At 46.8% G+C, this 144,179-nt stretch overlaps 1 protein-coding gene across 1 annotated transcript; it reads right to left on the bottom strand.

Moving 5' to 3' along the window:
- Positions 1–11,821: 11,821 nt before the first annotated feature.
- MYOCD (myocardin) lies at positions 11,822–95,182 on the bottom strand. The gene is made up of 14 exons (XM_087826509.1): positions 94,994–95,182; positions 62,972–63,037; positions 53,717–53,772; positions 52,235–52,310; positions 50,496–50,657; positions 36,702–36,877; positions 34,120–34,245; positions 29,189–29,430; positions 27,159–27,312; positions 21,550–22,515; positions 19,152–19,295; positions 18,347–18,475; positions 16,422–16,479; positions 11,822–14,255 (listed from the first exon to the last, which is right to left on the bottom strand). The coding sequence occupies exons 1-14, from the start codon at positions 95,046–95,048 to the stop codon at positions 13,687–13,689; spliced, it is 2,979 nt and encodes a 992-aa protein (XP_087682635.1). The 5' UTR covers positions 95,049–95,182; the 3' UTR covers positions 11,822–13,686.
- Positions 95,183–144,179: the final 48,997 nt, after the last annotated feature.

Below are 144,179 nucleotides of genomic sequence, written 5' to 3' on the forward strand. Positions count from 1 at the left end.
TGACCCATTCCTTCCTCCAATATCGTTTTGGAAAAAAAAACCCCAAAAACTAATCAAATGTAATAGAGAAATTCTATGTCAAATATGGAAACTAGAAAAGGTGCCACTCACAATCCTGGCAGAAAATGGTGCGGATGATTTCTGAGCGAGGGGAGCACTAGCCAGGCTGAATATGTCTGGTACCTTCTGGCAGAAATAAATGGAGACCTACACCATCTCTGATAGACCACCTTCCCCACCGTCTCAGCCACCAAATCTGGACTAATCTGAGGATCTCTCTATGTGAGAATGAACAGACATAGTTTAAGAGACGAGTAGAGATGATGATGGTGGTGATGATGATGATAAACTGCGTAGCTAAGGACTACCACAACTACTCCAACACACACTCTTACTTACTCCTTAAAAGAACTCTGCGGTGAGGACCTTATTACCCCCTTCAATAGATCACAGCTCAGAGGGGTTAGGTGACTAGCCACCCAAGTGTCACAGCTGCGATTCAAACCCAGGTTTTTCTAGTTCAGATGCCTGCACCTTTATTACAGGCTGTTGCCTCCATGGAACAGGGGGACTAATCTGAGAATTCAGACAAATGGCCATCAGTGAAAATGTTAAGCAGGAAATAAGGGAAATATGTTTTTAAAGTCCAATTTGTTTTCTTTTTTTTTTCACTTTTTTTTTTTATAAATATATCTTTATTGATTTCAAAGAGAGGAAAGGAGGGGGAGAGAGAGAAATAGAAGCATCAATGATGAGAGAGTCATTGGTCAGCTGCCTAGCCCGCAACTTGGGCATGTGCCCTGACTGGGAATCGAACCCTGATCTCTTAGATCCTAGGTCGATGCTCAACCGCTGAGCCACGCCTGGCTGGGCCAATTTGTTTTCTTGGTCAGAACTGAGAGAGCATTGCTTTAATACGACAGGAGCCGACTGCGGTGAAAAAGAGCTGTATTACACAAGAAAGGGTTCTTGGATGAGACACACAGGACTCCGAAACTAATGAAACTCAGCAGAGGCAGGAAATGTCAGGTTTGGCGCTGTCCAAAGTGGAACTGGCACGTAGGGAGATGGGCTGGAAGGATGCTCCCAAGACTCAGGGGGAAAATGTGGGTATTTCAATGAAATGAAGGGAAGAAGAAAGGAGACTTGGGATCTTTTTCAGAACATTCAAAAATATGTACTAGAATTTCTAGAGCAAATGATGGAGGACAGATAAGCATAAAAATTCTGGGGAAACATTTTGCAGAGCTGAAGAAAGGCCCAAGTCAAAATTAAAATAATTTGCCAGAAAATATTACCTCATAGTGGGGGTGGGGGGCTGGACATACCTTGGCAAAACTTTTGACTTTCAAGATAGATAAATACTGTGTTGTGTATTTGAAAGTTGCTAAGAGAGTAAATCTTAAAAGTTCTCAATCACAAGAAAAAAATTTTTGTAACTGTGTGCTTATGGGTGTTAACTACACTTATTGTGGTGATCATTTCACAGTATATACAAATACTTAATAATCTTATTAGTACACCTAACATAATGTTATATGTGTTAATTACTTCTCAATTTAAAAAAGAATTTTAAAATCCTCAAAAAACAAAGATATATACATTTGTCTCACACTTCAGATTTGTTGCCAATCAAATTTGGAGCCACAGTTCCAGAGATCTGACGGAAATAGGTTGTCCCTCAAGTGCAGTTCAAAAAGTCTACATCTGGCCTGACAATCACAAAAAAAGAGAAAAGAAAGCCTTTCTTGAACATATTGGTCACCCATTCTCTAGAAAATATCACTAAAACATATTCTTTCCAAAATAAATAAAGCAAAGAACAGAGAGAAAAATTCCTACAGGAATTTGGAGTAGACAATGATTTCTTAAAGATGACACCAAGAACTCTAACCGTAAAGGAAATACTGGACTACATAACAGTCAAGGACCTTCATCTAGCAGATGACACCGCTTCATTTAGGAGAATGAGGGAGCAATTCTCACAGTGGAAGAAGTTATTTGCAGTACATATAGCCATCCAAGGCCTCAGTTCCAGAATACATAAAGAATCCTACGTCTTGGGAAAACTGTTTTTGCATTACCTGTTAAGGCTTAGCAAACCCAACAATTTTACACGTTCAACAGAAATGTATACATACTTGCAACAAAGGGCACATGCTAGAATATCTGTGTCAATAATACATTTAATAGTCAAAAGTAAAAAACAATTGAAATGTCCATCGACAGGAAAGTGGATAAGTGAGTGGTAATGTACTCGTACAAGGGAGTACTATACGGCAAGAAAAAGGGTTGTATTACTTCTGCGCCGAACAACGGGTGAAAACGTAGATGAATCTCACAAACAAGGCTGAGCAGGAAAGGCCAGGTGCAGAAGAGTAACACTCTATGATTTCATTTACATAGAACAAGTCAATGGTAAAGGAAATCAGAATAGTGGGTACAGTGCAGGGGAGGAAATGATACTAGAAAACAATAAAACCAGTGTCCTGGCCACTGACCTTTGTCCGTTGAACAGTCGAGGGTAAATGAAAGTGAATGGGTGTTGTGATATTTAGGGTGGCCACAGTTTTCCTGGGACAGTCTTAGATATGCCTGTTGTCTTGGCCTCCTGTTGGACTTAGTATTTATCCTGACCCAAAGTGTTCTAATCTAGACGGTAATTATATGCTCCCCCCACCCCCGCCACTGGACCCTGTCCTTGCCAGACCTGTTGTCCCGCGGGAGTGGCAGTGTTGACCCTTACCCCTGCCACTTTGCTGTGCAGCAGAAACAGAGGGCTCAGATCCTGCCCTGGGCTTGAGAGAGTAGCGAGAGGACAGGACCCAGCATGCCGTTGTAGGGGGCCAGGTTACTCAAAGCACAACGGTGCCCCCCACAGAGGAGTCCACTGTTGCCTGGAGGTCCTTTGTCTGAGCATGATCCCAAGGGAGTGAGACCACACCTTATGAGGAGCCTGTAGTGGAAAGTCCGTGGACTTCCCTCTCAGCAGCTGTGGCACCCATGCCCTGCCTGGAGGCTAGGAGGCACCCAGCCCGTCTCAAGACAGCCCATCTTCATTGATTTAGAATTCTGTAGTCTCAGAGAAAATGCATTTGTGTTCCAGGTTCACAACAAAAGTCAGGAATGGCGGACCTTCTTTCCATTACTAGACACAGGGCATTCCTTGACATTTGGGGGTGAAGTGGGCTCTGGAGTGATAAAGTGACTTCCTAGTAATCTAGGAATGTGGGAAATCAAAGTTTCCACTTTGAGCCATCCCTGGGGGACCATTATTTGTCTCCATTAAATGGTAATATGGAAAATGGATACTCATATATGTTATTATTTTTATTATTACAATATAATTTTCATTAATATTTGTGATGCTCGATTTTATGTGGCAGCTTGACTAGAATAAGGGATGCCCACATAGCTACTAAAACATTATTTCTGGATGTGTCCATGAGGGTGTTCCCAGAGGAGATTACATTTTAATCAGTAGATTCAGTAAAGAAGACCCTCCCTCACCAATGTGGGGGAGCATCTTCCAATCTGTTGAGGGTTTAACAACAAAACAGTGGAGGGAGGGTGAATTCTCTCCTTGAGCTGGGACAGGCATGACAGCCCTTGGGTCTTGAGCCTTTAGACTTTGGAATTTATACCATTTCCTCCCTGGATTCTCAAGCCTCAGACTTGGACTGAGTTAGCACTGGCTTTCCTGGTTCTCCAGCTTGCAGACAGCAGATTGTGGCATATCTCAGCCTCCGTAACCGCATGAGCCAGCCCCATAATAAATCTCTGCATCTCAGTGAAGACCGGGTGTATCTACAGGCTGGGCCAAAGCAGGTTTACAGTTGTTTGTATGGAAAATAATGCAATAATTAATAAATACAAGATAAACTTTGTTTTGCATACTCACAACTGTAAACCTATTTTGCCCCACTCTGTATATCTATAGAGATATTTATATAGAGAAACATGTAGATAAAGAGACCTCTTATCTATGTATCTCTACCTCTCTCTCTATTCCATATCTATATATACATATAGCTTATTGGTTCTGTTCTCTGGAGAATCCTAATCAAGTGTTTTCAATATTCGGTCTACTTCTAGTTGTTTTTGTTTTTTTAATATCTCTTTATTGCTTTCAGAGAGGGGAAGGGAGAGGGAGAGAGAGTTGAAACATTAATGACGAGAGAGTCATTGATCGGCTGCCTCCTGCACGCCCCCAACTGGGGATGGAGCCCGCAACCCGGGCATGTGCCCTGCCTGGGAACTGAACCGTGATCTCCTGGATCCTAGGTCGATGTTCAGCTCCTGAGCCACGCCTGGCGGGGTCTTTTTTTTTTTTTAATCCTTACCCAAGGATTTGCTTAGAGAGAGGTGGGCGGGGGAGGGAGAGAGAGAGAGAGAGAGAGAGATGTGAGAAACATCCATCGGTTGCCTTCTGTAGGTGCCCGACTGGGGATTGAACCCGCAACCCAGGTATGTGCTCTGACCAGAATAGAATCGGCCACCTTTTGGTGCACAGGACGTCGCTCAACCGAGTCACTCTGGCCGGGCTGCTTCTAGTTTCTTGGCCCCAATCTTTCTGTCTCCAGTCTTCATTTATTTCTCTACAATAATGCATAGTTTAGCATTTTACCTCCTCTTTAGTGGTAGCCTCAAAATGCCCCGCGCCTGTGTTCTTACTTTTACACCGACTCCTGCAGCATGCCAGATTTGGGCCCACCCACCTCTTTGCCTTCTCTGCTTCCAAGTGCCAAGCTCCCGATTTTGTTAACGGAAAGTCCCACCATCGTGGCGAAGGCAGGATCTCCAAGCAAGTTTTCCAACTCTGCCTAAGCATCCTTCTGTTTCCTAATAAGTTCTCTCTTCTATTTTCTTCTTAATTCAACCTTTCTCCATTTTTCTTAAAACTTCTGCCCCTTCTTCCCAATAGAACAGCATCGCTCCCTCTTGCTTCAAGTATAAATTGTAAGCCACCACACGAGAACTCCCTCAATGTCTCACCACCACCCTTGCCAATGTACCCACATCTTTACCCACCTTCTCTTTCTCATGACAACCAGACAGTTCTTTCTTCTTCCCCAAGGCAAATCACCCTGAATACCACTCTTCACCACTTTTTCTTGTGTATGCCACCTAATTCTCATTAGTTTTAATATTAGGTCACATCTCTCTCCTCTTGAAAATCAGTCCTGTACATTTTTTACTCTCCTAAGGCCTTGTGTGTCTTCTCCCCCACGTTGCTATACTTCTTGAAAGGCTCGCCTGGATTCCCTGTCTGCACTTCCTTTTAATTCCTCAGTCTACACCCACCTGGCCTCACCACTGCACCCTTAAAAATTACATCTGTAATTTTCTCCTATCAAGCAATGATTCCTCATTCTGGCCTTTTGCCTCTTGGAATGAAATTAACATACACCTGACATCCAACTCTCCCTCCCCCAAATCCAAATCCTTTGTCTCTTCCACCATGCCTGTCCAGTGATCAAGTCCATACCTTTCCTTCCACTAACAGTTTTCAAATTTACCTTCATCTCTCTATTCCTACCACCCCTTCAATCTCAGTATGACTACCATTTCCCTCTTGGCTGGTTTGTTGCAACAGGTTTTTAAGTCACTACCTTCACTCTTACTCCCGCCCCATCCCATCAGTCTTCCTGTCCTAAATCATCATTTCCCTCTAAGTTTGTATGTCTACAGAGTAAAGAGGGCATTGATGATCTACCAAACTAACTCACAAAAATGTACCGGGCTGCCCTTCCCTTACCTTGGCCACTCCAATCCATTTCCACAGAGTAGCCAGAGTCACCTTTCTCAAGTGTAAAGGTTGTCATAGCATTCTCTCGCTTAAAGCTCGTTAGTGACACCCTGCTGCTTCAGAGTTAGTTCATACTCCTTAAGATGTCCCATGAAGCCCTTCATGAGCTAGCTAGTCCCTGCTTGTTTCTTATGATGGGTTGAACTGTGACCCCACCCACCCCCTAAATTCATATGTTGAAGTACTTATCCCTGGGGGAATGTCACCTTTTTGGAGATAAGGTCTTTATAGAGGTAATCAAGTTAAACCAAGGTCATTAGGGTGGGCCTTAATCCAATATGACTGACGTTCTTAAAAAAGAAGAAATTTGGACAGAGACACGGGCAAGAAGATACACGGAGGATGCCATGTGAATGTGAGGAAAGCCACCTGCGAAAGACAGGCTGAAACAGATTCTTCCCGCGCAGCTCTCGGAAGGAACCAACCTGTCAACACCTTGACTGAGGGCTTCTAGCAGAAGACAGAAAATTCCCATTGTTTAAGCAGCCTGGTTTGCAGGACTTTGTTAGGGCAGCCCTGGAAAACAAATACAGCTCCCAGCTTCCTCTCTTACACTTCCCACATCTCGGCCCTCACCGCCCCCCCCCCCCCGCCTCCCTGCTGTAATCTCCTGCCATCCTGAACTTCTTACAACCCCCTCAACATGTGAATTCTCATCTCCAGGCCTTTGCACAGGCTGTTCCCTCTGCTTGGAATGCTCTTTTCCTCAGCCTTTGCTTGGCTCCTGTGTCATTAATATCTTGGCTTAGTGGTCTCCTCTGGAGAGTCCTTCTGTACCACCTTCCCTCTGCATGGTTTTATTAAATGCCCTTCCTATGTTAGCATAGGTAGCTAGATATTAATGAAGGGAACAAAGGAAATCACACATTATTGAGCATAATAAACCAGGGAGTGAAAGCCTACTTGCTCCAGCAGGAAGCTCCAGCTTCACACACCCCAGGGGCTAACAGCATTGCCCCCCACAAGGGGATTAACGCCCTTTCCTTCCCCCATGAAGGGAGCAGCCGGCCCCCTGGTACCGGATTGTCAAAGGAGCAGGGGGAGGTAAGCACCCGGGTAATGGGAGCCAAGATGGGAACCGCAGAGGCCTGTCGGCCGAGCCTGGGGAAAGGATCAGATTGGATAAGGGACGCAGGGCCCTGGAAGATCTAGGAAGAGGTTTGGTTACGGGGAGGATCCGGCCAAGCCCATGAAAGCCTGGGAAGTTGGCTAGTTTAAAGAAGCATCTGGTCCTTCCCAAGCCTATGATAATATAACCGAAGCTTAACCAAGATAAAGGCCACCCCCACCCCTCTCTCTCTCACCTGGTAACAGCTGCCTGGGGCCCACAGCAGAGTGCGGGGGCCTGAGCACAGTGCTAGTCAGGAGCAGACTAAGTAGCCAGGTCCAGACAGAGACGTGGAGGAACCAACGGCAAAACATGCCTGGACACTGGCCCTACTGCTGGGCCTGATGAAGACAAGATTGGACTGTTCCACAGTGGGACAGACGGAGACGAGACCTTGGGGACAGCCTTCTCTTGCCACCCAAATAAATGTTATCACGCCAGAAACTCCCATGCGTGGGTCTCTCTGAACGCCTTCCTTGCGATCTCGTGAAAGAACAAGATTTCCAGCGGGAAGACCTACAGCACACAGTACGCACTTACTTCCATGATCACACAGTGTCTGTCATTCCTGTTTACTTGTTTGCCTCCTGCACGAGCTGACACTCTTGAAAGCAGGGTTTGTGCTCTCACCTTCTCTCCTGTCAGTCCATGAGATTCGAATGACCCCACTCCCTGGCTCAGGGCTGACCAGGGAAGCCAGGCCATGTGAATGAGTTAAGTAAATGTGTACCCCATTCTCTTGGCCACAGGGATGTCCAGAACCCTGAGAGCCAGCTGTGAGGGTCCTGCTGGGACTCAGGAATGAGAGGCTCTCCTTCCTCGGAATTGCCCATCTGGCAGGACACACTTTTGCTGCTGCTGGTAACCTGTTACCTCCATGCTTCCACATGGGGAAAGCTCACCAGAAAATAAAGCCAAAGCAGGGAGGCAGAGCCATGGCATGGAAGTTCAATTCTAGTCTAAACTAGGGCTCTTTTCACAATATCTCAGTTCTTCTATGTGTTCTATAAAATCATGGATGAGAAAATGGCAGTGAGGAATATATTTAGGAGAGAAAAGCAGATAAAAACTGGGTCTTACTTGGGGAGTCTCTACATATCTTATAGGTCATCTTGAAGCCCAGTTCTATGTGATTCCGTGTGCTTAGTTGCTAACCTGATGAAAACATTGGGTGAGCTAAGCTGCATACGTGCGTGTATTTTAATAGGCAGATATGTACCTTGAGAGTCAGTTCCTTGCATGAAAGTCCTCATTTTACTGGTATGACCAGTGGTAAGTGCAGGCGAGACGGGCAGTGTTGAGGATCAGGGGCTTCATGATGGGCAAAGTTCATCTGCTGGCTCCGCCACGTTTTAGGTGTGTAACCTTAACCAACTCACTTAGCTTCTTTGACCCTCAGTTTCCTCACATGTAAGCTAGGGACAAAAACCTTCAGGGCGCCGTGGGGAGGGTGAAATGAAACAACACTCTTAAAGGGCATAGTTCAGTGCCTGGTACATCACATCGTCCAGAAAAAAAGCTTACATCTCTTTTTTAAAATAAACATTTTATTTAAAAATATATATATATTTAAAAAGAACACATGCCAACTTTGGTATTTTAGCCATTGCTTCTTTTCTCTTCCTGGCAACCCACATTTCTTTCTGGTTATGTAGAGTTGAGCAAAGGAGACCAACATGAAAACAACACCGCAGGGGGTCCCCATAGAGAATGTACGCTTGGTCTTTTGATTTCTTTACAAAGCACCTCGTTGTGTTTCAGCAAAGAGGGTATTAAGCACCCAGCAGCATTGCCCTCTTTCCACATTGGAGAGGAGCTGCGGGGCAGTGTGGCTTCCCTTCCTTTGGAAAACATTAGAATAGCATCCAGGATCCCCATTGTTACACTCCTTTTTCATGCACACTCAGAAGCTGTTAAACCATTTATAGGAAACTCATGTTACCAGTAGGTGGTTAAAGTAAGCACAAGAGACTTTTAGGAGTTTGTCTAAATTCACAGGGGACATTGCCAAATCCTAGAATCAGAAGGAACTCACTGACGTGTTATTGAACTCCATGAACCCTATTACCATTTCCCTGGCGGAGGACAGCAGAATTCTTCCAAGATCTTGTCTTAAAATCACCTTTCCATGCACAGTCTCAGCCTAGTCTGGGGTCCCCTGAAAATGTGGATTCTCAAATCAAACCCAGCTCCTTAACACACCTGAGCAGCTCTCGGCACCGTAGGACCACCTTTTCCCAGGACCTGGCCTCTTACGTGTCTATTAATATCATCTTTCTAAGAAAGCACTAGCAATCTCAGCATCTGAACCACCCCGAGGGGTTACACTGGCTTTCTAGAAAAACAAAGAGCCCAGGCTCTTTTCACTCCAAGTTCTCGCCTATCTGATAGCAAGCAGTGTGCCAGTCTCTGCGAGCTTCCCACTGTGAGGAATGCAGCCAACCCCAAGGGGAGGCCTGAGCCTTCACTTTGCTGCTGACGGATGGAGGCTCACCTGGGACACCATGTGCCTCCAGTAAGCGTCCCTGTTGTCTAGAGAGCTTGTTATGGGGATTGAGAATAACTGGTGGGGCAAAAAAAATGTTTCCTTCTCCCAGCTCCGATTTTCATGGGCTTCTGTATCTGCAGATAAAAACAAACCCTAAAACTCTCACAAGTGTTTGAAGTGGTGGGAGATATTGAAGGATCTCCAAGTGACATACTGCTGCTGTTGATGGAGAGAGAGACAAGAAAAGAATGTTAGTGTGGGCGACAGCTCTTAGCTAAAAAAGGGCCCTTCTGGAAAATTGAAGACCCCTTTTTAAAAATCATGGCTAAAGGGCTTCTGGCTTGAATCTTGGACACAAGATTCCCAGTGTTTTTGCTTATAGCAACTGCAGCTCCGCAGTCACTCAAGATCGGAACCACCTGCGCTGAGCCAGCTTGCTATTGGATATCTGAGGATTCGTGCGATTTGCACAGGCTAGACATCCAGTGATTATCCATCCGATGGGCAAATTAGATGCAGGAGTTTTCAGCCAGACCACAATCTGTTTCTAGGAGAGCTGATAGAATTTAAATAATTTTTGAAAAGGATTGTCTCAAATGTTGGGGATAGCCTTTATTGATTTTTTTTTTTTTTTTAATTGGAAATAAATGCTTTGGTCTCCAGTTCTCAGACCCTTGGCTATTCAAGTGGAGGCTCTCCTGGTTTCCTCACTTATGGTGAAATCATTGCACTTTTAAAGAATGACTGCTCATCTAAAAATTTGTGGTTCACTTTTCAACAGGCAATGTTTTGGTTGAACTGAGAGGTTCATAGATCAGAGAGTTGGGACTTTTCTTCTCCCTTCCTTTCCTTCCTTCCTTCCTTCCTTCCTTCCTTCCTTCCTTCCTTCCTTCCTTCCTTCCTTCCTTCCTTCCTTCCTTCCTTCCTCCCTCCCTCCCTCCCTCCCTCCCTCCCTCCTTCCCTCCTTCCCTCCTTTCTCTCTCACTTATAATAGAATATGTGTGTTATGTCAATAACATTGTTAGAAGCAGGACTACTACTAATGAGCCTGGCTTAATGAAAGCATTTGCACAAATGAATTTTCTATGAACCTAAGGAACCACATCAGCATTCAAATGGCTGCAAATGTCCCCAGGTCTGTTTCCCCATGGGGTACCAAGAGTATTAAGAAAACCACAAGCTTTTCAGGCTCTAAGAGCATTAAGAAACATGAATGGGGCCATCTTTATAAGTCCCTGTACATGTTTTCATCAGGCCAAATTTGTCACCAAAACAGAAGACTCAACTAAGAGTTTAAAAGAACTTAATAAACACCCCAATAGGCGACAGGTGAATTAACATGAATTATCTGATCCTTGGGGAGAAGCCAACTTTCATCAATTTTCTCCCAATTATCCCTTGTTTTATCCCACAAATACCCCACCTGAGCTCTGAAGAGACAGAGTAAATAAATATGCTGTGTGGGGACTGCAGAAAGGTGTTGAAACCAATAACCAGGGGTCCAATCTGTGTTAAGTGCGTTGGTTTTCAGTAGCAAATAGGGCCCAACTTTCATCAACTGTGGGAAGTGGTTATTAGTACAAGGTAATGTCCTAAAAGGATCCCTAAAGATGCAGAAACTTACGAAGTACAGAGGCCTCCCAACCAAGTCTATTCCTTCGGACAGAAATATGCAAAGGAAAAAAGAATTAACACTCAGACCACAGTCTCCAAGTAGGGATGCTATGAGTTTGTTTTCCAAAGGAAGTAAAAGGTGGGGAGGGGATAGCACACCCATCACACAACGTAACGTGAAAAATGCACTGACCAGCAAGCTTTGCTAAGATCCAAACAGAATTTCACCATCTGAGGGATAAACAAATGTGAGGAAAGTGTCAGTAAAGGGTCTCTTCCCCATGCTTCATCTTCAGAGAAAAGACGTCATTTTTCCTCTAAGGTTTTGGTTTTGACGATCGACATAAAAGCAAAATGAAAAATTTACCATGTGGATCTTTTAAAGCACAGTGCAGATCAAGGAATGTAAGACGGTTTTTATGTTCTTTTAATGCTCTCCTAGCAGGCCCGGTGTTGCCGTTCCCAGCTACTGATGGTGAAGCTATTCTGTCTTCTCACATCCGCAGTCATTGTCAAGATGAGCTCGTTCACGGTAAGCAAGTGGCTGTGAGTCATCGGGCTGGAGCCGTTAGTCATACACAGAGAGGCAACGTGTAGTCTGGTTGGTTAATTAGAAACTCGTAGTGAGAAAGGCCAAGTACCATTTCACAGCAGATTGAGGCTTAAAGGTTTTTGGCATAGAGCTCTGTAACACTGCTTTTCAAGATACATACACATACACATATGTGCATGGATATATACTTATGTGTGTGTATATGTGTACATATACACACATGCACATACCTACACATATATATCCATACACATATGCACGTGTGTGTATGTATATGTATATACATAGTCTCCATCCCTAATAAGATCCGGCAGCTGTCAGAGTAGCCGTCACCAAAAACACTCTGTTCACACAAGTTTACAAGTTAACAATTGGAATGACTTCTAAATCTTTGATTTATCAAAAAGAGAACTTCTAAAATCACAACATTTTTGGTTATTTTCTCCATAAGTGCACAGTGAACATTTTTTACAAAATAAGAAAACAGTGCCTTAGTGATTTAAATTAAAACAACAACAACAACAACAACAGCATTAGCTACTTTCTACAGCATGCAACACTATGAAAACGGTGAGCTGAAGGCACAGTGAGCCTCGGGAGGCTGTCCTGACAGCTGAGTTTTTCAACTCCCAGCACGAGCACAAGAGGTAATGAGGAATGCACACGAAACCATCGTCTTTTCTTCCCTCCATCCTTTTCAATGCACAATTGTGTTTTCTTTCAGAAATCCATACCTAAAATACTCTCTCCTTGAAGGTGTATCTCCTATTTATCTTTACAATATAATGCTTTCCAATTTCCCCGAGCAACCCAAATCAATGATTGCTGTAAATCAAATGAGGGTAGAATGAACTTGGTGACCGATGGGCTAAGCCATCAGCTTCTTCCTAAGGACATTCTTTCAGCTTCCTTTTGCAGAAAATTATGCATGTGGGGAATGAGTTTTCCAGGAAAACCTGGAGTTCTAGCTTTTGAAATATGGCTTTATTAGGTGTCTGGCAGATTGTTAGATCTAAGAAGTCCTCTTCTTCCAATGTTGGGGCAGAAAAATAAAGATATTCAAGAGAGAAGCAAGAAAGGATTGGTACCATGAAGGAAAAGTGGAATGGGAAAAAAACAAACTGAGGACCACGCCCATTCCAGAAAAAGAAGCTAGACCCCACACATGGTCCTGCTGCAGGAACCCATGGCACCTCTCCCGTGACACGTGGAACAGTGTTCTCTACTGCTGTCTGAATTATCCCTGATACGGCTTCCTGAGGCTCAAGATCCTTTCATCTGCTTAGGTGGCCATCACTAGTCTTTGGAACTAAAGAGGGTTGCCTTGGAGAACCTTCCCTGACAGGAGTGTCTTGCCTGTTTCACAAAGCTTCTCGCCACAGAGAGAGCGGGAGGGACTGGCTAACTGGCTGGGGACAGGGGAGTTCTGAGGGGGGCTCTCTGCAGCAAATGCTGGTCGACTTTTACCAGCGACCACAGAGTCCTGGGTGGAAGACCAGAAGCCACTCCAGTGGGGCAGCTTTGTGGCCAATGGACACTGGGTGGATTTTTCTTCCCTGGGAATGAATTGGCTCTGTCCCTCTCCTCTGCCTCAAGGACTCCGTAACTGAAACTGGGCCTGATTTGTATTTTGAAAGACAGGCAATGGAGAGATGAACATCAGCCTCCATCACAGGTATGCCTCCCAGAACCTTTGATGGACTGGCTTCCTTGTACTCCCAAAAGAGTACATTTTCTTTCCACAGTATGTCTAATAAATTCACAAGAAAAGCTTATAAGGTGAGATTATGCCCCAAGAAAGCCTTAATTAAATTATGGGCTAGAGGAAATATTGGTGTTTGAAAAGGTAGTGAAAGGATTTCTTTTTGTTTTGGCATTCTTGATCTGCGAAAGCACATTTTTAAGTGCACTGCTTAAATCAATAACAGTCATTGGATGTTGGTAAATGCTACTATATATATATATACGTAAGGGCTCCTGTTGTTCTGTTGATTGTCACAGAAGTCTCCATTGCCTCTTTTTAATCTCCTCCTTCCCTCCTCCTTTTGGATAATACAAGGATTTATGGTTGTAGAATTCCTGCTGGTCTTCCCTAGCACTTCTGCATCAGGCATCTACCAGTGCTGTAAGTGAAGGTCCATGGGGGAATTCAAATTAAGATCCGTGACATCTAGAAAATCAATGTTGAAGATGCTGGGGCCGCTGGTGGTGAGCGAGCTGAAGCTTGGTGTGGAGCTTGGTGGAGTGAGGTCCAGCCACTCCATGGTTTCCCAGGGAGATTCCGTGAAGCTTAACTGCAGCCCACCGCTGTCCGCGGAAGGTGAAAACTGAGGGTGCATCGGGGAGAGGGGACCCGGCAAGATCTCATGCACATTGAAGAGGTCTTCCGCAGCCTTCCCAGAGAATCCATCCATCATGCCATCGAAAGAAGGTTCCTCGCTCCCAATTTTTAGAAGGGAAACGTCGCTCACCTTCCCTAAGGGGCTCTGGGAATTTAATAAGACTTCCAGGTGCTCATCACTGTCTGTGCCGTAGTGGTCGAAGGAGAGCTGGCCTCCTGAAGACGTTTGTTCGAAGGAAGATGAAGGCTTGGGGAGGACGGCAGTAGGGCTTCGGGAAGACCTGGGCATCTTTGGGACTTTTTGAAGACATGAATGATCCTCTCTGGCATCCGCTGGCATTTCTGTTGTTAAAACACATGGGAATTGTCAAATTACTTCAAACAGAGCATACCATGCAACATGAGTCCTGAATGCATGAGTCACACTCATCCCGTCTCATCCCTGGGCTGCTCTTTTCATCCCCAATCCTTTTTTTTTTTTTTAAATATATTTTATTGATTTCAGAGAGAGAAAAGGAGAGGAAGAGAGAGATAGAAACATCAATGATGAGAGAGAGTCACTGATCGGCTGCCTCCTGCACCCCCCCCCCCCGCTGGGGATCGAGCCCGCAACCCGGGCCTGTGCCCTGACTGGGAATCGAACCGCCATCTCCTGGATCCTAGGTCCGTGCTCAACCACTGAGCCATGCTGGCGGGCTTGTTCCCAATTCTTCTCCCCACCCCCAGGTCTCTCCCCAAATCCTTTCTTTCTGGAGATTTCATTCTGTGTTTATCAAACTCTCAAAGCAGTTTCCTTTACCCACTCCTTCACTGACACCTGGCTGTCCCCTGTGGACACTGCATCATCTGTTACACTCTCGGCGTGGGCTCATTTACTTCAGAGCCAGAAGGTGGTCTTCTTGGGGGCGACCCTGCTGCACTCTCTGACTGTCACTCCCCCACCGCCTTATAGCTCCTGGTTGCTGTTCCCACCACCCCACCCCACCCCAGGCTCTTGGCCAGTCCTCCGCACCCACTGAAAACTCTATTCCCCAGTTCATCGCCTTTCCCCCACATCAACTCCTGTCATTCTACGTAATTTCATCATGCTCAGAAGTGACCCAGCATCCAGCTGGTCTCTTCAGTGATTCCTTCATTCCCACTCTGTGGGACACACCCTGGACCTTGTCATTTCCAAATACTGCATCCCTCTGAAAGCTCAATTTCAAGCAAAATCTCCCACTCTCAACCCAGCCCCTCCTTTCCCTCTAGCTTACCCAAGGACAACAACTTCTCAGCCACGTGGAGTCACGCCGACCTACTGACTCCACCATTTCATCACCATCCATCGGCCCCTTCTGGGTTTCCTTTCTTTCCTTGTCTAGTCTATATTCTCAGGTCCATCACTGTAATTATTTTCTTATAAATACCCTCAAGGTCTTTGCTCTTTTCTCCTCCCACTGTTCTCCCTTGGAAAAACTCTGCACTTGGGTAACTCTTAGCATCTGTATTTTCTGAGCCTACCCTGGAACATCTGGACATTGCAAGAGAAAAATTACACAACGAAGCCAACCGGTTCCCTTTAAACTCACGATGTCGAGCCTACAATGGGCACTTAACATCGCCTAGCAAGCCTACTGTGTTTCTCCAGAAAACTCCATTTCTTCATGATTGTTTCATAACTTCTCTTCTGTCCTTGACTCTCCAGTGCTCCCCTCCTGGACGCTTGCTGTTTGCCGACCTTACCACATACTTTGTTTAAAATCTCAAGGTGTCTGATAGGAATCTTCCCATCTGTCCATGATAAAACTATAGAGATACACACGCCCATGCCCATCCTTTCCTTCCCTCCTGTGACCGTGGAGGAGCTGCCTGTTCCCTTGCTTGCTGGCATCTCCGTCACCAGGCTGCAGGCCATAGGCTGTGCAAAGGCGGGGACTTGGTCCCGCGCAGCCTTGGGCCTACTGCCTGGACGCTTGCTCTAAAACGTTAAGCGTTGTTACTTAACAGCTCAGAGCTGAGGCTTTTTTCCCCCCCCTTTCTATCTACGCCTTTGGTTTCAAATTCTAAGCACATAATATGTCATTGAAAACCAGACAAATACATAAATAAATGACTTAAAAGGGGGCAAAAAGAATATGTGGATCACTTTTATTGCTAGCTTGAATGACATTTAAGCATGAATGGGCCATCCAGTGGGAGATGACTAATTAAATTTCATTTCGAGTAGGTAGCACAAAACTTGTTTTATCTGCTCCATTCTTCGTACAGTTAAGAAGATGGGGACATTGGGATTAGAACAGCAGACAGAAATAGTGAAAATGTTCTTAGGACAAAGGGACAAGGGCAGACAGGAATCACCCACCGATGCCTTCCTTTACCTGCTCCAAAGTGGGCAGGAAGCTCAGGCGGAGAGACCGCTGCACCCATGGTGACCACTGGCCCCACCGACAGTGAGCATCTGGGTTTACTCCCCGGAGCACAGGCAGGCTCAGAGGACACTGACGGGCAGGACACGAGCAGTCTTACCTCCGCTCTCAATGAGGACATCCAGGAGTTCGTCCATCTGCTGGCTGCGCGTCATTTGCTGTTACGAATTGGCCAAAGCAGGACAGAGGTCAGGAGGTGGCTCTCTTAGGAAATCGTTAGAAGCAGCACCACAGGCTTTTGAACTAGGCCTGGTTAGTTGTATTGTTAATCGTGGTAGAATGCACAAAACATAAAATTTACCGTCTTAGCCCTTTCTAAGTGTACAGTTCGGTGGCATTAAGCACACTCACAGGGTTGTGCGACCATCACCACCATCCGTCCACAGAACTTCTCACCTTGCAAAAGTGAAACTGCCCCCCATTGATCAACAACTCCCCATTCCCTTCTCCTTCCAGCCCCTGGCAACCACCATTCTACTTTCTGTCCCTGTGAATTTGGCTACCGTAGATAGCTTATACATGTGAATTCACATATAGCATTTTTCTTTTGGTGACTGGCTTATTTCACTTGGCATAATGCCTTCAAGGGCCATCCATGTCAGAACTTCCTTCCTCTTTAGGGCTGAATAACATTCATTGTACGTATACACCACATTTCGGTCATCCACTCATCCACCGATGGACATTGGCTTGCTTCCACCTTTTTGCTTTTGTGAATCACGCTGCTATAAACATGAGTGTACCTGGTTTCTGACCCTTTGTCTCGCTTTGAAGTGAACCTGGCCCAGGAGTGTGGCTCATATCTCCCTAGTCCCTCATTGCAATAGTCTGCGCAACCTCTCAACACTTGCAGGGAATGGACCCCTCGCCTCCGGCTCATCAGCGTGAAGTCGGGTCTTATTTACAGGCGTCCACTTTGCTTGGCCCTTTCCTTTTCTTTTGAAACTGTGACGGATCAGTTGATGTTTGCGGACGCCAGGGGAAGGAAATGGGGAGAACTAAGATATGTATCGGCCTCACTCCTCTTGGGGCCCAGCCCCCAAAACACAGGCGTCAATAATCAATATAGGTGGGAGCACTGCTCCCAGGATGAGTCCTTTGCCAGTGCAGAAGGCATTAGGGGCCTACAGGGTCCGGCAGGGAGTGCAAATGGTCCAAATGTAGAACAAGAGAGAAGGGTGGAGTGTAGAGCCTATCCTGTGGTTCAGGAGGCCGTGGATACCGTGTTTCAGGAGACTGTTTTCTGGCAGAAATGTGGCCTCAGTGTAGCTGGATCCCTTAATTTTTCAGAAACGAGTATGCCTACTTTTTGCATAACATATCCTAATATTTAAAGTGCTCTCTAAGCCAAGTGAAGCCTCGCTGCAGGCTGGTGTGAGCTGTGGGATTCCAGTATGCGGGAAGGGATGCAGGCCTTTTCTGGACTAGCTGATACTTTATCCAAACTGAAGCCATTTGGAACACAAGAGCATTAATTCATGTTTTTGTTTTTTTTTACCTTTTACTTTGAAAATTTTCAAACATAAATGAACCTCCTTTATCATCCAGCTCAGTAACCATCAATATATTGCCAGGAACAGTGAATTCTGAAACTAGGAAGAACCTTGGAAAGTGTTTCCCTAACAATTTCTCTCATATATTTGAGTACCTATCCTGTGCCCGGACAAGGGGGTAAGTGCTACATTACCTAGAATCATTACAAAGGAGATAACGGCCCTATTTCATAGAAGAGAAGTTGAGTATTTGCCCAGCCTCAGTGGCAGCGGGAGCTGTCTGGTAGCCGAGCTGGTACTAGGGCCAGTCAGTCATCTGGGTGCCCAGACAAACCTCTTCTCTCCCTTGGCCTCACAGAGCCCATCTGCCCATCAGTACCTTTCTACAGTTAGCATCTAGACACTGCGCCCATGCTGGTGGAGGCACCAGGTGCACTCAGAACCACAATCCACACGCATGAAGCTGAATCCTGTCCAACACAGTCCAACTCAGCCAGTCTATTCGTCTATAAAGAGCATATCGCGCCGTTACCTGCTTTACTGCATCTTCATAGGACGGAGGCTGTGTTATCTCTGCCACTGTTGAAGTTGACTTAGAAAAGGTTGGGGATGGAACCGAAAACTTTGGCCCTGCCTTATCGGAAGAGTGCAAACCAGCCATCTGTGTGAGGAAAACGCAGAAGCAGGCGATCAATTCATGTGTCAGATACGGTACTACTTCTGGATTAGAAACTACAGGCCAAGTTTTGGAAAAATTGATTTAAGGGGGAAAAAGGAGCTAGGGCTTAGAGAACAAATCCAGTGGATTAACAATAGTATATATCACTATGGACTTATTGCTGGAGGCATCTTAGGATGGGAACCTGACAGATTCATCTCTCTCCAAGGTGCACCCTCTCCTGTTAGGAGAAAGCAAGGCGAGAAAGGAAATCAAGTAAGAGAGTTCAGTCCAACATCTCTTCCTTCTGCAGAGACACTGCACTGTGACCCCAGCTTTCCGGATCCCTCCTGTCCATTCCACGGATCCAGTACTTCCCTCTTTCTCCAGCATTATTTTTCCATTTCCATCTTCGACTTCGCCGAAACGGATTTGTTTCACAAACATATCGCGGTCATTTGAGTCACCATGACTTCTGGAATGACTCTAGGAAATGACTCCTTGGAGTCCCTCCTAACTAATATCTGCTCATCCGTGTCAGGCCTTTCCAAGGGTACTTGTTTCTATCTAAAAGGTCATTTATGTCTGCCTTCAAACCTCATCAAATAGGGGACAAGGGCCACAGAAGAGAGAAGAAACAAAGTCAACCCCAAGTTTAAATCTTTTTCCGGGCGCCTACCTTTTGCTGTGCGCCTGGGCTTTTGGGACAAGGGTTGCCCCCAGCACCGTGACTGCTGTCTGCCTGGGCCCCAGAGAAAGGCGGGCGGAGGCTGGCAGGCGGGGGGGAGAAGCTTGCAGGACGGCCCTCGTGTGCCCCTGAGCTCTGTAGAAAGCAGGAGGCACCAAGTTAATGGCCACCAGCGGCGCACTGGAGAGTAGCCTTTGCTGAGCCGCTGGCCCGCGTGTCTTCCCACGAACGTCATTCCCGAAGTCTTCATTCTGGCTTTTATGTGTCACCTACTGCTCGGAAACGTTCCGTGGCTCCCACATATCCACAGCACAGGGTCTCCATTTCTCCCCAAGATCAGTGTTCAAGACTTTACACCCTCAAGTACTAGTTCCTTCTGCAAGTTCAAACTCTACCGGCCCCTCTGGAGCGTCCCTCAGCAGGCCCTGTGCATTCTACCTCCCTATCTTTTTGTCTCATTGAAGGGCTTTCCCAACTCTCCTGTTTTTAACTCTACACTTCTTTTTAATTCCAACTCCTTCCCTATGCTTTCCCGGACTTTCCCAGCCTTTCATGGTCAATCTGCCATCCTTATCCCCACCACGATGTTGAAGGCACAGGTCAGTGACGTTATCCTGCATTGCTCGATGTATTCTTATCAGTGCTTTTCGAGAGTGTCGATATCATTAGAATTGAATGTCCAGAGCTATGCAGAAGGAGCTATGTTTACCTTTGTGGCCTAGGACACTATGCATTCAATAAATGTTGTCAATGATGCTGATAATGCATTAAAGCCCGAGCTCCTCCCAGGGTGCCAACTCAGGGGTGGGCACCATTCATCTGAATGCGTTGTTCCACTAGGTTTGTAAAAATGTGCTCTCACTATCTCTGGCCACATCGCACACTCCCAGGGTAGAGAACGGTCAGTGTGAAAAGAGCATGTACTTTAGAAGCAGATAATCCCAGGTTCATATGATTCTGGCAACTGGCTTAACCTCCCTGAGTCACATTTTCCTCAGCGGCAAAAAAAAAGAATAATGAATTGGACCTCCAAAGGTTGTTGTGGCAATTAACAAGATTACCACATACATGCCTCACCTACACACACACGGTACGTGGCAGGAATGCATTAATTCGAGTTTTCTTCCCATTCCTTTTCTAATGATATAGAGCTCAGAATCTTTTCATGATGTAATTTTTTCTCAGATAGACTTAAATAGATGTTCCTAATAACTCATTGGCTTCATAGACAAAGTAAAGTCTTTGATGGTCACCTTGATCTGTCTTTGAAACAGTTACTCTTCTGAGCCATCTCCCACAATTCTGCTCTCATTCCACTCCAGCCACACTGGCTTTCTGCCTGATGCTTGAGCCTTCCATGCATGCTCCCACCTCGGGGCCTTTGCACTTGCTGTTCCACCTTTGCCTGAAATGCTTTCACCCCAAGTATTCACAAGCCTTTCTCCTTTACTTCTTTCAAAGCTTTGGTCAAATGCCCTTGGCCCTTTAGCTTAAGGTTGCAAACTTCCAAATTCCTCACTTCCCTTCTCTGCTTTCTCTCCTTAAGATGGGTCATCTTCTAATACATTCTATAATTTACTTATTTTTAAAATATGTTTTTATTGATTTGAGAGAGAGAGAGAGAGAGAGAGAAACATTGATCAGCTGCCTCCTGCATGCCTCGTACTGGGGATCTGGCCCGCCACCCAGGCGTGAACCTTGACCAGGAATTGAACCAGCGACCTCTTGGTGCACGGGGTGATCCTCAACCTACTGAGCCACACCAGCCAGAGCTATTTTACTTATTTTTTTAAATTTACTGTCTGTCTTCCCATGAGAACAGGGATTTTTTTTCTTTTGGCTAGTTCAGCGCTAGTCCCCGAGACTAGAAGAGGGCCTGGGCTGGCACGCGGTAGGTGCTCAGTGTTTGCCCTCTGCAGACCACCACACAGAGAGACCAGTACAGTCTGGTACCTTCCCCTTTGGCTCTTGTGATGAGTTGGTTTGGCCTATGGCGAGGCCTGATGCCAAGGAATCCTGAAAACAGGGGTTGGCAAACCTGTCTTTGTAAATAAAGCTGTACTGGAACACAGCCACGTGCATTTGTTTATAAATTGTCTGCGGCTGTTTTCATGATACAGGGTAGAGCTGAGTCGCTGTAACAGAGACCATAACGCTCACAAAGCCAAAAATATTTACTGCCTAGCTTTTGACAGAACAAGGGTGCCAATCCCTGCCTCAGAGGAGCGAGCTGGTCTACTCGGAAGGCCCGAGGACCTCGGGGCCTGGGGTTGCAGCGGGGCTCTGGGCAAACCCGCCCCCTGGAAGCTCCAGCAGCAGCTCTTTAGACTGCAAGCCCGTCCCGCTCCCAGGGCGAGGGTGCGCTGGGCTCGGCCGGGCCGGCTCTTACCTGTGCGGTGCACACCGGGGTGCTGGCGGGCGAGGGGAGCCCCTGCCCTTCTCTCTGGGCGCCGGAAGAGGAAGGTAGGAAGTAATGGTTGTTGGGCGATGGGGGCAAACTGATGTGCTGCGGGCTTTTCACCGCCCCAAGGGGCGAGTGCTGAGGGGAGCACTGCGGGCTGAGGAACGTGGAGGAGAGCGCGTGGCTCTGACCCGAGGGCTCCGCGCAGGGGCCCCCCCGCGCCGGGAGGAGGTGCGGGGCCCCGCAAGCCTGCGCCCGGCCGTCGGAGCCGCTCGGCCCGCCCGCGGCGACCTGCTGGGCCGCGAACGGGCAGCTGGACAGGGCGTCCTCCTGCTTGACCGGGGCGCCCAGGAAGGGCGGCGGCTTCTGCTCGGCGCCCTTGCCCCTCTTCTGCCTCTGCAGCTGCAGGCGCAGCTCCTCCACGTGCCTCTGCTCCTGCTGCAGCTTCCAGGTGAGCTCGTTGATCACCTTCTGCTTCTCCACCAGCATCTTGTCCTTCTCGGAGTCCGGCCTGTCCGGCTCGCAGGGGACGGGGACGGGGACGGGGACGGGGACGGGGACGGGGCCGCCGTGCAGGCCGCTCGCCAGGCCCTCCTCGGCGCAGACGGGGACGGGGGACGGGCGCAGGCCGAAGGGCGGGGACGCGTCGGCGAAGGTGTCCGGCAGCGACCCGGCCACGGACAGGTCGGACGAGGCGGGCGAGATCGGGGGGCTGGAGCTGGTGCTGCCGAAGTGGTAGAAGCCGTTGGACAGGGCGCTGGCCGACGGCGAGGACTGGTAGCTGGGCAGCGCGCCCGCGGGCGTCACGGGGAAGGTGACGGTCGTTATGTCACCAAAGTTGGGCACGGGGGTCCCAGGACAGTCCTGGAAGGGCCGCAGCCTGTCCACGAGGGCCGTCTTGGTGCCGGACACGGGCAGGCCTCGGAGGCGCAGCTGCTGCCTCAACTCAGAGACCTAGAGAAACCGGGCACCGGGAGTGTGCTGTTGAATGACGCCGCTTAAAAGTGCATTTATTATTACATTAACTTTAAAATCTCAGGAGCGAGCCCGGCCGGGGTGGCTCAGCGGCTGAGCATCGACCTGGGATCCAGGCGGTCGGGTTCGATTCCCGGTCAGGGCACATGCCCGGGCTGCGGGCTCGATCAGTGACTCTCTCCTCATTGATGTTTCTCTCTCTCTCTCCCCCTCCTTTCCTCTCTCTGAAATCAATAAAGATATATTAAAAATAAGTAAATAAAATCTCAGAAGCGGGATTTCACGGTGCCCGCTTCTCTTTCTGACTTCCTCCCCTGTGCCTAGTATAAATCAGTTTTGCACAATTTTAATAATATTCTTAAAATTTGCCCTATAGCATGTTGTCATGGTTCCCGAGTGAGTCGCAGGCTTATATATCCTAGAGACGCGGAGCTGAATGAACCGAGAGGCACCTTGCGTGTTGTCCGCCAGCCCCATCCGGGGTCCTCGTCCCCATTTCACTCACGAGAAAACTGGCACCTGCTTGAGTTCAGACGTCAGCTGGCAACCTGTCCCCCGGAGCATGCTGGCACTCGGGGTGCTGCCTCCTACCCTCCCACAGGTCCTTTCTGTGGGTGGTTCTCAACCCGAGCAGGCACCAGGGCCCCTGGCCTGGGGGTTGTTGCACAAGCAGCTGGGCCCTCCCCGAGTTTCTGATTCGGTGGGTCAGCCATGGGGGCCGAGAACGTGCGTTTCTGACCAGCGCCCGGGGGCTTGATGCTGCTGGCCCCGGACCAGTGTTTGAGAACCACAGTTGTACACTAACGTCCTGTCCTAAGGTTAACAACTGGCCGGATAGCAGTGCTACATCAGAGAGAGGACGTGTGGCGACAAGGCCATCAGTCCCAGTGCTGGCCTGACATACTGGCCCCGCGATCACCCCGCGCCTCAGCTCCACTTCTGTGAAACGGGGATAATCAGACCCACCCTATCTATTTCTGTGAGGGTTAAAGTAGCTTAAAATGTGTAAAGCACTTGGAATAGCGCCTTGCAGACGGTCAGTGCAGTGTAAGGGTTTGTTATGATTATTATGTTGACATACGTAGAATTACTTCATCCCTGCACTTTTTTATAATGTTCATAAATTTTAACCGTCAGCTATCTAAAAATATGGAAACTAAGTGATATAGTGTATAGAAAGGTTGGATACTTTAGATCTATTAAAATCAATGCTATAGATATTTGTTCATATAAAAGAATAAATAATTGTTTATGGCATATTATTGCATTAAAAAGTTTGAATTGCTTGATTCTATTTTTCTAAGAATTATATAAGTATGTGTGTGTGTGTGTGTGTATTTTTAAACCTGTGCTTGAAGATGAAAATCTCTGGATAAAAATGTGCAAAAATGTTAATGATGGTTCTCTTTATCTGTATTTCCTAAGTATTTCCCATAAGCATATTACTTTTATAATTAAAACAGGAACTATATTAAATACCTGAACGTCAATAACTCCATAAAACAGTTGGAATAATCTATAGGGAAATATTCTCCTAATATTCTGTAGGGAAAGATCTTTTGAGCAGAAAAACAAAGAAACTAATCATAAAAAGTTGACATCAAAATTTGAAAACCCCTATCAGTCACCAAAAAGAAGATGTAAATGCAAATAGAATTTTAAGAAAAAATAATGGCAGGGAAATAAAATATTTTTCTCAAGGTGTAAAGTGTGTTTAACGACCCAAAAGAAAAAGATGAACACCCAGTACGAACACGGGTAACAGACAGCATCCAACTCTTCGCAAGACATAAGACGTTTAAATGGTAAAAATGCATGTGTGCCGTCATCAGTAGTCCAAGATATGCAAATTAACAATGTACATCTTTTTGCGTTCATCTAATTGACAGTGAAATTTGTAATAGCACTTTGTGTTACTTAAATAGCAGTAAAAACAAGTGAATAAAAAAATATTTTTAATTTGTTTGAGAGAGCGAGAGAAACATCGATCGCTTGCCTCCTGCACTCGCCCTGACTGGGATCAATCTGGCAGCCGGGGTGTGTGCCCTGATCAGAATCGAACCTGCCACCTTCTGGTGCACGGAAAGGCACGCCAACCAACTGACCCACACTGGCCAGGGCTAAATTTTTTTTTTTTTTAAAGCTCTTTAATACTTCATACCTGGCTATTCCAAGAATGGTCCTTGGGCCAGCAGCACTAACAGCATCAGGATCAGGGAGCACGTTAGAAATGCAGAATCTCAGGCCCCTCCCCCAACACTGAATCCGAAGCTGCATTTTATTAAGCGCCCCCAGGTGACTGGTGTGCACAACCAGGTCTGAGAAATGCCGCTTTAACACACTGCTTCTGGGGACAGCTGGGCACAGATGTTTAGGACAGAAATTTGGCAATATGTACCCAGAACTTCTAAAATTACTAATATGTTTTCATTCAGGGATTCCATTCCTATGTATTTAGCCTGGGGAGATAATTAGAGAAATTAATAAATGTACGTACAAATTATATTTTTAACAGCAAGTATTTGGAAGCCAGTTAAATGTCCAACTGAGGAATGTTAACTGGCAGTGAATTGATGATCTGCTGCTATTAAAAATTAAAATGTTACTGACTACTAAGAGTTACAAAAAATGTTTATATGTTAAATAAAAAAGTATGCCAGAAATTTATGCTCACATAATTATTTTAAAACGATTATTTTAAAACAAAATATGTCCATATGCATTTCAAGTCTAGAAGGAAATGTAATCTGTAATGCTATTTGTAAGCCAACTGTCTTTTAAAATACTCTTTACTTCTCTATACACTATTATATTACAATAGTGAATATATATTACTTTACACTCAGCTAAAAGTTATTTTAAAAGGATTACAACACCTTACACTGCCACAAGCAATAAATATGCTAATTATTGTCACTAACCAGCCAGGGATCCTGAGAATACGACCTCTGGGGCTCTGACAGCTGGTGGTCATATCTGGACTATGCTTTCTCTGAGGCCAAGGCATCCCCAGCCCTACCTGACCTAGGCTCCCATCCAGAGTTAGACTACTTTAAAAAGAAATTTTTTTATCGAGGTAAAAGACATATAACATAAAACTTACCATTTAATCATTTTTCAGTGTACAGTTCAGTGGCATTAGTACCTCAACAATGTTGTGCAAATACCACCATCATCTCCAGAACCTTTTCATGATCTCAAACTGCACCTCTGCCCCCATTAAACACTAACTGCCCCCTCTCCTCCCCCCAGCCCCTGGGAACCACCAGTCTACTTTCTGTCCCTAAAAATTTTACTCTAGGTACCTCATGTAAGTGGGCTCATGCAATATTTGTCTCTTTGTGCCTGGCTTATTTCACTTAGCGTAATGTTTTCCAGGAGAGCGAGCTGCTTTTATCTCTATGGCTTTACGATCTGGGCGTGGAAGGCGGTGACCTACGGCTCTGGGAGCATTATCACACGCTTGGCTCCTCTCCTGGGTTTATGGGTGCCAAATTAAAACCTAAGCACTGTACTCCAAGGGGAAGGAATAGAGGAACCTTTGCTGTTACGACCCAAGATACATTTTATTTACTGGTGTTGGCACTTGACAGCCATAGAACTTCGTTTAATTGGAAATAACCCCAAATCCTATCCCCCCCCCCAAGAAAATAATGACCACGGACTGAGAATGGGAACGAGGGTGACACGTGAGGACTGAGAAAGAGCCATGACCTTGGCCCAGTGAAGACTATGGGGACTTTTGTGAATTTAGGTTTTTGGGGAAAATGCCAAGGCCCTTGGCTGGGGGAGAATAGTAGGTGAGGTGGAAACACACCGGGCTCGAGTCAAAGCTCAGGAGCACTTCAGTGAACCGAGGCCATGTGGCCTGTGCCCGGGAGGGAACCGCTGGCACTTACCTGCCGTGTAACAAGTTGCTGCTACATTTCAGAAGGCCTCGGGTTGGGGGAGTTCATAGAATAGTCTATTGCTTTACATTATATAATGGACACAGAGTTACCAACATTTTATCTTGTTAAATAGGACTAATATCCCTATTTAATAAGATTCCTTTTAATAAAAAGAAACAAAACTTTCCCAGAAACATTCAGCCTTCATTACTATCATCATTTCCTACTGGAAAGTATCCTTCATCATTCAAAACATCCACAGAAAAGAAGTACTTTGAATAAAGACTAGTCAGATCTGTTGAACATACTCAGATTTATGAAAAGCCCTTTAGATGGTTTTTATTTGTGTCATTTCACCAGAGGCTGGCAAACGGTCATCATGGAATTGAGCACTGGCTTAAAGCTCATGTCAGTCCCACACTACTCTCTGTGCTAAGCTTTACCATGCATCTCTGATTCCATTTGATTTTCATGATAAATCATTTATGCAAATGAGGGGCCTGAGATACAGGAAAATTAAGGAACTAGCCCAGGGTTGCACAGCTAGCAAAAGCGCTGAGCTGGGTAGTCAGCCACAGCAGTTAACGTCTGTCACCTCCTCGAGTCTCTCTCAGTCTTCTCCATCCCACCGTTCTATACAGGAAATCAGCTGATGAAAATGCGATTTAAAATGTACTGATGTATTCATTTAAACAAGAAAGAAAGAAAAGAAAATCATGCCAAATCTTATACCTTCAGGTCATCTAGGTTTGATGGGAGGGGGCCTGGTTTGAGAGGAGAGACACCAGTTGGTCCAGAAAAGCTGCTTTTGACAGGCGACAAAGGGGTGCTGCTCAGCGGTGTTGAAGAAGAGTTCTGATTTCTGACCATCTGCTCGTTTGGTTCCCTGAAAAACCAACCAAAATAGGGCACATAAAATACGGCCAAATCTATATATGTGGGTGTGATACTGTGATTTATAATAAATACATATTTGGTCTTCATATGGTTTCTGGCTCACGGCTCCTAAAACCCTTGGAATTTCCTAAGTGACAAAGGTGTCTTTTGTTATGTTAATGAGGTGACTTTGGACTCTAAGGAAGGATGCTGGTTGCCAGGAGAATCTATCATGTGATTAGAGGGTTCAAACTTTAGGTCCCACCGCCTTCCCACCCCCTGACCTCTAGGTGAGAGCAAGGGACTGAAGATTGAATTCAGTGATGGCCAACGATCTGGTCAGTTGGGCCTTTGTAATGAAGCTCCCAGAAAAACCCAAAAGGTTGAGGATCGGAAAGTTTCTGGGTTGGTGAACACGTGGAGGTGCTGGGAGAGTGGTCAACTGGGAGAGGGCATGGAGCTCCCCGCCCTTTCTCCACACCTTGCCCTGTGCATCGCTTCCGTCTGGCTGTTCCTCAGTTATATTCTTTCATAATAAACCAGTGATCTAGTGAGTAAAATGTTTCTCTGAGTTCTGTGAACTGATCTAGCAAGTTAATCAAACCCAAGGGGAGGCTGTGGGAACCCCTGACCTATAGTTGGCTGACCAGAAGCCCAGGCGATGACTTTCTGGACTTGCAACTGGCATCTTAAGGGGGTGAGGGAGGCAGTTTTGTGAGACTGAGCCCTTAACCTGTGGAATCTGGTGCTATTTCCAGGTAGCTAGTGTTAGAATTAAGTTGAATTGTTGGACACCCAGCTGGTGTTAGAGAATCACTTGGCGATGTAGGGAATACCTCCCCTGAATAACGGAATTGGGTGATCAGAACCTTAGGGGGTGACTTCTATTTAAACCAGATCACAAGTTAATTGTCTACAAGGATCAGGCAAGTAATAAATGAGCAGAAGGGCAGGGCGAGGAAAACCACAGCAAGTGGCCAGTGACACTCAGGCTGAGTTTGAGGGATACAGGAGGGAGTGGTGGAGACTTTGGCATATGGGTGGGGCATATCCACACATGATTTAGCAGATGCCACCCTGGGGAGGCTGAAGCATGTTGGGAACCTGGCTGTACTCAGCATAATGGCCAGCGTCACCCAAGGCTGAGCAGGGAGAGCACTGAAGCCACATCCCAACTTCACAGTTGAGGAGACTGGCCACTGAAGAGGTGACCTGGCAATGAGGTCACACTCCGGGGCTCACGGTCAATCTTTTCTTTCTCATTATAAAAGCAATACATCTTTATTTCAGAAAATTTGTGGAGGGAAGGAAAAGATTTTAAGTAGTAAAAAAAATTCATAATTTCACTGGCCAGAGATAACTAGTGTTAGTATTTTATGGCTATTCTTTGAGTTTGTATATTTTTAAATTAAATTTATTGGGGGTAACATTGGTTAACAACATTATATAAATGCCAGGTGTACCACATTATAATACAAAAATAAGGGAGTCAGTCTTTGAGGTTGTCAATCGGTTAAGCAACCCTGCAGCTCCCTAAGATACAAGTGCTGAGCCAGCTGAAGGAAGGCAGCCTGTGTGAGGATCGCTTGCGATTCCAGCGTGCACCCTTGCATGGTTTCCTCTCTGTCCCACAGTCCAGTCTCAAAGTGGCCACACTTCGCCTTTTCCCAGGAGGCCTCTTACCAGGGGCGTCGATTTCCTTGCTCCCTCCCGGCCTTGTGTTCCTGAAAAGGTGTGCGCGGCTCTAAACATACCAGGCGAGGACAGGATGCAACGGGGGACTCGCGGGCCTCGGGGTGCTGGGCCCCAGGGTGCAGGCCCAGGCGCCCAGACGGGAGAGGACCCATCCCGCCCCCTCCTGCGGGCAGCCCGGCTCGGGGACTCACTTGAGCTGCGCGTGGCGCGCCCCGGGGTAGCTGAAGCGCTGCTGCTGCTGGCTGAGGATCTGCAGCTGCAGGAAGAGCTGCTGCTGCTGGAGCAGGCGCGCGTAGGCCGAGTCCATGGGCGGCGGCGACTTCTCCGCCTTCTGGTCCGGGGGTATGTACTGGTGGTATTTGAGCTTCTTCACCTTTGGCTTGGGGTCCTTGGGCTTTTTGTGGCGGTTCTTGCTGTCGCTCAGGGACTTGGACTGCAAGGTGATTAGGACACGCAAGCGCTTTAGGTGACGGACGGGCGCGGCCCGGGGCCATGGGCACCTACGGGCAGGCTCTGTCTCATAGAGGCTCTCGAACCTCGGACACACGGACTGCGCATGCCCGGGGTGCGAGGAGGTCCCGGGGCACTGAGACAGTAATGAGTAAACCCACTGCACTGTGTCGCACTGAAAGGACACCCGTAGGTGGGGAATCCTGAATCTCAGGAGTGGCTCCCGGGGTGTTTTCTTCCCAGAGTAGAGTGAGATGGAGTCTGTGTTTCAGCAAGAACGCCTTCCTCACCTCACACCAACCGGCGGCCTAAGGAAGGTACATTCTGATCTCGGGGCTGATTCACGGGAAAGCTAAAGCTCTTTCATGTGTAGACATGGAGTCACAGCTAGGGAAGCACTTAGTAAAACGACTTAGTAATGACATAAGCTTAGATGACATTAAGCTTGTCTTTGAGAATCCAGAATGTGAAGCCTTATTGCTTCAGGCTGAAAGTAAGATAAGCTGTCTCTCCCCCCACCCCCAGTCCTGGTCCGGAATCAGGAAGGGGCGCCCTGGGAACTGATGACACCGTACTCACTGTGGGGAGGCTTAGCACGCCCTGGGGCCCTTCTGGAGGTGACCCTTTATGGAGCATGACTTGGACACATGGAAAGAAGTTAAGGGTACAGGCTAGGGAGTTAAGAGAAATTTCTGAGCGTGGTGTAATTAAGTTACTACATCGTAGTTACCTCACCTGCAGGCTGGGGAAAGTATTATCTACTTCCTATCTCAGGATCAATATAAGGGCGATGAAAGACAGCACTGAAATAACAGCTGGTTTCAGAGGACAGAGTGACTGTATCTATAACCTGCTCCTAGAATCAAAAGGCCTCCATATGGTAGGAATTATCAGGCCCATACTGGGATCAGTTGAAAAATACAAATTTTCAAACCTTGACTTTATTCCAGAAGGTGGAAAAGAAGACCATGGATGTCATGACAGAAGAGTCTTGAGAATCTGAGGAAACGGTTTAGGGAGCGTGTGGTTCCAGCAGCGCCCAGAAGAGGGGGCTGCAGAACCGCTGGCAGGCATGTTCAGCCAGGCAGCTGCCCCATTTTCGCCACAACACACCCGTCTGAAGGTGACCTACTGGACCGAGCTGACCGCTTGCTTTCCCTGACTCAGCACATCCCACCACCGAAGCCTCTTCTGCGCTTTCTCGAGGCTTCTTCTCGGACACTAATGCACAAGGAGCCCAAGCCTTTGTCCCTGCCGGCGAATCGAATCGGTCAGCACTGTCCCCCTCCCTTGGGAGGGTTTCTTCAGGGCCCTGCAGCCGCCCTGCCCTGCTTCGCTCCAGCCCAGCTTCTGCTCCCACCTCATCCCAGGACTCGCCCTGTCTGGGGAGCTGCGGCCTGGGTCCAGCTAAGGAGCTTTCTCTCCACGTTGCCTCAGCGCAGGGACCGAGCCATCCAGAGGTCCTGAAATCAGACCATTTTCTCTGCACCGGGAGGGAGGGCAAAGGCTACTGAACACACGGGGCTCTGAATTCATGGAACCTGTGGCTCCACGCTCTCTCTGAGACCAGGCGCCACTAACATTGTGGATCTGTTTTCCTGTTTCCTACCCAGGACTCCATGGCCAACCGTGAAGAACATTCATCTTTCCAAAGCAGAGGCGCCACAGTCGTGGGCCTCAGACCCAGGTGTGCATACGTAAAGCAGGTGAGGGGCATGTGACAGGGAGCAGGGTGGCCTGTGGCCTAAAGGCTTTCTCATCCTACCCTGCCCGCCCATAGTCGGTGCCCTGTGAGATGAAGGCCAAGCTCTAGTCTGCCCGCCCATAGCCGGTGCCCTGTGAGATGAAGGCCAAGCTCTAGTCTGCCCGCCCATAGTTGGTGCCCAGTGAGGTGATGTCCAAGCTCTAGTCTGCCGGCACATAGTCAGTGCCGCCCTGTGAGATGAAGGCCAAGCTCTAGTCTGCCCGCCCATAGTCAGTGCCGCCCTGTGAGATGAAGGCCAAGCTCTAGTCTGCCCGCCCATAGTTGGTGCCCAGTGAGGTGAAGCCCAAGCTCTAGTCTGCCGGCACATAGTCAGTGCCGCCCTGTGAGATGAAGGCCAAGCTCTAGTCTGCCCGCCCATAGTCAGTGCCCTGTGAGGTGAAGCCCAAGCTCTAGTCTGCCAAAGGAGACCGTTCACCACACGGCCTAGACCTCCTCTCTCCAACAGCTCACCCCTCCTTCTCTTTTCCTGGCAACTTTCTGCTGTTTGCAACTCCCCCCCCCCCCCGCTTGCTATCTGACTCCGGCTCATCCTCTGAGTCCAGCTGAAGCCTCAGCTCACCTGGGAAGCTCTTCCTAACTCACAGTTATGTCTCTATCTGCAGGTCTCATGTGGCATTTTGAGGCAGCCTGAAGGCGGTGGTCACACCCCTGCTGAGGGGAGAGGGGGACTGAAATCCAGCCCTCATTGTGCTCCCAAGGCTGTTGGCCCTGAAGGGGCACAGTGGCTGCCTGGGGAAGGGGAACCTCTTTTTATATTGTGGTAAAATACAGGTAACACAGGATCACCATAGTAGCCATTTTAAAGTACACGATTCAGTGTCATTTAAGGCAATGCTGTGTGTCCTCACTATCTAGTTCCAGAACATTCTCATCGCTCCCGGAGGAAGCCCTCTGCCCCTGAGCAGCTCCTCCCCTCCCTCCTCCTGCGGTCCCGAAGCCGCCAGGTTCATTCTCGGTGTATCACGAATCAGCGCTTGGGCCTCTTTCTGGCTGAGTAATATTCCACTGTGGGGATAAGCCACGTGTTTCTCCATCCTTCAGCCGATGGACATTTGGGTTAGTTTCAACTTGGGACTATTGTGCATAGTGTTGCTATGAATATTCATGTACGAGTTTTTGTTTGAACATCTGTTTTCAGCTCTCTTGGGCACGTACCTAGGAATGGGATTACTGGGCCCTGCGATCATGTTCCCTTAATTATTTCCGTAGTGGATGCACCATTTTCCATTTCCACGGGCGATGTACGAGAGGCCGTGTGAGTGTCCCAGGCTCCACGTCATCACCAGCACTTGCTATCTCCCTTTCTTTTCTTTTCTTTTTAAACTATAGCCATTCTGGTGGGTGTGATGTGGGATGTTGTTGTGGTTTTGGTTTGCGTTTTCCTGCTGACTAGTGACAGTGAGCGCCTTTTAATGTGACGACTGGCCGTTTCTTTGGAGAAATGTCTAGTCAGGTTCTTTGGGGCACATTTTCCTTCCTTGCTCAAAACACTCTAAGGGTCAGTGGTGGCTGCAATACCCACGTGGACTACAGGCTCCTGGAGGGCAGGCGCTGTGTCCCGTTCAGCTTTGACACACCCCTGGAGCCTGCATGGAGAACACCTGTCTCTGTGTGACTTTACAGCCTCCGGGGCACTACTGTGCATTCTCTCAGTGGCTCACATGAACCTCACGGAGCCCCCAGCTCAGTGCCCTCCATTTCTGAGAAGCCCTCCAGCACCCTCCGAATTTAGAGATGAGGAGTATTTAAGGGCTGAGGAGTCACAGGCACTGGCCTATCGGAAGGAACGTCAGCTGCCGCAGAAAGCGCGGGTCCTGCGGGATCCGCGGCCTCAGCCCTGCTCTCTATTAAAACAGACCGGTCCTTCCTGAGGGCGACTCTCATTCTCTTAGTGCACCGAGGCCAAGGCTTTGCTAATTTGAATCATGAAATTTAAAATGCTTAGGCAGAAGTGTTAATAAGATGCCTTTGCACACAGCACCGGGAATATGTGAGTCATCTCCTTTCACCTGTGGTGGACAAACTTCAGGAGTCACACAGTCTCCAAGCTGCTGAGCTGAGTGGATTGTAAGGGAGGGTTAAGCTGTTGAGGTTTGGTGGGGCTGCTTTAGCGGGCGGCTGACATGCCTGCCACCCAGCTTTGCATATGCAGGGGAGGGGCTATGGGACTGTTGCTTTAACATCTAATTCTGACTCAATTTACAGCCGCTAAAGAAATATTTCCTAAGAGGCATCTCAGCATTCATCACCTGGTGGTCCCAGAGGTGAGAAGATATACTCCCAAGCCGGTGGGCAGCTATGAAGGGGGCTAACCGACAGGCTATCAGGCAGCTGGCTGGGGAGAGAGCACTCTGTGAACGATTAGATATAATTCTGAGACGCTGAAACCCAAAATGTGCTCTACTGCTAATAGTTACTTGCCCACTTCGAATAAAATCCCTCCCTTGGTCTCCATTCGGAGACTGCCTTGAGTGATGGTGGTCTTACTTGCGCAGGTCCTTCAGGTCTGCTTCCCTTGCATAAAATTCCCCTCGCCCTACTCATTTGATGGCACTTACAAATCTGTGTGTGTTACAACCAGCTGTGTCTACCTCTAGGACGAGCTTAGGAAGCCTTTTGAGTCAGGAACACACCCGCTGAGCTGTGAGTCCAAAGCAATGCAAACACACAGGCCTCTCCTCTGCAGGGGAGACCTGTGCTGTGCTGCGTGGACAATAGGGCCTTGGTCCGTATACCCTGGTGGCCCATTGCTCAACTCGCCACGCGATGTTCCCGGGGGACTGAACCTATGCAGGAGTCTCAGTGACTCTCCTGTGCTGCCAGGCCCCACTGGAGCTCAGAAGCGGTGCCCAGAGCCTGCTCTGTGAGCCAGAGCTCAGGCGGGCATGGGAGGGGGGCCCATCCTACCTTTACAGCAGCGTGCACAGGGTTGGGGGTGCTGAGGGGGCTGAGCCCCTGCTTCCCTGTGTCCGACTGGTTGCTGGGCTGTGAGGCCGGGTCATTCCTGTCATTTTCTGAGCCAGACGTTAGATCCTGAAATCCAAATTGTAGCATTATTAGGATATAAGAGTAAAAACTGTGAGACAAAGAGGTGTTAAAGCAGAGCCCCCCCCCCCACACACATGGCTCTGCTGTGTGTTTTTTCAGTCTTCACATGAGAATATGTTTTTATTGGTTTTGTGAGAGAGACACAAAGAGAGAGAGAAACATCTATGTGAGAGAAACAACAATTGACCAGGGATCAAACCCACAACCTAGGTATGTGCCCTGACCAGGAATCGAACCTGCAACCTTTTGGTATACAGATGACACCCCAACCAACTGAGCCACCGGCCAGGGCCAGCTCTGCTGTTTTAACCCTAGCTTCATATCCAAGTACACTTAGATTACTTCCTCCAGGAGAAGTTATATATATAATTTGTCAACCAATTGAGGACACTTTGAGGAGAGGAAGGGGTCAATATTAATAATTTCTCCACAAGACAGGTATAGAGCTAGCCTAATCTTGGCAAACTGGGACATCTGGTCACTCTGAGTGAGGGTTCCTCATGTCTGTGACAAGGTCCACCTGTTGGACCTGACAATGGAATTGAAAAAGGGAGAGGGAGGAGTGGGTGTAGGAACTGTGGGAAAAGTAGCACAACAAGATAGATGATAGGGTGTTAGCAGATGGAAGAAAAGTGTGTGTATGTGTATGTGTGTATATGTATTTCTTTGTATATGTGTGCATATATGTATGGGTTCTGTGCATAGCTGTGTGTCTCTGTGTGTGTGTGCGCACACATATATGTATGTGCATGTGTATATGTAGGTATAAGTGTGTTTGTATGTGTATCTATGGGTGGCTGTGTGTATGTGTCCTATGTATGCATATGTGCATTTAATGTATATGTGCGTATGTGTCTGTGTGTACATGTATGTGTATCTGGCATGTGCATCTGTATATATGTATGTGTGTTTATGTGTATTTATGTACATGTGTGTATATGTACGTGTATTGCATGTATAAATGTAGGGGTGTGTGTGTGGGAGTGGACTTCACTCCCCTTCTGTGACCTTCACAAACAGGGCAGGGGCTGCTCAGGATCACCGCCTGGGGCTTCCCGGTCCTGCCCTGAGCCGGACACCCGTCCAGGTCTGTGGGGCCCATCCCCTCAGAGCCCGTGTCCTCAGCGGCTACATGGGGCTGCTGGGTGAGGTGACAGATGACCCTTGCACCCTGCCTGGGCTGCTCAGTGCCGGTCCCTCCTCCTCTCTCCTAGGGCGAAGCAGGAAAGTGCTGGCCCTGTCCTCAGACCATTCTTGAAGCGGAAGCCGAGGAGCCTGCTGTGGGAATAACGGTGCGAGCGGCCTGGTGCCATCGGAAGCGCCGCAGCAGTCTGGCTGCGGGACGCCGGGGGGCGCGCTGACTATGAACGCGTGCCCTATGTGAGTGTCTCGGCTCTGCTTCCTATGTCTCCCCTTTCCCCCCAAGTCCACATTGCTCCCCGGCAGCCTTAGCTTTGCTTCGATGGAGGGGAGGAGGGCCGACGGCTAGGAAGTAGCCCAATTTTGGGAAATAGGGCCCCAGATGATAATTACCAAACGATCCCTGATACACGTATGGTGCTTTACAGTGTAAAAAATATTTTCAAATGTAATGTCTAACTTCAGTCCATCGAATAACCCCTGTGAGGCCAGGAGGAGTGAACTCTGGCTAAAGGGCAGGGACGGAGGGTCTGGAGAGTTCTCCCCAAGTCTCCCATCTCACGGCCACACCAGCGGGTCTCCTTCCCCTCCTGCGTGGGCGCCCCACACCCTGCTCTTAGGGCTCCGTGAGTACCCTGTGCTGGTGGAGGACAATCCCATTAGGCCTGGTGGCTCCACGGGCGGGGGGCGATCTGCCGCGTCCCGGAGACCTCACGGCTCCCAGCCTCAGAGCCTCAGCACCTCCCCGTGGGAATCAGCATTGGTGCCCCCTGCGGGATTGGGGGGGGCTGAGCTCCCCAACAGACAGCGCTCAGGAAGTGGCTGGAACGGCCCCAGCACAGTGAGCGCTCAGTGCCCCGCAGGGGCTGTTGTTTATCATCATCGTTGTTCTTTATAAACGTGCTTTGAGCAACATTTGCAATATACACTCTTCACATTTTAAGAGTTGGCGGGTTTGTCCAGGAGGTGAGCACTGCGCTGGGTTTGGGGCTGGAAAGGGGCCTTGCGGGGTTTGGTTTCCGCAGGTAGAAACCTGCCACCTTGGAACCAACGGGGCCTCCCTGTTTTGTAACCGCAGCGCCCTCTAGTGACTGCCGCGCGTGGAAGGACGGGGCTTTGAGAGCGGGCAGGGAGCTGGCAGGGAGCTGGCAGGTGCTCCGGAGGCTTCGCCACCACACAGAGAACCCTGGGCCCAAGGGGCGAGAAAAGGCACCAAGGTGAGATGCCGTCCAGGACCGCCTCTGGATAGCGGAGCGAAACCGACTATGAAACGGTGACAGGCTGAGATGTGGTTTGTTTACCTGCATTGTCCCCGGAGGACCTGCCAAAGGGGTCTCCGTAGCTTTGGTGTCTGGGGGAGACCTCGCTGGGCCCTGGGGGTCTTCGCTTCTTGTGTGATCTGGAGAAAGCCCGTCGCTGCTGCTGTCCTCCTCGAAGGCAAAGGCATCTGCCGATTTGGAGAAACTGACCTGGTTCCCTGAGGGAGGGAAATCCACAGCTGGGTCAGTGGCGTGGGCACACCGAAGGCGTTCTGGACACGCTTCAGGGCGTCACCCCGTTAGGATCAGCTCCTTCATCTGTTTCCCGTTCACGGTCACAGTGAAGATACGTTTTAAATTATTTCGTTTCCCACCTACTTACTCATTTGGGAACTTGCATTTATAAAGGTGGCATGTTTAGCAGGAATGAGTTGCCTATGAGAACCCACAGAAAATGCTGACACCAAATCAGGGAAGATGAAGGAAAGAAAAGGGGCCACTGGACACAGAAGGAAGCCACCGGAGGGAGCACTGGGGAAGGCCACCTCCCTCGGTTTCCCAGTGAGAGACGGAACTGAGACGACAGCATGTCATCTGTATCGACTTCAAATGTAAAACAGAATACATAACAGGACGAGCCGGGACAGCTCCTCAGTTTAAATTCCTAATGTCAGAATTAGCTAATGTCACCAGGGTGTCCCAGGGCTCCATTCAGCTACTGCGTATCTGTTTATAGAAGCCAAAAATGTGTCTCGGAAACGTCAGGGTGAGCCTTGTTTGTTTATTGTTTGAATTTTCTTTTTACTCCTCCTATCTCTGTGCCTATTTTGGAAATTCTCACCAGCTCGCACCTGCAGAGATCCTTCCTCAGCAGCCTGCATGCCTTTGGGGGACACAGGTACATTAATTAGTTTGGGGAGAGGGTTTAGCAGACTAGATGGGACTACAATGACATCCTTCCATGTCCCTTATGTTTCTTAATTGCTCGATTTCATCTGGTTTATTGTCCAACTGCACAGGACAAGATGTGCTGAGGCCACATCGCCCATCTGACCCGACTCCAGGCACAGCTCTTGAAAAGGAATTTGCGTTTTATCAGGAAGTTTCCAGCCGGTATTCTGCAATCACACTGACGAGAACTTTTGACTCCTGCTCCGTGCAGATAAGAGAGAGGAGCTCTCACCCTGCAGACTGTAAAGGGAACCAGGAGCTGGAAGTAATGGAACAAATGTGGTTTGGGGCTTGTCATCGCCACCACTGCTGGCATCTGTCACGCCCCTCACTCAGACATCCAAGGGTCAAGTCAGGAAAGAGGCCAGACAAGGACAGAGCAGGTGGAAACTCCAACCACTGGCCATGAGCTGCCTGCTGACCTGGCGAGCCTTGGGGACCATATAGCTGCTCCAGGGAGTCAAGGATCCTTTATAAAAGTCATTATTGTTTTTCTATGATTATAAAAGTAATATACACTTATCATAAAAACTCATACCATAGGAAATGCCATAATGATCCCACTTCCCATGAATACTTTGTTTCCGCTTCTAGATTTATTAATTCTATACATATAGCAAAATATATACACACAAATTTAAAAAGCATGTCACCAAGAGAGGCCTGGGTGAAATATACTGGGACTTGCTCATCTACAACGTTTCCTGCAGATCTTGCCGTCAGCACATAGAGATCTTCCTCAATTAAAAATTATTAATTTTTTTGGTGGCAGCTGCACAGCATTCCATTGTGTTAATGGGAACTTTTATTTTTCAACTTCTATTTTCTAAAGTGCACTTTATTTACTATTAAAAATTTGAAATAATAGGCAAGTGCAGAGAATAATATAAAACATCTGTTTATGTATCACCTGGAATAAATGCATACTATCGTTTTCTTATGTTTGCGCCAGAAACCTACTCATTTTCTAACAGGGGCATTTCATTGGGAATTTGATAAATGTGATCTTTTTCTTTGAGCTCAGGGGTCACTCCCCCCACTTTAGTGCTCTGGTCTCAAATACCTCCTCTCTCTTAAGAGCCTATAATTAGCTCACAACCTTCCCTTCCCTTCTCTCACAGCAAACCCTAGGCTCCGCAAATAAAGCTGCATTTGTTATTTTCCTGCAATGTGAAAAATGTTCACATATCCCTTTCTCAGGGGATCATTTGCCTGAGATGTCCCAGGAAGGCCCTTTCTCCCACCTCCATGAATAGGCTCCCATGGCAGACTCAATCTATACACTTCTTCACTTTAGAAGCCATGTTTTCTTTGAAATTCCAAACCCTTACTTAGATTTGTGGAATTAAAAGACTTTGTCCCTGTTAAAAAGATTACATGTATCACTGAGGGCCAGGCGGGCATAGGAGCTAGAGGGGCAGGTGGGGGGTCAAGCCCTCCCCCCTCAGAAATCACCGCATTTCCTTGGGACGCGCTTGGCACGTGGCCTGAGAAGCCTCAGGTGGCTGTGCTTGCCCCTTGAGGAGCTGGTCTTCTCTGCCCACCAGGCCCCCCATCTGAGAGCATGACTGTCTTCTGTCCCCTCTCCACTTCTTCAGTCTCAATGAGTATGGGCCTCAGGTGACAGGCTCCTCCCACCGGGCCCCTGCCAGCTCCACCCACGCCCAGAGTATCACATCTCAAATGTGTACAAATTAGAGGGAATTAGTCAAATGGCAAAGTTGTCCAAGCAGCGTAACGTGTGGCTAGAAATCTTTCAAGAAGGGTGGGGAGGGAGAGAGAGAGAACACGGTTTCTCTTAGCCCCAGCAACCCTACTTTTCCAGTAGGGGGAGAGCAAATGACAAGAGCAGAAGTTTGTACCAGGACCTCACTTACTAGTGCAGCAGTAACAAAAATGATCAGCACTGGTTAGGCCTCGTAACGGACCAGAGAGTCAGAGGAGGGGGCACATTTTCTGTTCTGAGGACCGTCCAGTTGTTCAGAGCCTGGGCTGACTGGGCGTCCAGCCTCCGGACTCAGAGCCACCAGCAGAGGGGGTGGAAAATCACTTCCCTTCCTGGGGGCTGCAGGGGGCCTGTTTAGTGTTTAGGCAACACTGTAAAACCTGCTGCTTGGCTGCGGGGGGGGGGGGGGGGGGGGGGCCACAGAAAACAGCCAGCACCTCTCCTTTCTCCGCACACACCTACTGAGGACACCCCATAGTCCACAGCATATGTTACTTGAGTTTCTGTGATTTGAGGGTTGAATGTGACATTTTGAGTGTGAGAACAAAAAGGTGCGAGATTCTGGGAGGGCGATCGCGATGATTTCTCTGGGACTAGTCTCAGAAAAGGGTTGACGGGCTGGAGGGAGCCCCGCTGTTGCTACCAGTGAATCTCCATGCCCTTCGCACGTTAACATTTGCCGTTTGGTGACCTCAGATTGAGACACTGGAATGACATAGAAAAGTCTAGAAGTCAAGTGTCTGGAATAAAGGAGTAAGTAACCTGTCCCATTCCCAAATCCCTCAATTATTTTACTCACGCCCAGCCTTCCCGCTTTCAGAGGAGCAGAGAGAGCAGAAGCGCACCCAGGTGCCTGCGGTGAGAGGTGGAGGGCCTCAGGGGGGGTTACTCCCGAGGGGGGGTTACGGTGGGGCATTGTCAGGGACTAGCCTGGGGGGTGCTGCTGGTGCGCAGAGGAGGGAGGGGGCCATGTGGGGTCGCCCAAAGACTCTGGAGGAGGCGGGGTTGAGCTGAGCCTGAAATGACTGTCAGCTCCCCACAGGCCCCAGAAGGGGGGGTGCGGCAATCACGGGGAGATGGAAGGGAAGTGACAGAGTTGGGGTGGGAAGGGTGAGGGAGAATCTCCCCCTGCCAGGAGAGACATCTATTTTGGGAGCCAATCCCTACAGAGACACAGCTTCTGAGAGTCTACCTTACCAGGCGACATCCATCATTTAAAAAGGTTCCTCTGCTTAAATCAACGAAGAAACCATTAGCACAGGCAAGCTTCAGGGTAGTTGTTTACACCTGAGTGAAAAAAACAGGGCGAAGGCCAAGGCCCCGAACATGACTTCTGCCTGGTGTCTAAAAGCATGACGTGCCCGGTCAGAACGTGCCGACAGACACCGGAGGACCACTGTCCAGGCCCAAGACCCCACCGCGGGCCCCCGCCCCTCAGCGCTCCCTCAGCGCGGCAGGCGTCTGAGGCTGTGATGCCAGGGCAGAAGACGAGAGACAGGGCAGGGGGCCCCGCACAGCTACCCCCAGCTCGGGCTCTGCGGGTGGACGGAGGCACCCCCACAGCGGAGGGCCCTGACGCTAAGGCCCTGGCTGCCTCTGGGCTGACGCACGCGGCGCTCGAGCGCGCAGTAAGGAGTCGGGGGCCGGAGCCCAACAGACTTAGTTTGTTCCTTGGTCCTACCACTTCAGTGGCAGAGTGACGGCTGGCAAGTTATTTGACCTCCTGGAGCCTCCGTTTCCCCATCTATAAAAGGGGAGTAAGGACAATAGCTACCTTCCAGGGTGTGGAGGGTGAAAATAACATGCCGTGTGCAACGCAGGCTGTGTTATTTACACAGTCCCTGGGGTGCAGTGTTCAATAGCTTCTAGCTGCTGTTATTGTCAGGGTTGTTTTTGTTAGGATCTCTGCTTGCCTCAAGTTTACTTATCAAAACAAAAAAGACCACCCAGGAGGCAGTTGTCCTGTGGTCAGCTGGGCAAAGGTCAGTGTAGCTTCAGAGACAGAGCTGCTTGGTCCCGAGTGGAGTGGTTTGTTCTGGGAGAGCAGAGACGGACCTTTCCAGGAAGAGTGTGGAAGGAAAGGAGTGTCACTGTCACCGCTCCCTCTCCCCCCTGGTCCAGGCCAGACTCCGTGGTGCGGGACAAAGGTCCCTTATCTGGCTGCCTCTGGATCAACCTCGTCTATCAGCTTCGTGCTGTGAACCCGGCCTCTGTTCCAATCTCCCCGCTGCCGGGCTCCCTGAGAGTGCTGGGCACTGGCTATTGTCCCTGTAGACACTTCGGGCCTGTGATGACAAGGACCTGCTCCGGGAGGCCCTGATATCATCCCCCAGCTATGCCCTCGGGCTGGCTCTGGGCGCTGGCCCCTGGGGATCTTGGCCTGGTGACGCTTAGTTTTCCCTCGCCCTCTTGGAAGTGATTAGATGAATGAGTCAGTTGTACTTTCCTCTGAATAAACATTTAAAATTCCAAGATTAGAGTGAGATCGTTGGAGTCCCAGCTACCTCTCTGCTAGGCCCGCACCGAGGGCCGGACCCACGCAGTGGGGTGGGAAAATGGACCTTGCCTCTTATCTCCTCGCAAGCTCCAGCCCTGCACGAGAGAGCTATTTTAATTCACCAACAGACCATCTCCTGACATCCTCCTGGAAGGAAGGGCCTGAAGCAAAATCCATTTCCGCAGGGAGAGGCCATTAAGTGAGGGTAGATAGTTTAAATGTGGCTCTTGCCTGAAGATATGTCAATACACCGAAGATACCATCTCTGCAGAAGATGCACTGCTTCGTCCAGCAAAGACAGAATCCTCTTGAAGGGGATGGGGTGCCTTTATTATGGAAATAGATGTCAGTGGGTGTTTGAAAGAATAAGGATTCCTTTTCCTCAGATCCCTGGCTAGAAATTTACCTTAAATCTCTAGATGTATCCTGATCCCAGGACTACATGAATTGGGACAGTTAACTTGCTTTTAAGCACTTGATTTAACTCTCGGGACTAATTCTCTAGGGACCCAGATCGCCAGGAGTGTGAAGATAGCTGAGCACTGTCTCTTCTTCCCCTCCACAGGACCCCACCCTTTCACAGCTCCCCCTTGGGTTCCTATCATCCTTTCTCCATCTGCAAGCCCCACCTGGGCAAGTCCTGCACACTCTCAAGTGTGCCTGTGGTCATTTCAGTGCAGCAAAGGCCAACACCAGGACAACTCTTCCCTCAGCACCAGCTAACTGTCCTTCTTGCCACTCCCATCCCTCCCCCCAAAGCGACTGGCTCCCTAATTTTCTTTCCCACCCCTTTTTCCCAGAACTTTCGTCAGAAAAGTATTTTTCATGTGTGCCTCCTTGTGTTTCTTTGCCCCCAAATCATTTGCCCTTTGAAAATTATTTCTCATTATGGAATAAGATTTTGTTCAGGAGAAAGTTGTACTAAAGCAGCAAACCTTTTTATCCCAGTGCAAACGACTCTACCATCTGGCTTACTGTCTATTTGCCTTAATAGTGAATGATAAGAGAGTGTCAAGACTCCCAGAGTCTCAAAGGACTGGATTCTTAGGAAAGAAGATTTTTTCGTTTTGGTTTATTATGAAGTCTGAGCCTCGGGGATACAGGTGAGCAAAGACTAGTGTGGGGTCTTTTAGAAATGTCCGGGACAATGCGAATGGGTGGCTTCTGGACCAGCCCCTGTGGACTAGAAATGCTGCTTCCTGTGTTAAAGGGTAATGGTGCTAAAAAGAACGCATCAATCTTTGATCCTGAGGGTGTATATTTTGAATCACAGGTTTGGTTTTTTAAGAAGTAGCTGAAAAGCTAATCAGGCATTCAGGTGGGAAGCCTGGCTCAACCCAAGGAAAAGGTGAGAACCCTTTGCACCCAGGTGCTTGTCTGTGGGAGCAGAACACCAGGACCCTTCCACTGTTAGAAGAGTTGGGGAAGCCAGCTGGGTGGGGTTCTGTTTTACTCAAGCAGAAACCAGGACTCTGGACAATAAACAGCCTCCTTGGTAGCTACGGGATGCTTCTGTCACATGAAGAAAATACTCAGATGGCTGCAGAGAGAATTAACAAGCTCGGAGTAAGCCCCCAGGGCACTCAAGACTGAGGGATCACTGAGGAACAACGACCCACGCAAACGCTGAACAAGGCCACGCTAAACTCCAGCATATAGTCTCCGTTCTCGTAAACCATCACTCCTATGAGCATCGCATTTGTAGCGCCAGTATTCAGTATTCTGGCCTGAGAGAGGGCGGCTGTTGGTGGTTTTCTATGACAGAAAAACAGAGACCAGGTGCATGCTCTGAGATGCAGCCCCCGCTCCTGTGGAAGTGAAATCGGAAAGCCCCCCGGTGCCCCCACATCACACCGCTCTCGTCATGCAAGCCCAGTTTCCTCCAGCTGGAACCTGAACAATGCTAGCTGACTCAGAAAATGCGCTTGCAGGCTGGAAGAGGGACTGATAGCTGGCTCCGGAGAGGAAAGTTTTTGGAAAAGACTCGCTGCCGTCATTCAGCTGCCGGCAAGAGGGGTTGACGTCTGGACATGAGGAGAAAAACCCCAGAGCGAGACCTGGTTCACTCTCAGAAAGATCCTCCCCGGTGTTGGGAGAGGCTCTAGGTGATTTTCTCTTAGGCTTGGAGGATAGCTGGCCTTTAATAAAGCCTGGAGGGAGCAAGACAGTGACCGAGCATTCTGCTCAGAGCTTGGCAGGAGCCCAGCGACACAGCAGCGGAGGGAGCTGGAAAATGTAAGCACATCTGGACAGGCGCGTGGATGGAGGGCGGGGGAGCACACGCAGGCCGGGAGCTCACGCACAGTGCGCCCCAGCCCCGAGCCCCGCTTCATCAGGGGAGGCGCTCCGATGGGGAGAGACGGCTGCGGGCTGGGTCACCATCGCCGCGGGAAGGCTGCTCAGAGGCCGCCCCACAGCTGGTCTGGGAGCAGCGCCTCTGCCGCGGCGACGTTTCTCCTGACGACAGCGCCTGGCCCGCAAGGACGCGTGCACGCCCGAAGATTGCACTGAAGAGGCTCTGCCTGGCCCATAGCAGGAGCTCAGCTCCCCGCTCCTGGCGCCCACTTCTGGGCTTTCCTCGGCTCAGGTCAACCCACGCCCCCCACCCCTTTCTTAGCCACCCCCTCTTTACTCTTCACAGAAGCCCTGCCTCATCCTAAATACCGCGTGGGAACCGCATTTTAGCCGCCTTCTTTCTCATACCCCCCCCCCCCCCGGGCCCCCCAGCCACCCTCTAGTGGGCACGCCTGATTCTTTGTGCCTGAGCTTCTTCTCTTTTTCACAGCATTCATCACCTTTTGTTATGATATATAATTATTTATTGTTTTTACATGTTGTCTAGGTCTCCCCCACTAGACTGTAAGCTGTTAGAGCAGAAACCTTTCCATGCTTTGCTCGCTGAGATACCCCGGAGTGCCTGACACATAGAAGATGCTCCATAAATATTAAGAAATAAATGAGTAAAAGAGCAGTCTTATCTCGTCCACCCGTTTAAATTGCCATATACACTAAGCTCCCCAAGTCCGTAGCTCTAGACTGGCACTTTCTTCTGAATCCTAGTGTGATAGCCCCCACTGCTTACTTAACCCCTGCCCACTGGGTTCTCGGGAGCCTTTCAAATCCAAAACTTAAAACAAAAATTCATCATCCCTCCCCAAATCTGCTCTTCCACTCAGGGTCCCTGTCTCGATAAGTGGCTGTCATTTACCCCAATGCCCAAGAGAGAAACCTAGGTGTCAACTTTGACCCTTCCCTTTGTCCAAGCTGACATACTCCGCTGACCATGTGACCGTGCAAAATCAGTGACCTCGCAGGCCTCCTTCCAGACCTGCAGCCGTGCATGGTCCTTGCTCAGGCTCTCACCAGCTCTCATCAAACAAGCCCAACAGCCTCCTAACAGAGCTCTTCAGCTCCACGTCACTTCTCCCGAGTCCACTTCACGCTGCAGCCAGCGGGACCCTCCTCCGAGCCAAATCCCCCTCGTTCACGCTCAGAGCACAGCTCCGATGCCCACCAGAGGCTCTCCAATGGCTCTCCGCTGCTTATCAGTATTAGTATTTTAAATTACGTTCCCCCTTGTTGGGGAATTAGGGATGCTTATATTTGTTCCCTTAAGTGATGAGAGAAGTTTGAACCTCTCTTCTGCTTTTAAGAAACAATTTAAAATGCCTTTGCAACCTGACCGGCGCTGCCTTCTGGTTCTTGTGGCTCATTTCTGCCCTCTCCTTTCTCGCTCGCCTAAGAAGTCACGTCTCCCAGGATGCCTGGGCCAGGCGCACGCACATGCATTCCCGCCGTGACTCTTAGCCATCCCCTTCAGAGCAGTGATCACAAGGATCGATAACTTTCTCCTTTGTGCCTCTTTTCTTGCTGAGTGGAAAGTCTTGGAGGCCTAGCTAATTCTTTACATGCATTGTAAACTGAATCCGCCTTGAAATAAAGCCCCATGAGGTAGCCATTATTATTGCTGGGGTTTCAGAGAGGAGAAACTGAGGCACAGTGAGATTAACTCAGCGGCTATGTGGCCGAAGTCACAGAGTCCGGCTTTGAACCCCGGCTCCTGCGTCCCTGCCTTCAGGCAGCTTCGGGCCCTGTTCGTGATGATGATGTTTTACACTAGTCCTCATGTTTGCTGCCTTCTGGCTGTTTCCATTGACCTTGACCGTGCTCCTGCTCCTGCTCTCCTGACTCCTGGCCTGAATGGTGCAGTTTTTAACAATCCTTCTGCCTCCATTCTCTGCCCCTGCACGCGTAGCCAGTGAATATTCCAGACGCCCAGCTCTCCTCGGGGAGATCCTCCTGCCCCACAACCTTGGCCTAAAGCAAAACTAAATGAATTCAAGGGAAGACAAGAAACCAACAATTTATGAACAAACCAACCAAATTTATGAACAAATTCATGAACCACATGCAACTGCTTCTGTGTAATACTAATCGGTGAAGGGAAAGGCTTTCAGCAAGTGTAACGAGGAGGGAAGGGGGAAGGCGGGGCACCCAAATCAGCGTCTGCAATGGAAGACGAAACCTGGCCCGGTTCAGAGGAGCTCCGAACAACTGGAAGCCAGTTCTGGACACAACTTTGGGCTCATAACTTGGAAATTCAGGGGGACAGTGATAATGTTTGGAAAAGTTTAAACGGTACAAATTGCCTTAAGGAGAAGGTTTGAGCACACAAAGAACTATGAACAAAACTGAAGGAAAGCTGTGAAAGAGCTGCTCCTACGAAAAATACCGAGCCCCTGTGATCTTAATAGGCGATACTTTCCAGCAACTGATCCTTGTGATCATATTTCAGTACTTCCCAAACATGGAAAAATATGCGAAGGTAGTGATAACATTTTGTGAAGCACGTATAGCTTTGACATTTAAACTTGAGAAATAGAAAACAACAATATAGACCAGTGTTAATTTTGAACATTAGCAGAGAGGACTAGCTGTTCATGAACATGCATGTTCCCCTTTGCACAGTACAGACCTATTGCTGGGAAATCTCTTTTCACCCAGGAGACAACTTGCCCAGCCCTGCGTACTATTTTTACAATGGGACGTGAATGAAAGTGACAGGTTCATCTCCAGGTTGAAGCTCTTTAAACAGTTGTGTGGGCCTTTCATTCCTTCTTTCCCCTTCACATCAGAGGACGGTGGAGCTCTGGGGCACAGGTTGGTAAGTTACGGCCTGGGAGCCTGCTCTGTTTTCATAGATATAATTTTATTAAAACACAGCCATGCTCATGTTTTTACTTATTGCTATGGCTCCTTTCATGCTACAACAGCTGAGCTGAGTAGTTGTGACAGATAATTTAGGTAGCCTAGCTTATTTACTACCTGGTCCTTTAAGAAAAAGCTTGCCACCACGCTCTAGGGGTGGGGAGCCTTTTTCCTGCCAAGGGCCATTTGGATAGTTATAACTTCATTCACGGGCCACACAAAATTATCAATTTAAAAATTAGATATGAAAAAAATCCCTAGATTTATTGAATTTCGAGTCCCGCCTGCGGTTGCCTTGGCAGGGCCAGACCAAATGATTTCGAGGCTCCTTCCTTCTCACTGCTCCACTGTGGTGGAGCTCATTGTGCCTGAAAGACCTGTCACTCAGAAAAATTCTCTCTGGATTGTTTATAAATAAGACACACTTCTACAATTAAGCTGCTGAGATTTTGTGGTTTGTTTGGCAGCTGCCATTATTCCAATCGATAATAAAGGAGATGCAAAGTCTCAAATAAAATTCTAGCAATTTCTAGAAAAAAAGAATCTATGTAAGGTTTTTTCCAGACGTGCAAGGTGATTAGGAAAGAGCAATAGTACATGACTGGGTCTAGGAAGAAAACCCACGTGAGCATCTTTTTATGCATGTTGAGAGCATCTTAAAAACAGCACCTGTCTTAGAAACTGCTCTTAGTGGAACAGGAGAGAGAAATACTTCCTAAGAATATCTGCCCATAGGAAAAGCTCATATAGATAGAGGTGAATGGCTAGAGAAATTCCCATTTCTGATAGAAACGAAACAACAATAAATGTTAAAATCAACAACATAGTGAAAAGCATAACACTTAGTAACAGTGTGATACTACTTTTGAAGTCCCGGCAATGCAGCAATAATAATAATCTCCTACTATGTACTATATTAATCATTAAATTATATAGAACAATATTTTTTGCACAATAGAAAGTAATATAAATTATATGCGCTTTATATAATCATACATATAGTTTACATATGATATGCATCTACATATGATGTAAGTATTTTAGTCAATAAAGTACATTTAACTTGATATGTATGATATAGTACACTATACTTTATAATTTGTAAAATTATAAATATAAATATCTAATTTATAAATAAAAATTATATATAATTTATGTTATAAATATTCTGCATATAATTTAAAAATTTATATTGTTCTATAAAATATTAATAAAACCATAATGTTGCTTTTCAAGTATCAACCAGTGCCTTACGGCAGGAAAAAACTGAAGCAGGAGGCAAATTTTTAACACCTACAACCAATCTGATTGTGTGCCTAGACAACCTAAAATAAACTGGCAAACCATCGAAACTATTCAGAAAACGTTCTCTCATAAACTAAATGTGCAAAATCAATAGGTTTCCCATACATCAGCAGTAACTGACTTTGCTTAAATAAAAGCATATTTAGGAAAATAAAAGAAAACTTGGATAGGTAAAGACTGTATTTTTGCCTCAGAATTAATATATTTTAAACACATGAATGCACCATAAATTAATCTATTAATTCACTGTAGTCCCAAACAAAATTCTAACAAGATTGAAATTGGCATGCAATAAAATGATTTTAAATGTCACCCAGTATATACTTGTGAGAATAGCCAAGAAATATTACAAAGATCAGACCAATGTGAAGAAACTTATGAAGACAGATACTAAAACAAACTGTAAAATATATCAGTAAAACTGGATAAAACTAAAGTTAGATCTTTCTCTTAAACAATGCATTTAAGAAATTTCATATGCATTAAGGATCAAAATATAAAATTAAAGTATATAAATGTTAGAAGACAGTACAGAAGAATAACTATGCTCTTGAGCTAAAAATGTTTTCAATAAATATATTAAGGAACCATAAAGGAAAAGATTAATAGATTTAACTATATAGAAATTAAAAACTGCTATAGCTAAGGTATACTTTACACACACACACACACACACACACACACACACACACACACACACAGGCCAAGGACAAACTGTTACCAGGATGTGCCATATCTATGACAGACAGAGGATTAGCATTTTTCCCCTGTATAAATAGCTTTTACAAAGAAGTAAGGGAAGAAAATGCCCTTACTTCACGGAGTAGCCATGAGTTGCCAATGACACATTTTTCATGTGGAAAAATATAATCTCACCATAAACCAAAGAATGCAAATTAAAATGAGAGCTTTTCCTATCATATAAAAATTAATAAATTTACATGCATGGAATGGACTGTCCAAAGAAATGATAAGAGATGCCCAATGGAGATCTTTTCCCGTCCTAGACCTTATCGGGGTAACGACGGAGAGAGCGTGTGGCTGAGTGGGCGAGTCCAAGTCCAAAGGCGCAGGAGAGTTAGCACGAAGGGAGCAAGTGTGGGAGGCGGTAAATCACAATGGCATGTTTAGGGCACTGACACGGTAGCATATTGCCTCTCCCAGAGTTGATATTTTCATATTTACAGGTTCCAAATACAAAAGGCATGTTGCCCTTGAATGGTTGGGTAAGAGCAAGATTTCAGAATGTAGACAACACACTTAATGATAAGCTTAATAATAAACTTAATGAAAATGAAGCTATCTTCATACATACTTTTGGATGATGTGTTGAAACATTTAAATGTATATTGCCTATTAAATATTTAATCCTTAGAGCTCTTTGTGGGCGTAATTAGGAGAAAATAAGTTTGCCAATGGGAATGCTAAGCTCTCTTTTCTTCCCTCTACCACAGTATTCCCAAGTTTCACCCAACACCTCTATGGATGGATTCAGTGCGCTCAGGCTGTTTGGATTCAGTTGCTTCCAATGGTTCAAAAAGTCTACAAGATGATTTTATACAGTTTATAATAGAATTAATATTCGTGTCTCCTCCTTAAATATTTGTACTTCAATTTTTTTTAGCAAATATGAGGATTGTCAAAGAGTTTTCACATGCTGATACACCCTGAACTTTGCTCCAGGGGCCTAGGAGTTGGGCAGGAATGATGGTCTTCATCTGAGAGAGGTGAGGTGACTTGGGGAAACCTCACCACAGCAGGCGAGCTGGGCTGAGAGCTCAGGCCTTCCCATTCGGGCCCAGTGCCCTTTCTGCTCTGCCAGCCTCTTCCCTCTACAAGAGGAAGGCTAAAGACAGCCATGACCCCTAAGTGACGCAACCTTGTAGAGCAGATGCTTTGAGGATTACGTGAAGTCAGGTTCTCAGCCTGCTCAACAGGAACAAAATCCGTCTATGTTAACGCGGCCTCGGAGGGTGAGTGGATGGGATTTGTTCCCCACGCTCAGGACCTCCGGCCATGGGGAACATCCTGGGACAGCAACCCATGGCATGACCTGGCCCAGGAGAGGCCCTCACCCCGGGGCCCAGCGCGTCAGAGCATGGCTGCCCCCAGACCCCAGGCGCAGAGACAAGCATGCCGTTTGCTCTACCTTTCATGGCCTCCTTCACGGCAGAATTGACAGGGAGAATGTTCTTTTCCACCAGCTCCAGTGGCCCTGGCCGGAGAGCAATTTTTTCATTGAGATCATCTGCAAGTCGGGCTCTTTTCAGCTTCATCTGAGCAGTTGGAATGGACTTCTCTGCAGTGGAGGCTGAGGGGTTGAAAGTAAAAGGATTAGCTCTGGAATTCTATGTTATTTTTGTTGTTGTTGTTTTGCTTTTGTAACTGAAACATTGTGTCACATTGTGCTCTGCTTCCTAATATGTTTTCAGTGCGATCATCATCATTTCCCAAGGATTAGCAGCAAAGATTGGACACTTCCAAATACAGACAAATAGTGAGTCAGGTGCACAGAAAAGTTAGAGAAACTAGCTTTGTGAGGATTTCTGGGGAAGAAAAAAAAAAGTGCAATATGGTGATTCTGTAAGGAAGCAGTCCATGGGGCTACATTGCTTGCTGACCTGAGCTACAACCTTTGGATGCACGTTCTGTGTGTACGTTCCCTGGTACAGGGTGAGCCTGCAGTAAATATGACTTATTCTTATAATTAGTTGGAGCAGTGTGATTTCTTAAGGCTTTTATACTTGTCAATGTGATACTAACTGATTTAAATGTCCAGGTCAGTTGTAAGAGAAAATAAATTCCTTTGAAACAGTTATTTAATTAAACAGAGCGATTTAAAAAATTTAATTTATCCAACAAGCAGTTTGTGATCACTTGGAGGGTGAGAAAGGTCACTAGCTGAGCCCTAAACCACCCTATGTTTCCTGTCACTTAGGCCCTGTACTTCTGTAGATGAACTGGGAGGAGAAACTAGTCAGCCAGGTGCTGCTCTAATGCAGAGCTGTGGGGTAAGATCCCTTAAGAGTTTGCGGCTGTACTCTCAGCTCTGCAAATTCAGAAGGTGAGATATTTACAGACAAGCCTCTTAACTCCACTGTCCTGTTATTATTTTCATCCTACTAAGCCAGGCCTAGTGTCTCACCTAGAAATCTCCACACAGCAGATGTCTAGGGATGTCTAACTGTTGTAACAGGCAAACTTGTCTAGAAGCCCTACCTGCAAAGCACTTGCTGTGAAATGGAAGGATCTGGAAACTCCTCACTTCGGATCAGTTAATCAGTGGGTGGCTTTCTTAATCACTTATATTTATTGCGAGGATTCTCTTTTCCCAGCACAGAATCTGACTGTAAATGCAGTTCATGTGTATGATTTTTCTTGCCCCAATTTGATTACAGATAGTTTTTTGCTGTTGGTGGGTTTTTTCCCCACTAAACATCATCTTATAAGCGTTTTCTCACTCAATCATTATTCTTTTAAAGCCTTATTTGCGGTGACAGCTCACTTTATGGCGGTCCTTGCTTTATTGTGGTGGTCTGGAACCGACCCGAAATGTCTGAGGTGTGCCTGTAATAGAAATTTATCACTGGGTAAAGGGCAGACACGTCTTAAAGTGATGTGATGTATGTTGGATATTCCTTGTGTGCTCAGGCAGAGTTAGGAAGTGGCACAGCTTAGAGCCCAAGCCTGACCCCTTCCTAGGCGTCCTGTGGCTTCCCAATGTGATCGTCTAAATGGCCTAGAATGAATAGGTGACGGCTCAGAAGTACCAATGGATAGTGGCAGGGGCACCTTCTCAGGGGACTCGGCAACTGCACGGAGACACAGCCCTGGCAGAAGGGCCCAGCACTGGGCGGGCACCTGGTGCGTGATTTCGGGCGGCCTTACCCTGGAGTATGTGCATATTAGCCGGGTCGGTGCGGTCGGCCCTGCTTCTGACCTTGCGAGGCGGGGCGTCTTCAGTCTGCAGGCACAAGCAGGAAAAACTGTTACGAACCACACAGGGTGAATCACCTAGTTTTAACTTGCAAAGAAATCTGGTTTTTCTCAAAGGGGAGAGTAGTCTTTTTATGACAAATGGAACATGCAAATACCCCTGGTCTACGTTTTGATGCAGAAACACTTACAAAAATCTCTTTAGTGACTTTAGGATGGAATTTTAAGGAGGTAGAAAGCTTGGGGTCCCAGCAGGGCTACAAAGTGGAAGGCCAGGCAGGCACCTGTCAATGCATATTAATGAGATGGTGACGATGCTGAGCTGCCTGTATTACATTTAAACCCATTCCACTGCCTCTAAAGGGCCACAACATGAATCAGGGGCAGAGATGACACATAACCTGAGTCATGTCACATGATGACAGGTGTGCTCCTCCTGTTAGGCACCTGACTTCTCCCTGAGGATGGGTAAAGATGTAAACCCTGCAGATTCAGACCCACCATGAGTTGGAAGGACACTTAGAAACAGATGATTTGCTCAGTCTCCTTGCCTCCTTGGTAACGGAGCTGATGTGGAGGTGATGTGGGCCGAGGCAGTGCCACACTGGGCCTCAGGTCCCTGGTTTCTAGCTCTGAGTTTTTAATCCCAATATATTGGATCCCCTATTTGGTCCCTGAGAGGGGTCTGGGGACAACTCCAGTTCTGATTTAAAACAAAAACAAAACTGGCTGTTCTCTGGGTAGCAGGAACCACAGCCTGTCACAAGCACCTTTGAAGAGTCACAGAGCTCTGTTCCTTTCTCACTCAGACTGGCTGCAAGGCTAGAACTGTTAGAGGAATCCTGGGAGGACAGCTCCGTGCATTTCCCTGTCATGTACAGTGCTGGTGCTTGCTAACTTCCATTTACATTACTCATAAGTTCAGGTGGTAGAGATCTGGTATGAAGGTGCAGAATGTTATGTCCCTTTCCCCCCACAATGCCTCAAAACCCAGAAACAGAAAGAGAAATAAAGTCAATGCCCTTTGCCTTAAGTAACCTCTAATAAGGTCCATATCCACAGGCCCCACCTGACACTGAACTGCATTAAAAAAATCTGATTGTTGCCAAGAAAGGGCTGTAATGAGGCAGAGCAGCTGCAAACCAACTGAAGTCTCTCACTTCTACTGTAGCCTTGCTGTGACCCTCCCCCACACACATCAGAAAGATTGGGGACACTTTTTAAGCTAAACAATAATGTCTTTAAAGCTAATAGAGTTGATCCCATTTCCAGCTTTCAGTTCCTAGGAGTAAGATTCCATATGGCACAGGGGATAGGAAGCTCAACCAATTGGCTGAGTTTCTTGCGGAAATCCTACCTGCTATAGCCAAAGCTCCGAATTCGGGGACCTACACCCTGGAGTCTAAGTTCAGAAGGCAGTTTGCAGAAAATTACCTTGTCACTATCCAAATGCTTTCTTTGCTCATGGAATACAGTTGGGCCTTTCAGTGCTGAAACAGAAAGACAGACGTGAGCAGAGGGGCTTGGGGGGCTTGAGCAGGGGCGCAGCCCTGGCTGGTGCGCTGGCTGGTGCCCTGGCTGGTGCGCTGGCTGGTGCGCTGGCTGGTGCCCTGGCTGGTGCCCTGGCTGGTGCGCTGGCTGGTGCCCTGGCTGGTGCGCTGGCTGGTGCGCTGGCTGGTGCCCTGACTGGTGCCCTGGCTGGTGCCCTGGCTGAGCTGTGCACAGTACGGACGTGGTCACCTTTATCAGGCCACAAGCAATCGAAGAGGAAAAGCCTGGAGGACACCAGCTTCCCTAAGGCCACAGAATACAGAAGAAGGTAGAATTTAGGCCTAACACAGGAGGAGCGGCAGAGGCAGATGCGACAGGAAGAGACAAGGCGGCGACAGGGCATTCCAGGTTCCTGAGGAAATACAGGGGCCTGTGGGAAACGGGGCAGGAGAAATGCTCTAGTTTGAGGGGGAGGGACAGGCTGGGGTAAGTAACACCCTCTCTGACTTTGCTCTGCCCTTGAGCTGTGGCCTGTGGGAAGGGGGTCCCATATTGTAAGAAGGGATGGGTGCCTTGGATGTGGTATGTGGCTGGTTGGTAGGAACATGCGACTAAGAGAGTTGAGTAAGAAGCATGGAATTAGACTTTGAGGGCTGGAAGGGACCTTGGAGATAATGAAACACAACCACAACCCTGAGCAGGATGGGGACACTGAGGCCCACAGAAATTGGTTGACTTGCCCAGGGTCACACAGTTTGGGTTAGAGGCCTAGGTCTTCTGACAACCTGGCTTCGTTCAAGGCGTGTGTCCAAGATGTTAAGAGCCAGTGGACACAGGCCCTGGTCAGTCATACCACACGGCAGCTCTTAACCTCGACCAATCGCCAGCCTTCATTCCTTCCACCCTTTCCTGTTTCTCACGGCCCCTCCTCACAGTGATGTACTCAACTCTCGTGACTTAGCACAGAAGTAGGCCATCATCCAGCAAAATTCTACATTTTTTATTAGTTTTGCTGAACAATCTCAATCAGGAGCCACAATCACTCTTCATTATAAGTGACGAGGTTGATCAGAGATTACAGAACTGTGTTGAATATCTTTCTGTGTAAGTCTGAACAAGTGGACGAGCCACATGACCCAGTGCTAATATTCCTCCAACAGGTGTCCCATGAAGCTGCAGGCAAGGAAATATTCTTCCAAATTTTGGCTGGAATAAAAAACTTGGTTTCTGGCCAGGTTGGCACTTGGGGCTGTATGTGTGTGTGTGTGTGTGCGTGTGCGTGTGTGTGCGTGCGTGTGTGTGTGCGCGCGCGCATGCGCACCTTGTTCAGTTCTTAAGGTCATGCTAAATTTGAGCAGTTTTCACAAGGGTGTGCTGGACATTAAGCCAACTCCTTTGGAGTCCCGGCGGCTAGTGCTTTGGAAAGCACTAGCATGCTCTCTCTAAGACTCCCTGCCTCACCCCAGCATTGACAGTGTCATCTAAAGAAACATGCTTCTTTGCAAGACCTGCCATCTCAAATGACCCCTCCTCTTCCCTCCTTTGTCCCCACTCAGTGGCTCTGAGAAATCTTGTGGAGAAATGTGGAGTTTTACTGCTACACTCACGCATTCTCTCTGATTTGGGTTTGGCCCCGCCTCTGCCTGCATTTGATCACAGCTGCGGTTTATATTGATGGGGTTCTGAGAGCAACTCCTGTTTCCCTAGGCAACCGGATCCGACACATCTGCTTGGAGTCCAGTGGGCCCTGGTGGATCTATACAATCTGAACGGCCAGGTCTTCGCCTGTGTACTTCACGCTGGTGTTCATCTAGGTAGACACGGGTGTGGTTTAACCGCTTACAGTCCCGAAAAGGAACTGATCTCGGTGTGGCCTGGCTCAGTGGTTTGAAAGAATAACAGATCTGTTTCCTTACGGAGCAACCCCTAAGGGAACAGTATGACTGTACCCCGAGACAGCACTTACATTTCAAACTCAATTGGTGGTAATTGAGCTTAAGACTTAGGAGGCGTTTATCTGGTTCCCTTGTCCCTGAGGCTCTTTACCTCTTTTTAGTGGAGTTTATTAATTGTTCTAAGAAACATGGTGTTTCCTGTATCTCCGCTTGTCAAGCTATAATTCCTCACTTCTTGGTGTTAGCACCTCTCCTGTGAAATGATTCATACAGCCCAGCTCTCCCATGCCAGGAGCACAACGGTCTTCTGGAACCTTCTAACACAGGGTGGGAAAAGCTACGTCTGTTTAGCAAGGGGAGAAAGCCAAAGGGGCCACCGCCCTGCATCTTACTGCACGCTCTCCTCCTCAAGGGAAGTTATGTGGGGCACTGGCTGGAGGTCACACCGTGGACAACTACCCGGCCATCGCCCTGCCACAGACACTTGCCTTTCCTGGGACTCCGGAGAGTGTGGGCTTGGCCTCCTCCCCTGAGGGCCAGCAGAAGCCACGACGCCCCCCGCCAAGTTCACGTTTTGGGAAACACATAGAGGACCTCTTCTGCTGCCAACCCCGGGAGTATCAAATGGCAAGGTTTTGTATCTTGGGGACCTTGACATTTAAGATTGAAAGGGAATTTGAATTTCCAAATTAAAAGAAAACAAGTCAGTGTGACTTATGGTTGTAAATTCACTCAGCCACACAGCTAGCTCCTTCCCCCGGGAGGGCGGTTAATCGCTTCTCACGGGGGATCCACGTTCTCACCTCAGAGTTAGCCACCGGCTCTCCCCTTTCTGTCCCCGCAGCCCCAGCTGACCTGGGCCAGCTGCCCAGGTGTATAAACAGCCGCTTTCTTAGCGCTCAGGAAAGGATCCCAGGAAGAGAACAGGCCTCCTGCAGCCCTGCTCTGCGCTCCAACCTCGTGTCTTCATCAGGAGCCCAGAAAAGGGCCAAAGGAGATCATGGGCCACTTGAATCAGTTACGGAGAGGGGCCGGCGCAGAGCTGGGGCCGGTCCTGTGGCGGCTCTGAGCAGAGGCGGGCTGTGCCGCAGGACGGGCCTTCTCTCACGGGGCTGCTCACGCCAGGCCTGGGGGGAGCCCAGCTTCTTCAGCATTTTCAATAACAACCAAGAGGCAGAATCAAAGGGCCAGTGTCCCGGGGCAGCAACTTGGGCCATGGTTTTCCAAGTGTGGCCGCCAGACCAGCATCTTCAGCATCACCCAGAAACTTGTCAAAAACGCCAATTATCGGGCCCCGCCCAGACCTACAGAATCCGAAATTCCCGAGGTGTGGGAGCCCGGAGCCTGTGCTTTCACAAGCCCTCCGGGTGATTCCGATGCGCACGTTTGAGAACGGCTGCTCAGGAGTTTATAAGGCCAGTGGGTCCTGATCTAGGGTCCCTGGGAGTTCAAAAGGGAGTCGTGATTTTTAGGGGTGGTTTTCAGTATTTCAGAAAGCTGAAGGAAAGGGGTATGTTTTCCCAGAGGAAAAAGGCAAAAGGAACTGTCACTTTTCACTGCTGCTGCCTACATTCACAGCAACTTGGCTTAGTAATGGCTGTCCTCATGAAAATCATTGGTTGGTAAATTTATATGCCAGTAATTAATCAAAAACAGACATATGGGTTCATGTGTGTAGGGTTCTTTGGGAGGAAGATAAAACTAGTCTAGGCCCATGGTATAGGTATAACAGTGATAGGTATAATTAGAGAGGTCTTCGGTGACTAACATTTTGGGAACCATCCATTTAGGCTCTGTCCTCACTTTGCCATATATTTCTGGTATGGCCTTGAACAAGCTGATAGTATTCCCGTGTTCTCAGTTTCCCGCTTAGAAAATGGGTTTAGCAGTGCTAGTTCTCTGCCTCACTTTTAAAGACAAATTGGATCGTGAAAATTTTTATTCCAAGCAAATGGCTCAGCTGTGAGTTACCACCATGCCCTGTACAAGTGATAACACTTTGGAAATTATATTCTCTCTTCAGGTTGGCAACAAATTGCCAATTCAGTACCCAAATGATTGTCTTAGGGGTCTTCCCAATGTAGCTTTGTAATACGTAAGGCCTGGCTCGAGCACTTGGAGAAGTTGACGCAGCACAGGTGAAAATTTTGGAATTTCTCAGAAGGGTACAAAGACAAATTCAAAGTATGCTGGTAATTACCGGTTTACGAGCTTCTAAGGAACAGGAAACCAGAAAGTTGAAGGAAAGGGGGGCGGGGAGAAGAAATTCAGGATTGTTGACCCAAATGGGTTTGCCACAAAAATCCAGGGTGCCTTTTCCTACCCCTGAATTTGGGATGTTAGAAAGAAGGGAAGAGGCAGACAGATCCAAACCCTTGTGCCGTGTCCCGCTCAAACAGCCAAGAGTGTGTGGTAGGTGCCGTAGGGATAAGCCAAGTCAAATGAATGCACCGAGGAAAGGAAGGAAGGCTGTGCCCAGCCAGCTTCTCAGAGCTAGCAGGGAGCTGCGTGTGGTGTGGGTGCAGGAACTGACTCTGTCATCCTTCTTGCTAGGCAGGGGTGTCACAGAACTCGGGGATTTACCCAGGCTTTGCGGTAAGTATGTGGCTGCTGTGGCTTGGATTAGTCTGCAAAACAAATAAAGGCAGCACCATTCATAGACAGCTCATGTATCATTAAATTCATTTACATTGCAGATCACGGAACCAAGCTGCCCAGACATCTCGTTCTGGCCAGTGGCATCCTGCTCGGGGTCTCTGTGAAGTCACAGCCTCTCTGGGGCCCAGTCCTCCACGATGCATTTCAGTTCTCTAATCTCGTTTTCTGTGTTTCAGGACAATAAACTAAATGTTCTCTCCTCTCTCCCCTGGATTCATGTAGATTAGCCCCACTTTTATAGCAGTGGGAGAGTGAGAAAAGTAATAGATTTCCTTCAATCTTCCCAGATACCCACTCCCACGTAGGGCTGTAACATTGTCTAATATTGTTAATGGGAAAATTAAGTAGGGGTGATTTGGGGCCCCTTCTAAATTTTAAGCACTTTGAAAGAGAATTTATGTCTGACTATTCTGTGCTTTTCAGGGCCTTCCTCACAGCAGGTGGTCAAAACAGTTACTGACTGGCCCTATGATCATTTATTGCATCTAATCCATATCTCTGACCATCCGTCTGCACAACGGCTTCTGAAGTGGTTGGAATAAAACTGTGTCATTTAAGATTGTGCCTGGGAGAGCAATGCTCAAGAAAAAAAAATTGTAGGTAGGACAATTTGCATGAGAAATGATGAACAGGTCCATGGGTCTAGAAGGGGAGGAGGCTGGCTCTGTCTTACAGCCAGGAGAAAGTAGAGAGGTAAGAGCCTTGATGTCCTCTTGAGCCCTGAGCCTGAAAGGGAGGGGCAGGGAAACTGTTCCTTGTGAATCCTAGTTGATGGTGATTTTGAGATTCAGAGATAAGATTCTGGAGATAAGTCCAAACAATAAATTCTTAAATATTTCTAAGTTAACTTCAAGAAGATTATTTCACTGAGATGTTATGACTATTTTGAAAGTGTGAATTCCACAATTGATATTAAATGTAAAAGAAATCTTAGGATCTGGCTTAGGTCCATGCTCCTGGTCTGAGAACCCTTTTCCCACTGTATGAAGTTATTCTAGGGGTTCAGTGCTGGCCTCAGAGCCCTGCCCTTCTTGACTAAAACTCAAGGAACAGTGCCCTTAAATTCAATCAAAGCACCTGAAGGGGAAAATCCTAACCCTACAATGCCCACAAGTAAGAAATAAGTAAATGCTTGATGAAGTGATTAAGGGGGATCTTACAAGAAAAGTTGTCCCTGGTTGATGTGGGCTCTTTGTTACTCATCAGCAAACTGAAAACCTACAGGATGCCCAAGGCCAAGGAAGAAATGGAATTAAATCCATTTGGACTGGTTTCACTAGTCAACTGAAAATTACACATTGTCTGGTTCGTTGGAGTCAGCGGGGGGAGAAACCTTACAATTTCACCATCAACTTGGCATGCAGTGGAGGTGAGATCTGCCATAGCTAAGGCAGCCTTGGTCCTGGTGAGGCATAGATTATGATGTAGACCCTGGAGCCATTTCAAATACCATCGGTTTGTTCTTGTCATTTATATATGTATGTATGTGTGTGTAAATATATTTTTTGCCCACAAAATGCTTTATGGTAGAAACTTAAGTGCTTTAAAAGTTCAAGTGATTCCTTTTGAATATTTGAAAACAAAGCCCCGTGCAGGATCAGCAGATACCAGGTCTGGCCTCAGCTCTGCCGCAGTGCACAACACGAGGGGATGCATTTTTGCAAAGGACAAGCCCTTGAGATGTAACCGAATGCAAAACTCAAGGCTCCTTCTGCCAAAGGACAGCAGGTGCTTCTGTTGAGCAGCTAAAGCCAGCGGTGCTGCACAATAACCGCACTAGATCAATTCACAATTCACTCGGCCATCAGCTTTCACGTTAGGCAATTTATGACGTTTTAAAATTGGGGGAAAGATTGCGAATATTTCTAACTTGATGATAAAGTGAAAATTTTTATTAATAATTTTATTGTGCCTGCACGTCAATCCTCGTAATTCATATTTGCAGAACTTAGAACCACATGGGGACTGGGCTTGGGGACATGTGAAAATTTCCCGAGGCTTCCTCTACCGCAGTTTTACAAACGTTGAAGACAACGGGCCATGGGCTCGGTCAGTGGTTTTCAAACTCAGCCCCGAAGAGAACCAGCTCTCCGGGGAGGATGCCGGGGGGCATCTAGAAGGGATGAAGCCGGCCGAGCAATGGGGCAGAGGCCCACCCTGCCGCGGCTGGCACGTTCACGCACAGAGTATCTTTAACAAGGTACAGAAGTTGAAAATCACAGAACTGGATGATTGCTAAGGATCATCAGCTTTTCTTCCCTCCATTCTACCCCCTCCCTTCCACCTCTTCTGTTCTGTTTCAAAAAATTCAAATAAAAGAATGAAGAAATAAAAAGCCCTCACCTTGATTTATACTTATGTATATTTTTCGTCGCTTCACCCTTTCTCCTGAAATCTCCAGCTTCCCTGAAAGGCTGCCTTGCTCACCGCTGGGCCTAGAGTGCCTGGCACAGCATCCTGCACATGCTCTGGTGTGAAATGTGTTGAATTTGACTAGACTGAAAAGCCCCTGGGACTGTGGGGTCCTCTCTCCCTCTCCCCACGGGGTGCTTTCGGGTGGCTGAGCAAGCTCCCAGCTTTAGACTTCGGATTTAACCTCTGAACGGGCGGAAGAGGGGCCCCGCCTGCCCCCCCAGTCTCCGGGCAGCTGAAGGTGCCTGGGCCTGGGCCCAGCTTCCCAAGGCGGGTGGTGAAGTTTCCCCAGGCTGGGCCTGCGGGGTGCGCCTGCTGTGGCGTGGGCGTTTCCCCGCGGAGACGCGACACCCTTGGAAAGCCCGGCTGGGAGGACGTGGCAGAAAACTGAGGAACACTGATGATGTTTACTTTACCTTTATCATTTTGCTGAATTAAAAAGAAAAAATCATTTTCTTACTCATGGGACTTTTCCTGGTAATTATCTTAATGATATGATGGACTATGGGTACAATATTTCTGTCCAGCAGAATTTCACTCATTTGTCCGCTATCTGATTCTGGAAACCCTGGAAGACAAAATACTCCATCCCCATTGGCCCCTACTACACAAATGGACATTTGATTTTCCCAGTTTCATAGAGGTGTGATTGTAAAATGTAACATAGGGTTAATTCCTTTCTTATTCGGTGTTTTTACAGCTTTCCAGAGATTTAATCCCATTAACCTCAAAAAAATTAAAGTTTGCTCTCATCCAAATGGCAGCTGCCAGACCCAGGGTCAGGGAACTGAAGCACAGGGGCGGAGCTTTAAGTTACTGTGAAGAGCTGGAGCTGCCATAAAGGCCCTGGGTCTACCCACTCCACTGGCCTTTTAGAATGAAGACAAAGAAACACCAGGGAGGGGAAAGGTTATTTTAACACCATTCAAATCGGTGGCTCATCCTGGATTTAAGGGCACATGCAGCTATAGACTGTGGTCCGCTGCATGGATCCTAGTGGCTCTGCACCTGTCCACAATCTTAGTGAGCACATCTTCGAGACAATGCTGAAGCAAATTCAATTCTGTACATTAGTGGCAGGGTTCCTGGAAAGAGCGGCGTGGTCAGCTGTGAGTGACGCTGAATTTAATGGATCTGACCTGAAGTCTGCCCACCTTTGGTCTCTCCTGGCTCGTGCAGCCCCCGGGCAGCCTGACGAGACACACACGCCACCTACAGGCGTGCTCTTTTGGTTTCTCAACATCGTTGCACATATTGTTTAAGCAGCTTTTAAATTGCAGGCTGGGCTGTCTCTTTTGTGTTCAGCAAACTTCTAATGAAGTTGGTCCACTAAAGCTCACCTGCTGCCTACTGTTGGGAGGGTTGAGCCCTGAACAAAGAGTGACTTTTGAAACGCAAAAGAAAAGGCCTGAAAAATTCTTAGCTCTGCCGTGGCTTTGAACCACAGTATTATACTGGAGTTTTCAGGCCTTAAATCACAGGGCTCTAATAATTCCTAATTGCAGGACACTTTATCAGGGATGAACTTCCACTCGTTTCACACTAAACTCTGAAGTACTAGTCATGACAGGGACCTGGATTTCGGCAAGAGTCATTAATTTTTAAATTTTGTTGGAGGGGAAGCTAGAAACTATAACCTAAAGAAGCTTAAGCTATGACTTCCTTCACCCACAGCGCCCTTTTCTATAGAAAATCAACATTAGCCTTAATTGCTAAATTGGTAGAAAATTTCAAATATATCTTCTAAGAGGTAGGATAATCTTTCATCTTTGACCCAAATTATGGCCAGCAATTGAATATTATACCATTTATGCTAAAATGCTATTGCTACTCAGTAATCCAGAAAGGTAGAAGCCCTTGGCAATATTCAATTAATTGTGGACCCAAGTATCCCAAACGGAAGTGAGACTGAGGAGGCAAGGAAAAGACGATGCAATGAATGCTTCTGGAAAGAATAGTAATTATATCCAATTTTAAAAGTAAGTAAAGGGTGAGGGATGCCCATAGTGAATTGTGTTTACCCTTAAACCAAAACACCACATTGAAATTTGGGGGAATCACCCACCTTGAGGGTGAGTAGCATTTCGGGCAAAGCATCCAAAGTCTGGGATTTCTGATGATACAGATTCTCTGAAGATCCTTGGGCTTAGACTAATGACCTCTGAGGTGCTTTCCAGCGCCCAAATCCCAGGGTCCCCTGTAACACGTCAGTAAACTGGAGAGGGCTACTCACGTGGTATGAGGCCTTGGTGAGCCAGCTGTTCCTGGGTCCTTCTCTGTTGAAGTCGCAACTGCAAAACTTAGAAAAGGAAGTGTTGGTGTGTGAGTTAGGCCAACGTGATCGCACTCACACTGACATCACACTTTTTTGCACAGCTCCTCTCACTTTACTTCTAGAGCGGTTGTGAAAGTTTGTGTAAGGCACCCACTTCTTTCTGAGTCAGACACAGAGAAAGAAGGGTGAGAGCCTAGGGCGAGAACACTTGTCCCCCCTCTGAAGTGAATGTTGTTTTCAGGGCACCGAGCTCCCTCTGTCCCTACTCTTCCGCTTGGGAGATAAATACCATCAAATTCTTCAGGGAATTTCCCGGTAGTTTCAAGGGGTGGGGGACAGTAAAGAAAGCACAGGCTTTGGAGCCTCAGGTGGCTTAAATTCTACCGCCAGCCCCTCCATGGGTGAGTAACTCTGGGTAGGGCCGCCCTGACCTTCAGTTTCCTCATTTTCAAGTGGGGACAATGTCTACCTTGTAGTGTTGCTATAAAGTTTGAAAAAACAATGTATGCAGGTTGCTCCGCAGAGTGCTTGGAACAAAGTCAGTCATCGATAAATGGTAGTATTATGAGACTCTGGAATCCACTGGTAAATTCAAACAAGGGCTGCTGGTGTCATGCTTCGCTTAGAGAAAATGAAACACTGTAAATTGTCCAAACTATACTCTATTTTATAAAATTTATGTTGCTCTCCAAAGCACAAATAGATTATATATCGTATACATGTATACATATAAGTAGTGTATATATGTGTGCATGTGTGTGTGAGTGTGTTGTTGGTGATTTTTCTTCTTCCTCTCACCCCTCTACCCCAAACACATTCTATCTTTCAACATCTATCTTCTCCCTTATTTATATTCCATTTTCTCAGGGCCCTTCTGAGTTTGCCATCTTGGTTCCTGGATGTAAGTTGTTCAGAATAAGCATAGAAAGAGCAGATATTTGTCTACACTGGAAAAGAAGGGGACTCCTCAGTGGGTCAAAACTATAAATAATCTACGAGATGTGAAAGGAATAGGGGATTGGATTAGAAAACTATATCCCAACACATACATGGGTGAGTAATTGAAAGCTGTGCCAAGAAGCCTTTCTGCCCAGGAGTGGGGGAGGGGGGGTGTCTAAGGCTCAGTCTCACAAGGTTGTTGGTTGGGGCACCAAAGCAAGAGGTCCACCTCTACCGGGTCCTCCCCACATTAGCCCAGGCACAGGCTCTGGGCTATGGGACTGCCTATCTGCAGGTGGGAGCAGCAATATGGCACCTGGGAGGCACAGGATGAGCTTTCAGATTGCTGGCAATACCCAGGAGGGTTAAGAATCCTTCACTGTCTGAAACTAGCTAGCGGTCATCCTGTGCCTCTCTCCCAATCCCTGGAATCAGGTCAAAACACGTGTCGGCCACCGGCCTCTCCCCTGCAGGCCGGGCGCACCTGTGCATCACACGCTCTAACAGGCACCCACGCAGGCACATGTCGAGGGTGCCGCTGAGGATTACCCAACCTGGGGGGAATGTCAGCACGCGAAAGAACTCAACCGAAGAGCACATACTCAAGGTTACCGGGTAAACAAGTGCAACGGGTCTTCCTCAGAGACAGGCAAGAGAATATTCATTAATTAAAAATAAACTAACCCACTTAACATACATTAGGATCGTTACTATATATATGTACAAAAAATAACAGGTATTGGAGAGGCTGTGGAGAAACCGGAACCCATGCGCACTGTTAGCGGGGATGTAGAATGGGACAGCCACTGTGAAAAGCAGGAGGGCGCCCCTCCGTACATTAAAAATAGAACCATTCCGTGACCCAGCACCCCCACTGCTGAGTACATCCAAAGGAAGTGAAAGCAGAGACGCGGACATCCAAGTTCATTATTCACGATGACAGAAAGGTAGAAGTAACCCGAGTGTCCGTCACCAGATGACTAGATAAACAAAATGTGGATACAGGGGTGGACAAAAGTTGGTTTACAACAACTAATGAATTAATAATGCAAGAGTAAACTCTGTTTCATGTGCACACAACTGTAAACCTCCTTTTGCCCACCCCGTACATGCAATAGAACATTAGCCTTAAAAAGTAAGGAAATTCTGGCACATGTTACAACATAGATGAAACTTGAAGTAAAGTACATTATGCTGGGCGAAATAAAGCAGTCAGAAAAGGACAAATGCTATATGAACCCACTTATATGGGGTACCCAGATTAGCCAAATTCATAGAGAACAGAAAGCAGAAAGGTGGTTGCCAAGGGGTGGGGGGCGGGGGCAATGAGGAATATTGTTTAATGAGTACTGAGTTCCAGTTTTGCAAGATGAAAAGAGGTCTGAAGATGTAAATATATTTAATGCCGCTGAATTGCACACTTAAAAATGGTTACGATGGTAAATTTTACATTATGTGTTTCATGAAACCTTTTCAAATTGGAAAAAACAAAGATCAAAGTAAAGCTTAGTTCATTAAAATAAACAAATTAAAATGGATGGCTAAATACCAGAATTAATATGAATTAGGAAGTCTGGAGATTGAGCTAAACTGCCCTCTTAGAATGCAACGCTGAGGAGTAAAGGGGCAGAGTGTGAAATAAATACCCAATCGGTTGCAAAATATAGAAAAGCTTCCAGGCAGGGAATAAACACTCCCTGCTGACCTCGAGGGAACTATTATTACTATGGGGCTTATGATCTTGAGGCTCGAGGTCCTTCGTCCTGTATGTTTATATGGGATCATATCATAAGTTTTCCTTCATTACTGCTTCCTGTTATTAGCTATACATCACGGATATAGTCCCGTGTGATTTAATGCCCTCCAAAACACACTATTTTGATAGCTGCCTTGTATTTTTTTTTTTTGGTTGTTCTGTAAAGTATTGAACCAAATGCCCATTATTGGATATTCAGTTTCCAATACTTTACCCTGAAAAACAGCAGTGGCCATGCCCTGTAGATAATGTTGGGCCACATTCTCAGCACTACTAGAGACACCCTTCTAGACGCGGGGCTGTCCCATTTGAAGCGTCAGATTGAAGTCTCGCGGTCAGAAGGCAACAGCCCTCCCGAAGGTTGTTCCGATGCTCGCCTCACTATGAAGTGGCCGGCTGCCCACCGCCCTTGGCCTTGCTGCTGTCCCGGCCCGACAGCTGCTGTCCCCGCCACTGAGGCCTGAGGCCTGGCAGCCAGGGCAGTGGTCAGAGAGCTGGGGCCCGGGCATGTTAGCAGTGGGATTTGCCCCTTGGTGGCGTCTTCTGCAGGTTTGGCAAAGCTCGGGGGCTAAGGGTGGAGTGTGAGTGACCTGGCCTCTTTCTGTGGCTGTTCCTCCCCGCACCTGCGAGAGCCCCACGCCCGCGGAAGCTGTGCTTGGCGAGGCAGCCTTGCGCTCGGGCAGGGCAGGGCATGGCCTCGCCTCCTCCCCCACTGTCCTTTGTGCTTTGCTGAGGAGCATCCCTCGGCCTGCGCTCAGCTTGCCATGGCCATTTGGGTCCCCAGCCCCGCCTGCTGGCAGACCTTCACCGACCCCCGTGGCTGAGAACACTGAGCAGAGGGCTGCTGTTGGGCCCAGGCCTCCCCAGCCCCAGGTCTAAGCACCTGCCAAGTGTAGGGGTTCGTGGATTCTCGCTGCCCCTCTGGGTGGGAAGGGGAGCAAGTCCTGGTGCCTTTTCCACGTCACCCTGTTGTGCCCTTCCTGGTTCTGACATTTGGGTGTCCATCTTTGTTAGCTTCCAGAATCCAAGTTGTTGGTTTTTTTAAAAATCTGTTTTTGCATTCTTTGGTCAGAACTTTAAGTCACATGTTTGTGCTTGCGTTGCCTCTTTCCTCAGAAGCTCTGGGCTCTCTATTCTGATTTCTCGTCTGCCTGCTACACTTGTTCAGAACTACATTATTTCAATTATTCTAGATGCACGATAGATTTTCATGGTAGAGAGAAACTTACTTACATTAGCCTTTTTAATAGATGCTTCTTGACTCCTCTAGCCCGCCACCATCCACCCCTGCCTGCCACCATCCACCCCTGCCTGCCACCATCCACCCCGCCTGCCACCCACCCCTGCCAGCCACCACCCACCCCCTGCCCCCCAAATGAACTCAGGACCAAGGTAGCACGTTCTACCACCATCCCATGCACCACCTCCCAAAAGAAGAGGGAATTTGTTCCTTTACTATTTTATAACCATAAGTGCAAATCCCATTAAGTCAGAGAAACAGCCTCCTGCTTAATGATTTTTAAAGAATATGTAGAAACTTCTGGATCAACTATGGTGAAGGATCGGGAACAGGTTCCCTGCATGCAGCTGGGGCTGGGGCTGGGTGCCCAACTCAAGAATGGGGGTTAGGATATGTCCACACACCGCTGGGCTGCGACCAGGATGTGTCACTTGCTGGGGCCTAGGAGAGGAAGCAGGAGAAAGAGAACCAAGTGCAGCTGTGCGGGTCTCTCGAGAGACTCAGGTTGAGGAGGGGGAGATGTCGGGATTGATGGACACGGTCACATTTCTCTTATCACACCTACAGCCACCTCTGCCACATGCCCAGGCCGGTGGGGAGGGCTTTCTTGATGCAGAAGGGAGGCGGCTCGACGGAGCAAGGGTGTTGGGGATGGACACATAGACCCAACTGTGACTCCCCCAAGCTGTGTGACCTTAGGCAAGTCCCCATATGTATCTAGGAGTCCCAGCCTTCTCATCTGTATAGAGCAACAGCATTAATATGAACCATAAATCGCGATAATTCCACAGGATCACTGGGACGGAGTTGGCGGATTAACCACTTTCTAAACTATACAAGGCTATCAGACACCTTCCCGTCTCGTGTCGCGAATGGCGGCCCCGGGGCGGGCTGTAGATCTGAGGAAGGAGGGGGAGTGGGGGGTGCGGTGGGCGCAGCGCTGCGGGACTTAGAAAGTCAGTGCTGCCTTAACGCCAGCCGTGCCCGGGGCGTCCTGTGCCTGGGGGTGCCAGGGGGAAAGAGGACTTGTCGGAGTCCTGCAGGAAGGGGCACCGAGGACACGGGAGACGTGGCCTGTAGAGGGAGGCGGGGAGGCAGAAGGCAGAAAAGGAGCGAGAGGAAGCTGGTGGCTCGCTCGCCAAGACCGCTCCTTTCGCCTTTCCTGTTCAAGTCTTTTATTGTCTCCCTGTCTCCGCGGCGGTGGCAGAACCGAAAAGTGCCAGCCCCTGGGTTAGACGTGTTTACACAAATCATCTCGCTGAAACCTCTCGCAGATCCCGCAAACAGTATGAGTTACTGTTGGCGTTGCAGCGCCTAAGGCCCAGAGGGCGTGAACAGCTCATCCACGGCCTGGAGTCAGAGCGAGGGGAACGAGTTTCCTTGTTGCTGCTGATAACCCTCCCCCACGATGTGTTTTCCATTGCTTTTCAGAGAGAGTGGAAGGGAGGGGGGAGGAGAAGAGAGAGAAACATCAATGAGAGAGAGACACATCGACTGGGTGCCTCCCACACCCGTCCCAACCCGGGGTGGGAGGGAACCTGCAACCCAGGTACGTGCCCTTGACCGGGAATCGAACCCCCAACCCTTCCGTGTGCGGGCCGATGCTCTAACCACTGAGCTACACCAGCCAGGGCAGGAGAATTGAATTTTAAACCCATGACTCTGGACTCTAAAGTTTTGCCTTGCCCCACCAGGCGTGGCTCAGCGGTTGAGCGTCGACCTAGGATCCAGGCGATCGAGGTTCGATTCCTGGTCAGGGCACATGCCCGGGTTGCAGGCTGCAGCTGATCAAGGACTCTCTCATCATTGATGTTTCTCTCTCTCTCCCTCTCCTCTCTCTGAAATCAATAAAGATATATTAAAAATAAATAAATAAATAAATAAATAAATAAATAAATAAAGTTTTGCCTCATGGGTGCAAATTCCAAATGGAACTATTTGGATGATAAAAGAGTAACTCTTTCTATGTCATACCCTGTGTTTGGAAAACCCACCTGGGGGGGCGGGGTTCCTTTCATGAAGATTCAGGAGCCACTAGGACATGAGGAGCATTTCATGTACCTCCCTCATAGGTAACTCAACATATAGGACTCTCAGCTCAGCATCACTGCCCACAGTGTCTCCATAGCGACAGCCATGCAGGGTACCAGCCTCTTTCTGGTGGCTGGGTTACTTAGTAACTGCCATAGGTTACAGGCCCAGTCGAGCATCGGGTAGGAGGAGGCTCCTGAAGGCTCCCAGGCTCTGACGGTATCGCACAGAATTGTTGCCATGGTTTTGGTGAGAAGTATTGCTTTTCTGAGGATTGCAAAACACTTTATGTTCCAAACCCATGCTCTCTCATTCCTGACAGAGTGGAAAATGTGTCTCCTTGGCTGAAATGTTCCTCTTGAGTCCAGCCCAAAGATGACATTTTTAGGAAAGTTTGAGAAGAATCCTGTGCTGTTACTGAGTCACGATAGAGTGGAAATGGATCTTTTCTATTTAAAGAGTTTTGTGCTACTGTTTGAAAATGTCACATTGCTAGGGAACCAGTAGAAATGGAAAACTTTCCATTTGCCATCAGCAAAGAAAGATCATTACTGAACGTGAAACAATGGAGTTGAAGAGCAGCTCTGGTACCTGTCTGAGTAACAGGTGGGTGGGAATTTAGTGTAAGATGAGGGGTCTGAATTAGTTCCGTTCTCTAAATAGGGGCGGCTCCTCCAGGATAGAGCATGTGTCATTCTAGACCCGACTCTGCTACTACACAGCTGTTCCTTCAGACAGGTCCCAGAAGCTCCCTAGGTCCCAGTTTCAATATAAACCCAAAGAAGAGATTAGGTTAGATTTGACTGACCGAATCAGCATTTCCCAATTTACCTGAGAGTCATCTGGGTTCTGAAAGCAGCAACAACCACCATTTCTTTGGTTCCTTTCCTGGAGACTACAGTCCAGTAGGTCTAGGGTACAGTATATTGAAAATATGCTTTAACAAACATTCTAGGAAATTCTGAGGAAAATGTAGATTTCAGAAATAGAAATAAGCAAGGATATTATGTGCAAAAATGAGACCACAATTTTTTGTTTCTGGTAACTCTCGCCTGAGGATACCTTTTTCCACTGATTTTTAGAGAGAATGGAAGGGAGGGAGGGAGGGAGAGAGAGAAACCTCCATGTGAGAGACAAATTGATTGGTTGCCTCCCGAACTTGCACCAATGAGGGCCGGGGATCGAACCTGCAACCCAGGTACATGCCTTTGACTGGAATCGAACCTGAGACCCTGGGGCTTACGGGCCGACGCTCTAACCACTGAACCACACTGGCAAGGGCGAGACCACATCTTAATACTGTTTTGTGCCTTGCTTTTTTATTGGCAATATATTATTACTTTTTGTATGGCTGTGTATAGGCCGACTCTTGTTTTTAATGGCTACCAAATATGTCATCATGTTCTAATATCTTTTTAACTAATCCCCTTTCACTGAACATTTAATGTCTTCCCTCCAGAAATGATGCACCATTCTGTGCTCCGACTAGGGCTGTGCCATTTCACTAAACCCTGTTAACAACTGATGGAGCTGCCAAAGAAAAGAAAAGCTTTGCTAGTGTAAAAAGTGACAGTGACATCTCAACGTATGAATCAAACGTGTTTTCGTGGGTTTATTGACTACCCTCCCTTTTCTTTCATGAACTGCCTGAGAACATTTTTTGCAAACTTTTCCACTGAATCTTTTAAATTATAGATTTGAGAGAGCTATTTATATTTGAAGCACATTAAACACAGTCATCTATGTTGTGAATTTGTCCTGATTTTTAGTTTGCCATTCAATCTTGTTTGTGAGAAGTTTTGGCATTTTAACATTTTTATATGCAATCTTTAAAAAAAAAATCTTTTATGATTTCTACCTTTGGTGTATATTTAGAAAGATTTCCATATCCAGATTATATATTCATTTAAAGAAACGTTATATTTTTATGTTTTTAGTTTTTGCATTTGACCTTGCAATGCATCTGGAATTAATTTTATAGATAGTATTAGAAAAGACTTTAATTACTTTTTCAAATTCTTAACTAATTATTCTAACAATTTCTATATCAAATAGATTTCAGGTATTGTGTATGTCCTAAATATATACTTTTAATACTTTGAATCTGTTTTTACTTTTTCTTTATATTCTGACAATATTTATTTTGTTTAATGACAGGCTGGGTTAATACTTGACTTAAATATTGTAGGATGTGGGAGTCTAATCTAGTTTAGATTCCCCAAACCAAGCCTTTAGGATGACTTCCAAATAATTCCAAAGTTTCAAGGGACCAAAAAGTAGAAAGTAGCTTCTGCCCAACAGAGGAAACATATCAAATTAAGAGAGCATTTTGCCCTGGTTGGTGTGGCTCAATTGGTTGGAACATTTACCTGTACACCGAAAGGTTGTGGGTTCAGTCCCCGGTCAGGGCCCATACCTAGGCTTTGGGTTCAATCCCCAGTCGGGGCGTGTAAAGGAGGCAACCAATCGACGTTCATCTCACATCAATGTCTCTCTCTCTCTCTCCCTAAAATCAATAAACTTATCCTCAGGTGAAGATTTAATAAAAAAGAGAGAGAAAGCAAGGATGAGGGGAGGTGGAAAGAGTAAGTAAAGAGAATGAAGCTAGAAAAATGGTTTGATTTCTTTATTGTGAGCGAGTGTGTGAATATCTACCCCAGCGATGACCATTAATTCATGTGTGCTTAACAGAAAAGAAAAGATGCATGAACCCAGGGACACACCTGGTCCTGCCCCGGAGGGAAACCGGAAATAGGCCAAGTGTCCCGGCAAAACTCTGGATTAATAAGGCTGCCCTGTCGCCCACATCATGAGCTGTCTCCCTGGGCCCAACATGCAGGAGATTCTAATTCTAAAAAAAGAGAGAAAGAAAAGAGGGAAGGAAAACAAGAAAAGAAACCTGCTTGCACGTGAAAGATTTGCTCTGAGATTTCAGGATGCATCTGGCTATTTGGCGAACTGTTTAGATCATTTGGAAGCAGCAATTTGGGCAGAGGGGTGCGGTGGCAGGATTACCCTCCTGCTCTAAGGAGCCCGGTTGCTGCCACCGCGCCTCGGTTTGCTCTGTGTGACAAGCTGGCGGGTCCGACTACAGCCCGGGACTCACCTGTTGCCGCTCAAGGTGGAGCAGAGCTGCCACCCGCCCCTCCTGTCGGAGGCTTTCCAATGCGCCCAGCAATGACACTAGATATCTTAGTGGCCCCAACTCTTTGGTAATTGTTAGTTTTGGTTTATTTTTTCCAATCTGGACTACTACATGGGCCCACAAAGTTTTCTCATCCAAAGAATCTCGAAGACGTTACCAAGATCTGTGCGTTAAGCTTCTATTTGTTTCTTCCAAATAAATCATCATTGCTAAGAGCATCACCCTTACCCACTATTTCTCCCATGTTGCTGAAATACACCGCCTTCCTAAGACCATATTACTCATATTTCGTTAGTTTTCTATTCTACCCTCCTTCCACTCAACTGCTGTTGTTTTTTCTACCGAAGCCTTCATTTTTATTAAGCAAATTTCCCGTAGCTTCGCTTGGCCTGTAGTCTGTGCGACCTACTTGCTACAACCTCTATAGACTCTGAGAATGGTCATATTTTCTAAAGGAAACCAGAGCGCATGGTCTAAAGAGAGAGCTTTTTCAGAATTACTAATTAATGTGTATTTAAGCTTTACTAAATATGTAGATAAATCATATTTGGGGGAAGAAATAAATGTAAAGTTCTAGAAAAACAGTCACTGATAAAGACAATAAATGATGAGTCCTCAAAGGAAGTAACCATATATCCATCACCCACAGAGTCACCCTCCTCTCTCTCCTCTAATGTTCCACGAAGTCTAGTCCCCCTGGGGACGGCTCTGCCTTGACCATGTGGGGAGGTGAAGATAACTCCCCACGTTCTCCGGAGAGAGCCTAAATGTCATCTTCCAATAACACCTCAAAATAATAATACAAGGAATTCATCTTTCTGGGCTCCATCCCCCCTGACCCACGAAGGAAAGGACTAAGTTAGAATTAGGAGTTTTAAAATTTTTTTTATAAAAGCACTGGAAACATTTTCTTAGCTGAAATATTACATGGAAGGAAAAAGCAATAGCAAAGGGGTGAGCGATAAAAGCAGAACCTCTTATAAAATGTCAAGCTCTGAGGAGCAGAGCTTGGAAATCATGAGACTGGGTGACCTCTAAATCCCTTCCAACATAAGTATATTATTTCTATGATTTCGATGTAAAAACTCTCAAACCTCCTAAAAGATACTACATATAAACAGACGGGGTGATTTTATCCAGGAGCAAGGGCTGGGGGTGCATTTAAGTGCCAGTGCGCAGTCGTGGCCCCGTTCTCCCAACTCATCTTGATCCTTTGAACTTTCCTTGTGGGAGAGCGAAGCCCTAAGAGCACAGGGCAGTTTCCGATTCCAGCAAAGGACCAAGCCCAGGTCCCTCAGCAGGAGGAAGCCTCCTTTAACATCAGCAGGTGGTGGTGGGCTGTCACCGCTTCTGCAGCTCCTTCTTACAAGGGACTCTCGGCCACAGCTGGAACCTTCTACACTCTGCTTAGCAGCCAGCAGCCCTTGGTAACTACAAGAGCAGTCGTCCCATCAGACCCATAATGTGGCTTGTACTCTCATTGCCTTTGCTTTTTCCATGTTCTGCGCATACAATACACCCTATGTCTAAATGTAAATTTTAAATAATTTAAATATTTGATGATAAGATGCTAACTTCCAGAACTTCATAGAAAATCAAAGTTAATTATATTTTAAAAATAACCTGCACCCGTCTTCAATTTCTGATTTACACATAGGCAAAATATTTATGAGTAGGGATTAGGAGGTCTCTCAAAGTCCTGTCTGACACACTATGTCAACAGGATGTCCCTTGAAAGTCACACAAGGTTCAGAAGACCAGGCCTTGCTTCTCTCACTAAATAGCTACGTGACCTTGGTCCAGATGGTTCGCTTCTTCAGGCTTCAGCTTCCTCCTTCACAAAACAAGACAGATGAACTAATGATCTCGCAGCTCCTTGGAGCGCTAACATATCACGACACTTGGCTTCATTTTTGACCAGGGTCTTTTTTGTATGTCTCAAATTCAGGCCTCTGGTACTTCTCTTAACCTGTTTTCCCTGTGGGATTACAATATTTCTCGTAATAGTTCTTAGCATTATGTTCAGAACGCTACAGGAAAGGGCTATAAGATTGCATAGTGGCCCACCAAGGGGTCTTAAAAGTCAGTGGTAAAATGCAGCATCCAAAAGTGACCCTCTGGAAGAAAATGTGAACTAGACTTTCACTTGTATGAATGCCTCAGAAACCTTTAGACTATTTAATCACCAGGCCAGTCGGTGATCATGTGTTGATCTACCAGTTCAGCCTCTCAAAAAGCACGTAGCGGTTCCCTGTGCCTTGCTGAGGCATCTCTAGATAGTGAGGAGGATGCAAAGTAACTGAAGGCATGAATAATCTAGTGGGGACAGAAGACACGCACATTAGAGTTAGATAAAATGTTAGCAATACCCGATTAAAGAATGCAGATAAACAAAAGGAGAACTGGATCTTTAACTGAGTAGAAGAGCTGTACGGTTACATTTTCAAGCGAGAATCACATGGGTGATAAAGGGCATTCTTGACCAAAGGAAGAACTTGCATAAAAACTTGAATATGAATAAACATGATCTGTCCCATGCTCAGAAGGGCCCTGCTCTTAGTTGAACCCTGTGCTGTCACCATCTGAAATTTTAATCATTTTGAACAAGGGGCCTGCATTGCCGTTTTGCATTAGTCCCCACAAAATATGTAATGTCCCCCAGAATATTGCCTTGGTCGAAGAAAGGGATTCTCTTGTGGAGTGGTAAGAGGTGGTACTGGAAAAGTAGGCGGGGACCCAAGGGCAGGAGGCCCAGAAAGCTATGCTGAAGTGTTTGGGACTTTATCCTGCAGAAAGGGGGCAGTCCTGGCCTTTTCTGAGCAGCAGAGTAATATGGTGCCACTGAGACTTTAGGGCGGTTAATCTTGTGCTAACACAAATGGGAAAGACACTGATGGTTTGAAGACCCTTGAGTAAGACAAGAAGGTCCACTTGGACATACTGGGAATGAAGAGGAGAGGGGAGATTTGAGAAACAAGTGGGGAAAAATTACTATGTCTTGATAATAAATTAGGGGGAGGGGAATGAGAGAGAGAGAGAGGTGAGGGGGGTGGGTAGAGAAAGGAAGGAACAGGTGAATCAAACTGACATGACAGTTTTTTAAATCAGGCTTCCACAGAAAGTGAAAGAAGAAACGAAAGCATCGTGACTACGGTTATCGGTAGCTAAGCTGGTGGGGCTGCTGGGCGCCTTTAAGGTAATGCTTTTACCTGGGCGCTGGACCGTGGGGCGAACATACGCCCACCATTCACTCATTCAGTTAATATTTTCTGATCACCTCCTACACTTCCAGGCACCATACTAGTCATGAAAGGCCAGCTGTGAAGAAAGCTGCCTGGGGCTCTGCCTGTGTACACTTTGGAGCCTAGGGAGAGAGAAAGATGCCAAGCAATTACAACCGTGGGGCGGTCGTGCAAGGAGAGGCGCGTGAGGCTTGGGAGTGACGGAAGGCTTTTCTGATCCTTTCTCCCAGGAAGCTTAAGTAAGGAAATGATGTTGTGAAGCCCACACCCCTTCCTTTGTTTCCTTCTAGTTCCACTCAACAGCAGCTCGTGCGTGCCGTGTGCCGTGTACACGCGTAGGAGTCACTTGTGTTTGCTGAGGACGTGACGTGCCCCAGGGGAGAGGGAGACCTGACGGCAAAGCTACTGGCGCAGTGAGGGCTTCAAGGCAAGGGGAGAAGCTAGTGAAACCCGCCCTTTGTTCTCTGCTGAACGGTTTTCCACTGGGTTTACAGGAAATGCCTATAGATATATTTTTTCATCCACCATGGATGTGGTTTTCGGGTGGCTAAGATGTTCCCGCAGGGTTGCCTCTCTCCCTGATCAGTCTTTGTGTCAGCGGTGGGCATGGCATCCACCTGGCACACTGGGCTTTTCCCAGGAGCCCTGAAAGTGGGACGGGGAGAGAGCTAACTCGGAAGCTGTGGGGTGGTCATTTCCGACCATGCGCGCTGGGAGAGCGGTGGGGCTGTCGAGAGAGAGGGCAAAGAACCAGCACGATGGGAGCCAAGGGAGAGGTCTGATGGGGCTCAAGGCCCGGTCCCAGCTTATTTTCCTCCAAGTCCCAGCCACACTCCCGCCGCGGAGTTCCGTGCACACCTGTATCTTTATAGCAAGTGCTCGTTTTCGCTGAGGCGTGTTACAGATTTCTATTACTCGATTCTCTGTTGTTTGCAAACACACAGGCTCCCTGTTGACTGGTGCTGGTCAGGGCCATCCAGGGGTGGTGGAAAGCTATTAGCACAACCAAGCAAAGCTTTGACATCTACCTTTAAATCCAGTTCTCCCAAAGACTCCTGGGGTGTGGGCTTAGAGTCCGTGAAGGTGGCCGAAACCCACACAGCAGAGGAAGACATCGGCAGACCCAGGGGCCGGGTGAGGCAGGCCGTGGAAAGCATCCTGCATGGCCGCGTGGGGCATCCTCTCTACAGGTGCCAGGTAAACGCTTCTAGCTCTGGGCACAACAGAGCCTCGGCCGGCAGAAGGCTCTTCCCTCTGGAAAGCCAGGAGTACCTGTGCGTCATTTAGCCCCTGAGCTTCTCTTTGTTGAATCCTACCCTGGGCTTAGCGGGATCGACCTTCACCCGCAAACCCTGACACCGACAATACTGCCTGATTCAAAGACACGGTCAGACACAGGCCGTTAAGAAGCGCTTGGCCAGCGGGCGATCCCCTGCGACTGGAGGTTGAGGTCCCTTCCAGAGCTGAGAGCTGACGTGGTGGACACATACCTACAGCTCTCACCCTTCTCCCCTTGCCCAAAGGGTGGCCCACCCACAACACTCTTTCCCGTACCTGGCGTTACCTGGCTCTGGGAGAAAGCCACCCTTCCTATGAGTAGCCTGAGTCACCCGCAGGTCTGACATGTTCTTCCTTGGGGTTCACAGGCATCACTGGTGAGAGGGGACAGGGCCACGGCCGATCTAAAGCTGGGAGAAGATGGCCTGATAGGCTCATTGCCTATACTGTTTTTGCCCCAGACCTGGCCACGTTTCCCAAACAAGGCTGAGAACCAGGGATTATTTTTGTGTGTGGCGCTGTTGCCCGACAACACGCTGCTCCTTGCCTTCCGAGTCCAGGTACCAATAATAACCGTTCCCTCGCCAACCACTGCCCTGTGTGCTGATGCACAGCCAAGGGGTTGCTGTGACCGAGTGGCACAGGCCCCGCCGTCTACCCATCTGTTGCTGGGAACATCCAGAGAAGGGACACAAATGATGACCAGGTCACTGAAGAAGCCCTCTGAGGCCTGGAGGAAGGAAGAGCCTGAGGGGAGCTGGCCTGCCTTCCTGGCCCCCGCAGATGGGCAAGCAGGCATGGAAGAGGGGGAGCGGGGAGGCGGAGGGAAACATCGACGTGAGAGAGACACCTCGACTGGCTGCCTCCGGCATGTGCCCTGCCGGGGCCGGGATCGAACCCGCAACCGAGGTACGGGCCCTTTGGTGTGCAGGCCGACACTCTAACCACTGAGCCATACTGGCCAGGGCCACACTGTTCTTTCTTGACCCTAAGAGAGATTCCAACTCTGTTCCCTTTAAGAAGATGGAGAAACATTAATTCAGGCCAGCTTCTCGCACTGGGCATTTGGAGGGTAAGAAGCGGAAAATATTCAAATCCAAAAAGCCCTAACTGAGAAGAGCCGTCACACAGTTACTTCGACGACCAGGCTTCACGCTCGGTCTGAAGTTGTTTTAGGAAGATGTCTGTTCACACAAACACTGTGAAGCTATTCTTTCCCTAAGCACCACGCTCTCAGTTTGTCAAAACATTTGAAGAAGACTAATTCATGCCTCAAAAGGAATTCTCTCTCTCTCACTCACGTCGCTGCCAGGTTTGGGAGCTTCGGGCTTTTCTACTGCAGGATCTCGGGACAGCGGGGGAGAGGATGTGGGCCAGGGGAATGCCTCGGGCTGTCCAGGTCGCCCCGGCAGGTCGCACTCCCCCTGCCCTCCCTGAGGACGGAACAGGGTGGTCAGACGGCCGGTTCAGGGGCCCGCGAGAGCAGTGCAGGCCGGTGGTTGAAAACATGGGCTCTGAAGTCAGGGACTCATGAGTTCAAGTCCCACCTTTTCTGTTTATTAATCGTGACATTTCCTCAGTGGCTGGGTGCTTTGGTGTCTTCATCTAGGAAGGGGGGAGGACCACAGGACCTCCCTTCAGGACTGCTGTGAGGATTAAACTAGGTCCATGCTTAGAGCGCGCCCCGTGCCAGGCCGTCCTCGGGGTGCTCCGCGGGGGCTGTGGCGGACCTCCCCACCTCTGCCCGTGTCAGGACAGGCCAGCGGCAGCCACCCTGTCATCAGAAGAGCCCCAGGAGGATCGCCGTTCAGCACAGAGACCTTTCCTCCCATCACAAACAGGTCCCCGGAGTGCAGAGCAGAAACTCGGCAACTGACATAAACAATTTCAAACACTAATCTCAGAAGACAGATCGCTCCATTTGGGCATCAAGAATCCTCTCCGAGGCTTCCCCGCTTGTTTACTGTTCCATGGCGGAGAGCCACGAGTGAATTAAGCAGACGGCGAGCTCGCCCCCAGATGGCGGGAGGGGGGCCTGTGGGGAAAGAACCTGCCACCCGACCTGCTTCCCTTGAAAGTTATGGCTGGGGGAGGGCCTTGAGGAAAGGGACTCTGATTTATCCTCCTGTGGCCAGCTGTTCATTGAGAGGTCAGCGGACCTGGGGCCAGGAGGCCCAGGCTCCAGCCCGGCTCTGCCGTCGTTCTGTGCGCCGCGGAGTTCAGCAGGTCACTAGCCCTTTCGGAGGCTCGTGTTTCCATCTCTGTAAGGACAGTGTCATTGTAAGGCACCGTTACACCCAACCAGGTAACTGCAGAGGTCAAACTGAGACGCCTTTAGCAGCGACAAATTGCTGCACCAATATTAACAAAGTTAACTCAGGTGCCCGGTGAATAACTGGAGGAGAGTTAGAAAGAAAGGGGAGCGAGAACTTGGAGCAAAGGGTGTATGGCACGAGGGCAGGAAAAGGAGTGATCCCCAAATTAAGAGGCAATCTCCTTCCACATTGCTGCAGCCCTCGAATGCGGACGAAGCGCTTTTGCGATTCTGAGTTAAGCCTGGGGTGCAGGGTGCTAGCAGTTACAGCCCACGTTGCCTTTTCTGATTATAAAGCAAATGAACGGTCATTGCACAGATTTGGAAAAATGGGCAGAAGTTTCAGGATGGAAAGTGAAATTAATGGTAATTCAAGCCTGTAGGACCGACACCTGCGAATGCTTTGCTTTCTTTCTTTCAGCTCACTAATACCTACATGTACATAAAAAGATCTACTCTACAACTTCCCACGAATTTGGAATGTATTACATATGCAATTTTGAAGACTCCTTTTTGCATTGTAAACATACTTCCACCTCAGTAGGTGTTCTTTGAAAGTACCACTTAACATGCATGTTATATTCCATTTTCAATGTATTCATTTTCTTTTTGTCAAACATTTTAAGTTTTCCCTTCAACTTTTCTATAGTATATAAGGCTGCAAAGAACATATTTCATATGATATATACGGTATAGATAGATAGACAGATGATAGATGATAGATAGATAGATAGATGATAGATAGATAGATAGATAGATAGATAGATAGATAGATAGATAGACAGATAGATAGATACAGGAGACATATATATGTGTATGTGTTATAGATTGTACACTCACACTATATATACTACAATATATACTACTATTGTATTACCATTAATATATACTACTACTGTATATATAAGTATATTGATATATAATATGTGAGTATATATAGATGAAAATATATACCTTTCATTAATATACTTGCACTGTACCTTTAAATTTTGAGAAAATAATTGAAGTATATATATTAAAAATTTTTTTTGAAATGTTAGAAAATAATCTTGGCTCTACTGTTTTTCACAAGGCTTCGAAGCAACCAAACATAACATCTAGAAATAGTCTCTGTTCCTGGGATGGTTGTGGTGCCAGGCCCTGACCTACGTGCCAGGACCAGAGCCTCTGCAGAGGTTGGCATTCCATTGAGCAAGGGCTGCTTTGCAAGCTCGAGGCCCCTTTCTGTCCTCTCCCAGCCACTGCTGTGTGAACTGGACGGGTTCCCACCTCTCCTTCCAATCTAGGACCTTCTGTCTTGAAGCCGGTGCAGATGGCTACTATGTGCAAAGAAAGCTTTAGACAGAAGGACTGTTCTGTGAGAGAGCCACTGGCTTCAAAGCTGAGCATGTGCCTGCTTTTGCACCAGTTGCGATCACCCCAGATACAGATTCCTCAGAGGGATGTGTAGTAAATTTGGTTCTGGGAACCCAGAGCCCAGAGTCCTGGTATTAAATCTACTGAGTGACCTTGGACATCTTATTTAATGTCCCCGACCCTCAGTCTCCTCATTGGTATGACCAGCTTTGCCATCTCCCAGAGTTGGTGTGAAAATAAAAGCACATTAATGGATGTGAGTTATTTATTTATTTTTTTGATGGGGAGAGTTTAATACACCATAAAAATAAAATGTGTTAAATGTGCCAGGGACATAAGGGGAGGAACTAAATAGTCTGTCATCAGGATGAGGCTGGCAGAAGCCTCCCCCTCAGAGCCAGCAGACAGGCACCATATCTGAATCTCCATCACCCTGGCTCACACTATTCCTCTCGCTCTGGTGATTCCCTCAAACCTGACCCCACCCAACTTATGGGTCCAGCCAAGCCATTTCCAGTGGCTTTTCCATACAAATGACCTGTCTTGGCTCATGCTACAGACTTTCCTAAAATCTCTCAAACAAGCAGCATCTGGCCTCAGAGTGCCCCATACCTCTTGCTAAATGGCCCCAGCCCTGGCACCCATGGCAGTCAGCCTTGGTTGGAAGCTTGGCCTCTTCTGGGCACCTCCAAGCCCAGCACAAGTTTGCAGCTCATGCCAGGTGGCCCCAAGCACAGGTGACAGCTGACCTTGACCTCCACGTCTGGGAAGGCCTCAGAGCCACCTCACCTGGTGGACAGCTTTAGACTACACTGAAGTACCCACTCAACCACCTCCACAACTGACACCCTCAAGGGGCAAACAAAACAGGTGCTAGAGTCCCACTGAAGACAGTCCTGCTCCAGGGGGTTGGCCCAGGCACAGCAGATCCTCCACAGTGGTCTCGATCAGTCCTTGCTGCCAATAGGCCTGAGGGTAAATTCTTTCCAATGAGGTGCCAACAGCAATCAAGGCTCAACTACAACAGGAGGGTACACCCCTCCCCACACATGTGGGGGGCACACCTGGAGCATCCAGATCCGGTGACTGAGGAGGCTGTGCCCCTGAGCTCCACAGGACACTGACTATATCAGGCCACTCTATGAAGCCGGGGAGACATAGCAGCTCTACCTAATACACAGAAACAAACACAGGGAAGCAGCCAAGATGAAGAGACAAAGAAACATGTCCCAAATGAAAGAACGGAAGAAAATTCCAGAAAAAAACTAAATATAATGAAGATAAGCAATCTACCAGACGCAAAGTTCAAAATACAGTTATAAGGATACTCTATGAACCTAGGGAAATAGTAGATGAACTTACTGAGAATTTCAACAAAGAAACAGGAAACATAAGAATGGAAATAAAACACGTAAAAACAACCAGTCAGAAATGAATACAATAACTGAAATGAAGAATACATGATAAGGAATCAACCATGGAGTAAATGAAGCAGAAGACTAAATGAGGGATTTTGAAGCTAAGAAAGCAAAACACATTCAATTAGAACAGTAAAAGGAAAAAAGAATCCAAAAAAATGAGGAGAGTTTAAGGAGACTCTGGGACAACTTTAAGCCGACCAACATTTGCATCATGCGGGTGCTGAAAGGAGAATAGAGACAGCAGAGCACTGAAAACTTATGTGAAAAAAATAATGACAAAAAACTTATTTAACCTGGTGGGAAAATAGGCCTACAAGTCCAGGAGACGCAGAGAGTCCCAAGCGAGACGAACCCAGTGAGGCCCACACCGAGACACATCGTAATTACAATGCCAAAGGTTAAAGACAGAGAGAATCTTAGAAGCAGCAAGAGAAGTATATTTTCTACTACAGTTATAATGTCGATTTCTCTTTGTTTTTTAGACATATTTTTAAAATTCCATAGATGCCTATACATTCTTATTTTAAAAGATTGAAATAGCCCCGGCCAGTGTGGTGCAGTTGGTTGGAGCATTACCCCTTGCACGGAAAGGTCTAGGGTTCAATTCCTGGTCAGGGCACATACCCAGGTTGCGGGTTTCATCCCCAGTCAGGGTGTGTGCAGGAGGCAACCGACCAGTATTTCATTCTCGCTTGTATGTTCCTCTCTCTCTCCCTCTCCCTTTCCCTTCCTCCCTCTCTAAAATCAATAAAAGCATGTCCTGGAGTAAGGATTCAAAACAAAAGGTTCAAATAGTAAAGAAAAGATAGGGTCCTGCCCTCCTCCTACTCTGAACGCCATTGTGTAAAACTGGACTCATATTTTCGAAGCTTTTTCTCCATGTAATTATGCCTAAATGATTTTTTTAAAACATAAATGCAACTGTGTTGCCCGATTGTTTCATAATCTGCTTTTAAAAAATTGATCGTATGTCATGGAGATCTTTGCATATGAGCTCATATAATATTTTATCATTTCTGTTTTGCTTTGAATGATATTTTACAGTATGAATGCAGCATAATTTAACCAACCACACCCTACTGATGGAGTTTATGTTGCTTCCATCTTTTATTTTTTTTGCATTACCAACTAGGATGTAATGAAAATCCCTGTACATACAAGTGCTTCTTTAGATTAGATACTTTGAAGTTTTTTGGAGGCTGGTGGGGCTCATTTAAAATTCACTAGAGACTGTCAGGTTGTATCTTTTAAGCTTTACAGATGCTCTGGAAAACAGGATATACGTGCCTATTTCTCCGCACTTGGCCAATACTTGATGTTATCAATATTTTAAATTTTTGATAATCTGATAGTTGAAAAAAATAGTATCGTGCTCTTTTGATTTGCATTTTCTTGAATGCTAATGAATTGAATATATTTCATGGGTCTATGGACTATTTCCCCCCCTTGAATTATATTTCTCTTAGGTTGTGTGCTTTTAAACTTATTATTCATAGAATTCCTTTTAATAACATTGCGTTGCATTTCAAATATTTTCTTTCAATCTACTGTTTTTCTTTTAAAATTTTTGATGATTTTCCCTCCCATGTAACATTTTAAATTTTTTAAGTGGCCAAATATGCCAATTTTTATTTCTATTCTGACCTTGGTGACATGTTTGGGAAGTTTGCCCCACTCTAAGGTTAGAAAACTATTCTCTGGTTTCTTCTAATATTTTATAGATTTCCTTAGCTCTTTAATCCACATGGAATTTATTTTAAGATACATTATAAACTAGCTAAATTCATTTATTTCCAAATGGATAGTAAATTTTCCCAGCAAACTTTCATCACATATTTTACTGCTGATTTGAACAGGCATCATTATTGTGGAAGATTAATAATTAATTAGAGATTAGATTCATACATATACACATAAATCTATATATATAAATACACATACAATTCTGACCCACTGCTAATATTTGTCTGTTTTACTCCTAATACTAAGTACCAGTTATTTCTTTTATTTTTCAGCTTTATCGAGGCATGATTAACAAATAAAATTGTAATATATTTAAAGTGTACAGTATGATGATTAGGTTTACATATATAAATATATATACATTAAATATATAAAATATATATAAAATATAAAATATATAAATATATATATATATAAAATAAAGTTGTATCCTTTACCAATGTCTCCCTACTTCTCCCACCCTCCAGGCTTTGGCAACCACTGTTCTGCACTTTGTTAATAGATACAGGGGTGGGACATAAGTGGGTTTACAGTTGTTTGAATGGAAAATAATAGACTAATTAATAAACAATAATACAAGAATAAATTGTATTTCACGTACTCACAGCTATAAACCTACTTTGGCCCACCCTGTATTTCTTGAACAGCTGTGTTTAGTGTCTCAGGGAAAGTCTATTCTTACTGTTGTTAGTGTTCAAAGATTTCTTGAATTTTTTTTCTCAAGTAAACTGAGACTGAAACAGTCACGTTTCATGAAAAGCGGTAGGATTTGGGGTGGGGGATGAATGTATAATTTCTAGGCTAATTTGTGCTAGAGCAAGTGCCTAGGTAAATCGCTGTTTAGGAAGTCTCGCCCGACAACAGCGGCTGAGTGTGTGCCCCGAGCTGCAGCCCCGGAGGAGGTATGCCAAGTGCGGCGGGCCAGGCGGGCGTCTGTGCGGGCCGCGGGGGGGGGGCTTTAGGCGGTAACAGAGATGGTCCTGGCACAGAGAGCCAGTGGGCTCAGACCTGGCCTCTGCCACTTATCAGTTATGTTACTCAGACCAAGGCGTTTAACATCTTACATCTTTGAGCCTCAGCTTCTTCATCTGTGAAATGGGTATAATCGTATCTGTCTCATGACACTTTCGAAAGGGTTAAATGAGAGAATAAAGGTGCCACAGATAGTAGGTTCTCAGTAACTCCTAGCCTTCTTCCCGCCTTCTTTGGTAACAGATGGTCCCCAAAGAGCAGATCACACAGAAGCTCTCAGAGTTACCGGGTAACTGTGGCTCCTTTTTCTTTTATTCTTGACTGGAAAGGTTCACACCTTTGAACCTCAGTTACCATTGGATGAGCCCCCAAGGCGACTCTGGGCTAGTCCTGTGATGGGGCAACTGTTCATCGCCGCTCGGAAACAAGAGTTATGGGTGAGCTTTGCGCACCGAGTGCTCCAGAAACACTAGCTACCCAGTGGGTCATAAAGATTCACACTCATTCCCCTCCCACGTGGACGCTTATTCTAAACAGTGAGTATCCTGTAAAAACAATGCAGAGGAAGAGAAGGGCTGTGCGCATAAGGATTTTCGTACCAGTGTTATTTATAGTATAAAAATTATAATGGGCTGGATTTTCCCATACAAGTGGGAAAGGTTTAGTAAACTACTATACACACACTTGCTGGACTTTAATAGAGTCTCTAAAACAAGAATTATGCTGCTACGTAGCCGCTTGAAAAACTACTTTTGATTTTGTGCTGACTGATCAAAAGGCTGCATGTAATTTTATGCCTACACGCGGATATAACTTTGTAATAATCTTTATGCATCTGGACAAATATCTCTACAAAATAGTAGAGATATTGACAGTATTGAGGAGATTATTGTTCAATTGATGTTGAGTAGCATTTTCTGGATTTGGCCTGTTTTGGAGCCTTATACTGCTCGGTCTGGAGCTTGAGTACAAAAAGTTGGAGTTTACTTCAGGCTGAGAAACCAGCCCGACCAGTGGCAAGTTGAATGACCTCCTGGAGGGACAATGTTTCTTGAAACAGGAAAGTCAGAACAGCTTATGGGGTATTTTCCAGACATTTCACCCTGGGGCCACTTCACTATATTTTATGAGAAAAACAAACTGATGAATTTTTGTACCCAGAGGTAAGAGGCCGAGGGGAAGGAAATGCAGATTGAGGGGTGGAAACCTTACAGGGTAGTTCAAATTGGGGAGCCAGACAAGAGGTGCTAAGCAGGATATACTAAGTATTTGAGAGGCTGTGTACTCACTCCTATTGCTCCACGCGAGGTGATTGATGGCCGAGTTCCTATACACGAGGGAACCCAATAAACACATTTCACAATGTTACACTGAGTTTCTACTGCTAGAATCTATTGTTTTTCTAATGAACTAAAGTGGCTGAATACAGTCAACATCACCTGGGGTGAGTGGAATGATGAGAGAAGTACCCCCCTAGTGTCTGTAAGGAAATGCAAGGATTCATCTTCCCTCAGCCAACAGGAGAAAAGAAATGTGTTTTCAATGGTTTGGAAGGCAACTTGCTGGGCCCTGTAAAAATAAAAGTCAGGAATCACCTTTATTTATTCTCAGTTTCAGAGAATAAACAATACCTTGTATTTTAACATAATTTGGGAACCCTGGTATTTTATCCAAGAATAATGGCCTAAGTCTGGTTAAGTAATGCTGGACTAACTAGCTATTCTGGATGATCTCAGAATAGAAGTCAGTGCAAACTACCGACTTAAAATGCTTAATAAAGTTGAAAACTGATGTACTACAATTGCAAGGCTGCAAAACTATTATTTGGCTAATGGTTTTGGTTTGTTTTCTTAAATTCTATTTATGTCCATCTAAACCTTTTAACTGCTCCATGCTTCTCTCTTGCACAGCTCACACGCCACCTGATCAAGCAATCCCTTCCCACGTGGGCAACAGCGACTTCTTTCTGTAAAAGAAACCCTCACTAGCTCCACGAAGGTCTTGCCCTCGCCAATGGCAGGAACCCCTTTAGCAGTAGGGAAACAAAGGCCCGGGAGCTGAGCTGACTTTCGCAAGGTCGAGGAGTCAGAGTGGGAATGATGGGGCCTCACTGTTTGCCTGCAGGTCAGGAATGAGACCGAGGAGGCAGGTACCTGCTCCTCCTTCCTGATCTGGACAGAGGTGCGACATAAACCGCTGGTCACCATCTGCTAAATGACAAGGAAGATCTTGCGAGAAGGTGGAAATAAGGGAGATGAGCGAGCACTTGAGGCTCTAGCAGCCCCTGTTCGGGTTTGGTTTTTTTGAAGTATGTAAAATTCTAATCCTGGGCTCCAGCACTTCTGTTATTATTTCCCAGTTTAATCCTACTAGATTAAAATCCATTCAATTTGGCTTAATCCAATTTGACAAAACCTTACTGACTTTGTCTGTCATATACTGTAGCAGATAAAAGATGAGCTCCACTCTTTCTGGTCTTAAAAACAACTTTTTTAAGTACCCCAGGTGCACAAAAATTAGATAAACCATTATTCTTGGTCCCTGTTGCACTGTCACGCTATCATCACTGGTCCACGAATGGACACTGCAATTAATCTGCCTAAGAATTAGCCACTGCGAGGCCCGCAAGCACCAAGAACCTTTTCTTACCGTGGGCCCGGCCCCGTCTCTCACTGGACCTTCCCACTGGAGAGGCAACTACTCTCCTGAACTTTGTAATTATGTTCGCTCATCTCTTTTTGTTATGGTTTTAATGCCTAAACATGTATAAAAACATGTTATTTATTTTTGTTGTTTTTGAATATTCGTTGGGAGCAGAATAAAATGTATCAGTTCAACACGGATCAAGCGGTTCATTCTCTCCGCCGAGCACTGTTCCAGGAGCTGGGAAGAAAAGCAACAGAAACAACAAACAGGAACCCCTACCCTCACGACGAGTAACTGAATAACGAGGAAAGTGTCTAGTGTGCCCAACAGTGATAAGAGCTCAGGATGAAAACAAGACAGGGACAGTGGGGGGGAGGTTGGGGCTCTTGCAGAATAACTAAGATGGTGAGGGAAGGCCAGCGGGCACACGAGGAAATCTAACGCATTTGGACCCGACATGACAGCCATGACCTCAAGCGGGGGCCCTGAGTCACACCCTGAAGGCTCCTTTGGCTTTTAAAAACAAGATTTTACATTTCCATTTAGGACTTAAAATACACTCACCTTTTTAAAATTTTATTTTTAACCCTCACTTAAGGAGTGAGGATTTTTTTTCCATTTATTTTTAGAGAGTGGAAGGGGGGGAGACAGAGAGAGAGAGAGAAAGAGAGAAACATAGATGTGAGAGAGTCACATCGCTCGGTTGCCTCTCACACACACTCCATCCCCGGGCCAGGATAGAGCCTATAACCCAGGATAGGGCCCTTGATCGGGACTCAAACTGGTGACCCTCCAGTGTGCAGGCCAACAGTCTAACCACTGAGCCACGCCGAGCAGGGCAAAGCACACTCATCTTTTAAGGCCCAGCTACCTGTGTCCTGGTGTGGCCTTCTGAAGGCACAGTGTGCAGGAGCATACACAGGGCATTAGAGAGTCAGCTCTACTCTTCCAGCTGAGGACATAGAGTGTGTCTTTTCTGCCCCCCAATTGTATCCCCAGCTCCAAGCACAGTTTCCGTTACAAGGGAACCATGAGAGAAATATTTGTTGAATGAATGAATGAATGAATATATGACTCTCACATAGCACTTTTCAGATGGCCCGTGAGCTCCTCGAGGACAAGGAGTAGGCTCCTATGACGGATATCCTCGGGGTTGGTATTGGTCCCAACACCAATAAATACTAGGCTTGAGGAGTAAAGGGTGAGCCAGATATAAACAAGCAGCCAGGAAGGAAACCCATCAGAGTTCTTACCTGGGTGCCTGGGGAGAGCTTGCCAGCGACATTCATATAGAGATTAACCCAATTAAATAGACCTCTGTTGGGAACTGAGGGCCTCCTTGCTTGGAGCAGGATTTTCCACAGTGTGTTTGTTCAGCTAAACTTGCCCTGTGAGCTGCCATATGAATAGATTGCAACATGTTTAGGAATCCCTGCCCTGTAAAAGTTCATAGTATATATGAGAACTACTAAAGCTTTGGGGAAATTCTGAAGTGAAAAAACAATTTAAAATTTCAGTATGATCTGCCTCCCTCTTTTAAAAAATTTCCTACTAAAGAACTACTACCATCCTGTGGAATTAGTCTTCTATGGATCCCCCTCGAGAAAGCACTGGGACTGTGGCCGGATAACCCATATTGTGAGAAAAGTTCTGCAGAACAGAGGCTGTGTGGAGGTGTGGAAGCTGGGAGTGCCACACTGGCAGTTGCTGGCATAGGTAAAATAATGCCCCACCCCCACTGCAAAGAGACCTGTGTCTTAATCCCTGGAACCTAGGGATATGTTACCTTACATGGTCTTATGGACTGAATTGTGCCCCTCCCCAAATTGTGTTGAAGCCCTGACCCCCAACATGATGGTATTTGGAGATGAGACTTTGAGAGGTGATTAGTTTATAGGAGGTCTTGAGGGTAGGGCCCTGGTGATGGGATTAGTCGTCTCCTGAGAAGCGATGCCAGAGATTATCCCCCTCTCTGCCTCTCTCTCTATGCCCTGTGAGGGCACAACAAGAAGGTGGCCCGCAAGTAGAAAGAGGGCTTTCACCAGAAAGTGACCCTGCTGGCACCCTGATCTTGGACTTCCAGCCTCCAGAACTGGGAAGAAATAAATTTCTGTTGTTTTACCACCAGGCTGTGGTATTTTGTTAGAGCAGCCGGTGCTGACTAAGACACGTGGCATAGGGGCTTAGAGCTGCAGATGGAATTAAGGTCACTAATGAGCTGACCTTAAAAAGGGAGATGACCCTGGAGGAGCCCAGTGGAATCACAAGAGTCCTTAAATGTGGAAGACAGAAGCAGGAGAGTCTAAGTCAGGGAGACATTTGAAGATGCTGCACCGCTGCCTTAGAAGATGAGGAAGGGGCCACAAGCCAAAGGACGTGGCAGACTCCACGCCTAGAAAGGAGGGGAGGCAGATTTTCCTTTGGAGTCCCCAGAAGGAACGCAGCCTTGCCAACACTGAGACCGGTGAGACCCTTTTCAGACTCTTGGCCTCCATTTGTGCTGTTTTTAGCCACTAAGTTTGTAGTAATTTGCTCCAGCAGAAATAGAAAACTGATGTCATTACTGAAAAGGGAATTAGTGGTTGTCAAAAAAGGAGGGAAGGAGAAGTTCAGCTATGAACACATTGTACAGAAGCCCACAGTGACGATTTGCCCTTAGTTTCCTCTGATTCTGATTACATCTAATAGAAATTCCTGAAAGATTTTGATGGAACAAGTTTTCTCAAACTTTAGAAATATTTTACTGGCCATTTCTTTCATCTTATTTTAAATATGTTTTTATTGATTTTTTTTAGAGAGAGAGGAAGGGAGAGGGAGAGAGAAATAGAAACATGGATGAGAGAGAAACACCCCTCTGCTGCCTTCTGCATGCCCCTGACTGGGGATGGAGCCCACAACCTGGGCATGTGCCCCGACGGGGAATCAAACTGGTGACCTTTTGGTGCATGGGTCGATGCTCAACCAACTGAGCACACTGGCCAGGATCTACTGATTATTTCAATAACAAGATGGAATTAGGGACTCATTAAGATATTTGTGCTTCAGTAGGATTCACCCCCAAAAGCTGTCAATGAAATTTTGAAAGGAAGACTGAGCCTATGATGCCATTGAAAAAATTTTCTTGAATACTACTGTGTTAATTATGAAAATAGTAGGCGTGCATTATTCATTCATGCATTTTGGAAATATATGGCAGGGTCCCTGAGAGTACAACAGCAGAAACATCACAATAATGCATTTATAAAGTTTACAGTCTTCAAAACTTTACCAAAAAACTTAGGGCCATTCACTTGGAAAAATACCAAACCTTGGGGGAAGCGACTTCAGATATGAACCAGTCAAAATCCTCTATTTTGTAGATGACAAAAGCGAGGGCTAAAGAAGTCGATTAAATCAGGTAAAGAAAAAAATGTCTATGTATAGACCTATACCTATATCTTCATATAGTTTTATAGCCTAGGATGAATAATTTAACAGAAAAGAGTGCCTTTTCCATAATACATAAGACACTAGGTTAAAATACTTGTCCTAGGTTATAAAATGAATTAATGAGGAAGGTAGGGCCAGAGCCTGAACTTCTCTTGAGATCATGGTGGAAATTTCCTCAATAGTGTTCATTTGGTAAAAAACCGCTGGACCAACCCGGATACAAGAAAACAGAACAGGCTTCAAGTACTTCTTTGGACCACAGCACTGCAGATATGTCTCACGCAGATGCTGCCCCAGTCTGGACTGGTAATTATGGGCCACAAGGAAAGGCGATGTCCCTAGATCCCCCCTCCCCCCTCCGCCTTAGGGCAGAGAAACTGGAAATGGTAAATACTTTAAATTTCCATTTTTATTCCACAAAACAACAGCAAGGAAGGAATCTTGCTCCTGGCGAGGATACAGGGCTGGAGCCATTAGTTTCTTGAAGAGTTATTTATATGCCGCTAAATGAATGGCACTTTGGATTTAAATGACCTTACTCGCACTTGGGTTGGGCAGTTCATGCTGTTCACTAGCGCAAAACAGAAACAAAACCTCTCGTCACTAAAAAGAAATTCAGCCTCAGAGATGTTAAGCATCTAGCTTAAAGTAGAAATCAGCAGTCCTTTTAGGTGACCTGAAGGATGGGGGACAGAGCAAACACAGAGAGGATGACCTGTGGAGCCCTGAGGTGTCCCTTGCCGTCTCTGGAAGGACAAACAGCAACTGCGGACTCTGGCGGCCGGCCCCTGGACGGGAAAGAGTGGGTGCTGGTGTGCCCGCGGCCCAGCTCTGCTTTGCGTGTCCCTTGGTCTTCCAGCGGCTGCGCGAGTCCTGGAGACCCCGCACCTGAGCAGCCTGTCTGCCGGGCTCCCCCTCCCCAGAAAGCCCAAAGGGAAGGTCCCATATTCCTCCTAGTCCGCGTGCTGGCTCCGCCCCAGGAGACCCAAAGTTCATGCTCACTGCGCCCCCCCCCCCCCATTCTGAGTCTCTGCTTTCATGCCTAAAATGCAAGGTTTGCATTTGGGACAGTCTTTGGGCACCAGAATCTCGAGAGCTTGATAGGATATTGGATGGGGCAGCAGAATGTTGGTCAAAGACAGCTCGGATGGTAGGAAGGGTTCCCAGATAAAATCCAGGGTGCCTCGTTCAATTTGGAGTTCCGATAAAATTGTGCCCTCAATATTACAGTATCCTAAAATGACCATGGTTCAACTGAAATTCAAATTTAACTGGGCCTCCTGTATTCTTATCTGCTACATTCAACAACCCCAAATTTCTGGGGGATAGCAGGTAGCAGAGCCCGCCTTTGTGTGAGCTGTTTGAGTGGGAGAAGAAGAAACAGAGAAAGAAAGAAATGAAACACAATAGTTCTGAGAAGCAAAATCCATTCATCGCCCCCTCTCTCCCCCTTAGATCTTTGTGCGTGGTGCGTGTGCGGGTGTACATACAAGTACATGTAAGCCCTTGTGTTTTGTTGATACAAGGATCGCGGTATTGAAGAAAATTGTTGACAGTGATACTGATTACAGGCATTGGCAAAACAAGAGTGAAATTAAAAACAGTAAAAATGTAGTTAGTTTAAAAGTAACACTATTTGTTTCAGGGCAGCCTACCATATAAACCCAGCTGCCACACAGCCCAATCCCAATTTTGCCTGTTCCAAGTCTTTCCGTGTTTTAAGAGAACCATAAAATGTTACTAAAGGGTCTGAGAAATCATCTAGTCCAACCTTGACATTTACAGATTAAATAACCAAGACCCAGAGAGAAAGTCACCAATATAGAATCCGGCTGCCTGACACTATTAATAAGAGAACCATAATTTTTAAAGGCTTACTAAGTGCCAGGCATTTTCCTTAGCGGTCTACTTGTATAATCACATTTAATCATCACAACAACCCCACAATCATTCTCACTATTCAAATGAGGCAAACTGAGGCAGAGAGGATTCTGTAGTTTATCTAAGGTTCAAGGTTAGGTCGCTAGTGAGTAGGCGGCCGCTAAAATCCCAGCTAGTTTGGTTCTAGACCCATACGCTCAACCACGAAAGTGCGGCCTCTCCAGTAAGATGAGTTTATATCATTAAGCATGTTCAGACATGTAGATTTTCACAGCTTACTGCTCCTGTAGCATGATCTTGTACATAATAACAAGGTCACCCGAACGCAGCTCACAGGAAGCCGGCCGGACGCTCGCACTGCCCCGCTCGGCGGCCTCCGCGTCAAAGCAGTTATCTGCTCACTGGTGAACAAGCCCCGTAATACAGGGAGTCTTCTAGGACCAGAGAGCAATTGAGCTTCACTTCGTTTTTGAAACATTTTTAATGAAATACGTAACACCAGGGTCTACTATCAAAGCAAACATTCGCAGTCAGATAGGATTTTATGAGTTTACATTTTGAGTAGCTCATGAAAGAAAAGAAGAAGAAAAGAGAAGGGTGGGGGGGGGGGGAGGGAGAGAGAGAAATGAAAACAGAGAAGGCTCCCTGATCGACTGTTAGTCGCAAAAGAGACCAAGTTCTCTTAGGTAGAGGCAGGCCCTTTGTGAGCATGCGGCGGTGCAGCTATAGCTTTAATTATATACAGAAAGAATAAACACCATGCTCAATGTTACATTTATCTCCTTTTACAATATGCTTGCTTTCTTCTCTGTCTTTCTGAGCTATCAACCCCTAGCATCTCAGATGATCAATCCATCCGTCGGTTTCCAGACCCCAGGGCCTGTTTATCGCAGGCAGAGGATTAAGCTCGCCTGGGTCTGCTTTGAAGCCCTGTTTCCCGGAGCTACCCTTCCTGGGACTCAAAAGCCTGTCCGAGCTTTAAGAGAAAAACGAGGCAGCAATTGGCGTTCTCGGGAGCTCCAGGCTCCACCTGGGAGACACCAGGACTCCACCAGTCCAAGACAAGAGCCAGGAGCAGTGCAAACACTGTCTCCCCTCTGCCCCGCAGGGAAGGAAGGAAGGGTTTGTCTGATAGGCCTGTTTCTGCAGCCCTAGGCAGGACCTCGCCAAACCCTCTGAGAGACAGAGGAACCAGGCCCTCCCCGGTCCCCCCCAGGAACCCCTCAAGGGTGCATTGGAAATGAAGGGAGCTTTTTGCAAAACAAACCCGCATGCTCTTTTCCTCAGAAAGGTGGCAGTGTTGCCTTGCGGTTTTGACCAAATTGCAGAGCAGTGGCAACGTCTCTAGTGGATTAACACACCAGCCACCTCACCTCACCAGGGAAGGAGAGGGAGGGTGTAAGCACTGCTGAACCCGACCGCTGGCAGGCTCGCCCCAGAGCTCCAGGGCACCGAGCATTATTGCAGCTGAGCTCGGCGTTTCCATCTTGCTTCAACAGCACAGAGACTAAGAAAATCTCTAGTGGACCCCCAGAGACTTCTAAAAGCCAGGAGCACCTAAGGAAGCCACAGAGAACCCATGTTTTCCAGCATCCACTCTTCTCGTTGTTGAAATATCCACGCCAAGTGAAACACTGAGTGGTCCTTTGCAGAGGGCCAAGGAAAACTTAGCGAACTAGGCCAGCAACCTTCTAACACCTGCCCTACGGAATGTCCACAGCAGAGTTCTCATAAAATAATTCACCTTCTAAGTAAAAGTTCAGCCATCCACTGAGTGGCTTGTTACTGCTTTTATAGAACTGATATTATACAGTTATGAAGAAAGAACCCAAGAAGGCAGGGTCTCTGTGTCTAAATGTGGAACCCCACACAGTCAAGCCGTCCATGGGCGCCTATACCAACCCTTCCTGAGCAGCGCTCAGAGTTCCCATCGCTCCCACTCACCTTCACTCAGTGTCCTTTGAGAAGTTTCTCTATGCGCTACTGACACAGAAATTTGGGGAAAAATTCTCCATTTATAAATATCAGATGGTTTGGGAAAAAATATTTGTGGCACTGGACTTTTTTTCTCTCTCCCTACAGTGATGTCATTTTAAATACTTGTTGTGCTCCAAATTGGCTATTTTTACTTCCCCCAAGTGACTTTTTTGGGAAATACATTTGTTTGGATTAGCTGCATTTTAAGTGACCCCTGTAATCTAATACACAGCACCAGGTTCATCTTCTCAGCAAGTATAACTAATATTATGCCGCTCACAAACTTGAAACCCCCTAATTTGTTCGTTGTCAAACTTGTTCCTTTTGGGTGTACCCCCAAATTTTCTATTCACAGATACAGAGAGAAAAAACTAAAATGAAAGGATCGGCCTTTTCACAAACAAAAAGCGCGCTCGGCGACTCAAAGTACTTAAAACGGAAGACATTAAAGGCCCCCAAGGTCAAATACAATGTTCACTCCCACAGCGCGCTTTTCCGGAGCGAGGCTGAAAGCCTCGGCGGCTCTGGGACGCGCACGGGAAAGCCGTCCAGAGCTGAGAGGTGCAGAAGAGGAGAGTTTAGGAAGGAATGCCGGGCGCCTCAGCCCTACCTGATCTGAACTTGCTCCTAATCAGCAAAGAATGCTCAGCCCCCAGGAGGGTCATGTTGAGTCTCAGCGAGCCGCTGGTCCCTTGGCCAGGCGCCCCCCGCTTTCCACCGGGAACGGGCTCCCGGGAGCCCGGCTGAGCGCAGCGCACAGCGCAGAAGTCATCCAGCTCTCCGGGAGCTCCCCTGGGTAGGAGTCCAGCGGCCCGCGGGACCGGGGCCGGCGTCCCCGGGCGCCCGTGGCTCCCCCTCGCTGCGCGGGCGGGTTAACTCCTCGCCGGCGGGACCCTCCTCCGCCTCGCGCGCCCGGCCGGCCGCGGCATCCCGGGCGTTCTCGGCTGATGTCATAGGCCGCCCGCGCGCCCAGAGTCTCCGCCACCCCTTATGAAGGTCCCAAGTTTGCCATCTGATACTTTTTTACTACTGACAGGAGCTCAGCCAATCAGGAGCGGGAGCGGGGCCCCGGGCCTGGCGCAGCCCGCGGCGGCCGCGGAGCCGGCTCTTAACTCGGCGGAGGCCGAGCGGCCGCGGGGGCGCCGGGACCCGCGCGGGCAGAGCGCAGGAGCCCGGGGCGGACAGGGGGGCTGCGGGGCGCCGGGGCTCGCCCACGGGGAGCGGAGAGGGCTGGGCGGTGGGTGGGAGCGCGGGGCGTCCCCGCAGCCGGCTGCCGCCTGGGAGGCGGGCGCGCGGGAATCTCCTACCCGGCGCGGGACGCGCGCCTGCGGGACTCGGGGCTCGCCGCGCCCCGCGCTTTTCAGATAAGCGGGGCCAGTTGCGGATGAGCAGAGCTCCCTGCAGACCGAAGTGCCCACGTTCTCTCCCCGTTAGAGGGTCGCAGGCACAGACTTCATACATCTCGCAGCTCAAGCCCACGCGTCTGCGCCGTCCGGACAAACCTGACTCCGCGTGTCCGCGCGTCCAGCGGGACACAGCGCTCCCCCCTCCCTCCCGGGACGCCCTTTTGTGTACCCGGGAGGGTGCGATTCCAGGAGGGAGGGGTGTCCGGAGCAGGGGCCGGCCAGAGCTGGGCTTGGCTCAGCGCGGGAAGGCTCCAGGGCTTTTCCCTGGAGTGCCTCCCTCCTCAGGGCAAAGTCCATTCCAAGTCGAAGACCGAATTATTCGTGTCCAGAACGTGCCCGGTGGTGTAGACTCATCAATAAATGAAACAAAGACTCTGCTTTCAAGAAGACGCTTAATAGTTGGCGGCATAGAAAATAAAAGAGACATAGACGTCGGTAAAGTCCGGTTGAATTTGTTTGCAATCTTAATGCATGAGGGTCTCCAGGTATCATCTGTCACACAGGCCTGCCTATGTCTCAGGAGACCCCTAAACCCTCAAAACATCAGTAGGCAGCAGATAAAGACCTGACATGACCGTAACTCATGGTACACTTTTTAATGCCCTGAGTTTGGGCCTCTGCTGGAATTCTCTGATTCTTGAGCCCACTCTTTGGATCTGACCAGTCGTTTGTGTAAATAAGGTCTCTGGGATGGACCACGAATCCCTGACGTGTCGGAAGGGAGGGGAGGCAGAGCAGCCCACCTGTCCGATCTGGGAGCAGTGGCCTGGCCACGGAGCTCCCCCCCTCCCTCCAAGGACGCCCTTTTGTGTACCCAGGAGGGTGAGATTCTAGGAGGGAGGGGTGTCCGGAGGGGTGTCTGTGTGGAAGCAACATCCCCACACAGAGCGTATGGCTCTCAGCTGCCGCAAGCTGAGTGGCTTGAAACAGCGCAGGTTTATTCTGCAGTTTGGGGGTCCGTCTGAAATGCTCCCAGTGGGCTGGAACCAAGGTGTTTGCAGGGCTGTTCCTTTCTGGAGGATCTAGAAGAAAGTTGCTTTCTCACCCTTTCCAGCTTCTGGAGTCAGCCCGTGTCTCCTGGCTTGTGGCCCCTCCTCCATCTTCAAAGCCAGCCAGTGGGGGGTCAAGTTCCTACCCTGTGGTACGGCTCTGCCCTCTCCCCTCTACCCCCTCCGCACTGAAGGACCCTGTGGTTACACTGGGCCCACCTAGTGACTATCAACCTTAGTCCTTCCCATCTGTTACCTTGTTCCCCTTTGCCACCGATTCCTGGGGTTAAGATGTAAACGTGGGAAGAGGGGTTTTATCCCGCCTGCGAAGCAGCCTGACCCCTCTTTCCAGCAGCCTGTTCTTGTCTTCAGCCGAACCCCAGACTCCTGGTCTTCGATGGAAACAGGTCAAGCAGAGGGAGGGAGGTTTACAGGGATGCACAGGAGCCTGCAGGGATCCTGGCAAGCTCGGGGATGCCCGTGGCAGGGGAGCACTCTGTGGGAAGAGATTGGTGGGGAAAGGAACATTGCTAATTTATCGGAGTAGAGAAAAAACTATTCTGAACAGCTTTAAAAACAAAAGAAAGCCAAGTAGATTTTTATCCTGAGGACTGTAGAGCTGAGGAAAAGGCGACTTGGCAGAAAAGTCAAGTTTTTTTTTTTTAGTGAAAGTTGTGATAAAAACAGCTGAAGCCAGCATGAACGTAAGGGTCTGCATGACCTGGAAGAGCTGGACAGGAGTAAATTGTTTTCCTCTGTAGGCGTGTGTGTGTGCGTGTGTGGGGTGTGCATGTGTGCATGTGTATATGTGTGCGTGCAAGCGTGTGCGTGTGTGTGTAGTCATGTGCCTGTGTGTGGTGCGTGTGTGTATGTGTACGTGCTGTTGTGTGCCTGCATGTGGTGTGTGTGGGTGTAGGGAAGCATAGTTTCTTTTTTGAGTGCGTTTGGGAAATGCTGGTAACCATAGCCCTCCTCAGTTTTCCCATTACTGTGGAGATGCCCGCTGGGACTTACACCCCCTATGGCGTGGACCTATGGATATAAATATGCTCATATAGAAGCTCATCCTTCTGCCTCTCTATGCAAGCAATTTTTGTGGGGAAAAAAAATAGTGGAATTTGACGAGGATGTTCCTAGGGGAGCAGCATTGCCTGCCGTGCTCTGGGAGCAGCAGGCTAATGCAACAGCCGGCCAGCAGGCTCCGTCCTACACTGTGATCACCCCTGTAATCGCCTCGGCAGCACTTCCTGCCTGGCTGCCCCGTGACTTTCTCTCCTGAGGCGTAGAGTGAGCCCAGGGTGTGATGGAGAGGAGACACGGGAGCTTCTAGCATCCAGAAGCTGCCTCTGTGACCTGGAGTGAGTTATTAAGTCCTGGGAGACACTCAGCATCTTCATGGAGTTAGACCTGCCTCCAGAAGAGTGGGAGGGTTTACGTGAAATAATGCATGTGGAGTGCCCAGAACAACTTACTCTTCTTGGCGTGTTTTAAGCTCCCCTCTGCACCCTCTCTTCACCTCCAACTATTCTTGCTGATTCCAAGCAATCCTGACACCTCTTTTGTTATGACTTACCTTTGCCATCAGTTATCTTTGGCTGCCTAACGAACTACCAGCTTAAAGCAGCACACACATTCATTATCTCGCAGTTTCCATGGGTCAGGATTCTGGGCCTGACTTAGCTGGTCCTTAGCTCAGGACCTCACAAGGCCGCAGTCAAGGCGTTGGCCGGGCCAGTGGTTGCATCAGAGGCTTAGTGTCGTCTTCCAAGCTCACTAGTTGGTAGGATTCAGGTCCTTGCAGCTCTAGAACTGACCAAGGCTCTCTCTTCAAGGCCAGTCAGAGGACCTCTCTCAGAGAATTCTCTTCTAAAGGGCTCATCTGATTAGTCGGCCCCGCCCAGGACTAGCTCCCTTTTGATTAATTCAAAATCATACTAATTAGAAACCCTAATGACACCTGCAAAATCACTTCGGCCACAGACTGCAGCCTAATCGCGACAGTGTCAGTCCCACTCACCAGCCTTTGCCAGGCTGAAGGGTGGTCCCAGGGTGCAGCCCATCCAGGGCTACCTTAGAACTCGGCCTTCCACAGCCACGATCCTTCCTCGACCCTCCACAAACTGGGAGCGATTGTGTCTGTAGGCTGTCTGCAGCAGAGCTCAGGGTTGCCAGCTTGAACGCTGACCCCCTATGGACTTCCTCACGGTCAGCATGAGCTCTGCTACCAGGTCACAGGGCCAGGGATGGTGAGCGGCCAAACCCACAGCTCCCCTCTGCTGGCCTCAGGGCCTCCAGCTCTCCCCTTCTCAGCACAGGCCCCTCACCCCACCCAAGGCCATCGCGGTCTTCTTGGGCCTCATGGTCTTCTTGGCCTCAGTGCCTGTTCCTGGAATCGCCTCTTGCCTGTTTTCTCTTTTTCCTGTCACGTGTTCAGGGACGCACTCGGCCCTCTTTCATCCATGCATTGGAAATGTACTCGGGGAGCTTTGCAGATCACTTTGGTGGGTGCCCTGGCAGACACACAGTAAGCAGACAGTTTTGCAAACCCAATGATAGGCCCAGCAAGCTCGGCAGCAGGTGGCCTGTCCAAATGGGGCCGCCACGACCCAGCTCTAGTCGACTGTAGTCACTAGGGAGAGACCACAGGCAGTTGTGGCCATTTCCTCCAGTTGTCCAAAAGAACTGGAAATCCGTAATTTTAAAACACAGTGTGAGTCAACCAGGGTCAGATCTCGGCTGTGGGACCCGAGCCTTATACAATTTGGGGGACTTTTATTTATTTATTTAATTTTTATTTGTTTGTTTATTTATTTCTTTAATTCTTACCCAAGGATATTTTTTCCATTGATTTTTAGAGAGATTTATAGGGAAGGAGAGTGGGGGTGAGAGAGAGAGGGAGAGAGAAATATCAGTGCTAGAGAGACACATTGATCCTTTGCCTTCCACATGTGCCTCAGCCAGGCCTGGGAATGAACCTGCAACTCAGGTACGTGCCCTTGGCTGGAATCAAACCCACGACCCTTCAGTGTGTGGGCCGACACTCCACCCACTGGGCCACACCGGCCAGGGCAGCTTGGGGGCCTTTTAAAAAACAAGTGTAAAGTTAGAAATGTGATGTTAGTGTAAGTGTGACTATTGACTTAGACTGATAAATGGAGCTATGACGAACAGGAGCATGGACGATTCATTTCCTTTCTCATGAGATCCTTCGGTCAACTGACCAGATATGGTGACCAGAAATACTTCCCAATTGCTCTCTGGCTTCCCCTTCCCACCTGGAACTTGCCAGAACTCCCAGCACCCACAGTGCTAGGCGAGAGGGGGCCCCGACGCTTAAGCTTCATTAACTTCCCCGTATTAAACCATCTCTGGGCCAAGGAAACAGGCGTGCGAGCAGAGGGAGACTCCTCGGCACTGTTTTGCGACCTGTGCTGTGAAACCTGTGCTCTGATCTCCAAGAACTTTCATCCAGACCCCGGCAGGGAGGGTAGATATGTCCTCCCAGGTTACCTGTTTAAGGAATTGCTTATTTAAGAAGTTCAGCCTCAGCCTATAACCTGTTTCAGTTACAGAAATATTTGTTAACCACAGGATCTGTTCTAGCACAAAGGTAAAGAAGATAAGACCCTGGGCCCCCAGGGGCTAAGAATATAGCGATAGAGCATCAGACTCCCAAAAAAACAGAAACCCAACGTCATTATAACACCAGCAATGCCACGAATCCCACGTAGAACTCACGTGAGCCACCCTAGTACAGCCTGGTCCTTTTTTGAATGAAAGTGAATATAAAAGGACTTTTTCCTCATTTAAACAAAGACTTAAGTCAAATAAATGTAAAGAAAGTCATTTCAGTTGAAAGTATCTGCCGTGCCCCTTCTTCCCTTGCTGGCCAGCAGCGCCTCTCACCCTTCCCTCCTCTCCTTGCACTTCCCGGTTCTCACTCCTGTGCAAGAAAAGGGAATACAGTTTGAGAATTCTGGCTTATTTATTTATTTTTGTTTGTTTATTTAATTTATTTTTTCCATCACTTTTCAGAGAGAGTGGGAGAGAGAGAGAGAAACATCGATGTGAAAGAGACACATCAATTGGTTGCCTCCTGCAAGTGCTCTGACCAGACCGAGCCTGCAACCAAGGTACATGCTCTTGGCCGGAACCAAACCCAGGACCCTTCAGTCTGTAGGCCGATGCTCTAACCACTGAGTCAAACTGGCCAGGGCGATAGTTCTGGTTTAAAGCCACCGGGTTGGGCCTCACTGGGCAGAGGACACGGCCACTGTGGTAAAAAGTCCTGCATCCATGTATTACCTCTTCAGGGTCTCCGTCCTTGCTGCTCTGACAGGGTGGGGAGCGGCATTGATCAGAAACAAAAAGGTGCATTCTGACATGTTTAAATCAGTCACACCAGTTGTCCCAGCTCCATTCCTGCCTCTCTCTGTCTAGAGACTTCCTACTTATACTTCAAAACCCAACTCAGATTCGCCTTAATCAGAAAACCTTCCTAGAAAGCCCCAGGCAGAGTTCATCACACTCCCTGGCTTTCCTGCCCTCATATCTCGCAGGCACTCCTGGTCTTGCCTTTGTCAAGGGGTGTCATCGATGACTTTTTAACATGAAAACCCTTCCCCTAGTTTACAGGCTACCAGGGGACAGACATTGTTTTCATCTCTGTCTATAACTTGTTGTCTGTTTTTCCTTTAATTCTAGTTTGCTAATTTTTTGGATTTCTCATCACATAGTCAGCTGCCCGTTGACATGTGTTCGAATCATTACATATCAAGCGGCATTTCTTGTTTTGGATCTTTCCTTCTGCAAATAGATTATAAGCTTCCTGAGGACTTTGACTCTGTCTTCCATTCTTTGTATCCACCCAGGCATCTTAGACGCAGCTTCCGAGGATGAACAGCGGCTGCTGGACAGTGCCTGGGGCGTGGGGACTGGTGTTTTCAGATTCATTCCATCCAGGGCCTGACACAACATTGCGCACTTTCCAGAGGTGGTGATGAAACCACTTCTGGTTCATGAAGTGTGAGCTGCTCTGGGAGTTTGCTTTCTCTTCCAAACAGTGTGTGTGTGTGTGTGCGTGTGTGTGCAATTGGTCACATTCTGTCTCTTAACTCTCCTTTCGCTCAGCACGCCTGGCATCTCCCCCACTCCCCAGGAAACAGAATGGGGGCCCATAAATCCCTGACCTGCCTCAGGTGACCTTACAAATCACGCGTGCCTCGTCTCATTAACCCGGCCGCCTATTATGGCTAAGGAATGGCGAAGTGCTGCCCAGCGTGCAGCGGGGGCAGGGACGGCCACCCGGGCCACTTAGGGGACCACAATTGCTCAAGAGCTTCCCAAACTTCCTCTTTGCCTCGCCCCACATTTCCAGGGGCAGAGGAGAGCTTTCAGCTCCAGAGGACACTGTCTGGGAAGAGCATCTTCCTCTCTCCGAAAGCAACATGGCCCACTCAGGGAACTGGAGCAGCTCCTCTAAAACTGACACCGACTATTAAAATCAGTACATTCCCAGTGAGAACGTCTGAAAAGGGAGAATTCCAAGCGCTACTAAAATCAGCTATGATAACAGAAAAGAAAATTCACGGTGGGAGGCTTGCTAACCAACAATACTTTCAGCAGTCTCTGGAACTCAGTGTTCAGCAAAAGGTGACTTCAAAAAATCATTCAGTGTAGCAAACGGCCAAGGGCCTGTCAGACCCACTGAGTGCTTCTGCAGCAAAATTCCTTTTCGTGACTAGCATTTGAACTCCAGCTTTACAGAAACTGACCCAGCACCTCTCAGGCTTTAACCTACATGACGCTGAGGCAGGGGTTGCAATCTTTGTTATGCCTCTTCTCATAAGATTTATTTCTATTAAAATTTTTTTAGACCAGTCTTAGGTTCACAGCAACATTGAGAAGGAGGCACAGAGAGTTCCCAGCCCCACACGTGCACAGCTTCCCCACGATCAGCATCTCACCACAGAGGTGCATCATGACACCTGACGGGCCTACACTGACACGTCATAATCACCCGAATCCACAGATCACCTTAGGGCTCGCCTTGTGTTGGACAGCCTGTAGGTTTCGGATAAGTGTATAGTGACATGCATCCATTAGTATAGTATCGTACGGATTAGTTTCGCTGCCTAAAAGTCCTTCGTGCTCCCCTTACTCACCTCCGACCCCGACAAGGTTTTCTTGTTTTACAATTGCCCGGTTTTTACGCTTCTTTTCTCCGCTGGCATATGTCCTCTGAGCTTTTGAAGCCCGGTTGTGCGTATTTTCTTTGTGATCCTCACATCAATGCTGTGAGGTATTTGAGATGCTTTCTGACGGCCGAAGTACCTGATGTAGGGGAGAGGACCACTGACTCACTGGAACTTGTCCCTCTGGGGAGAGGGAAGACCAGGTCTTGGGTCTCAAGGTTTCCATCTGACTCTTCTTTTCATGAGCTCGTGCAGCCTCTCGTTTGACAGGTGACTCCGAGGCCTGCTCAGGTTTCCCACTCTGGGTACACACTGCCTCCCACAGGTGGTGTTTTTTTTCTTCTTTTAATTCTCCTGGGTGGTCAGTATTCATGTCAGGGGGAATATAAACATCTCTACGTTGCTTCCTGGCTCATGCAGTATTTTCTTACAGTACATTGCCAATTTCTGTTTTTCTTCTGGAAAATTCTTTACTATGAACTGACCTTGGTACTGACCCATGCCGTAAAAACAAAACAAAACAAAAAACCACAAGAACCAGGATTTTGTTACATTATTATTTAAAACTAAAGAATGGTAACTGTGTGTCTAAAGCTTTCAAGACATGAAACTGGGGTAACTTCCAGTATGTTTGAGAGAAAATTTATTAAAAATGACCAAAGGAGAACCCTAGAAGATCCAATGACATTTACACGGGGGCCGATGGGCTGGGTGTGGGAGGAAGGTGACTGAGACATGGCGCTGTTGGTGGTGTGCCCTTCCTCTCGGGTACGGGGCAGCGGTGGCATGGTGGCTGCCTGCGGCAAAGGACGGGGGCTCTGGGGCCAGGTACCTGAGTGTAACTCCTTGGCCCCACCTTTTATTACCTGTGTGACCCTGGGCATGCTTTTTTTTTTTTTTTAATATATCTTTATTGCTTTCAGAGAGAGGAAAGGAGAGGGAGAGAGAGAGAAACATCACTGAGGAGAGATTCATTGATCAGTGCCTCCTGCACGCCCCCAACTGGGGATGGAGCCCGCAACCCGGGCATGTGCCCTGACCGGGAATCGAACCCCGATTGCCTGGATCCTAGGCCAACGCTCGGCTGCTGAGCCAGGCCTGGCTGGGTGGGAATGCTTCTTAACTGCTCCGTTCTTTGTGCCTCTGTTTCCTCCACTGTAAGGTGAGGATAGTTCATAAAGGTCTAGAGAGGGCTCAGTGAGTAAACAAATATGTGTAAAGCACTCAGGACACGGCCTGGCTCCTGGGAAGTTCCCGTCGAAGGAGATCCATGAAGATGGCTGTCACGGTGGTGGCGACGGCAACAGTGATGACCGCATGTCCCTCGACCAAGGCTGTTACAGGCGAAGCTAAGGCTTCCATCTCTGAGTGGATGCCGCCTTCAACCTTGCGGAGAAGCACCTTGTGTATTTTAACGTCCTCCACAAACGCCACATGTGATAGTCTTTTGGGAAATGATTGTTTTCTGTGGTGGAAACAGCCTGGGCAATTCAAAAGCCGTTTGGAAAAAGCCAGCATCTTTTAAACCGCCCGCCCCCCGTTGCAGGAGACCTGGCTGTTGGCGCGTGAAATCGGCGCCTGGAGGCTGGAGGTGGCGCTGCGGCTGCCAGGACAATGCCGGGCGCCGCAGGCCTGGGCTGGCCGGCACCCGAGTCTTTCCTAAGGGTTCCACTGGAAATAGAAATGGGGAATGAGCCATGCTGAAGTTAGCCATAATAAGGGAGACCGAGATAGTTGGTTTTGAGGCATTTCGACTTTGGAAGTTTGGGTTTTGCTCTATTTGAAAAGAACCCCCCCCCCCCCAAAGTAATATCTCCTTGGGTAGGATGTTTGTGAAGTTCGAACTAATAATTGTGGAGGTTCTGTGTCCTCCTTTGTTTTTTGGGTTTTGTGTTTGTTTGCTTTTGCTACGTTGAGTTTGATGATCGGCGATTTTGTGGACAGGAAATAGAGCCGAGTGCTGAATGCTGTGACACGTCTCTGTCACCAAAGGATGTCCTGCGCCGGGGCTGCAGAATCCATTCTCATGGGCGCGTTTGTACATACTTTCGTGCATGCCCAGCATTAGCCGCTGTTGAGTAAACGCCGATCCTAGGGTAAAGAGCCCAGTGGTTTCTCATCTCATTTAATACTCATAATAGCCTTAGGAAGTGGTACAATTTTATTCCAATCTTACAGAGAGGGAACTGAGGCTTAGAGACAGCGCCATCCTTAGGCCAGGGGCTCTACCCCAGACGCCACATCTCAGGGGCCTCCTGTGCTTTGGAGTGCTCCCCCTGACACTTTCTAAGTCTTCCTGGGGTACCTGGGAGCTGCGGAGGCCAGCCGTGCCACCTGGGCCAGGCACCCTGAGCCCAAGTCAGAGAGGGTGGGACCCCCTTCTTGATCTCCGCTTCTTCCCTTTGGGTTGTCCTCTAACCCTCCAGCCTGTGGCGGGGTCAACCAGGTGCCCAAAGGAGCTCCAGAACTGGACCCTAATGGGTTGTCCTGGAGCCTCATGAGCAGCACGGGCTCCAGGGGCCTGGTGAGCGGGTGGCTTCCCCTGACAGGTGTGTAATTGGGCTGCCAGGACGGTGCTGGCACGCTGATCTGACTTACGCACATTATTCATATAGACGGGGTCCTGCAAAAAACATTTTCCCAAAGCCCCTGCTGTAAGCAGCCCTGTTTAGAGAGGTGAAGAGGTTGATCAAGATCATCCAGCTGGTAAGTGGCAGGACCGTTACCTGGCCTCAGGGCTGTGTGAAGTGCTCACATATTAGTTCTTTATTTTTAAAGATATTAGGAGTTGTTATCCTTATATATACATTCTGCAAAATAATTCCCTCAACAATATTTATTAAGTCACTTTTGTGCAGAATGATTAAATAAGTCTTCAGCAATTTTGTTTGGTCTGTGGCCACCTTCCAGGCTAGGCCTACCTCAGGTAAGAATGTGAATTTAATAGTCTTTCCAGGTTCCTTATGGGACATTGGAACGTCCCAGGATTAGAGTATCGGGTAGGGATTGGTGGTGTGGCACCAGCTGTTAAGCCAGTCATCAATGGTGTAGCTTGATCCTTGAGACATTGGTGGGTTTTTAGAAAAAGCCTTCAGCTTGTTGGAAATGATACCACACCTGGGAACACAACCAAAGCATTTCTGATGTCTGACAAAAGCATCGCCAAAGGGGGAGAAAGAGAGAGAAAAAAACAATAACAATCTACAAACATTCATGACTGTGGAATTTAGAAATTACTGACGTTATTTGTTTATTAAAGATTATAACTCACTTCAACGTCACAAAGAATGAAACCCCGTTGACCAGATGACAAGCACAGCCTGTTCTTTATGATAATGCCAACAATAAAACTAGAAGACTTTACAGTTTGTTATTTATTGAGTTGACTGGACAAATCACTTTTCTACATTCAAGGCTTGAAAACCCTTTATTTTCTCTTTCCTGCCCATAAATAAAAACAGCATGGATGGTACATTCATCTCAATGCACTCCGCACTGCGAAAGCAACAGCAGCTGGCTCTGGTGCACAGAAGTGCCAGAGTTTGCAGCATTGACACTCTTGCTTTCCACTGCTTTGTAGAAGGGATTTTTGGGCTCATGGTAATGATAGAACTTAAATTTTTCCCTCCAATGAATATCTTACATTTATGTATTTTTCTGTATCTTCAGCCACCGTGCTGGACCACAGCAACATGCATTTCTCATTAGCTGGTGTAATAACCTAAATATTCTCCACACTTTCACTCCTGCCCCTCCAAAGTCGATTCTCTACACAGCAGCCAGATTGACCCTTTAACGTAAATTAGCCTAAAGTGCTCCCTTGCTCAGTGCTCTCCAGTGGCTTGCCAATGCCCTCAGAGCGAAACCAGACATCTTCCTGTGGCTGCTCTGGATAGCTTCTGATAGCTCCTTTTTTCTCCCCCTCTTTCCTCCGTCTACCCTTCACTTGGGGGGGTGGCGTGGGAGGGGAGGGGAGTTGACCAGTATGGCCAGCACTAGCAGGCTCCTTTGCCCTCTGACTTTTGGGTGTGTTCAGCCAATGGGGAGCTCTGCGTGGATTGGGGGGGTGGGAGAGTGAGGCCAGGGCATTTGCTTCCCAAGGTCCCCTGGCCACAGCCTCAACCCCTGTGAAGGCCCCAGCTCTCACCAGGTGGCCTTCCACAGTCAGCTGCCTCCCGTGGGTCCTGGTGACCACCCGTCCTCCTCCTTCAGCACTAGGACAATCAGGGTGTCCTGCTGTTTCTGGCTCCGGGGTATTGTGCGGTGCTTTGTGGTCTTCTTACTCCCCCATCTTTGTAAATATGACTCTTAGTAAAATTTCAATTTGCCCAATTTTGTGTGCCACCTACTCCTTGCTCAGCTTAAAGATCCCCAAGTCTGGCACCTGCCTAAGCCAGGCTCTCCTCGTTTACTGTCCTTGTCACACTGATCTCCTCTCCATCCGCTCCCCCCCCCCCCCCCCCCCCCCGCTCATTCGCTGTCCTCCTGCTGGAATATCCTTCCCCCAGACCTTTGCACACCGGACTCCATTCACATGAGTATCAGCCTCACAGAAAAGCCTTCTCTGAGGTTCTTAGCTCGGGCAGCCCACTCCTCCCAGACACTTTTGATCAATTTCTATGCTTTATTTTCTTAAAGTCCCTTATCATTAACAGAATTTATCTCATTTAGCTATCTACTTGTCTTTTTTTTGTCTCCATGACTAAAATGCGAGCTAGGATCTTGCCTCTCCTGTGTTCTTTAACCCCAGAGCTTAGAACTGTGTCTTGAACATAGTAGGAGCTCAATAAGTAGTTGCTAAGCATTTGACCATCTCATTTTACAGAAAAGGAAGCTGAGATCTATGGGAATGGACCTTGTCCAGGTGCTCACATAGGAACTTGAACCAAGGGCTCTGTGACCCACGGCTCTTTTTCCATTTTCAAGTTTCTGTCTCTTTTCTCTTTCGTTCACATATCTTACCTCCCATGCCTTCTTGTAGCTATGAACCATGGACTAAGGTGTAATGTTTAGATAGTGACTTGGAAAACACCATTCTGGTGTTGGAGAGCACTTGGGAAAATCAAGACCTGTGAGATCTTTGAGGGAGCCAGGGCATCTGTACTACAAATAGTAAAAATATAATTCAGCAAAATCGTAATTATGTTACTTAATTGACGAGCATTCACTCTGGACCAAACACCAGGTTATGAGGTACTTTACGTGCAATTCATATGAATGCTTGTATATTCCTCATGGCAGCCCTGTGATCTACATACCCTCCTCTAATTTAGGGGAAGGAGCTGAACTTCAGGGAGCCTCGGAGACTGCAAGGCTACGGGAGAGGTGCCTCAGATTCCGACCCGGGCCTCACTCACCTACCCTGGCACGCTACCTCCTCCAAACTAGTGAGGCTCCTGGTAAGTCGTGGCGGGGAGCTGCTGGTTACTCAGCTTCCAAAGTGAGAGTGAGACAGACGTCAGGCCCCGATTGGGAGGTCAGTCAGTTTGGAAAATTGGATATGGGTGAAGGAATTAAATACATTCCTTTGGCGTGCTTCTTTGATGTTTGTGTTTGGAGCTGGGGAGCTGGAACAGAGAGCACAAAGGGCCGATGTAAAGCTGAGTGCAGGCATTAGATCGTGAGCACCGAAGTCAGAGACTGAGGTCAGGCTCATGGCAAAGATGCCACTTCCTGCCCTTTGATGTTCCGGCATCTTCTCTGTGCCTTTAAGAGTGTTCTTTGGAAACAACATGGAAAAAACACCTGATATTCAAGGAGAGTCTTTCTCTCTGACTCAGTGATAAGGGAGATACTGGCTGGACCCTTCAGAGGGCAGAGATAAGTTGTGCCTGAAAGGTAGAGACCAGCACTGAGGCCTCATAAAGCAGCAACACAGGAAGGACAGAGTCAGGGGAGAGTGTTCAGAAGTTCAGAGCATCTGGTAGAAACAGAGGCGGCCAAGCTGAGGGCTTGGTGATCTTTGATTGACAGGAGACTTCAGACCATCGCATGTCAATTCTTACTTGTGGCCCAAGTTTCAGTATTAAATTTATTTCCTTGATGGAAGCCACCTGCAAATGCCCACTCTTTGCCCCAGAAGAGTTTCTCTCCATTTCAGAAAAGGAATTAATGGCCAAAAAGGATGGTTAGGCTGGTCTATCCAGGGAACCAAAGGCAGGTAGAGGCAGTGTGTAGCTATCAAATATTAATCTCTATTCTTCAAGCATCCCAAAGAAATTTATTAATTTGTTACCACACAGGGACTGTTGTGCAATTGACACTAAGAAAAAATACTTCTGCACTTTACTAAGTCTACATTTGAGCCGCCCAATGTTTTCATCATAATATTTACTTCTGGGTAAATAGGCTAAATTCTCCGATTCTGATACGAAACAGAAAGATCAGAGAATGAAAATAAATAGATGACATGGCTGTTTAAAGATCATGCAAAATGTTTTCTGGCAGCGTAAATATTTGATTGTAAAACTTTCAATATGTTGTGTCTATTAACTAGTAATGTACAATATTTAAATAATTCAGCCAGCAGAAGTGGGCCAAGGTCATAGGGGAGTACAGAGTGAAGGCCCAGTCTGGCTAGATGCCAACTTGCAGTCATAACACAACCCTGAGGCTGGCCCCAGACACTGTTCATTCCATCTGGAGCTCTCTGGTCAGGACCAAGCCTCAGACAAGAGCAGAGGGTTACATGGAACATGCAGGGGCATTTAAAATTTCCCTGTCATTTTCCACGGCTAATTTGCTTTCCACAGAAGCTTTTATGTATCTTTTATATTTGGACCTTTAGATGCTCAATGCAGTCAGTAGTCTTTGGCATGCTTCTTTGATTTTTGTGTTTGGAGTTGGGGAAGTGGAATGATGTTTCTGGAATACCATCCAGGACTTATGTGGAATTACTCTGAAATTCCATCCAGCCTATTAATAATCCTGATTCTACATGTATAATCTGCAAAAAGCATTGGATTTATAGTCAAGAGGACTGAATTTGGGAGATCTTCCTAGCCATCTGAATGGGGGAAGTTCTCTGAATCTCTCTGGGCCTCACTTTCGTCGTCTGTAAAATAGGACCAATATGTTTCCTGGTTATTGTACTGGGTGGTTGTGAGGATCAAAATGGAAACAAGATAGAACAACTAAAAGTACGAAAGTCCTATAAAAGACTGTTCTAACTGAAGAGAGCATTGCATTCACTTCAGAGTGCACCCCCTTTGTATATGCTTCAACATCTCACATGGAGCCTGGCTCCTTGTAAATCTCTTTACAAGCCTGTTGACTGAATGAATGAGCACCCTTGGTGCCTGAGTGTTCCTCTCCTCTCAGTTCTCCAAGGAGTCAAAGACGATGAACTCAGAGTGAGGAGCCCCCACTAATCAAGACCACAAAGGGCCCTTGGCATTCTCAAGGGATACATCCTGCAACCCCGAGTCCTCAGCTTCCTGAATAAAGCTGAAGCGGAGAAGGGCAGAGCTGCCCTGAGAAGCAGAGATTCAGTGTGGCAGACGGGCTCACTCCTGGCCCCGCCACTCTCTTTTGCCCGGCAACATCCCAAGGGGTGGAATTCTTAGGAAAAAGGCAAATTTCTAGACATCGTGGATCCCAAGGTGCCTCATAAACAGTAAAACCCAGAAGTCTTAGATCTGCAGATTTGTCATTTTAAATGATTGGGAAGAAAGTAATTTTGTAAAGCCGCGTGGATAATGCATTAATTACAATCCTCTGCGTTCATTTGTTTCATGGGGAGAGTACTTGAGACCGCTCTCGGCCACCCCGCATAACAGGATGGCTCCCTCCCACACTTTTTGAACGTTTCCCGATGGTTTATGAGGCAGTGCAAAGGCATTCACATGGAGAGGCTGATACCTAACTAGTTTTAACAGACTGCATTCTTTTGTGTCTGAATTTAGAACGGACTTTATTACACTATGTGCACCTTTTTTCACTTACCCCTCACTCGCTGAGTGCTTACTATGTGCAAAATCGGAAAAATGCTACCTGCTATGGGAGGTAAAGTATGGGACATTAATTTGTACCTTTAAAGACCTTACCATCAGTTTGGTGGGGGCTGGGGGTGGTAAAAGGCATGTGGCAACAGAGTGTCAACTAGAATGCAGTGGCCTGTCGGTGCTGGTATTGTTTGGAGATACTGACTGTACATTGCTGAGAGCATTTGGTAGGCAATAAGGAAACATGTGTTGAACGAATAAATGAATGTATTAAAGACCTACTGTATTTTATGGATGGTAAGATGGACATTTTTCCATCTTTTATCTTATAATCAACACTCAAATCTGGTGGAATATGATAAATAGTAACACAAGGGGGGATTTATTTAACTATTAGAATACAGCACCTAATTCCTTGGACATCAGGAGAGGAAGGTTCTTTTTTGTTTTGTTTGTTTTGTTTTTTGTGGACCAAGCTAGACTATAGAGAGGAGAAAGGAAGATATTTTTGCAACGGAGCTTGGGAGTGGAAGGTCAACAGTCAACATGGAAATAGGTGGAAGGGGGTTCAAGGGTGAACACGGAGAGAGAGAGAGACAGAAGTGATTAAAACATATTTCAGGGCTATTGAAAAGGCAGATATTCCTGGAATGAAAAGTTCATATTGAGAATAGTGCAGCATAAGCCTGTACATAAAGGTAGGATCATGGCAGATTGTAGAGGCTTTGAAAAAAAGCTGGGAAGTTTGGATTTCATCTTGTATATGCATTTTGAGCCAAAGAGTAACATACTAAAAATAGTGTTCTAAGAGGATTAATCCGGGCAGAGTGGATTGAAGTGTGTAAAACTGAAGACAGGGAGAACAGTTAGGGGATTATCTTTGTAATCCAGCAGAAATGTAATGAGATACCGTAGTAGGACTGTAGAAATGAGAATGGAGAGCAAGGGTGGGATATGAGAGAACTGTGATGAGTTGGTAAATGATGTCTCTTAAGTTTTATATAACTATCATTTATTTTACTCTTTCTATGTGCCAGGCAGCATTGTGTTAAGTACCTTTAAGAATCATCTCACTTCAAATTCAAACAGGGCTCATTCTTATTATTTTTTATTATTTTCTCATTTTCTCTTATTATTTTCTTCATTTTATAGCTGAGGAAACAGTAACAGGTACATAAGCTTGTATTACTAAACACGTTTTGTCTTAAATTCTTTTTTGTTTAATGCTAGTATTACTATCCCTGTATTTTTTGTTTGCTTCTGCAAGTCACATCTTTGTACATCATTTTATTTTAATTTTTTATGTCATTTTGTTTTAAGTATTTATTTAATTTAAAAAACCCCCACACAATTTGGATTTTAAATCTGATTCAATTCTAGTGTTCAAATGGGAGAGATTTAACCCATTAACATTTATTGTGGTACATTATTTGGTTAGTATTACTTCTCTTGTTTTGTTTTCTGCTTTTCTATGTTCCATAGTTCTTAATTTTCTCTTTCTATTTTTCTTGCCTATAGTGATTTTCAAATTCTATATGTTAGTTTTAGTCTTTTAATGTTACCATATCTCTTTTAAAACAAGTTGAACATATATTTTTCTATTAATGCTGTGATCTTTCATTTATGCATTCCCTGTGTTAGGAGCAATATTCCCCTTTCTCATCGCCTAGACATTCTCCAGGACTTAGTTGGTTGGCACTTCTGGGAACCCTTCTCTGATTCTTGCAAACTGGAGTATAATTTAATCTTTCTACTCTCCCTCTTTAGTTTTTGTTGAAACAATCAAGAATATTAAATCCAGAAGATTTAATAATCAGACTTAAATGATTTATTTTTTCATTATACAGTACTTTTGACAAGAAAAGTTCTTACATTTGCATTCAGTTTAAAAATATGAAACTTAACTCTAGTAAAAGTATTACTGTTCTTATTACTCATGATCATTCATTTACACTCTGCCTTCTTTAATCTTTCATTCTCTGTTTTGTTTTCTTGCATTATGTCTTTCAATTTTATTTACTTATTTTTGTCAAATCACTTTCTCTGATCTATTTTGCAGGAAGAGGTACACTGGTGTAGCTTTAAAGTCTGCATGTTGAAGAATATTTTTGTTTGTCACAATATTTTCTCATCCAAAATCTGTTTTTCTGGTTTTTAGTGTTGTAAAGGGGAAATTTGATGTAGAATTGACTTTTTAATTTTGTGGATAATTAAAAAAAAATCTTTGGATGCTTAAGGGATTTAACCCCTAATACTTGAATTTAAAAATGCAAACAAGATACATCTTGATGTGTGTCTCAATTCATTTAGTTAATGTGATGCATGGTGTAAAACTCATGACATTTTTTTAGTTCAGAAATGATTTTACTTTAATACAGAACTTTTATTATTAAATCTTTGAATATTCTGATCTCTTTTTCTGGAATTCTTATTCTACAAAAATACTAGACCTTCTGCATCATTCCTCCTGAGCTCATCTTTTTAATACTTCATCGTTTTCATCTCTTATACTCCAAGTAATGGGGAAATTTCTTGAACTTTTACTGTAATTAAATTATTTAGTTGTTTTGCAGAATCCTTTTTGCTACTTATTGCATTTAAAAATGTATCTGTCATTTTTTAAATCACTAATAAATAGTTTCAGATGTCAGATTGCTTTTTTTCAGGACTAGCTTCATAAATGTAAAATCGTCCTAAAGAACATTAAAAATACATACTAGAGACCAAGTCACCTATGATTATTTCAATAAACGTTATTCAAATGGTAGCACCTACTTTGATTTATTAGATCAGTTCCTTTTGTGAAGATTGTTGACTATTTTCATATTTCCACTGCTTTCCCCCAGGATCACTCTTACATATGTTTTGCCCAATACACAGATTTGAGATGGTTTTATCTAGAATTTTGTGTATTCGTACTAAAATATTTCAGGTCCAGGTGAAGGGAAAAGGAAAGTGTTTAGATTTTCAGATCTTTAGTCTGCCAGATTAGAAACCCAGTGCCTTGTTGGGAATAAGTAGGAACTTCAAACCAGAGGCAACTATGGCAAGAAGGAACCTGGCTGGGATGACACAGCATCACTGCGCCTCCCCACTGTGTGCTGGAGCCAGCTCACACCGGCCTTGTGAGGTTTGATTGTTTGAATCTCTTCTCAACTCCATGTTCAGTGCTAACTTGAAATTGATGGTGGAAATATTTACACCACAGAAATTGGCAAACACTATAAAGCATGACTTCCTGCTTCCCTGACAGGTGGTTGTTAAACATTTATCAGTATACAAGTAACATATGTAGTAAACATATGTAGTTTTTCATTTTCCTGGCCCCAATGTCTAAATCTTCCTTGAGAAAATTTGTGAAGATAAAAGCTGATTTTGGTGCTTTTACACATTCCTCCTGTTATAGGCTGAATTGTATCATCCCAAAATTCATATATTGAAGCTCTTATCCTCAGTACTTCAGAATGTGATTGACTTTGGAGACAGTGTCTTTAAAGAGGTGATTAAATTAAAAGGAGGCCACTATAGTGGGCCCTAATTCAATCTGACTGATGTCCTGATAAGGACAGGAGATTAGGACACACAGGAGATATCGGGGATAACAGAGGAAAGGCCAAGTGAAGACACAGGGAGAAGACAGTTATCTACAAGCCAAGGAGAGAGTTGTCAGAAAAAAAACAACCCTGTAGACATTTTGATCTTGGACTTGCAGCCTCCAGAACTGTGAGAAATAAATATCTGTTGTTTAAACCCCTAGTCTGTGGTATTTTGTTATAGCAGCCCTAGCAAACTAATACACTCCAAAGTAATATGAGATCACATACCATCTCATATTCCACCTTTTCCTTTGTCCCACTAGAATGGTGACCAGGCCCTTCTCTAATTCTTTAGGGAACAGAATAGAATTCTGGAATGAAGCTGCTTCCTATTTGTTAGTTTATATGTTTAGTTGGTGGGGTTAAAAATTCCAGTTCCAGCCCTAGTTGGTTTGGCTCCATGGTTAGAGCATAGGCCTGAGGACTTAAGGGTCTTAGGTTTAATTTGGGTCAGGGACATGTACCTCAGTTGCAGGCTCGATCCCTGGCCCAGTTGGGGCGCATATGGGAGGCAGCTAATCGATGTGTCTCTCTCGCATCAATGTTTCTCTTTCTCTCTCTCTTTCTCCCTTCTACTCTCTCTGAAAAGCAGTGGAAAAATACCCTCAGATGAGGATTAAAAGTAAAAGATTCCAGTTCCAAGGATCCCTCAGGCCAGCCTTCCTTTTTAATGCAAAACTGCTCCCTTCCCTTTAACTTCCTACACTGATGGGCCCTAGAGTTTTTGTGCATGGAGAGCCAGGCAAGGCAGTGGGTGGACCGTGCGAAGCATCATGCATAAGTGAGAATGCAAGTGGAAAGTCAAGGGCAATGGGGTCAAGGTGGTGGGGAGATACAATTATTTTAATGTAAGAAACAAAGGAATTTTTTTGTCTGAAAGGAACTTCCTTTCTAAGAGGACTGTGAAATGGGCTTAGAGCTTCTCACTGATGAAATTCTGGAATTGGTATCTTTAATTCCAAAGACATGCTCCTTGTCTCAGCTTCTTATCTATTCCCACCTAATTATGTCAAACTTATGTCACTAAGCCCAAAAGATCACTGGGTGATGCTACCTCAACATGAAGGCCTGGCCGGGATGGGGGGGAGGGGAGGCAATGGGGGAGAAAAGGGGACGTCTGCAATACTTTCAACAGTAAAGATACATTTTTAAAAAAATGATAATTCAGTCTTATTGATTATATTTAGAAGGTGGAAAAGCAGTTGATTTTTTTAAAAAAATTTATTTATTGGTTTTAGAGAGAGAGCAAAGGAGGGGGGTGGGATTTGTTGTTCCACTTATTTATGCATTCATTGGTTGATTCTTGTATGTGCCTTGACCATGGATTGAACAGGAAACCTTGATATGTTGGGGTGATGCTCTAACCAACTGAGCTACCCAGCCAGGGCAGCACTTGATTTTTAAATGATTGATGAATTGTGATTTTGCAAAAACATTTGTCCTAAAAGATTTTTTAACATGGCTAAATAAATATTTGTCCCATTGACTTATACCTGGTTCAGTTTCTGATCTCGGAGACTTTCTGAAGTCACGTGCTGTTTGGGATGAGAAGACATTATGATTCATAGTCCTGGACTTCTTAAAGTACATGCATGTGGCACAATATATAGGAAATTTATTCCTTCAACAAATGCTTACTGAAGAAGCCCTACTGTCTGCCAGGCACTGGAGACACAAGCAGGTGCAAGGCATAGAAGCAATTCCTTACAACGCAACAGGTTCCAACAGCATGCTACGTATGCTTGAAGGGGACATTTAACTGTCTCCCATCTGTAAAATGGGCTTATTAAATTCCACCTGATCATTCCTGAGTCACCACTCCTGAGTATCAACTAAGAGCAAGTAAGGGAGAGTGAAGGGCCACGTTAATGGTAAACCACCTCTCAGGCCTTCTCCGGTGTCATCATAAAGACAAACACATGGGTACCCATTGGTTTGGCTCTTCCAGCCAGAATGTTCCTCCTGTTTGCGCTGGACAATTCTGGCCAACCTTGGTCTGCTGGAGCCTGTGTACTCAGAAGAGGACGGTCTGTGGTTGCTTCGCTCCCCGCTCTCCCCCTCCCACGGCCCTGCCCAGCTGGGCCACAGCATCTGCCATCTTCAGTTCGTGTGGGAAAGAAGAACATGGGTGTGAGTCTGAGGGGCCGGGAAGATAGATCTTGTCTTTCTTTGCGTGGCAATTTAGTGATTTCTCTTCCATCTGTTGCGGACACTAGGAAGAAAGAAACGAGACCCTCCAGTAAATCACCAAGTCAATACATTTAACAATAAATCATTCAACAGAAGTCAGATTTACGCAGAAGGACTAGACCAGGAGGGTCTTCAACCTCAAAAAGACCACGCATTTGCATTAATTAAATCTATTCTATATGCCAGGTGTTTCTGTGAGTTCCGACAGTAATTTAATTTTTCAGTTAAGGAAAAGCCAAGAGAGAGTAAGCCCCATATCACACGGGTCTGCCTGACCCTAAGCTTCAGCTCCGTCTACTCTCCTCAAAGTGCCTCACTAGTATCTCCAAGTTCCTCATTAGTTTTCAGAAGTAGGGTCTTCATGGAATCCCACTTTTGGGGCCTAGAACACAGCACTGTCCCTCATTTTTTGGATCCACACTTTGAATCACATGCCAACATCCTTTTATCTCCATTCTTGGCTATTCCTGAATCTAGGACAGTCCAACATTAGGATTAGGGGGGAGTTAATATTGAAAAGAGCTGAAGCTAAGGGCTCTCGATTCCAAATGCCAATTCTCTGTGAACTTGCCTCGTGACCTTGGCTAAGACACAAGGGATCATAGTTTCCTAAAACTGTGTTTGTGAAATGAGGAGGGTTGAGTTGGGATTCACGTGCAAAAGTGGTGGAGATGCAGCAGAGACCAGGTGTCCCACCTCCACCAGAGTCGTTTCGCTGACAGCTCTGTGGACTCTATATAGTCCTGTTGGTGGGCTGGAGGGAGGTCGGGTTGGCACACTTCTTCATTACCTTTTGCTCATTAGTTGGCAAGTCCTCAGAGAATAAAAACGCCTTTTCGTGTAATTCTAATCAAAACACACTTTGAAAGGGGTGTCTGTTGCCAAAAATTTATATTTATCCCAAGAAAAATTAGAAACTATTTTTGGATTATCTGCACATGACTGGCCTGCCTTACTGAGATAAACAGAAATTATTCGCAGGCAAACCCCTGTGCTGCCCAGAACATGCCTTACCCTCCCTCCCACGATTCTGCTTGCGGAAACACAGGTTCTGTGCAGTGCTCCTCCCTGGCAGATTAAGGGTGTGGATGCATGGCGATCTAGGCCTGAAATCTGGCTCTGCTACTTCCCAGCTCTGTAGCTTTGGACAAGTTGTTTAACCTCTCTGAGCCTCATTTTGCTCATCTGTAAAATGGGGATAAGTAACACCTACTTTCAAGGTGCTTGCAGGGAGCAAATGGAATAAAGCCTTGTTATATCGTAAGCACTTGATAACTGCTCTGTCCCTTATCTTCCCAGATCTGCTTTTGGCTCGGAAAGAAAAGGTCTTAATCTGCATTTAAGGGGGGTGGCTGTGAAACTGGGTCACACACACACATTTACCTCAATCCTCATGCGCTCTGGTCGGGACCATCTCACTCCAGAGATGGAAGCAGCTGTGGACAGGTGGCTGTGGAGCAGAAGACAAGCTGCAGTGGCCTCAGGGCCAGGGGTGTGCGCAGAGGAGAGCAGACAGGGAGCAGTGGGGAGTGCGCTCGGTGGGGAGGGTGCACACAGCCACAGGCATGCGGGTTTTAAAATGTCAAGCCCCAAGCCAGCCCAGCACATGTGTGCACGGCGGACGGTGGCCCTTGGAGCTCCAGTTTGTCCCTTCTACTCCAGAGGAACCTGCTTTTCATTCCTTCAGACGCCGTTTCACAAAAACCAGCCCATGGGACACCAGTTCTTTCTATTTACTCACGGTCCTGGCCTTTCCTAGCACAGCCATTGTTTCCAAGCATTTGGTAAGCACCTATTTTGCACAAAACATTGTGGAAGAGACAGAAATAAAAAAAGATACAAGAGTGGTCGCAGCCATACCAATTTAAAGCAAAGCACCTGGAAATCAGAACAGCATTTCAACGATGGAAACTGAGGGTAAAGAGGTCAGGTCTGGCTGGGCCAGGGGAGGCGGCTGGCGCAGGAGGCAGGGATGCCTAACGGGCGAGGTGTCGCATGAGCCCTGATGGCTTTGCCAGGCCGCACACGGGGAGCTGGGCTCAGCCCACCAGAAGTCCGGCTCTGGGTTCGCGGGCCTCGCAAGTGTAGGTTTGTTCTCTTTCCTACGGGAATGTTGGAAGCCTCCTGGAGGAGAGGACTGTGTCCTGTGTTTGATTTCCCTCGTTTCCTTGACATCCCACGATACCTATCTCAGTTCTTGCTATTTAAGGATCTTGCTCTGGTCATTGAGAAAATGAGACGCCAGATTCCCCTATCGGAGAAAAGCTAACAGCCCGCGGGGCTCGGGGATCACAGATAAAACGAGTGGGACTGGAGCTGGGGCTGAACGAGCCTGCGGACTCCCGGGACTGCGGGTGACAGATGCCCTCTCCTCCTGATAGTGGCACATCGGGACTCCCTCCTCAGCGGAGAGGAGAGAGCGGTAGGCCCCCCGTCCCCGACTGTCCCTAATCTGGGATGTTTAGAGACAGCCCAGAAGGAAGGCCCCACACAGGACAGCTTTCAGCAGGAAGCCGTGGTCAGGTTATCAGCGGCCGCCAGATAAAGGCTGTTGATTCTGCGGCGGGAGGACCCGCCCAGGCCGACCCGACGAGGCAAACCCACGAAACAGGGTCTCGTCCCTTTTCTCGAGGCTTCGGGTATTGTAGCGACAGGACATGGTGCTCATTCCAGCCTGTTGAAGGGCTCAAGGAAACGGGGGAGGAAACAGAGGGCGGAGGAGGAAAACACCCCCTGCGGGCCCGTCGCGTGCCAGGCACCACGCTGAGCTTTCCCAGGGCGGCTCCCAGGAGCCCGGGGCCGGGAGCGGGGACCGAGGGACAGGCCTTGCTGCTCTGGGCGCACGCGGGAGGACAGGTGAGTGGCCGAGGCGCAGGCTGGGCCGGGACGCACCTGCTGGCAGTTACGGGGCTGTTTCGTCTCAGGTGTGCCACCTGCAAGCTTCCTGCGTTACCAAGCTGTGTCCCTGTCCCAGGTCGGGATCCGCAGGAAACAGGCTCTGACAGTCTCAGGTTTGGGAACAGGAGGCTGCCTGGGAATGGCCTGGGAATAATTCCCACGTGGGAGTGAGGCGGTCGGCAGGGCTGAGGGGGGGAGAAGCTAAGCTAGGTTTAAAAATATATTGCATCGCCCGGCCGGGCGTGGCTCAGCGGTTGAGCATGGACCAGGGATCCAGGCGATCAGGGTTCGATTCCTGGTCAGGGCACATGCCCGGGTTGCAGGCTCGATCAATGACTCTCTCATCATTGATGTTTCTGTCTCTCTCCCTCCCTCTCTTTTCCTCTCTCTGAAATCAATAAAGATATATTAAAAAATAAATAAATAAAATAAAAATATATTGCATTAAACTTTTCTGTCTTAATTAGGCTATGACTGCGAGGGAGCCTCAGCAGCCTGTCAGCCAGGACAGGGTAGGACAGTTTTGCCTTGGGACAAAATGTAAGGGGGGCCAGAAAACCCAGTAATCAAAATACATACTTCAATGCAACATTTAACATTTTTTAAAACTAATATAAAAAACGCATGATGAACAAAATATCAAAAATTTAAATAAAGACGAAATCCAACCCTGCACCTGCATGACTCACTTTGCCTCCCTCACCCTGCTTACCTTGAAGACAAGGTCTCTCTTTATTGAAAACTTTGACTGTTTTGCATTATTAAAAAATACATATTGCATTAAACTTTTCTCTGTCTTAATTACTGAGATTTTTGGTGCCCTCTTAAATTTTGTACCTGGGTAGGGCAAGAGCCTCACTCTCCTCACCCTGCTTCTGGCCCTGAGTCCCAGGAGCTCTGAGGTAGGGATGGGCCTTCAGAGTTGTCCTGCCCTGAGGCAACGAGGCTGGGCCTTGATATCCACCATCCTGGGACCAGTCCCTGGGTCGATCTGCCCCCAGGGGGATCACATAACCCTCTGGGTGAGAACAAATCTCCTGACGTGATTCAGCTGAGAGCCAGCAGCCCCCAATACTCCCCGCAGCTGGGGCTCTGTGGGCGTAACTCCCCAATGCGACTTACCTCAAATCCCTGGCTGTCCCCACTGTGTCCTCTGATCTGAAACTCTCAGGGTAGGACATTTATTTAAAGTTGTATTATCTACAAAACAAAATTTGTTATTATAGAATGATTTTGTCAAGTTAGGTGTTAAGGTTGGAAATATTCAGACATCTATTGAAGAAGATATTTTGTGTTGCTGTGTCCATCTGCAAAGGTCACCACTGTAAGGCTAGAATAACTGTCCCACAGTTTACTGGCTCAGTTTACTGGCTCTTCTGGTTTTCAACAGTGATGCGATCAGAAGTGTCTGAATCCATTCAGCATCCATTTCCACCTGCACCATGCGCACCCCACTGATAACTAACTCGGTTCCACTGTTTTCTCCATGTGCTCTCAAAGTAGGTTTCTGTTGAACCCCGGGCACTGAGATCCAAGTTCAGATGTGCTCACCTTGCTATGTCCTGCCTGGGACTCGGTCAGAACAAAACAGTGGAGGTGAACTGATCAGAAACAGGAATGAATCTCAGCAGCAGGGGTGGTCAGCGGAATGAGAAGTCCTGAGCTGGACTATTGGAACTTGCCTCTTCAGGAGCACCAGGTCCCATGGGGACAGGACACAGGGTCACATAGGTTAGAAGGTTTAGGCAGGGGCCCTACCTGGGTGAAGCATGATTGGCTGAGCTGGACATTCAGAAATGCTTTCTTGAGAGCCCATGAGTGTGAGCAGAGAGGTGGGAAATACAGAGCCGGGATGTGGGTGGCTGAACTCTGATGGGATTTGTGACAGGCAGGCGGCAGTGTCTTCATCCAGTGGGGCTGCAGTGATAGAATACCACAGGCTGGCAGCTTATAAACAACAGGAATTTGTTTCTTACACTTCTGGGGGCTGCGAAGCCCAAGGTCAAGGCACCCAAAGATTTGGTGTTTGGTGAAGACCGACTTCCTGGTCATAGTTCCTGTCTCTGGCTGTGTCCTCACAGGTGGATGGGGTGAGGGAGATCTCTGGGGTCTCTTTCATAAGGACGCTGGTTGCATTCACGAGGCTCACGGCCTAACCACTTCTAAACAAAGGCCCCTGTTTCTAATACCATCACACTGGGGGTTACGTTTTTAACATGAATTTTGAGGGGATATAAGTAGTCAGTCTATAGCATGTGGTTAGAAGAGCTCAGATTTCTCAGTCCCTCAGTCATACCCGCCACCCCATTGTCAGCCCTGGAGCCTGGCTGCTGGGCTTCAAATTCCATTTCCTCGACCCACTAGCTGTGCTGACTTTAGGCAAGTTCCTTAACCTCTCTGTGCTCCACTTCTTCAGAGAGGGTGATAACATGGGCCTTGTGAACTGTTACAATGATTAAAGCAATTCGTATGTTTGAGCACAATGTAAGTGCTGGGCATTTCCCTGGCATCTGCTCTCGCCCCTTCCCCCTGCTCTTCTCTGTTTACCGCCTTCCTTTGCCTCCTTTCCCGTCTTCTCTTTCTCTTTCCCTTGGCTGCTTCTCGTGGGATGCTGACATAGAAGTTTCGATTTATTATCTAGAACGTGGTGTCCTTCGTGCTTAATTGAAAATCAGGTAAGGGAAAGGTCCTATATTCTCTTTCAATAGTTTCTCTTTGGTAGTTGACAGTCCTTACGTGAGACTTTCCCATGGCTGGATGGCTCCAAATAGAAAACCTGTCTCCCCCTTGACCTCTGTTCTCATTACATCATCATCAAGCCTCCATTAGTTTCGTCTGGACCCTAAAGTTGCCTAGATTAGCCCTAATGTGGCACGGCCGAGCACATGGGGATCCCTTTGGGCCATCATAAAGGTTTCTCCATTTCATGAGAAATCTTGAATTCACTTTGAGATGACTTCAAGAGGGTACAGAGATGTTCTTTTTTTAAAAAAGTTATTTTTGCCTGTGGAACACACCATTTCCACAAATAATGAGCCTCATCCAAAAGGCCGGTCTAGGCCGGCAAACTCACAGCTCGCGAGACAGTAACCCTTTCCTCCCCCAGTCCTTCCATCCCTGATGGCTGCCCGGTGGGAACAGGGGGCTTGTCTCTCAGGAGTAAGCTTAGAGACGCGCACATTTAAAACAGGCAAGTCAGCATTGGGAAGTAAAAATTAGTAAAACCCCAGGAAGACCAAACAGTTTTTAAAATCTAGTTACTGTTGAGGGTGGGGCTCTGCAACTGACAGAGAGCCACATAAAGTAGCAAAACCGATTCGTGAAAAGAGGCGCTAGATTCAGATGAGCCTGAGACTGGAAGCTTTCTTTCTACAGTTAGGTTGATGCATAAAACAAGCCCCCATCAAAGAGACACTATTTGCTACTCAAGAGCCAAGTGGGGCCCATTTACAGAATATAGTTGCAGCTCCAGAATGTGTCCAGAGAAAACTGAAATAGATGGATTCAAGTTCAACTGATCAGGATTATTTATTTTGAAGCCTAACTCTCAGCAGTTTCAGACATTGTAATTAATATTAGCCCGGAGTTAAAGAAATGACTAATCTTAAAGGGAAGGGAAGCGGATCTGTAGATAATGCAAAATTGGCCATGCAAGGAGCGGCTCCACCTGCATATCCGCTCGTCTGTCCATCCGCTGGGAACTCACTGGGGTGTGCCGCCTGCAGTAGTAGGTGATGCGCAGGTGAAAAGCCTGTCTGAGCCTCAGAGAATTCATGGACAAGTAGAAAAACCATGCAAACGATTACAGTCTGATATGATGAAATAAGGCGCAGGTGGCACAACCTGGGCAAAGACAGCCCGCATCGGCTCAGGGGAGTCGCGTTGTGGAGAAGGCAGGCTTTGTCCTGGAAAACGGTGGCTGAAGAAGAAAAGTCAGGGCTGCAGGTGTTTTTTTCTTTAAGTTGAGATTTACTATTTCTTCTCATATTCTTTTTATTTTTCTTTTCTTTTTTTAAATTGATTTTTAGAGAGAGGGAGGGAGAGAGAGCAAGAGAGAGAAACATTGATTGGTTGCCTCCCACATGTGCCCCCACCAGGGATCGAACCTGCAACCTGGGTATGTGCCCTGACCAGGAACTGAACCAGTGACCCTTTGGTGCAGGGGACGAAGCTCCAATCATCTGAGCCACAGCGGCCAGGGCCGGGCTGCAGGTTTAAGGGCAGGATGCTTTCTAGGAATCTGATGAACATCCTGCCCCTGCTGCAAGTGCACACAACTTGACATGGAATTTCAGGGGGTGCCTGACCCAACTTGTGGACATCAGGGTGTGTGCCTCTAGGCTTAGGAATGATAAAGGGCCAGGATGGGGACACTTTCCTGATAATGACATCAATCCTCTGACGACTGAAGAGAGTATGAAATATGTGGACTCTAAAAAAGTAAAATCAGACTCAAGCAGGGAGGAGAACATTGGTTGCCAGGGGCTAGGGGTGGGAAACAGGGAGAGTTTGGTAAAAGTTACAAATTTTCAGTTATAAGATGAAAAGGTCTGAGGATCTAATAATGTATAGCATGGTGACTGTAGTTGACAACACTATCATATAATTAAAGTTTGCTAAGAGAGTAGAACTTAAATGTTCTCACCACAAAAGAAGAAAAGAGAAAAAAAGAAATGATAAATGTGAGGTGTTGGGCGTGTTCATGAGCCCAAGGGGCGGAATCCTTTCACAGTGTGTAGAGATATCAAATCACCATGCTGTGCACTTTAAAGGTCTTCCAGTTGTATTTGCCACTCATACCTTGATCAAGCTGAAAAAAAATTTATAAACCTACCAGGGCCTTATTACTGAAGATTGTGGTCATGGTTTCAGTCAACGGCTTTGTGACCAGGATGTATCTTCTTCCGTAGCATATAAAAAACAGACACCGTTACTCTCAAATAGCTCCTTTATTTTCAGCATTGTATATTTTGGTGTGAAAGAACCCCTTTAGGTATCATCTATTAAAATGAAAGAAATCCTTAAAGCTGAAAGACCCACTTAACATGTTTGGCCAAGACCTCAGGCGTATGGAATGGTGTCGGAATAAAGCCCGGCCCTGTTGGGGGCACCTGCTCTGTAAACATCTGCACGGGAAGATTAAAAAAGTTTCCCACGCAGGGCTGCCTCAGGGGGCAGAGTCACCCTACCACGGGAGGGGGATTACTAACCTTGAAATGGGCAGATTTTGGACAAATCGTGGACATCATGCTTCTATGGAAATGGCCCTTCAAGACAAGTCTTTCCACCTCCACTTCCCCCTTCACTTCTGCCCTTCCAGCCGGACTGGCGCCGCCTAAGCCACTCTGAGGACAGCGACGGAGCTTGTGGGGTTTCCCAGGTGAACGCTGCGCGGGCGGGAGGTTTCCTAGAAGCCAATGGTTTCCTCATCTTGCCTCACAGATGAACTCAGGGCACCACACCATTACTGGACGGTAACATGGGCTTTCTTTTCTTATTTGTTTCCAGGAAAGGCACCAGGGATACTCTTGCCTACCGTTTTAAGGATTAGACACTCATATTTAATATAGTTCTAGGAAAAGGCCACTCTTTTAAAACTTCCAGATTATTTTTTATGTCCAATGGTGAGCAAACATGCCTAAAGGCCAGCTGAGTTTAGGCACGCTGGGCCTCTGGAGTATGAAAGGCTCATGCAGGCTCTGTGAAAGGGACGGCTGGGGCCCTTCTAAACCAGCAGCTCTCATCCCCCGCTGCGTCTAGGACCTGCCGTGCCACCACGCTCTGGCCAACGAGGCACCATGCAGTGTTGTACGAGACTCCTGGGACATCTAGAGGAGAGGACAGGAGCCCAACCCTGGCCCGTTTGGCTCAGTGGTTGGAGCGTCGGCCGTCAGGCCGAAGGGTCCTGGGTTCGATTCTAGCCAAGGGTGTGTGCCTTGGTTCCAGGCTCGATCCCCGGGATCCCTGGCCCCGGTCAGCGTCAGAGAGGGAAGCAACCGATCGGTGTATCTCTCTCACATCAGTGTTCTCTCCACCCCGCCCCCCCCCCTTCTGCTCTCTCTGAGAAGCAATGGAAAGAATATCCTCGGGTGAAGATTAAAAATAACAAACAAAGGAGAGGAGCCCACGCTTCCCCTCCTTCCTCTCCCCTTCTCCTTGGAAGGCGGTCATGATGGGCAGCAGCCTGGCGGCCGCCCAGCACCAAAAGGTAAACTGCAGAAGGAAAGCGACGTGCTGAAGGGGGCAGAGGAGACAGTAAAGAGCCTAGGTCCCCGATGACACTGTGGCCCATCATACCAACCCTGAGCCTTCCCCTGGCCTTTTTTTTTTTATGACAAGGCCACTGAATGAGGGATTTTTAGTGTTAGCAGCAAAACCTAACTCTCACCCAGACGCCACTGGCCTCCCCGCCAGCGGAGGCGTGTGTCCACACCCAGGCGGGCGGTGTCGGTGGAAGGAATCATCCACAGCGAATCTTCCTGACGGGCCGCGGTCCGAGCATCGGCGCCCGTCGGGCTGTGGCATCAGAAGATCGTGGGTCATCAGCCTGATGCAAAGGTCCAGTTGGCCTAGTTTAAGAAAGTCTCTGACGTGCTCCTGTGAGATCTAAGAGAATCTCCAAAGCTCTGCCTTTCATCTCCATTTGTCAAAACCTCCAGGCCTATTGAATAATGGATCTAGATAGACTGGCTCCTCCCTCTGGGATAAATATTCTAGATATGACAAGCACAACCCATTTTTCTCTCAATTATTATCTGACTCTTACTGCTATTTGACTTTTCTATGTCAAAAAACAAACAGAGAACATTAGGACAAAGCTAAGTCTGTCTGCCACAAATGCAAAAAAATAAAAATAAATTTTTTTCTCTTACCCTGAATGTTTTTCTAGTGACTCCTTTTGGAATGTTATTTTGAACTCACAAAGGTTCTTTAAAAAAAACTTTGTATATTTCTTTTAAGCATCCCTTGAGAAAGTCAGATTTAAACTTAGCCAATGCGTTGGCTTTTTAAAAGCACTTTCTTAAAATAGTTGATGTAAATCTTGGTGGGAAATCTTTAGGTGCCCCAAATAGACGGAAATAGACATGTTAATGGAAATGCCATTTGTGAAGACAGTGGTGACGGCTCCATTCAGATGGACCCAATCAGAAAAGACGGAACTTGCAGACTAGTCCAGTGTGAGTCTGACTTTAGGAGCCCCAGGAGGGGGGAAAGAGGGAGCCGGTGGGAGAAAGTAGGAAAGCAGGAGATTATAAAATTGTTTGGACAGGGGAGACTCCTAAGTATGCACGCTAACACATTACTGAAGTCATGGTTATTTTCTAACTCTTTTTTATGGGGCAACCTCATCTTTCAACGATTACAAATATTATTAAATGAATCACTCTGGTCGGTCCGCAATGGCCCGGCATGACGTCAGCCGTTTTGCAGTAGGTCAGTAGGAGAGAGAAGTCACAGAGGCCCCGGCTAGATGCAAGCCCAGTGGCAATGGCCTCTGTGCCTGGCTTTACAGAGGAAGACTTGAGGTTCTAACATCTGTAAATCTTGGCTGTGCCAACACGGAGGTGTGGCTTGGTGATGGTGCTGTGGGGCGGGTCCATCCATGTACTCCAGACATCCCCTAAATTCCTCCAAATAAAAGATAACTACCTAATTTTCTATGGCAGTTGAGACTTTCTTAATCTTATTTTTAAGAGTGTTTAAAAGTGTCCATGGAAATGCGGTTTCGAAACATGTCTCCTCCTCCCCTCACTTTCTCGGCACTTTACTTCTCTCTTCAAACCTGAGGACTCCCATTAAGCCACGACCCCCCCATCAGGTGTTCCACATCCACCAGGGTGCCCAGTCGAGGGTCTTAAATGGCGGCGCATTATTGTCTATCTCGCTAGAATCTTTGAAGACCCTCTGTCTTTAATGGCACCAGGCAGATTGTTAGCCCATTAATAAATGTTATTTAGAATCAGAGACCCCTCCATAAGGTGGGCCATTCTTACTAATGGTGCACTCTAGTTAGGGACCACAGCTGCCTACCGGCCCTGTCCCCTTTCACTTGTAAAATTGCTCATGTTTGCATGATGGGTCATATGAATCCCTTTTTGCAGGGGACAAGGCCACCTGGTCTGAGGTCCCGACTCAGCTCAGAGCTGGAGTGCAGCTTGGGGGCACCTGCCCCAGGTCAGCTGGCGTTGGCCGCGGGCGCTGGCTCCGTCACTAAGGCACCTCTTAGAGAGACAGAGCACTGAGGACAAGCTCTCTCTGGATGGAGATGTTCCCTCTGGGACGCTGCCGATGTGGCCCCCAGGCTCGGGGCATTGTTATGGGAGGTCAGAGGATCGAAGATCCTATTGCTCCCACCTCTGGGTTTTCCCCGAGGGCAGAGAGGAGGTGTGGCTCTGAGCCCTCCTCGTGCCGGGAGGTCTAGTGGTCAGCACTGGTGCTAAATGATCAATGAGGGCACAGGGCTGAGCCCAGCGCTAGAGCGGCCCCACCTCTCCAACCTCAGGTGGGCTCCTCTGCTGGTTAAAGGGTCTCGAACCTACAAAGGCAGGTGCTATCGCAGCACAGTCCCTTGTGTCCCTGGACTTAAAAGCTTCAAGGCCCCTTGATGTACTTCAAAGCAGCTGTGCACACTGCCTGGGACCTCCTCCCTCCGCTGGCTCCAGACACGCCTGCGGGGTCACATTTTCTGACACCCCGAGCTTCCCCTCGAGGCACATGCTTCCTGTTTTCTGCATTTCTTCGCCTGTCCTGTACTTTGGGCAATGACTTCTTACATAACGTTGGCCCTTCAGTATTCAACAAATATTTTTGAGGCTTTGGGGCTGGTGAGCGAGACAGGCACATGCTCACCCTCGTGGGGCTGTAACTCAGGGGAGGGATTGGGGTCAAGCCCGAGCAAACCATCTCTGGGTCCGTGTCCATCGAGGCTAACAGAGCTGAAAGATGGGGCAGCGCTAATCTTAAATAAAATATTACAAGCTCTTTTGCTTTACAACTTTCCCCTAAACTTTATTGAGATATGACTGCCATGTAACACTGTCTGAGTCTAAGGCGTATAATGTATTGATTTGATACAGTTACACATTAGAAAATGATTACCACCATAGCATTCATTGGCTAACACCTCCGTCATGTCACATAATTACCATTTCCTTTTTGTGGTGAGAACATTTGAGATCTACTCTCTTAACTTTCAAGTAGACAGTACAGTATTGTTATCTAGAATCACCATTCTGGACATTAGATGGCCAGAACTCATTCATCTTATTACTGAAAGTTTGTACCTTTTGTCCAATATCTCCTCATTTCTCCAGACCCCCAACCTCTGGGAACCACCACATTACCCTCTCTTTCTGTGAGCTCAGCTGTTTTAGGTTCCACGTCTAAGTGAGGTCACACAGTATTTGTCTTTCTCTGATATTTCACTTAACACAATGCCCCCAAGGCCCACCCATGTTGCAAATGGCAGGATTTCCTTCTTTTTCGTAGCTGAGTAGTATTTACAGGAGTGGGCAAAAGCAGTTTTGAGCTGTTTGTATGAAAATAATACAATAATTCAATAAACATGGGGGTACAGATATCTCTTTGAGATAATGATTTCATCTTCAGATAACACCCAGAAGTGGAGATGATTGTGCTAAGTGAAATGAGCCAGTCAGAGAAAGACACATACTGTATGATCTCACTTCTATGTGGAAACTAATGAGCAAAGTAAACTGACAAACAAAGTAGAAGCAGAGGCCTGGATGCGTGGGACAGGCTGACAGCTGTCGAAGGGGAGGGGGGAGGGGACTGGGTGGAAGAAGGCTATGAGAGGGGCCAAGGCACACACATGCATAGCCCACGGACACAGACAACGGTGTGGTGAGGGCCAGAGGAAGGGGGCTGGGGCTGGGTGGAGGTGGGTCAAGGGGGAGAAAGTGGGAAATCTGCCCTAGCGTCAACAATAAAGTTAAAAAAAGTGCTTATGGCAGCTCCATTTTTAATTCTTTGAGGAACCTCCACACTGTTTTCCTTAGTGGCTGCACCCATCTGCATTCCCACCAACGGTGCACGAGGGCTCCCCTTCCGCACATGCTCGCCTGTACTTGTTATTTCTTGGCTTTTTGATGACAGCCTTTCTAATACGCGTGAGGTGATACCTCATTGTGGTTCAGATTTGCATTTCCCTGGCAGTTAGTGATGCTGAGCATCTTTTTATAGTTTTACAACTTTTAATTAATACCAGTTCTCAAAGATAATTTTGATAAAAGAAAAAAAAAGCTCTTAACCAATCACCTTAACAAAATCTACTTCTGTTATGTTAAACCCTTCGATCTTCCTTCTTCATTTCCGCAAAACTGGACACGCACTGAGGCATTTGTGGGCATGGAGGGCCTTCCATGTGCATGAAGTTGGTATAATTTGTTCCCAACTCGTCTCCTTTGCCCTGTGTGCTCCCGGCCCGGGAGCTCAGGGCCCCCTTGAGAGGCCTTCAGCTCTTGGTCATCTGGTTCCTCTAGACTTTTTGTCCCTGGCTGAGATTACTCAGCAGCTTGCGCACCTCTGTCTAACTCGCCTAAGAAAAAGCAAAGATAAGGAAAGCTTGAGCCCATTTGCTCAGAGTCTCTGAGTGGACTCTGGACAGCACTGTTTGGGAACCTACTTCTGATATCGCTGTCAGAGGTGTCAGCTGTCCAGAAAGCTGCCAAGAGAAAATAACACTGAGATTAGCTGGCTGCAGATGGCCACCCTGAACCCTTCTCAGGGGGGAGGCGGGGCGAGAGCCAGCAGCACCCCTGCCAGGTGTCATCCAGAAAGCGTGTTCTTGTCATTTCTCTTTAGTGGTGCCCGGCACAAGGCCGCCGGAAGGCACCGGGCTCGTCCTGAGGCCAGACGCAGAGCCTTAAACTTCTTTTACTTATTTCTCGTAACGGAGACGAAGCTCGTGTTTTGTTGTTATGAACAACAGAAAGTAGAAGCAATGCGTATTTTAGGAATTTTGTGTCCCAAATACCAAACAGATATTGCACCGTGATGGCATCCTTAGAACAAGTAGTTGGACTCCCAGGGTCACAACTTGAAAGGTTCTGCATGTGTTTGGGTGTTTACTATCCCAGTTCCAGGGCCTCTGCAGCTTTTATTTCTCTTTCCCTGGAATGCTGTTCCCTCACATCTTGGCAGACTCTCTCGCTCATTCCATTCGTGTCTCTGCCCAGAGTGTCATCCTCACAAGGTCTTCCTGACTCCTTTATCTGAAACGGGCTCCCCCTCCGCCCTGTAACTTCTGCACTTTGCCATTGGACGTGCTAACCACTAGCCATGTGTGGCTATTGAGCACTTGATATGTGACTAGTGCCACTGAATTTTTAATTGGTTTTAACTTTAATTTAAATTTAAAAGCCAAAGGCATGGGAAAGATTTTCCTGTTGAACAACTTTAATGTTTGATGGGACTGCATTTCACTTTAACTACTGAAAAGTTGCTATTGAAATGAAATATGCTCTAAGTATGAAATACACTTGGGTTTCAAAATTTTTTAATGGATTTTGAAGATTTAGTGTGAAACATAATGTTAAATATCTCAGTGTTTATATCCGTTACATATTGACCGTTTTTGTATATCTTTGGTTTTATAAAATGTATTTTTCAAATTAATTGCACCATTTACTTTTTAAGTGTGACTACTAGAAATTAAAAGCAGCTACTGGACAGCATGACTCTAGTCCTATCTCTCTTTGCTTCCTGACATTATGCATTTTAATAAATTCTATATCATACACTATAAATATTAGGTGTCACTTAATGTTTGTTTCCTCCGCCAGAAAGCCTGCTAAGGTCTTATACTTTCTTAAGACCGGTATTGAAATGCCTTCCCGGGACTAAGGTAGGAGAAACACACTGGATTTAGCCCCAAGTCCTGAACAAATACTGGTGGTAGCTGGGCATGAGTGAAGGTGAGCAATGGAGATGGGAAGTTTAGAATAAACCAGGAGATTCCTTGAATTTTTTTGCCCAGACCTTTCATTTTATCTTGGGGGCCTGAGGTTACCTACTTGCCTTTCTTCAGGACCCAGGTTTCTTGTTCAAGTTAGAAAGATAGATATGTGATGAGATTTTTCGGTGGACTGTAATGAGGAAGCCTGCTACTAAGTAAGGGAAAAGGGCCTGGGCAGTAACCCAAAGCCAGGGCAGCTCTGTGTGCTCACTTGCCCACGCGTTTCATGGAAAGATAGCGTTCGAATCTGGTTTTACCTCTAGATTCATGCATATCGCATAAAAACGTTTTGGAGTAGTAGCTTAGCTAAAAGTGAGAAAGAAGATGTAATGACGTGTTGATGGAGGCCATCCTGAAAGCTGACTGGAGAGAGGCTGGAAGGAGGCGATGGAGATCTACTTGCTCAGTGCTCACAACGACACACTGCACGCCGGGAGGTGCCACAGGGGCTGGCCTGAGCATAGAGTTACGGGGCTTACAAAATCGATTCCATGATTGCGTCCCATCCATTCATTCAGCAGATCTACTTGGAGCACCTTCCATGCGTAAGGCATTGTTTTATCTGCTGGGACTACTTCAGTGCAAAAGCGAGGCCCCTGTTCCCAGGGAAAGCGTGGAAAGTGACCGTCTCCGGAGGGTACAAGCCAAAGTGAAGACAGACGCCAAGAGGAGAGGAGGCAGCCGGCGTCCTGTGGGCTTTGGCTCTTCTAGAGAAAGAACCCATCCTGCAGCTCCTGCCCTTGGCAAATGTGGCTTCAGCTGATGAGACCTCGGAGGCCTGTCACGGCCTGTAAAAGACTGCTGGCGGACACAGGAGGACGCTGCCACCCCCAGCGCAAGATTATTGAGAGGGTTCAACAAAGCAATGACGCAAAGTAACGCATGCACCGACTGGCACGCCAGGGGCTCTCAAGAAACAGCAACAAGGACTGTAACTCGAACACCTCTCTTCAAATCTTTCTCAAACTAAAGACCCTCAAGCAGCACACAGCTCTGTGGGGAAAAATCTGGCAGGTACTAAACATTTCAGAAAAACCTATGTTGATTTTGGCTGCAAAAGAGCCTGGTGTCTCTAAGAAAACCCGATGAAACGCGAGTCTCCCACCTGGTGAGCGAGCGCCTCGGGAGCCACTGTGATGTGGATCCGTCCAGTCCGCACCCTTTACACAGTGAGTCTCAGAAGCCGGCCTTCTTCACGTTTTCCCCTAAGAAGCGGGGTATTTTTCCCCCTTGAAAAATATTTTACAAACCCCCAGTTCTAGCTGTGGTGCTGCTCTGTGCGGCTGGGGCAGCTCGGGGCCCCTGCAGCCGACCCTGCCCTCGGAAGTCCTGGGAAGTGTCCCTGGAGCCGCCCCTCAGGATATCCAGCGTGCCCCAAAAATGCATACACGCACTTTGAATAATTATAAAAGGCAGTGTTTATTAAAATACATTTTATTTTCAAAATTGAGCTACCAGCCGTTACACGTGTGTACATTTTTGGGGGGACACCCTGTCATTATTCGAAGTGTGCATAAACGTTTCCTGGGACACCTTGCTCTGGATGATGAGGGGGACTAGAGTCATCCCGAGGTCCAGCTGCGCCAAGGCACGCGTGGAGCTAGTGCCGGAGGACCTGAGAGGCTGAGGGCCAGCGCGGGGGAGCGGGGCCTGGCGACGCGGCCTGGCTCCTTGCTTCGACCTGGCGCGAACTCTCAGAGACCGCGCCGGGGCAGCTGCGGGCACAGCCGTCCCAGGGGCTTGAAGCAGGTTTATTAATGGAATAAATAGAGTGACGCTTAGAAACTGAGCTTTATTAAACGGCAGAACATAGTCTTTTATTTAGATGTCTCTTGCCTCTCTCTTTTCACTTTCTAAAAACATGTAAGTTTCTGTATTATCTTACAATTTAAAAAGCCCACACCCGGTCACTATCTTTTGCAGATTTGTATATATTTAACTTTACATGGCACTTGATCATTTATACTTAAAGTGAAATTTAATTTACTCTACTTTTAAATAATTATCTTTCTTTATATAATACAATAAATGATTTTTTTAGTGTTTGAAGAAAAGCCGAACTTGTGTTTCTGCTATGCTAGAAACACATCCCCCCTCTCTTTTAAAATAAAACCCTGGGAAATTTCAAATATATACAGCAGTTGAGAGACTAGTATAATGAACACTCATGTACCTTTCTCACACCTTCAACAATTTACTCATGGCCCATCTCCTTCATTTATATTCTCACTTCCAGTCTCCTCCAAATTCTTTTGAAGCAAGCTTCAGCCACGTGTTATTTCGTCTGTATTTACAACTGATTCTTATTAATCATGGTAGTTTTGCTCTTAAAACCCCATCCACACCGAATCATTGCTCTTGGGAAAATACAGGGTTAAGTTACTGGGAGCTTCTGGTCACAACATTTTTGTCAACCAGTGAATACAGACCCTTGTCTTATATACGTGTCTGTTTAAAGATACCTTATTTAACATACATTGTTGACTCATAAACATGGAACTCACGGTCAAATCACTATAATTCATACCTGAATGAGGCGTATCTAACCCATTATTTCTCCATAAGGCTCATCACAGGTTCCCTGTGCTCAGAACTCCAGACAGAGCTTCTGCACTGGGCTGGGGGCCATTTTAAACAATAAAGTCATCAGCAAAAGGCAAAAACCATGGCAGTAAAGAGACTGTGAAAAGGACACTTGTTTGCAGTATATGAGCTGAAACAAGGAGATAGAACATCACCTTGTTGACCTCAGGTGTGACCGTGCCTGTTGGGTGACTCCAGTTTTTCACCACTCTGTATGTCCTTGAATGACTGCGAACCCCCCTGAGTGCTGACTTGAGCTGGTGGTCAAATCTGCAGAGACGGTATCCAAAAATAGCCAGGAGCAACTATATTTCAGGACATGTCTCTGAAAAATAAAAACTCTTTCCGAAACACATAACCAAGTCCCCTGTCCTATTATTACATCTAAAAAAATCTAACAGTAATTACTTGAAATTGTTAATATCCAGTCTGTGTTCATATTTCCCTGTCTCATAATTCTTTTTTTTTTCCATGCAGTTTGTTTATTTGAATCACTATTTAAAGATTTTTGTCAACTTTGTCAACTGGCCTCAACTTTCTCATTTATTTCAGCAATACTTTAGCATCCTTAATGATTAGTCCACTAAGGCCTTGAGCTAGGGAGCTTTAGAAAGACCCATCCCAGGGGGGTTCTTGCATTTACTGCTCAGGTGGGGGCTGCGTTGCATTTCCTACACCGTGGCTGGCTCCCATCTAATGTCCTGTACCTGCACTATGTTTAGCAGACATTCGGCACAGTGTTTTCATGCAGATAATGTCCTCCCCCTTTTGCAAAGCTGATGAAGACATTTTGCTAATTTTTCTTTACGGGAGAATGGCAGTTCTAGGGACATTTGGGAGGAGAGGGGATTAAAAACATATGCCTAACCAATCAGCCTAACCTGAAAATTTAGTTTTAAAAGATTTACGGTACTCTTCATTTATGATGAATTAAATAAACTTACATATTTAAAACAGATAAGAGAAGCACCCACCATTTAGAAGACCGCACAGTTCCCCAGTTTCTAGATGCAAATGAGAATTCATAGATTACAACAGAAGTTCTATAAAGATTCCTTGATATCTACCATGTACTAGGCTTTGTGTTAGATGTCAGAGGTATAAAAAGGAATAGGAACAGGGACAATGTCTCTCACAGTCTACACAGCAGGTCACACACACAGCTCCTGAGGGTCAGTGGGATCTATGATGGGCCAATGATGGGAGCAAAGGATTCTGGGAGCAGAGGATCCACGAGCTCCACTGCTTGGAAAGCCTCAGAAAAAGGTAGTATTGAGGTAAATAAATGGAAGAAGGAAAGGGATGTGCTCAGCAACCTGGTGCTTCTGGATCCCAAGGATATGAGACGGAAAAGAGAGTGGGTTTGTGACCATGAGAGCTTTAAAGGGACGACTTTGGGCTTCATCTCTCAGGTGGTAGAAAGCCATGGATATCCTTTAACAAAGCATGTGGCATGATTAGAAGTTCAAAGAAATAAGAAACAGTAACCATCTGAATCATTTCTGAGTGATTGAGAAAAGACGAGATTCACACGAACTCCAAATCTCACAAAAATTGTAATGTCTCAGATATGAGACTAACAGTATAGAAAATGTAGAACCACCCCCCTTTTTTTATTAAGATAAAAAAAAGAGCACAAATGATTTTCATTCAAGTTTAATATCAAGCCTAACTTCTCATCTGGTGCTTTTATGGAGAAAAGGAGATGAGACTCCCAGGTGTATATTTTGGTTCCTGCATTTTGACTTCACAAATGACCGACACACAGACCTCCTTAGTGGTGCTACCGTCTTCCTTGTGACTCAAGGTCCGAATGTTCTTCCAAGTCAGTGAGAGCAAGGCCTCTGTCACACACTCACTATTCCACACTCTCTCCTCTTGGTTTCTGGGATATGTGGGAAAAGACGGCGATCTCCTGGTCCACCTTGGTCCTTATGAAGGTGTCTTATCTAAATGTTTAGTCTTCTGATTTTCATGCCAGAGGAAAGGAGGTTTTTCTCTTTCAATGTATATATGCTTCTCAATGCCCCAAAGTTCTAGAACACACCAAACTTTATCATTATTATTATTGTTCTTGATATTAAGAATTTTTGACATGTTGACAATACTTTTCAGATACCAGCCTTTCTCCTAATAATAATTGTAGAGTCCTGAGTAAATTTTGTATTTCACAACAAGGTGTTTTAAAACCGTGACCGAGAATAGGGATTACAGAAACTGACAACGGCCTCTCTTTACCTTAAATTGGTAATTATCTGTAAAGCTCATGCATTATGCGCAGGCAGCCTAAAATTCAACCCAGGCCCAGCACCAGGGAAATCACTGTCCTGTGGCCAATAGTTTTCTCCTTCAAGTGCAGGTGGAAAAGGTAGTGAGATTTATGGGTTGTCATAGGAAATGCCTACTTGCTAAAGTGTCATGTCAGCATCATTTGGAAACAGAATTTCTGGCCCCACCTCAGACATTCTGCATCAGAACCTGCATCGTAACTACACCTCCTGGACTATCTGTGAGCACATCACAGATGAGAAGTGCTGCTTGAAAGATTGCAGAAGAAGAATTTGTCTGCTACGAATGGTTTCTGACAGTTGGTTTTGCCGTCCTCCCTGCTGATTGGTAGGACCTGGAGGCTGGATCTCAGTACACTCAATAAAGACATCTGGCTGTTTTTAAGCCCCTTATCTGTGTTAAGGCATGATGGGAAACAAGACAGGCAAACGTGAGTGCTGACATACCCATCTATGTAGAGTATGTTTCCTTGAATTAATTTCAATGTGTGGATTTTTCTTCTAGGTAGAATTTTGTTGCATCTCTCACATCTCTGTAAACCAAAGACTTCCTAGCCATCTGGGCTAAAATTGAATTAAACAAGAACAAAACCACAGAAGGATAGAAATGGCCCTTTGGAATGCTTTCGAGTCCAATTCGACCTGAGTGGAGAAAAATCACTTTCAACCTTCTCTTCCGTTTAAGTCCAGTTCCTCTTTTGGTGTCACCATCCCTTCTCAAGGGCATGGCTGGGCGACTGGTTATGGATGTCTCCACTGCTTCCAGACTGGGTTTTAAAACTCAATTCAGGATTTTTAATTCTTGGTCATGGCTGATTAGTTCCCTTTTCTTCTCTCAGAAGACTAAAGCTTCCTGCTTTCCTATAATCTCCTGCATATGAGTTTTTTGCTGTTGATGGAGTCACTAAGCTGAACAAACTTCCATCTCAAAGTGAAAGATCAATGTGATTACTTCATATTATAAGTATTCTTATTTAAAAAGCAAGGCAATCTTGCCCCATGCTCCCAGAAGGATTTGAATATATGTTTACTTATCTTGTGTTGCCCAAATGTTACTGGGCCTCCCCAGTCTAGGGCTCATAACAGGGTTACATTTAAATCTGTGTTCAGATCATAATACTTTGAGCTCAAGCAAGAATGAATCCTCCCTTCCGGTTGTCTATTGGTTACTTTCCAACAGTCTTGAAGGGGCTCCTCCTAGGTTTGCAGAAACTGGGCATCAGCTGTGGTTTCCATGCAACCTCTTCTGTCCCAGCTTGTCCTGTTGCAGAGCAGAATTCCTAAACCCATCTGCCTTAATGACTAGAAAAAAGCATTCAGGCATATTGATGGATTTTTAAAAGGATATTTGGGGGGATTAAATATGGCAGAGGAATGAGTGGGAGCTACATTGACACTATCCTGAGACCAAACTAGAATTACAACTAAAATATAGAAAAACCATCCTGAATAATCATCTGCAACTGAAGACGAGCTGGAGAGCGCCCTCATAACCAAGGAAGAAAGTGGAGACTCCATAGAGACTGGCAGGAAGTGCAGAGGTGTAAGAGGGTTGGCTGGGCTCCCACAAGGAGCAGCTGAGGGTCCAGAGGGATATCTCAGCTCGGGGGGGGTTTCACTGAGGACTCTGGGGCCTAAACCCCAGGCTGGGCTTCCCAGCCAAGAACACCAGAAATGAGAAAGGTGCCCACATAATATCTGGCTGTGAAAAACAGCAGGGTTTCTGTCCACCAGGGAGAGATGGCTGCAAATGCAGACACCCTCTTAGAAAGCCAACGCACAAAGTTTCGTGTGCAGCCACTCACTTTGGGCTCCAGCAGAGGGAGGGAATAGTGGACTGGAGCTGTGTGAGGAGAATGTAGGATTGTGGGCTCTGGAGATAGAGCTCAAAGGGCACCCTTCTGGATTCTTGTGCCAAGTCATACTCCCATACTGCTGTGGCAGACATTTTACCTTCCAAGCAGCTTTTTCCTGAGGGGGAAGCAATTGCCCTACCATGTTGAAAAACCTCTTGCCCTACCAAGGAGAGTTTCTACAGCCTGAGGCTCATTAAGAGAATCAGATTAATCAGCCTGCAGTCAGAGGCAGACCTCAGAGTGTTTTGAGCCTTTGCCTGATCTGCTGTTGCACCTGGGCCTTGGAAAAGCAGGCTTTGGTGCGCATCTTGGTCCTGTCCAAATGGATCCAGGCCCAACAGAGGGGACCTCAAGCCATGAGTTGTTGATAGCTCCAAACAGGGTACTCAAGGCCAGTCACAAACAGCATCTGACATGGGCCCACACCAGAGACCTTCCAAAAAGACTGAGAATCCTAGCAGGGCTACCTAATACATAGAAACAAACCCAAATAGGCAGCCAAAATGGGAGGACAAAAAGACAAGCCCCAAATGAAAGAACAAGAGAAGTCTCCAGAAAAAGAGCCAAATGAAATGGAGATAAACAATCTCTCAGATATAGAGTTCAGAACACTGATTGTACAGATGCTCAACAGTATGAAAAAAGATATGAAATTATTAATAAAATTAAGAATGACATAGCAGAAATAAAGAATACATTGGAAGGAATAAACAGCAGATAGAAGAAGCTGAGGATAGGGTCAGTGAATTAGAAGACAGGGTAGAAAAAAATTACTCAATCAGAGATCCAAAAAGAAAAAACAATTAAAAAACAGGAGGACAATCTAAGGGAGCTGTGGGACAACATGAAACGTAACAATATTCACATCATAGGAGTGCCAGAGGAGGTCGAAAGTAAGCAAGGGTTAGAGAACCTGTTTGAAGAAATAATGGCAGAAAACTTCCCTAACCTGGTCAAGGAAAAAGTCACACAAGTTCAGGAGGCACAGAGAGTCCCAAGCAAGAAGAATCCGAAGAGGCCCACACCCAGACACATCATAATTAAAATGCCAAATTCAAGACAAAGAGAGAATATTAAAGGCAGCAAGAGAAAAGCAATCTGTTAACTACAAAGGAGCTCCCATAAGGCTGACAGCTGACTTATCATCAGACTCCAAAGACCATAAGGGAATGAATGGCATGAAGTATTCAAGGTGATGCAAAACAAGGATTTGAAACCAAGACTACTCTATCCAGCAAAGCTATCATTCAAAATAGATGGTGAAATAAAGAGCCTCCCAGATTTAAAAAAAAAAAAAAAAAAAAAAAGGCTAAAGGAGTTTATCACCACTAAACCAACATTGCAGGAAGTGTTAAAGGGACTGCTGTAGTTAGAAATAGAAACAGAAGCATTCAAAGAAATGTTAAAGGGACTGCTGTAATAATAATAAGAAATATAGAGAGAATATAGGCATAAAGAATTAAAATGGCAATAAATAAGGACCTATCGATATTAACCTTAAGGACTTTAAGGGAGAGATCAACAGCAGGACAGTCATAGTTGTGGATTTTAACACCCCACTGACTTCACTGGATAGATCTTCCAAACAGAAAGTCAACACCGAAACAGTGACTGAATAGCACACTAGATCAGATGGATTTGATATTTACAGAACATTTCACCCCAAAGCTACAGAATGTACATTCCTCTCAAGTGCACATGGGCCATTCTCAAAGATAGACCACATGTTAGGACATAAAACCAGTCTCTACAAGTTCAAGAAGATTGAAATCATATTAAGCATCTCAGATCACAATGGCATGAAATTAGAAATCAACTATAGTAAAAACACTCAAAACATTCAAACACATGGAGGCTAAATAATATGTTATTAAACAATGAATGGACTACCAAGAAGATCAAGAAAGAAAGAAAAAACTTCCTGGAAACAAATGAAAATGAGCACACAACAACTCAAAATCTATGGGACACAGTGAAAGCAGTCCTAAGAGGGAAGTAAGTTCATAGTCCTGCAGGCCTCCCTCAAAAAGCAAGAATTATTTTTAGTAAACTATCTAACCCTGCAACTTAAAGAATTAGCTCCCTTGTGAAGCTGTCCAGACTAGGGCTTTTGTTTGCTGGGAGTTTTTTTTTTTATTGCTGCTTTGATTTCATCAGGTGTTAATAACCTATTCAGGTTTTCTGATTCTTCCTGATTTAGTTTTACATGATCTCACTCATATGTGGAATCTAATAAACAAAATGGACTGTGGGACACAATAGATCCAGAGACATAGAAGCATGAAACAGACTGATGAATCTCAGAGGGAAGATGGAGGAGTGGGTGGGGAGAGATTAATCAAAGAACTTACATGCTTATATGCATAACCCATGGACATGGACAATAGTGTGGTGAAGGCCTGGGAGGGGAGGAGGATGTGGGGGGGAGGGGATCAATGGGGAAAAAAAGGGGGAATATCTGTAATACTTTCAACAATAAAGATAAATTTAAAAATAAAAAAATGAAACAGGATATTTGGGGAGTATGTGATAACTAGTACTGTGCGAACTTCAGCTCAGATAATGCAAAGTACCATCATCGTCAGATAATTTATGGTCAGCCCTTGATTATGGGTGACGATGAAGGCAGAGTGCCAGTGGATTTGTTTCTTTTCCAAATCTACATGTGTTCATTTTTTAAAAATAAGTCTTTTAAAATTGATTTTTAGAGAGAAAGGAAGAGAGAGGGAGAGAGAGATAGAAACATCAATGAGAGAGAGCCGTTGACCAGCTGCCTCTTGCATGTCCCCTACTGGGGATCGAGCCCACAATCTGGGCATGTGCCCTGACCAGGAATTGAACCGGTTACTTCTTGGTGCATGGGATGACACTCAATCCACTGAGCCACACTGGCCAGGGTACATGTATTCTTGAAGCAAGCCCAGCTCTACATTGAGCAACGACTTAGCCTTGCTCTTCCATGCTGTCAGTAGAAGTACAATTCTAGGGGCCCTCCAACAGATGAAATATCTGGATTGTTCTGAGAATGGGAGCAACATGGGAGTTTTTATTGATGAACAGAAGCTTAGCACAGTGAGTGACATGCTGTAGGTTCCTTAGAATTGGCTGAACGCACAGGGAAGCCCATGGTGCACCATTGCTGCATCCAGGTCACGCCCAAGCCTCAAGGAGCTGGATACGAGGACCTGGCCATGCCTGGCAGCAGCGGGCAGGTAGAAAAGAAGGGAATGATTGGCATCAGTTTTCTTACTTTGCCACTACATTCCTTTAATGAGCTTCTGGCTGAGGAGTTCACACTATAAAAACAATGCTTATTTTGATTTCTCTTATGTTGTTCTCTTATTTTATACATTAATCCTTCTTCTCAACCTCTATGTTATTATCAACCTCTTCTCAACCTCTGAGGTTTAAAATAGTGGCTTCAAAATTGTAATACATGTAAAAATCCGTATCTTCGTGCCTCCAATTCCAGATTGAAAACCTCCACTTGGACACCTCCGTTTGGCTCCTCAGACTTGCCAAGGTGGCCTCCATCATTCTCTGCGACCTGCCTCTTCCTCCTCGGTGTTTCAGGTCTTCGACAGGTGCCTCCACCAGCCCCGTTGCCCAAGCCTGCAAATAGCTTTATCCTTTACGTCTTCCCCTCTCTCTCGTTGGTCCTTTACAACCAGTCTTCAAAACCCACTGAGTCTGTTTTCTAAATCTCCCTCAGGTCTACTCATTTATTTCCAGTTTGTTTACCGATCTCCTGTCATCCCGCCCCGTCTAAGAGCGCAGCTGTGAACTGTGCGGCACAACCCGTGGGCGCAGGGCTTGTTTTAGCATCTGCTTGGGAGGCGCCCCTCGTGGCCGGGGGAGCGCGGCCTGCACAGGCCCTGAGCAGCCGTGACCGCCGTCTGTCGCTTCTGTCCATCAGCCAGAGTGGTTTTCAGGAAGGAAAACCTAACCATCCTCCTCCTGCCAGCTTCAAACACTCCCTTGCCCTTAGCATGAGTTTGCTGCGGCTGCCATGACAAAGTACTAGGGCCAGGGTGACTTAAAGACTTACTTTCTCGCAGTCCTGGGGCCTGGAAATCAGCAGGTTTGGGTTCTTCTAAGGCCTGTCTCCTTGGCTGGCAGACGGCTGTCTTCTCTGTGTTTCCGTGTCTTCCCCCTGTGTGTCCTAATCGCCTCCTACAAGGATACCGGTCATATTAGATTAGGGCTCACCCTAATGACTTCATTTTAACCTAATTACTTCTTTAAGGAATCTCTCTCCCAGTACAGTCACGTTCTGAGCTACTGGGGTTAGGTTTCAACCTATGACTTTTGGGAGTTGGGGGAACACAGTTCAGATCCTAGCAGCCTTGGAATAAATTCCAACCTCATTAATACAGCTTTGAAGGCCCTGCTTCATGGGCCGCTCCTCCCCGCCTGGCCCCAGCTCTCACCCCCACATCCGGCACCCCACACTCCAGTGCTCTGCCCCGTTCGTTCAGGCCCACCGCCCTTTCCCACGGCTGCCTGGCCTTTGCAGGTGCAGTTCCCTCTGCCTGGAACGCTGTTCCTTCTCCCTGATCTCGTGTTCACCTGAGACATGACTACTCATCCTTCAAATCTCACTTTATATATTTTTTAAATATATTTTATTGATTTCAGAGAGAGGAATGCAGAAAGAGATAGAAACACCAATGATGAGAGAGTCATCGATCGGTTGCCACCTACGCGCCCCTACTGAGGATCAAGCCCGATACCTGGACATGTACTCTGACTGGAATTGAACCATGACCTCCTGGTTCTAGGTCAACGTTCAAACACTGAGCCACGCTGGCCGGGCCAAACCTCACTTTAGATGTACCTCTTACCTGGACAAGCCTTTTGTGAGCCCAGGCATCTATGTTCCAAGGTGCCTCTCTTTTGATTTCCTGTGAAATCTTATAATTTCACCAATTACGGCACTTTACAAACTATGTTATATTGCAGGCTGACTTGTCCGTTTCAGTTACCCCAGCAGACATAAATCAGTGTGTTTATGAAGAAGGTCCTTGAAACCATAAAGTCTCTGAGACTCACAGACATAAGTTTTTAAATATAGCGCCTGAGAGCAGGAGGCCTGAGGGGAAGTGCTGTGAGTGGCCGTGTCTCCCACGCTTCATCGCCGTTGCCTAATCACCATGAGCTGAAAACGACTGGGAAATCAATTAAATGTGGTATTTATGTTCCTATAAGTACAAATCACAGTTTGGAAACCATCCAGCAAATTTATTTCTGGGCAAGACAAACATATGAAAAGACTGCATTATGTGGATACATGTCCAAAGTATTACAATAAACATCAGTCACATTTGCATTCAAACATTAACCTGTTTATTCCAAATGTGGTAGTGCTGTGATAACGCGATAAACATGAACTAGGCAAAATGGTTGTTTATATTTTGTTTTCAGTTTTCCTGTAGGAGTGTTTAAGTTCAGCGATTTTGCATTTTCTCTCATCAGCTGGCTGTCATTGTCTCTGCAAATCATATTATAAATAACCAGTCCAGCAGGAAATTATGTTTCATGCTGTGAGACTGTTCTCTTTCACTTTCTTTTTACTTATATCAAAACTCTCATCTTTACCTTTCTGTCTTGAATGGAGTGATATGTTGGAGTATAATTAAAGGAATATTTTAAAATTGATCACCAGAAGAAAGAGACAAAGTCTCCGTGGCCTCACAGTTTCAAGGAGCAGGTACCTGGCCAGGAAGCCTACCCTGAGGTACCGGCTCCCAAGGCCAGAGATGTGAGAATTGCGCCTGCCCCATGCCCACCTTCAGGGACGTTTTAAGCTTTAATTATTTTTTATCCTATAAGTAATATATGTTTGTTTTTAAAATTAGAATATAAAGTAAGTAACA

This window comes from Miniopterus natalensis, chromosome 17, assembly GCF_054644295.1.
Source record: "Miniopterus natalensis isolate mMinNat1 chromosome 17, mMinNat1.hap1, whole genome shotgun sequence".
Classification (NCBI taxonomy): domain Eukaryota; kingdom Metazoa; phylum Chordata; class Mammalia; order Chiroptera; family Miniopteridae; genus Miniopterus; species Miniopterus natalensis.

Bases quoted from the DNA above. Each gene is read 5' to 3' on its own strand.
- MYOCD (XM_087826509.1), bottom strand. From the start codon at position 95,048: ATGACCCTCCTGGGGGCTGAGCATTCTTTGCTGATTAGGAGCAAGTTC. The intron at 19,296-21,549 runs GTAAGAGCCGGC...TGCTTTCTACAG, and splicing joins CCCCGGTGTGCACCGCACAG to AGCTCAGGGGCACACGAGGG. The intron at 18,476-19,151 runs GTAGGCGCCCGG...TTCCTCACACAG, and splicing joins GCCCAGGCGCACAGCAAAAG to ATGGCTGGTTTGCACTCTTC.